The sequence below is a fragment of the Brassica napus genome, chromosome A4 (assembly GCF_020379485.1).
Source record: "Brassica napus cultivar Da-Ae chromosome A4, Da-Ae, whole genome shotgun sequence".
NCBI classification, from domain to species: Eukaryota; Viridiplantae; Streptophyta; class Magnoliopsida; order Brassicales; family Brassicaceae; genus Brassica; species Brassica napus.
The window spans coordinates 549,089-659,463 of NC_063437.1; the positions used below are offsets into that span (position 1 = coordinate 549,089).

General features: G+C 34.2%; 13 protein-coding genes and 1 pseudogene across 24 annotated transcripts; 7 read left to right on the forward strand and 7 right to left on the reverse strand.

Moving 5' to 3' along the window:
• Window positions 1-5,385: 5,385 nt before the first annotated feature.
• Window positions 5,386-7,738, reverse strand: LOC106444989 (dof zinc finger protein DOF3.7). Of its 4 annotated transcripts, none has more exons than XM_013886451.3 (2): window positions 7,296-7,738; window positions 5,386-6,687 (listed from the first exon to the last, which is right to left on the reverse strand). In XM_013886451.3, the coding sequence occupies exon 2, from the start codon at window positions 6,673-6,675 to the stop codon at window positions 5,743-5,745; it is 933 nt and encodes a 310-aa protein (XP_013741905.2). In that variant the 5' UTR covers window positions 6,676-6,687; window positions 7,296-7,738; the 3' UTR covers window positions 5,386-5,742. The 4 variants fall into 4 exon arrangements, with proteins under 4 accessions (XP_013741905.2, XP_013741910.2, XP_048634238.1 ...); XM_013886456.3 differs by having other exon boundaries at window positions 7,195-7,310; XM_048778281.1 differs by lacking the exon at window positions 7,296-7,738 and adding an exon at window positions 7,183-7,245.
• Window positions 7,739-15,358: 7,620 nt separating this feature from the next.
• On the reverse strand, window positions 15,359-18,716 carry LOC106444988 (auxin response factor 18-like). The gene is made up of 11 exons (XM_013886450.3): window positions 18,254-18,716; window positions 17,991-18,106; window positions 17,803-17,901; window positions 17,659-17,715; window positions 17,430-17,582; window positions 17,271-17,355; window positions 16,887-16,977; window positions 16,646-16,810; window positions 16,456-16,569; window positions 15,760-16,389; window positions 15,359-15,677 (listed from the first exon to the last, which is right to left on the reverse strand). Exons 1-11 carry the CDS (start codon window positions 18,294-18,296, stop codon window positions 15,563-15,565), a joined length of 1,668 nt encoding a protein of 555 aa, XP_013741904.2. The 5' UTR covers window positions 18,297-18,716; the 3' UTR covers window positions 15,359-15,562.
• A 7,499-nt stretch (window positions 18,717-26,215) lies between these two features.
• LOC106444991 (aspartyl protease family protein 2) lies at window positions 26,216-32,387 on the forward strand. Its single transcript, XM_048778282.1, has 2 exons — window positions 26,216-27,791; window positions 32,180-32,387. The coding sequence occupies exon 1, from the start codon at window positions 26,287-26,289 to the stop codon at window positions 27,736-27,738; it is 1,452 nt and encodes a 483-aa protein (XP_048634239.1). The 5' UTR covers window positions 26,216-26,286; the 3' UTR covers window positions 27,739-27,791; window positions 32,180-32,387.
• Window positions 32,388-40,211: 7,824 nt separating this feature from the next.
• Window positions 40,212-42,298, forward strand: LOC106447750 (E3 ubiquitin-protein ligase SINAT3-like). The gene is made up of 3 exons (XM_048778285.1): window positions 40,212-40,653; window positions 41,062-41,448; window positions 41,774-42,298. The coding sequence occupies exons 1-3, from the start codon at window positions 40,432-40,434 to the stop codon at window positions 42,143-42,145; spliced, it is 981 nt and encodes a 326-aa protein (XP_048634242.1). The 5' UTR covers window positions 40,212-40,431; the 3' UTR covers window positions 42,146-42,298.
• A 2,282-nt stretch (window positions 42,299-44,580) lies between these two features.
• Window positions 44,581-46,649, forward strand: LOC106449054 (probable F-box protein At3g61730). Its single transcript, XM_013890865.3, has 8 exons — window positions 44,581-44,943; window positions 45,198-45,400; window positions 45,471-45,518; window positions 45,588-45,752; window positions 45,831-45,878; window positions 45,947-46,114; window positions 46,187-46,294; window positions 46,390-46,649. The coding sequence occupies exons 1-8, from the start codon at window positions 44,711-44,713 to the stop codon at window positions 46,470-46,472; spliced, it is 1,056 nt and encodes a 351-aa protein (XP_013746319.2). The 5' UTR covers window positions 44,581-44,710; the 3' UTR covers window positions 46,473-46,649.
• A 211-nt stretch (window positions 46,650-46,860) lies between these two features.
• On the forward strand, window positions 46,861-48,842 carry LOC106393295 (RING-H2 finger protein ATL22-like). Its single transcript, XM_048778283.1, has 2 exons — window positions 46,861-47,537; window positions 47,845-48,842. Exons 1-2 carry the CDS (start codon window positions 46,868-46,870, stop codon window positions 48,243-48,245), a joined length of 1,071 nt encoding a protein of 356 aa, XP_048634240.1. The 5' UTR covers window positions 46,861-46,867; the 3' UTR covers window positions 48,246-48,842.
• A 2,405-nt stretch (window positions 48,843-51,247) lies between these two features.
• LOC106444992 (phospholipase A1 PLIP1, chloroplastic) lies at window positions 51,248-55,201 on the reverse strand. Of its 3 annotated transcripts, none has more exons than XM_013886460.3 (6): window positions 55,059-55,201; window positions 54,815-54,937; window positions 52,897-53,968; window positions 52,741-52,800; window positions 52,091-52,507; window positions 51,248-51,814 (listed from the first exon to the last, which is right to left on the reverse strand). In XM_013886460.3, the coding sequence occupies exons 3-6, from the start codon at window positions 53,944-53,946 to the stop codon at window positions 51,404-51,406; spliced, it is 1,938 nt and encodes a 645-aa protein (XP_013741914.2). In that variant the 5' UTR covers window positions 53,947-53,968; window positions 54,815-54,937; window positions 55,059-55,201; the 3' UTR covers window positions 51,248-51,403. The 3 variants fall into 3 exon arrangements, with proteins under 3 accessions (XP_013741914.2, XP_013741915.2, XP_048634243.1); XM_013886461.3 differs by having other exon boundaries at window positions 55,019-55,174; XM_048778286.1 differs by having other exon boundaries at window positions 54,815-55,172.
• Window positions 55,202-62,175: 6,974 nt separating this feature from the next.
• Window positions 62,176-63,432, forward strand: LOC106449056 (probable WRKY transcription factor 46). Of its 2 annotated transcripts, none has more exons than XM_013890867.3 (3): window positions 62,176-62,495; window positions 62,589-62,723; window positions 62,816-63,432. In XM_013890867.3, exons 1-3 carry the CDS (start codon window positions 62,266-62,268, stop codon window positions 63,282-63,284), a joined length of 834 nt encoding a protein of 277 aa, XP_013746321.2. In that variant the 5' UTR covers window positions 62,176-62,265; the 3' UTR covers window positions 63,285-63,432. The 2 variants fall into 2 exon arrangements, with proteins under 2 accessions (XP_013746321.2, XP_013746322.2); XM_013890868.2 differs by having other exon boundaries at window positions 62,592-62,723.
• An 8,037-nt stretch (window positions 63,433-71,469) lies between these two features.
• LOC125608250 (arabinogalactan protein 20-like) lies at window positions 71,470-71,977 on the forward strand. The gene is made up of 2 exons (XM_048778292.1): window positions 71,470-71,658; window positions 71,748-71,977. The coding sequence occupies exons 1-2, from the start codon at window positions 71,550-71,552 to the stop codon at window positions 71,843-71,845; spliced, it is 207 nt and encodes a 68-aa protein (XP_048634249.1). The 5' UTR covers window positions 71,470-71,549; the 3' UTR covers window positions 71,846-71,977.
• A 1,658-nt stretch (window positions 71,978-73,635) lies between these two features.
• LOC106447753 (GDT1-like protein 5) lies at window positions 73,636-77,101 on the forward strand. Of its 5 annotated transcripts, none has more exons than XR_007339227.1 (11): window positions 73,636-73,887; window positions 75,400-75,490; window positions 75,573-75,641; window positions 75,750-75,809; window positions 75,872-75,919; window positions 76,013-76,273; window positions 76,340-76,384; window positions 76,461-76,522; window positions 76,629-76,697; window positions 76,777-76,870; window positions 76,958-77,101. XR_007339227.1 is itself a non-coding variant. In XM_048778290.1 (11 exons), exons 2-11 carry the CDS (start codon window positions 75,455-75,457, stop codon window positions 76,963-76,965), a joined length of 759 nt encoding a protein of 252 aa, XP_048634247.1. In that variant the 5' UTR covers window positions 73,639-73,887; window positions 75,400-75,454; the 3' UTR covers window positions 76,966-77,101. The 5 variants fall into 5 exon arrangements, 4 of the variants coding, with proteins under 4 accessions (XP_048634248.1, XP_048634245.1, XP_048634247.1 ...); XM_048778290.1 differs by having other exon boundaries at window positions 73,639-73,887; window positions 76,622-76,697; XM_048778291.1 differs by having other exon boundaries at window positions 76,777-77,101.
• A 3,096-nt stretch (window positions 77,102-80,197) lies between these two features.
• Window positions 80,198-82,936, reverse strand: LOC106444993 (F-box/kelch-repeat protein At3g61590-like). Of its 2 annotated transcripts, XR_007339226.1 has the most exons (3): window positions 82,514-82,936; window positions 80,416-81,748; window positions 80,198-80,385 (listed from the first exon to the last, which is right to left on the reverse strand). XR_007339226.1 is itself a non-coding variant. In XM_048778287.1 (2 exons), the coding sequence occupies exon 2, from the start codon at window positions 81,735-81,737 to the stop codon at window positions 80,508-80,510; it is 1,230 nt and encodes a 409-aa protein (XP_048634244.1). In that variant the 5' UTR covers window positions 81,738-81,748; window positions 82,130-82,472; the 3' UTR covers window positions 80,361-80,507. The 2 variants fall into 2 exon arrangements, 1 of the variants encoding a protein (XP_048634244.1); XM_048778287.1 differs by lacking the exon at window positions 82,514-82,936 and adding an exon at window positions 82,130-82,472 and having other exon boundaries at window positions 80,361-81,748.
• Window positions 82,937-91,979: 9,043 nt separating this feature from the next.
• On the reverse strand, window positions 91,980-93,655 carry LOC106444994 (delta(8)-fatty-acid desaturase 1-like). Its single transcript, XM_013886464.3, has one exon. The coding sequence runs from the start codon at window positions 93,522-93,524 to the stop codon at window positions 92,175-92,177; it is 1,350 nt and encodes a 449-aa protein (XP_013741918.2). The 5' UTR covers window positions 93,525-93,655; the 3' UTR covers window positions 91,980-92,174.
• A 4,680-nt stretch (window positions 93,656-98,335) lies between these two features.
• Window positions 98,336-100,124, reverse strand: LOC106444995 (photosystem I chlorophyll a/b-binding protein 2, chloroplastic-like). The gene is made up of 4 exons (XM_013886465.3): window positions 99,712-100,124; window positions 99,261-99,448; window positions 98,654-99,168; window positions 98,336-98,557 (listed from the first exon to the last, which is right to left on the reverse strand). Exons 1-4 carry the CDS (start codon window positions 99,759-99,761, stop codon window positions 98,540-98,542), a joined length of 771 nt encoding a protein of 256 aa, XP_013741919.2. The 5' UTR covers window positions 99,762-100,124; the 3' UTR covers window positions 98,336-98,539.
• Window positions 100,125-104,817: 4,693 nt separating this feature from the next.
• LOC106447754 lies at window positions 104,818-107,041 on the reverse strand (annotated as a pseudogene).
• Window positions 107,042-110,375: the final 3,334 nt, after the last annotated feature.

The window sequence follows — 110,375 nt, forward strand, 5'->3', positions numbered from 1 at the left end:
TTCAGTTCGTGGAACCAGCGTGAAGGTATTGGTTTCTTTACAAGATTCAAACTCATCTCCCATAGCATTTCTCCATCCTTCATGTTTTAACGCGCCTGCTATAGTTCTTGGCTCTGGTATTGAAACTTTTTGTGTGAGCAGAACATAGCGAGGATTAGGCTTGACTGTCCCCACTTGCGACCTTGTGACCATTTGATGTCTTTGTGGTGCAGGAGAGGAAGACTGTTGTATAGTAGAAGGACTTGATTCATGATCAGAAGCTGGTGTAGAGACAGATGAAGATCCTTAAGACACTGTATTACTTGGAGCTGAGGTTGACTGAGGTACAGACTGCAGAGGAGGAAACTCAGCTTCAGAGAACAGAGGCACTGATCCTTGATGAACCACTGATTCTGACACTGAAGCTTCAGACTCTTTTGCTTGTTCTGGAGGAGATTGCGGAACAAAGCTCATCTGCCACGCCTTGAGAAGAGGAGTTAATACTGACGGATGGCTCTGCTTGTAAGCGTGCTCAAAAGGGAAATCAGATTCATCAAACAGAACGTGTCGAGTAATGTAGACACGACCGGTTGGAGGGTAAATGCATCTATACCCCTTATATATGTCGTTGTAGCCTAGAAATACGCACTTAAGAGATCTAGGATCAAACTTGTTGTTAGCATAGGCTCTGAGGGAAGGGTAGCAAGCGCAACCAAACGTTCGTAGAAAGCTGTAGTTGACTGCTTTCCCAAACAGCTTTTGATATGGAACTTGATTGTTTGGCAGGCTGCTTGTAGGAAGTAGGTTGCTTAGGAAGGTTGCTGTGAAAAACGCTTCCACCCAATACTTCAGAGGCATTTTGCTATCAAACATCATCGACAACCCAAGCTCAGTGATGTGACGATGCTTCTTTTCAGCCAGGCCGTTCTGCTGCGGCGTATGAGGACACGAGATTTGTTGTCTGATCCCATCCTTTTGCAAGTGAGAGACGAATGCAGTACTGATGAATTCACCGCCTCCGTCACATTGAAAGGTACCAATTCTGCATCTCAATTGATTATCTACCAAGGCTTGAAACTTGCAAAAGATTGAAAAGAAATCTGACTTGTATTTCATAAGATAGATCCAACAAAACCGTGACCAATGGTCAATAAAGATTACATAGAATCTGAAACCCTGAACAGAGGTTGTTGGTGCAGGCCCCCAGAGATCACAGTGAATCTTCTCCAAAGGCCGAGAAGCAACATAACTAGAAGACTGAAACGGTAAGCTACTGCTCTTGCCAAGTTGACAGGACGAACACATCTTCTTGGTACTTGAGCTTATTTTGATGAGATTATTCGCAGACAGATGTTGAAGAACTTGCTGATGAGGATGCCCAAGTCTCCTATGCCAAACAGCATCCGTAGCAGAGTGCTGCCTAGAGGAGTATAGAGCTTTTATTTGTGGCTTGTTCTCAACTCTGTAAAGACCATTATCCCTTCTTCCCCTGGTAAGAACCTTCTTTGTGACCTTGTCCTTTATAGAAACCCCAACATTATCAAACTCAACAGTGCAAGGATAATCATCTGTTACTTTCGATACAGATAAGAGAGATTTGGCAATCTGAGGACACACAATGACATCTTTGAGAGGAAGCATACCTGAGGAAGAGGCTATGACAGTAGAACCGGTATGAGTGATAGGTAGGTAACTCCCATCACCAATCATAACAGTATCTGAGCCATGATATGGTTGTGACTGATGCAGAATCCTCGTGGAACTTGTAACATGCGCAGATGCAGCGGAGTCAGGATACCACTCAGAACCAGAATCATCAGACACTTCTGTGATACGCATAGCAGCCAGAGCCTGAGGAACTTCATCAAGCTGATAGCTACTATCAAAACGGTGATAACATTTGAGAGCATGATGACCTGGCTTGCCGCAGATTTGACAAGTAGGACGCGTATCTCCATCATATGAAGACGAGATTTGCTGGTGAAAGCCTCGTCCTCGTGTGCTGTAAGAACCACGACCGCGACCTCTGCGACCACCACGACCCCGAGAGGAGTAGTAGTTTCCTTGCTGCTGCGTGCGAACTGATGTAAACGCCAGGTGCGGAGTCACTTCTTGACCAGTGTTGTAGCCTTTAAGCCTGTCGTCAAAAGCCACCAGTCGAGAAAAAATAGATTCGAACGTCGGAGGAGGAATCGTATCAATAGAGCCTTCTATAGATGTTTTGATAGGCTCATAGTCTCGCCCCAGACCACGAAGAGCCGAGAAAATCTTCATTGCCTCTGTCATAGGAGCACCAATGGAGGCAAGCTGGTCACTGAGGGCTTTAACCTCCTGAAGGAAGTCGAACATCTTTTTATCACCTTTGGCTAATGTCTGCATCTTGTGCTGAAGTTCGAACAAGCGGGAGTTGGACGGCCTGTTGAAGTGTGTCTCAAGCGTGGACCAGATCTCTTGAGCTGTAGAGCAGTTCACCACCAAGGACTGAAGAGAATCAGTGATTGATCCAAGGAGCCATGACTGAACAACTTGATCTGTTTGGAACCAAAGCTCATGGTCAGGGTTTGGAACAGGAGTGGAGGTACCATGAATGGTGGGAGCCATGATGGTAGGAACCGGCTGAGGAATGGTACCAGTAACAAAACCAAACAGACGCTGCCAACTGAGAAAAGACTGAAACTGACGTTTCCAGAAGAAAAAGTTTTGCTCATTGAGCTTTACGGTAACACAATGAATGATGTTTAAGCGAGGAGGGTCATAAGGCTCAAGATCCATGGTGGCACCGTGTGCTCTGATACCATGAACGCGTGAACGACAAAGATAAGTTTCTGAACTTTCTTATTATGATTTCACTCTCTTAAAGTTTTTGTTACAACATGAGTGTGTTTATATAGATAAGTAAACTAGGGTTTTAGCTTTGAGCTTCCTCGTCCTGTAGTAGCTTGTAACGGTTTTGGGTTGTGACAGTCTGTGCTTGACCAGCTGGCTTGTCCTCTCCCATTTGCTTTACTTTTTCGTTCATCGCTTTAGTCTTATCCTCACTTGCGTTTTGTCTTGTGCAGGAAGAAGACCGTTGGAACTGAGAAGCAAAGCTCTGCGTTTTGTTCAAATCCGTATTGGGCTTCGCAGACAGGCCCGTCCCTGCATTAAAGCAGGTGAAGCAATGGCTTTAAGCCACATATTAAAAAAATAAAATATAGGCCACATTGTTCCAAAATTAATAGCAGATCAAATGGTTATAGTGGAGAAGTTAGTGTTCTTCTTTCCTCTGATTCGAGCGACGCCATAACTCATTTTGCTATAACTGTTTTGGTAACTTACTATAAAGGCCACACAACTTTTGACATGCTTTAAGCCTCAAATTGTTTTGGGACGGCACTGTTCGCAGAAGTTGGACTTGACCCATTTGTGATAATAATAACCGTGTGAACACACGTCACTTGTCTTTTCCATGAGTATTAGTGAATGATATCGACTCACAGGTCTTTTATTCCTTTGGTTTCTTTGGCCTGAAGATAACAACTTTCTATATTTTAAAGAAATATATAGTTGACTCATGGATCCATCGCGTTGTGTTTTCTTAATAATATTGAATAAAGTGACCATGCGTAGATAAATCTAGATTTGTTATAGACTACCAGAATATCGCGTTTGATTTTATATTAGATATGTAAATGTAGCTAAGTATGTATTATTCAAATATAGTCAGTAATTAAATAATCAAAACAATACGAACCCAATGAAAAATCATGTTTGGTTGGCGGGCACTATAAAGGGGACATCTACTTCCGCATTTCAAGCCAGCTACTAATCATCATGTGTTCATACAAATAATTATCCTTATATATACAATATACTATCCTGATAAAAGTATACGTAGCAGTACACTATTTGATATTAATAAATTTCTAATACATATCAACATACACATAATTATCCTTATTTTTTTTTTGTAACACCATAATTATCCTTAGAGCATGTGCAATGCTGATTCTTAACCAAAAATCCTTAAAATTAAATTGTTATAATAATTTATAGGACTCAAATATTTTAAGAATTTGTGCTAATTTTATCTCTTTTAATCCTTAGCTAAGGATTCTTTTACTCACAGATATGTTACTGTGCGCAGGCCCCATTACCACCTGGGAACCCGCGATTGGTTACTGTTTTTTGTTTTTTTTTTTTTTTTTTTAAACTGAAAAAACTAATAAAATAACTAAAAAGATTTGCCTTGGTTATCCAACCATCAGTATCAGCGTTGCTGATGCTCTTATATATACAATATACTATCTTGATAAAAGTATACGTAGCAGTACACTATTTGATATTAATAAATTCCTAATACATATCAACTTTTAAAGGTTATGGTACGATTTATTTATATATAGACACTTATTTATTCCTTCTAGTGTAGCTTCAACAATTTTATCAGCTTTTCTATTTTGGATCCCCATGATGTTATTCCTTTTAACAAGTGAGAGAAAATTTCGTGGTGTGCGGGTCATGATAACTTTTACCTAAGTAACTTGTAATTTCTCTTAAAAGGTAGAGCTTAAATGAATTTATGCTACAATATTGTAAGTAATACGACATATAAAATTTATTATATGAAAATTTATACGTCAACTGTGATTACCACTTACCATGAATACATTTGGAGGAATGTTTTTCCAGCTAAACGAAGATTAATCAGCGGATTAGGTGGATGAAACGTGAAGGTACGGTTTGATTATTAGAAGTTTAGAATTAGTGTTATATTTATTAAAGATAGAAGAAAAAAATGTCGAGTGGAATGTGACATTGCGGTAAATCTGGTAATAACGAGAATTCAAGGAAACCGTGCCGTCGTCTCCGAATCTTAGTGGGTGTTTGCTTTAAGACGATGATTAGTTAATAATATGACCAAATTTACAGATCTACACACACTATACAATTATTTATTAGTAAATGCTACAAACGGCTTTTAGTGCGAGTAGGTTAACTTAGCCCTGAACACATTTAAATATGTAATTAACGTATTAATTCCCTTGATCATTAGTTCGTGTAGAAACTTTCATAATAATACTCACATTAAAGGGATGTGCATAGTAATGAACTTAAGTTAAAATGCTTTAACATAAAGAAATTACTTTAACAGAAAAAAACACCTAGAATTTACGTTGAAAAGGATAAAGGATTGCGAAGTTCACGCACGGGCACAAAAGTCAAAAAGCTGAAGAGCAAAGCTCTATAAGTATATTAATGTCCCCAAAATGCGATGCTATGGGATTTGATAATCATGACTCTTCGTGGATAAAGATCCCGATCATATTTGTATGTTTTATTTCTCATTATTTGGATAGTACAATTATACTTATAAACCAAAGCTGAAAATATACAACAAAAATCAAAGTTGTATCAATCTTTAGGTTCACACAATATAAATTATAAATTGGATTATGATTTATAGAAAACATGAATAGATTACACAAATACTTCTACAGATAGAAGAAATGATGAATACACACAAAGCCCTCGCCATTCTTATGATACAAAGACCCTTTTGCTACTAAAAAAATACCATCAAACCCAATTATGAAATATATATATTAAAAAAAAACAGAAAAGATGAAATAAAAAGACAATCTCTAAACTAAGTTCTGACAACTTTAACTAAAGTACCCCATGTGAGAAAAACAAAAGATCATCAAAGTAAAAATATGATAGAATAAGGAGGTAAATAAAGTGAAAAAGAGAAGAAAAGCTATGAAGTTCATGATACCTTCTTCACCACGAAGATCCTCCTGTATTACTGAACATCCCACTCCAGTATGTATTATGGCTCTTCTCTTGGTTAGTGCTTGAAAACTCTTTCGTGTCGGAAAAAGGGAACAACACCCTACTTGCTCCATTCATATCATCAGCATGATTGTTATCTTCAGCTCTGTGGTTATTGTTGATGGTGTTATGTCCAATCCCTTGATGATGATCAATGGAGAACGAAAGATTATTGTTACTCTGTTTGTAATCAGCCATTGTTGGAAACCCTAAAGATGAGTAAAGGACTGAGTTTGAATCCATCATTTGACCAGGCAATAACGTGTTCATGCCTCTTGAAGAGGCTCCATGAGATGATGAAGCATATATTGAGGATGAAGTATTGTTGTTCTCGATCTTGGGCATATGAAGAAACTGAGACATACCATGATGATGATCTTGCATGACTGGGAAAGACAACAAGTTGAGATCTTTTGACGACTTATTAGGGATTTGGGTTGCAAAAAAAAACGGTGGGTTTAGATCTGGAAGCTTGGGATTAGAAGGTGAAGCTAAAGGTGTTGAGGATCTCTTGTTCTTTCTTGAGCTTCCTCCCACAGGAACGTTACGAAGAGAGCCACCTTCGGTCCAATACCTTCGACAACCTTTGCAGAAGTATCTTGGTTGCGTGAGACTGTAGTTGTTGTAGTAACAAAACTTTGTGTTGGTTGAGTTACATCTTGGACAATTCACTTTCTCTTGCGGCCTCGCCTTTCTAGTACTTTCCATCGCAGTAGCAGTGTTGTTGTCATTTCCGGCGCCGGATCCGACGTTGGATGCGTTGGGGTTTGGTCTCGCTGTGGTGGCGATGAATGTTTGTTGTTGTTGTTGCTGCTGTTGCTGCTGCGAAGTGTTGTTGCTGGTGTTTGAAATTATCTGCTCCATTGGTTTTACATTTATCATTTCTTGAAAATCCTACAAGAATTAAGATAATGTTTTAGTCACTGATCATGTCAAACAGAACAATAACGAGTGTAAAACGAGTCTTGAATCACGTCAGGATTAGGGTTTGGTGAGATGAATTAAAATTTAAGAAATAATTAAGCACAACAGAAAGAAGAAAATAAAACTAGTTTTTTGTGGTTTATTAAATCGTCGGTGCTTTAAAAGAAAATTATAGGAAGCTAAGTAAACCACAATTTAGAAGAAAAAGAATTTGGTAAGACCTGAGCACCAAGACCAAAAGGTAAATAACAAATCAAACCTTTATATCCATTAGTTATCAAAATCTACAATTCATCACATAAAAAGGTGAATATAGAGAAAAAGGTTTCATTTACTCATTCGAGAACTTTGAAAGTTTCGAAAGGATAATTTATCATGCAAATAACATATACAAAAACGTTTTTGTATCTATAAGACTGCATATAATCACAAGAAGCATGATAAAAAAAATTGTTCCATACATACATACATACATACATGTACATGTTAATATCCATGTGAGTATAGAGAGAGGGAAATTGTTAAAGTTAGAAAATAAGAAACAAACAGATATAGCAAAGAGAGATATTTTGACGTACCTGCGTCCACTTCGTAGCATCCACGAACTTTGACAAAGAGAAAGGCAGAGAGAGAGAGAGAGAGAGAGAGAGAGAGAGAGAGAGAGAGAGAGAGAGAGAGAGAGAGAGAGAGAGAGAGAGAGAGAGAGAGAGAGAGAGAGAGAGAGAGAGAGAGAGAGAGAGAGAGAGAGAGGGTAAAGAGCAAAGGAGAATGTTTTGGAAATAAATTTCTTTTTAGGATGATATTGGCTCTATGGGTTAGCTTTCACTTTATGGATGATGAAAGACAGGAGGCAAGAGGAAGAAGAAGAGAAGAAACCTGCAAAAATAAAATATAAATTTTATATCAGAAAGCAAAAGTAGGGTTTGTTGTTTTTGACTAGCGATAATAATGTCTCCTGGCCTCCCCCTCTAGTTCTTTTCTGGTCCTTCTTTTAAATATTTTTGAAGAAAACAAATTATGGCTAAAAGTCGTTCCATTTAATATTAAAAATTAGTTAACTAAGATCTATACTAATAAAGTAGCTCAGAAAGGCTCCAGGTGAAGCCACGTCAGCAGACCCTGTTTATTTTGTTGACACGTGTCGAAGGGAGAGGGGATTTCGTTTTTTCCGCGTGAAACTTTGATTCAGGAAAGGGATTTCGTTTTTGATTTATTGGGCTTTAATGATATCCCAAGCCCGTTTGTGGTTAAGGTTTGGTGTTTCTTTGAGATTGCGATCTTCGCCGTCCTCTTTCCATCGTCTCCGATTTCGGCTCCTCACTGTAACGTATTGCTTCTCATTGAAATTGATCTTTAATTTGGTCATCAAGCTTTACCCCACCTCTCTTCCCACTCCATCTCATTTACTCTCATTGACGATCCGCATTTGTAACAGATCGAAGGTGTCGCTATAAATAAGTGTGTCTTGGAACGATGAGGATCTACAGCTTTGAGATTTATAGCTTTTGTATTAGTTTTTTTTTGTGAATTATAGCTTTTGCATTAGTTTTTTTTTTGTGAACCATAAATAATAAATCTTTGGCAGGTCGTCAATGGATTCCGACGTGGTGGAGATTGCTCCTCCTGCATTTGCTTTGGGTTCTACAACTCTGGAAATCCAAAAAGGTCGAATCTTTCTATCCTTTTGTGTAGTTAATGTATAAATCATGGGCCGTACTTGAGCAGCTTCTTATAAATCTTATCAACTCCATTGATTGTGCTCCAGAAACAGAGCTCCTCAAACTCGAGTGTAAGCTTCCCTGGAGGTAATGTGATTATAGATCGGAATGGCATAAGAACAGATGCGGTAGAGTTCCCAAGTTTAGCAACCAGTGGATTCCGAATGTAAGCTTCCATTACGTCTGGTTTGTTCAGCCGCTCTCTCTATGTGATCTAGCATATGTATGTCATCGTTGTACTGTATTGTGTGCTCTCTCAAATTGCGTATTAATGAACTTCATATAGTGAAAAGTATGTGTTTGAAAAAAAATATGTGTTTGTGTAACATCTATTCCATTCTCTATTGTTGCTTAAAATCTTAAGATCTTGTCTGAGGCTTCACATGGTTATTACGTTTCTCCTGATGCAATGTCTAGAGATTTGCCTTCTTATGAATTTAGTAATGCCAGCATTAAACTTATGATATTATTGTTATGTGCAAAATCTATTTTACACTTGTGTTTTCTTATCTCTAAATTTACTGAAAAAAACTGATTCCATCTGAAATAAGTTATGATGCTTAGATCTCTGGAGTGCGTCACTAAAAACGTGTGGAGAAAGGGTCAAGGATTTTCTGGCTTCAGCAAGTCCGGGCCGAGCACTGTCTCAAAGTGATGGTTGTCAACAGCTGTTTTATTATGTTGGAAAATCATTGTCTAATAAATCTCAAGGTATAATATTCTCCAAGTCATACTCGAAACATATTTCCTTATGTATTTGCTCTTTTTATTTCATACTTTAACATGCGGCAACGGGAGGGCCTGGTGGCGTTGCTGGGTTTAGAATCGCAGATCTCTGGCGGTTTTCTTAACAAGTATTAGTCATCGATTTCTTCTGCTTTCTGTGATAATGATTTTTGGTTCTGTAATAAGATATTTTCCTTTCATTTGGCTGCCTTAGACTCAATGTAACTTATGATTCTAATGATTTAAATTACAATCAGCTTCATGTTATTTAACGATGACCATGACAAAACAAACAGCCGCCAACTACACTCACCTTCACTGGCGGCCTATAGAGCACTACATCAACAAGATTCCAACTTCTACAAAACTCTTCTCGCCTTCAGCTACAAACTATTGCTCTGTTCCTTATCTGTTATAAATTTTGCATTACGATTTATCAAGGAAAAGAAAGCATGCGACTGGTCGTGGATCAAAAAATATTTTTAATAGAGATTTTTTTTTATTATTATAATAATATATATGTAAATAAATCATATTTATTATCAATAATTATTTATAATGCGTTACATAAATTAATAAAGTGAATACTTTGAAAGCACAGAATAATTTTATTTATGTGATTAATATATATCTGTAGTATTTTGTCACAAATATGTATTGTTTGTTAAAACGAACTAAAATAAGCTAAATAAATTATAAATGAGTTTTCAAAAAACATAAATACAATTGGATAACTAATTAAAGAGAATTCCACTATAACTATATTAGCAAAACTAAAAGGTATATTAAAATAATGAGCCAAGTTTTTCAATTAGTATATCGAAAAAAAAACAGTATGTAAGCTGAGCGAGCAAATATAAGAAAACATCTTTTTCAAAAAAAAAAAAAAAAATCAATAGTAGGTTTTAATTAGTTAAGAAAAAAAATGAATTGAAACCATGAGAAAAAAGAACTGAACAAACATTGGTTGGAGGCAGCCAAATCTATCAAAATACTTAATGATATCAACAAATCTATAAAACATTTAACTATTTAGTTAGAATTAGCTATTGAGATTTGTCTGCATTATAAACGTGGGTGTAATTAAGCTTATTTATTGAGAGAAATTTATGGGTCATTATATACTTTTTATTAAAAAATTGAATTAAAATGAATTCAGATTAAAAAAAAAAAACAATACTCAATTGACAACAAAAGACACAAAAATAAGGAAAATTTCCAATATACAACAAAAGCAATATCTCACACAAGAAAGAAAATCCCTTACATTAACAATTCACATCGTCTGCCAAGGCAATCCCCAAAACGACAAACCACAATCAAACAACCTACTATGCCAAGCAGTTCAGTCTACAAGAAAATACTTTTATTAGTGATCACCAGAATACTAGATATTGATTGGTATAGTAGTTGGGTCAAATGATTGTACCATTTCAATCAGGTTTTAAAATTTTTAATTTAATTTTAAATAAAATAAATAAATACAATATATATATAACTATATAATTAATTTGTATAAGATTTTATATTATTTTTAATTCAATTCAATATAAAACAATAATTTTTTAAAAATAATATAAAAGATAATGAAAATAATTATTTTAGATAAATATTAAAACTAATGTGAATTTTAATGAAATTATTTTAAAATTTGAGAAAACCATGATTATCAGTTTTAGAGAATTTAATCAGGTTTACCGGTTTAAATGAATCCGATTTATGGTACGATTCAAATCCTATTAGAAAACTAACTGATTCGGTCTTCGAAAGACTATGTAATATGTAAAAAAAATATTTTAAAGATAAAAGGACTGTCCAAAATAAATATCAAATTACCAACTATAAACAAACAAGCAAAAAATGAAAAAGATCACCTAAAAGCAAAAGTTCATAAAAAACACAAAGGAATGTTTTAACAACCATTTAAATCATATTCTAACTCTAAAATAAGAATGCCTTAACAATAATTTAGATCAGATTCTAGCTCTAAAACAAGAATCTCTTAATAACAGTTTCAAATTTCACAATTTAGATCATACCTGAAATGAGTAAACAGACAACAACTAACCTCTGAATAACCAATTTTTAGGTTCGGTTTAATGTTCTTTAGAAATACTACTCTTCTACCTGACAACATAATTATACAATGATAGTTTACAAATAAATATTACATAATTAGAAAACCGATATCCTGCACGAAGCGTAGACAAATCACTAGCGATCTTTTGTCACATATTTCTTACATAGCAACCAAATTACATGGTTAAATTATTACATCCTAAAATGTTGAAAACCGGCGCGTAGCGCCGGAACACCACTAGTTCATAATAAAACCGATCGTGGACTTGTTTCATCTCTTTAGTAAACTTAGAACATCTCCAACGATTCTCAATTTCTTTCTCTATATTTTCTTTTGTAATAAAGTTACTCTATTATAGAGTGAAATATAAATGAATATTATTTTATTCTTTTAAAATAGAATAAAATATGGTATTCTTCTACATTTCACTCTATAATAGAATCTTTTGGATCAAAAGTTACTTTATAATATTCAGAGCCGCTTGAAACTCGCAATCACCTGTTTTACCATTGCAAATATTCAAAAGAAGTTTGGAAAAATCTTTCTAATAAGCTACTGTCTGTGTACTATACGAATGATTGGGAGGAGATCATCCGGCTTCTAACGGACCAGACATGGAACTCGACCCGCCTATTTCTGCTCAGGTATGTGTTCCAGGCGACACTATCAACTATTTGAAAAGAGAAGAATGGGAGAAGGCATGGAAAACTCTCCAACAACCCTGCAACTTTGATCAAAAACGTGGACAAAGCTGTCTGAAACCGCATATCCAGTTTGCGTTCTATGGGAATTCGCAAGCACAACAAAACCATGGAAACATGGTTTTCATTTAGATAACATTTTATTTCTTTCTCCAATCTCCTTAAGAAACATTCGAAGCACTTAACTTATGTTGCAGTCATTGTAAAAAAGTTTTTTTTTTGAATTACTTTATAATAAAACTATTTTATTTTAGTTACTTTATAATAAAACTATTTTATTTTAGTGTAAATTATATAGAAAAAATAGAGAGTCCGGTGATCTTAATATGAGAAAGATACATGATTTTAGTAAAAAAAAAAGAGATAAAAACAATAATCGGGTTTAACCAAGATGAATCTTGAGATTTCACTCTTGAAAGAAAAGTGACTGATTTCCTGGCGCAGGATTTTATTTAGTTGGTAAGTTCAGTAACATTAGTGATTATATATTTAGCTTGTATAGAGTTGAAACAAGAATATACAATACTCAACACATCACGCGGTTAAATTTATTTGTTCGGCAAATTCGAATTGAATCACTTGCATTAGCCTTGATTAATAGAGCATTAACATTAGCATTATGCTCAACATGACCGATGCTTCGCATGAAGTTTTTAGAAAAATATTTGCATTTATAATTTATAAAATTAAGAAAAATATATAATTAATTTATTTATTTTATTTAATAATATCATAAAATTATTTTTATATCCAGAAAATGAAATTTTGATTTCTAAAATTAATTTACAATGAAAATATTTTTTTAAATAGTATTTCACATTTAAAATATAATTAATTTATATAATTTAATTTATTTTAAATGTGAAATATTATTTTTTAAAAATAGATAATTAATTATAAAATTTATTTTAAAATAATAATTTTTGATATCACAATTTTAAATTTATAAAATAAAATAAATTAATTATATATTTTAAATTATATATGTTAATATATTTATATATATATATATATATTAGAAATATATTCATTAAAAATAAATATATTATATATTATACACTAATTTTTATAATAATTTTAAATAACATATTCATACTCCTCTACCAATCATCATATGAAATAATTTAGCAAAAACATACAGCTCCTGCAGCATACTGCTTCTATAGCATACCGGTTACTGCTAATGTTAATACTCTACCAATCAAGGTCATAATTGTATGTATTGCGATTGCATTGTCAATGGAAAATACTAAATTAACATCATCACCAAAGTGTACAAGTTTATACAATCTGAGGACGCTCATTACCAAGATGGTTAGTCACTTTGTAACATAAATTGCAAAGTATAAGTCTCTAAATCTCTTTTATAAAATTTCCAAAGAATGACTTATTAAAATATTTTTTAATGAATTTCACATTAAAATAATAATAGAAAGCTTGAGTGGGATTATGAGTTGTATACTATTCCCGCCCACCCATTTTGTCAATTACCTTGTCAATTTTAAAATCATTATAATATTATGACTACATATATTTATTATCTTCATTATGTGTAGTTTAGGTTACGAAGTTTGGTGGCAAACTTGAAATTCTAATTACTTATTAGGTCATGTGAATTAATATGGCCGATAAAACATATGTTTTTTTCTTTCTATCTGTAAATTATGTAAAGTACTACATGTATGTATATGTTGACTGTATTTAGGGAATAAGAATTGTTCTTTGGATGTAGTAATACTTTATTTTATTAATTGTTGTGTTATTACGACGAAGAAAGGGGACAGCAAAATTTCATCCTTTATTTTGAGATCTGCTTTTCGTAAAAGGACTATTATAAATTACACCACACACACATCACACATGGCTATATAAAGCTAGTATGATTTTATTCTTAAATCGGTAAAGCTATAACAAATGTCGCGTAAATCAGAGAGTATTTTTTTAAAAAAGTTTGTAATCGAGGCCAATTATAAGAAACCAAAGAAACTTTCAAACAAACAGTACTGCATGAGTCATAATGTTATATCTAACTTTTGCATTTGTGAATAATCATGATAGGAATGTTAAATCACGTGTTATTAAAACGTAAATATCCAACGTGCGACTTTCTCTAAAATGCTTAAAATCTCAAATTTTTAGTCAGATGATCATTGCGTAACTAATTAAAATTAATTAGAGAAAATAATCTAAAATTAATTACAGAAATAGACCGCAAAATTTTGTTTATGTAGCATTATTAAAGGAAAAAAAACAAATTGTTTTAACATATATTCGAAGAAGAATTAGAGATGGACCGACAGGAAGCGACAAAAGGAATGTGGTAGGCCCCAAGATCTTGAGGCGTGATTGAAATGTTTTAACTTTTTTCAAATCTAAGGACTGTTTTCTTTGATCAAGTTCTTTCCCTTTCCTGACGTTGGCACAATCCTCTCTCTCCAACCGCTACCTTCACCTTGCCTGCCGTTTATCTCCAGCCTTAAACGACCCCTACCACGTCCAGTTGTTTAGCCCACTATCTGCGTAGCCTAGAAAGTACTCGGTCCACTTTATATTTGGGCTTCAGAACACATTTGTATAAAATATTTTACATGAGGTGCCAGCCCCTTTTCACTTCCTTTCACTTCGTAGAAACAGAAGTATATATATAAACTCTTGACAAACATATTATACGCTATTCTGTTTCATTTTCCTGCACGAGTTAGTAACAGTTATCATTCACATGATAAACGATGGGTAGCCTAGTACGGAACAAATAACTAATGAAAGCATCTAAGTAGTAAACCCACTTCAAGATAATATACTCTCATCTAATAAATGAAAACGGACATTTTTTAATCTAGATCCATAAGCCAGTTGTCTTGATCATGGGAGGATTCCTTTGAACTGAACTCTAGGAATCATTCTCATCTTACATCAATTCATATTCATTAAATTCTAATTTTACATATTTCAGATCTTCTCGTGAAATGCAAATAAAAAATGATAGAATCTTTTTATCAGGCTTATAAAAGCCCAGTTAATTTTTTGGTCCAGAAATGTCGAAGTCCGGAGTAAACGCATTTTCTTCAACCCATTTTTCAGGTTATTATTATTCCATAGAACTTTTTTTTGCTAAAACTATTCCATGGAACTTGCAAAAGAAGATACTAACTTTTTTAGAATCTGTGGCTCTTTGTGACAAAACAGGGCAACATTTGAACATATAGAAAATACTCAATTTCGCGGCTAAAACAAGTTAAAGTTTCCATGCAATGATCAGCTCCTCATCTTCTTCAGTAACCATATCTTTCTTGTTACTGCTTATGATCATGTTCTGGAAGAGTATAGAGTGAAGAAGCATCTTCTTTTGTGGACTTGATGGTTAAGGAACATAAGTTAGTAGTACATAAAGAAAGAAGAAAACCGACACAAACATAAGCATTTAAAAACGCCAACTTGAAAATTGACACGAAAAGAAACCAAACAAGGCCCAAGAATCCAAGACCATGCAAGCCTTTTATATACACAGAGTGAAAACCATAGTCTAGAGAACCCTTACACGACCATAAGTTACTAATATAATAAACCTTGAACTTATGTAGCTAAACCACTCATAGTCATACCTAATTACATCATTATTATTAATCCATACTTTCATCATTCTCTAACGACGAAGAGCTCTTCAACATCGTTGTCATCTTCTTAACCTCATCGCTCGAATATATAAATATCTTCTTAGCCATCTTGCAAAACTCACTGCACAAAGACAAACAAAAAGCATTCGATAATGCAACCGTTAAAAAGGTAAAAAATGGTTTTACTACTAGTAGTTGCTTACTTCCATGGATCATCTCCAGCAAGCATCATGTCACCTTCATCATCCGTGAAGACAACGACCCATTTCTCTCGAGTAAGAAGCTGTCCTTTGATCTCAAACATCTCCTCAAGCTCCTTAATCAGTTCATTATACGATTTCAACAGCGTTAAATCAACTGCACGACCAACAGCCACCCCTTGCATGATTACTTTGGTTCTTGTCCTTTGTTTTTGTTGCTTCTTAGGCTCATTAGCTGCGCTTGGAGTGATGGGTTCTTGACACTTGTCTGGAGGAATTGGAGCAGGAGGGTTGCTTGTGAGATCGAATCCAAACAACCTATAGCAACTACTCGCAGAGGGAGGAGGAGGAGAAGGAGTCTCTTGGCTCTGAGGGAAGCCATACAAGAAAGAAGGCGGAGCTGGAGTCAAAACAGATGATTCTACAGGTCTTGACCGCTTGCATTTGGGTTGTGATTGCTGAGCAGGTGTTGAAACTGGGGGAGATGACAAGAAAGGCTCAATCTCCCATGGTGAGACTCTGTCTGGTCTCTGAAATGTTGTTGGCTCATCCCATTGGACCTGCAATGATCTCCATGTAGAAGCTGGCCATTGTGAAGATAGATCTCCAATTCCCACAATAGTACCAGTAAACCTGAAGAAACTCAATGATTCAGAATCAAGAACACTTAAGTAATGATCAGAAAAAATGGAGTCTTACATTCTTTCAGGAGACTCTTCTCCTTCAAATCTCATTCTGAATCTGGTACCAAGAGAGAATCCATGCTTCATAGCTTCCATATACTTGTTCGCTCCCACTATGAACTGGCTTATCCTGAGAAGACAAAAAAATTATTATCTTAAGCCCAAGTCCTAAAACATAGAAGAGTATAATCATGTAATAATGGTACCTAGGCTTGTAAAACACAAGGAAGATAGTTTTGGTAACAACAGCATGAGAAGCTGTAGCAAGGACTCCCAAATGCATGCTCTGACTTGAGATAACCGAAGTAGGCATTGTGCTCTGATGCCTAGCTAAGCGCCTCACTCCAACTCTTAAATCCCCATTCTCACCCCTATAAACACACACAAAAGGCGTTTCATGAGTTTCATTAAAAACTAAAACAAAGACTAGTAAAGTTTCAGTAGTACCTCAAGAACACAAAGGCATCTCCAGCTACAAGTCTTTTGGAGGATACAAATGTACTCCAACCCGTTGTAAGCAAATGCCTCCTAGGTTGTCCTAAACCCAACAAAAAAAAACAATTAATCCCTTAGTTTCCAACAAAATCAAGTTTCAGAAAGAATTTTTTTTCCAAAAATACATTTTTATATTTTCAATTCATTATTACTTAATGAAAAATTGTAAACTTCAAAAGTTATTGAAATTTAATTAGTTAAAATTTGTGGGAAAATTTTAATTACAATAAATAATATATTGGTAGTCAAAATTTAATATGTTTTCGAAAATTCTAAAACATATATTTTTTTTAAAACGGAGAGAGTATTTATATTCCAAGATATAGTAACAATTACCTCGGAATATATGCTTAAACCTCCATTCAAACCCATGAAGATCTCTAGTCACAAGCTCTTGAGTAGGAGTAGCTTGTGCCATGTCCTAAAACGTATTCAATGGAGTGAGAGAAAAGGAGCTAAATTGAGATTAGTTTTTGTATGAAGGAAGTTATTTACCAAGGCAGGCAAGCATTCAGTGGCGTGTTTACGAAGAACAGAGAATCCACCATGAGTGCTTGTATCTGACGCCGTTAGAATCTTTACAAACGAGTGGAACATTTGTTTTGTTGGTTCAACAAGGGGTGGATCAAGACTTGTAAGTTCACTTTGCTACAAAATAAATAAATAAAATTTAATCCTTTTTATTAAATACAATTTTTTTTTTAAGTCTTCTTTTAGAACTTACATCTTCCTCTGGTTTTAATGTGATCTGAGCGTAAACTTCATCTGTGTCATGCTCAGCCTATACACATCCAAAACATGTTAAAAAAAAAACAGATTCATCATGGTGGGGAAAAAAACAAGAGATGTTATGATTCAAAGTTTTCACCTTTAACATGACACTGAGAACTCGACAAAGTATCTTTGGAGGAAGTTTGAAATCAGGTATCTCCTCTGATTCAATTCCCTGATTAGTTGAAGCCACAAGCTACCAAAAAAAAAAACAAAAAAACAGAACTCAGAAAAGAGAATGAGGTAAAGAAGTAAAAGGAGGTTAATTTGGTAAAAAAGACATACTTGTTCCATGTGACCCTGAGGGAAGTAGAAAACTTTCTCTCCAGCAAGAGGAACCTCCACCAATGGACCTGCACAAGCTTTCCATAGCTCTGTGTATAGCTCATCGTTATAAGACCCTGCAAACAAACCAACAAAAAAATGCAAACTTTAAAGTGGGTTTTACTTAAAAACTGAGATAATGATGGAAAAATTGAAACTTTACGAAGTAACCAAACAGAGACAGCAGAAAAATTGAAACTTTCAAGTCTCTGCGTCTTGCTTACTTGAGAGAGAGGTTCTGAGATCGTCTCCATCTACATTCGCCATTGAAGAACCCCAGAAGAAAATAAACACGAGAAGAAGAAGACCCTTCACGAGCTAAGCACTACTCTTAACACCCATGAAAGAAACACAGAGAGAGACGAAAGAAAAAGACCCATGAAAGGAGGATATAAAAAAAAAAAAAGCAAATAACTTTATAACAGGACACCAACGGACGGTTATGTCCGTATATTGATTTTGATTACTGAACGTAATTCAGGACACTGTTGGATATAACTCACTCTCTCTCTCCAAGTTTTTTTTTTTTTGTCTTCTCCTCTCAGAATCCGTGTTGTTTTGCCTCAACAATCACAAACTTCTCGCCGTTTTTCTCCACTTCTACTCCAGACCTAACCCCGATCTGCAGCAAACCAGAGCTGCTTCCTTTTTTGTTTTTGAAGATGTCTCACGGTACCATGCAAAAGATTCACACTCTTCTTCTCTCTCTCTCTATGTATTTATATATATTTAAGATTCTGCAGACCTGTTATTTCCACCCTCGGTAACTTCAGTTGTAACTAAATAACTTTATTCATTTTATTCAAATTTTCTTTAAAAAATTTAAAATTATTTGTCATGTCACCTCTTAAAAGGAAATCGAATATTGTTTCCAAAATATAAAAATCTTTTTGGGGTCAGAATATCCAACTATAAATTTAAGGAAAACGAAGGGTCTCTCTCTACGTTACATAAATATTACGGAGATATTTTGTAACAAGAGAAACGTAGTACGGTGCATTTAACAGCGGAGAGCCAATCTCAGCCGTCCGATAAAGACCACACTGTGTGTAATAAATGAGCTACCCATCTCCATAGAGCATGTGAAGCACTAACGCTAGAAACTGATCCCGTTTCCGTTTAAGACTTGACGGTGCCGTTACCCACGCATCGTTTTATTTTTCCTTCTGTCTGGATCGTGGCAGGCAAACGTGTCGGCTTCTGTATTATACCCCGGCCAGAGTTTTTACTTTTTTCATTACTAGCACTGTGGAATTGGTTAATTACACAATGTGCCTTTTTCTTTACTAGGACCCACTGCCATGGCTAAAACCCACACTCGCCACAAGCCACAGCCATGACTCGTTATGGGACGAGCGCCTTGGTAAGTGTGCGAGTTGTGTTAGCACGTGCCGAGTCAGGTCAAAGTCGCGCATGTGCGTCTTTTTATTTTTACCCATTTTCTTCACGCGCTTTATTATTTACGATTACAACAAAATGAAAGTGGAGATTATTGTATCTAAGGTGATAAATCATATGCATATAACGATCATCGTATCAAAAAAAAGGATTAATATAACGTTCAAATGAAAAACATATAAACCGTGAGAGAGGGGGATCACGCGCTTCGGAAAACGAGAGTGGATAAAAGTGAAAATGAAGAAGCCATGCCGAAGTGTCGGAAGAGAAAGTGGTCCCCATCTGGACACGTCAGAGAGAAATTGCCACGTTGTAAGGTCGTATTCGAGACTGACACATGTCAAATGCTGACTTGTCCTACCAGTTTGCTCAATTACAGAGGAAGAAAACCTGATCTCTCCTATACAACTCTTCCATCCCTATTTTATCTTATTTAATTTTCCCGATGATAGTGAAGGAGATCCAAAAATATAAATATTTTTTAGTTTATGTATATACATTTTAAAATCCAAATACTGTATTGGAAAAAGTTTCAACACGACTCCTGTAACTATTGGGTTTCAAATCTTTTTATGCTTAAGATATACCTATATAACTTAACTTATGTGTTTATAATAACCTAAATTATACCTTAGCTAGAACGATGGAAAACATCAACTATTTCATAATATTATGTTTTTTTGATAAACTTCACATTTTTTTTGTAAATTATTTATCGTCATAAACTGATTCGATCCGAGATCCGATCCGAAAATCCAGATATCCGGAAAGGCCGAATCCGGATCCGGATAGTAAAATGTTGAATCCGTCAAAGCCGAATCCGGATCCGGATATCTTGATTTTTTAGTCTGGATATCCGGATCCGTAAATTTTATTAATAACTATTTCAAAAATAATAATATCTATAGATAAAAACTAATTTTATTTAATAAATTTTCATTTTTATAATAGTATATATAATTTTTTGTAAATTTTGTAATATTATACATAGAAATGATTAAAAACATTATATATATTATTTTTAAAAATTATTGTTAATATTTTATATATATTAATATTATTTTTTATTTATTTTAAGGATCCAAATCCGGATATTCGCCGGATATTATAATTTTTAAAAGGATATCCGCGAACCCCAGATCCGAATAAGGATAGTAAAATTATGGATCCGGCGGATAAGGATCCGGATCCGGATATCTTCAAATTGTCCGGATATCCGATCCGTCATAGGCCTATGCCCCACCCACCCAAAACATTTACTTATTTGTTGCTTGGCACAGTTAAGCTTTTTATCCAGGTTCTAAAACGCGGCCGCGGACACTGTATACGCGCCGGAAAAGCGGTCGGCGGGACGACACCGCCGCGATTAGAACAGAATCGGTCCAAAAATCGGAATACGAAAAAAAAAAAAAATTTTGCTCAGTATTCGACTAAAATCTAATGTGATGTGTTGGAACTTAGAGACCTTGTTCTGTTTATCGTGTTCAAGTGTAAAAGATAAAAGAAAGTGTAAAAACGTGCTGTAGAAATGTTCTAAAAATGGCTAACGGCGAAGATTAGGGTTGCAGATTTTGAGTTGGAGAAGATGAAAGAGTGAAATGTCTATTTTACCCCTCATTTAAGTTTAAATCGAGAAAAATATAATAAAAACATCAGCTGTTAGTCGAACCCGTGACCTCCACGTTCCTATAAAAAGCTCCGAACCACCACACCACACGATATATATTGTCATATCACTACATTATAGATTAATATGCGTAAACCTAGGCGCCGATTAATCCCCGCCTTCTCCCCGTTTAATTGATTCGGCGCTAGGCCTGGGTCAGCCGCACGCGTTGCGCCTAGCGAAATTCCAAACATGGCTTTTTATGTTGTCCTCTGGATAGTTACTAGTTACCACTTACCACTCACAAATATATTCTAGGGTTCTCTTATTTTTTGTGCAACAATTCTAGGGCTCACTTGCTGATTAATAACATAAGCAATGTTAGTGTCTTTTGCATCATATTATTAACTATGATGGTTGTCTACATTCTCTAAAACTAGTTGATAAACATGGATCAGATGTCTTATCAAAACACATGGATCAGATGAGAAAAGACGATTTATTTCGTTGAAAACTTTTAAAAGCAGTTATTTGCCCAACTTCTTTATGTAAATTGTAAATAGTGCAAGAATGTTGTACGGACGAATCCTTGCAAAGCAGCGAGGAGATTTGAAAGAATCAAATTTCATCACCAAATATGAGATTAACGAGTAAAATATAACAATATTGGAAAAGGCAAGAGGTTAAAATTACCATATAAGTTATTCAAAGGAATTAAAATAATTTTCACAGTGATTCTTATTCTGCATGGGATTTCATGCCATATCAACAATGTCCTAATTGCAACGTCATTTGTAGTTGCGTTCTTTTTCGTTGAAAACTTGAATACTTTTTTAAGTGAGTGGCTAATTTGATCAGCTGCGACGGATATTCTCTCTAGTTGTAAATATTTAAACACAAAAAGCTGGAATAGCAAAGTAAATAAATATGATTAGGAATATATGATCGTTCAAAGTGAATATGAACCCATGGATGGGAATAAATAACTATACATTAGTTAATTACTAACTTTTAATTAAAAATTGATTAATGGTGTAGTGGAATCCATTACACAACATTAATTTATTTGGGTTTATTCTTCTTGGTTACTGTTGTACTCCATTTGATAATATAGTTAATCACTTGTTTAGTCATAGTCGCCACTCACCACGTAATTAAACAAGAACAAACGAATATTCTTTATTTTGTATAATCATATATTGAATTAATCAACGGTACTCATTTGTTTTTTTTTTTCTCATCTGATGAAATTCATTCCAAATAAAGTTCACATTTTAATACAACAACTGGCGGATGAAAGGTAGTTCCCAGACACTAGAGCCCACATGATGGCGGTGATTTAAACCCACTCCGGGGTACCTTACTGCAATACAACAAATGAGTAAAATCAGAAGAAAAACTAGATACTCAACTTTCAACTACCTAAAGGACTTAACAAGTTGACTTAGCAAAATTTAGAACTAAGAATAGGTCAGTGAACGAGAAATGTTTATCGCTGCTGCCTATAGCTCGCCACACGAGAAACTCCACTTCCTACACCCCAACACCACGACTTACCGCTGCTGCTCATGCCCGCCATACGATAACGCCCAAGAAACCAAGACTCTACGACTTCATAATCCGACAGAACGAACCTCTACCCGGTTCACACAATCTTCGGATACGGATGTGACGCTTTTAGCGCCCACTAACTCCTAGATATAAGCCCGAACAAACTCCATAAAGATGAAGCCTTGCCAATCGAAAATTCCAACCGAAACGGCAAGCGACCACTGCAACCTCCTCCATTTGAAATAAACCTGCTAAGTCAACTCTCACAAAACCTTACTTAAACACCACTTTTTTGGTTAACGGGACGCCAAAAGTCAATAAACGTCAACGGACTGAAACCGGAAGGCAAGGGATCCAAGGATACCACTGCTCCAAACACCATAGACGAACTAAAACGTCATCAGCTCTGCTTACCCGTCACAGAAACAACCGGACTGCTCATCAGACTCATCCCACTCATGAAGAACACTATACGAGAGATCCAGAAAATTGAAAAATGAAAGCTCTCAAGACCCATAAACTCCGACTCCCCTCAGCAGAGACTGCTACAATCTGTCGCGTCGCACCTCCAGCCATGGCTGACGCATCTCCGGTCCGAACAACCTTGAGGGCAGATCTATCCATAAACGAGACCCCACACCAGAGAAACGAACAAGACGACGAGAGAACAGATCTGTCGGGGAAGCAAACTAGAAAGCAAAAAGTGAGGTGGAGGGTGCCTCCGGCGTCGGCACGCGCCGTCACGCGCCACCGGACGCCGGGGTTAATTATGTTAAATAATGTAACTTGTTTAACGTTAAAATGATTGTTTGAGTTGAAATCCGGTAAAATAAAGAAAGATTTGATTCTATAGGGAAGTTACTTTTTATTGTTCATTCTGTTTCGATCTGGTTTTCCAAACCACCTCAAGTTTGATTAATATAATGGTTTTTTGACATAAAAAAAAAATTTCAACGTCGTATATAACTCAAACAAAAATAATTTAACTTTCAACTGTATACATATATAGTGATTGTAAATTATTTTGTACGTTTTCACTATTTGACCGTACACTACATATCTTCCCTGTCTTCCATAATGTTTATATCGATAAAATATACATAATATCCCTCTTCAAAAAAAAAAATATACATAATATCAGAAATGTGCACAGTTATATATATAATAAAAACTTATTTTATATACATATTGCTTTCTTTTGCCTTTGGGTGGAGCCTAATCAAGAGCATTTTAGGGGTAAAAGTTTCACGAACCCGTAGCGTAGGTCTTGTTAGACAATAAACAATGTAAAATATATAGCATATATTATTCGGCACTCATGTTGTATCTATATTAATATGTCTTCCAAGTATATGTATTGGTATTAGTATCTATTTTTTGTTTGTTTAAATCATCCATTTTAAGTTATACCAAAAATGACTCTTCCCTTCTCTCAAAGGGTAAGGAGTCTAAGAACTCTAACCCCGTTAACGATCAAGATTAACTCCGATATATAGTATAAATTACTCTCTAGTCAATAACATCATGCAGCAAGATTATCATATTTTGCAAGTAACACATAAAATACAGACAACTAAAGACCGTGTCATTGTATTTCAAATTATCAAACGGAGTTAATTAGCACGTACATAAGTGTGTGTGTGTGTGTGTAGACTCTATGGAAGAGTATGTGGATCTGTTTGAATCTGGCTCTCACATGTAAATGGACAAGTTCCATTTTATGTGGAGGATACGATCACTACATAATGTAGGACGGTACACATCTATGATTTTTTGTAGTCTATATTGTTTGTGGATCTAACAAGACTATGACCGAGATCTGTAATATATATGGATTGGTACCAGTATAAACGTCGTTTCACATGAGCAAACAAAGAAAATGATATGATAAGATTAATAGTTGAATCATACAAACTTTCCAAATATGAAAAAGTGGAACTTTCGCATTACACATCAAAAAGAATTCAAATGCTGTAATCATATCATTCGCACACTCTTTGGCTCTTTCTCTTCGTTCTCACAACCTGAGGTGGAGTCACGCAGATTGTCAATTATTCAGGGGTATATTAGTAACTGTTTATAAGAAATACCGTCCGTACATATAGAAAAGATGAACGGGGTCGCTTTCGACCTAATTCACACTCCCACTTAACCGTTAGGTCAAGCTCCCATCTGGGAGAATCTTTTTGAGATCCATTATCAAGAATTTTAAAAGAGTCTGTACTTTTATTTCAGCTAATCAGTGTTAAATGTACATCATTACTTGGAAGGTGATTGATCAATTTATTTTATAATTGCAAATGGGAAGTAAAGAACAGCCAAAAGACAAACCCATATACTGATTTGATTTATAACATTAGTTTATTATACTGTAAAAGAGATTGTGTAATTTTGGGTGATGAATGAAATGATAAAATGTAATGTCAGATTGATGTAAAAAAGGGTAAACTAATAATATAAGAGAAGAGGGGACCATGAAAAATAGATGTATCACATGATCTTTCTCTGGTTCTCTGAATATGGGCCTCAATATCTCTTCCTCCCCATTATTTGTGCCTGCAAAATCTTCTGATTCTGGATAAATCTTAACTCTTTTGTCAAAATGTTTCTGGAATTAATACAGCAGCTAACAATCAAAGAATGAATGTTTGGATGATCTAAAATATATTTCTTCTTAGCATATAACTAAATTGCTAGTTTGTAATATGGAATTCTAAGTAACAATCTGGTTAATTAATTTTCTGAACACATGTATTAATGTGAAAAAGGGTAACAATTATTGAGAGAGGTAGGGACCAAGGGAGGATGAGTTTTATAGGCTAAGGACTCAATAAATGGAAATTAAAGAGATGACTAAATTATGGGTGATTAATTCATAGAGTAGAGTAGATCAGTAGACAATGGGCTTCCCCCATTTCTGAAGGGCTTTTAAATTTTTTTTGCAACATTATAGATTTAATTTGAAATTGAAAACCAAAATGTAGCACCTACTCTTCCTTCCACGTTGTTATCAAAGAAGTCTCAAATATGTTCTTCAAAATCTAATAACCATAAAATCTGAAATATGGAACTATTTCTACTGTCCGCTTGTCTCCAAATTCTTACTAACAATGGGCTACAAGAGGCTTTCGAGACGAGCTAACATCTTTCATCTTTTCATTTTAAATTTATTGAAATGCTTTGATTCAGGGATTTTCTTAAATACCTCTATACATTTTGGTTGGGCTATGAAACCCATCTATGGCAATAAACATGGGCTTAGTTCTCAAAGAAAAAAGTACCAAAAATAGTAAGAAAAATGAAAAATTATTTTGGGCCATGAAACCCATCTAGGGTGATAAACATGGGCTCAATAAACAGATAAGGTTCCACTAACACTTGAATTCAGATTACTGGACTGAAAGTTCAATTTCAAGACTCACACAACTAAATTAATTTTATCTCAAATTGATTTTTTTTTTTTATTAATGGAGTTCGTTAGGTGGAAATGTGAATAAAAACTAAAAAGTCAATAATTTCGTAATGATGATTTTACTTTGTATATAAAAATAAAAAGAAAAAAACAAAGTCGATCCATAATAATTAAAGTAAAGTAAGCTTTCACACACGAGAGCTTCCTTTGCCTTTATATGCTTTGTAGTAGTAGCCAACCTAAACTCTATACAGATCCCTTGTGACAATAGTTATAATTTTAAAACCACTATGGGAACAAAAGTCCAAAACACCCTCATCTTCTCCGTGGCTGTTCTCTTCCTCTCACTCTCCTCCGCCGCTTCTTCCTCCCAATACAACACCCTCGTCGTCAACACTCTCCCTTCTTCTCCAATCCTCTCATCTCCCGAGTCCGAATCATTGACCACTGTATCCCAATCCACAACTTCACTCTCACTCCACCTATCACACGTCGATGCTATCTCCTCCTTTTCCGACGCATCTCCGGCGGAGCTCTTCAACCTCCGTCTCAAAAGAGACTCTCTCCGCGTCGAGTCCTTGACCACCCTCGCCGCCGTCTCTTCCCGCCGGAACGTTACCAGAAGAGCTCCACGCTCCGCCGGTGGGTTCAGCGGCGCTGTTATCTCCGGTCTCTCGCAGGGAAGCGGAGAGTATTTCATGAGGCTAGGCGTCGGAACTCCGGCGAAGAACATGTACATGGTCCTCGACACGGGAAGCGACGTCGTTTGGCTGCAATGCGCTCCTTGCAAAGTGTGTTACAACCAATCCGACGCGATCTTCGACCCGTCTAAATCCAAAACGTTCGCCGCCGTCCCGTGCGGTTCTCGTCTCTGTCGGAGATTGGACGACTCGTCGGAATGTTTCAGACAGCGAAGCAAGCGTTGTCTCTACCAAGTCTCGTACGGTGACGGGTCGTTCACGGTTGGAGACTTGTCGACCGAAACGCTGACGTTTAAGGGAGCACGTGTCGATCACGTGGCGGTGGGATGCGGTCACGATAACGAAGGCTTGTTCGTGGGCGCGGCTGGGCTGTTGGGCCTGGGCCGCGGAGGGTTATCTTTCCCGTCGCAGACGAAAAACCGTTATAACGGTAAATTCTCTTACTGTTTGGTGGACCGGACGAGTTCCGGTTCAGCTTCTAAACCGCCGTCGACCATCGTCTTCGGAAACGACGCCGTTCCGAAAACATCCGTTTTCACGCCGCTGCTGACGAACCCGAAGCTCGACACTTTCTACTACTTGCAGCTTCTTGGGATCAGCGTCGGCGGGTCCCGCGTCCGCGGCGTTTCGGAGTCGCAGTTTAAGCTCGACGCCACCGGGAACGGCGGAGTTATCATCGACTCCGGCACTTCCGTTACTCGGCTGACTCAGTCCGCTTACGTGGCGCTTAGAGACGCGTTTCGTCTCGGTGCGAAGAGGCTGAAGCGCGCTCCGTCGTACTCTCTGTTCGACACGTGTTTTGACCTCTCCGGGATGTCGACGGTGAAAGTTCCGACGGTGGTGTTTCATTTCGGCGGCGGAGAGGTTTCGCTTCCGGCGAGTAACTATCTGATTCCGGTGAACACTCAAGGACGGTTCTGTTTCGCGTTCGCCGGGACGATGGGGAGCTTGTCGATAATTGGGAACATACAGCAACAAGGTTTCCGGGTCGCTTATGACTTAACCGGGTCACGGGTCGGGTTTTTGCCTCGCGCGTGTTAGATTGACTGATTTATTACCAAACTCTTTATTGGTGTGAACGCACTTTATCTATACTAGAGCTTTTGTCCGCGCTTCGCGCGGATTATATCTAATAAATATTTTAGTTTTCTAAAAATTTTCTTGTATGTAGATAGTATTAATTAATGATCTCTTTGTTATTGGCCTAAAACAGTTTTAACTATATTTAATTTTGAAATATCAACACACATGAGGAACATCTCTAATAACGTGGAAGGTAATGAAACATTAAATTAAAAAGATAATTTGGTAAACAAAAAAGTTAGCTAAATGTGAGAAAAAATGTTTTATATAGAATTGAGACAATTTTTAATGTTAATACAAATGGTAAAAAAACCTTTTTATTATTGCTTTACAAACACACTATATGTTTTTATAACCCAACTCGGATTCACGATCGAACCGGTAAATCCGGTGATGATATGTAATTTGACTTGGGATTTTTTCCGGTTTGGTTTTCTGAACCTATAGAGCAAGTTTTATAGTTTAGTTTATTGTTGTAAAAAAAACGCTAAAACATCCAGAAATTCGTTAAAACCTAAGACTCTACTACGTGTTAAACCGATGAGTGACTTTTTTAGTTTTTTTTTTTAATTAACTGATTTTTATATTTTCTTTTAATCATGTATAATATTCCCTAACTTATTTGATTTGTGATTCTTTAACTTTTGATGAAAATTTCACTATGCATCTAAAAATGAAGTGAATAAAGATGAATATAACCAAAACTAAACAATGTGATTTGTTATTAACTTTTTGTTATATACAGTATTACAATTTTCATATTTGCTTCTAGATCACTTTTTATTAATTTTTTTTTGTATTCACATTATAAATTTAAATATTTTTAATATTGATTTTGTTATATTTTTATTATATGTTCTAATTCCCAACTTGTTACAAAGACATTTCCATAGTTTTTAATTTTTCTTTTGATATCTAGTATGTGAAGAAAGATAAATTTTAAATATTTTACTATATTTTTCATAGTTATGTATAATTATATGGTAAAAATAATTACACTATTGACGCATCCGGTCGAATCGTTGATCCCGTAATCCAAATAATAGTCCAGTTCAATGTTTGATTCGGAATTAAAATCATTGCATAGAACTTTTATTATCTCCATTATTATGATTTTTTCAAACCCAACGTGATTGAAAGCAACTAAACATAAGCATAGTAGTTAATCACATTTGTTTGATTGTGTTTATTTTGAGGATTTTACTGTTTTATTCATTAATTAGAGCACCTGCTGACTGTATAGTACTCATAATGTTTCACCATTTATATAGACAATAACAAACATCAAACATTTTCTTAAAAAATAGGAACATGAGTTGTTTTTTTGTTTTTTCTGATTTAGCTATTTTCCCCAGACAAATCATTTGTATTTTATTTCGGAGAGAAGTAAGGACATTTACATTGGAGCATCTCTAAGCACATTCTATTTTCTCATCTAAAATAGAGTTTAGAGTAAAAATGCTTCAATTATACTTTACTTTTTATTCTATAATAGAGTAAAAAAGGTGTACTCTATAAATAAAATAATTCATTTATTTTTTATTCATCAATTTATTTTTCACTCTAAAACTTAGTATTATTGGAGTAGTATTCAATTTTATTATAGAATAACTCTGTTTTGATGAAAAAATAGAGTGAACCATTGAAGATGGTCTTAGTAAACATCTCATAAAATATTTCAATGCTAATAAAAAATCAAAGTATCTCAATAATAAAAAAGAAACGAAATGAAAATGAGAAGAAGAATGAAAAACTCATTTGATAGTTGTCAAATGCTTATCAGTCAAGTTTCAAAATATTAAAATTATATATAACTGACTTCGTATTTGGCATGTAAAAGCTATTTTAGCCAGCACTTGAGCATATTCTATTTTAGTTAAACAATTTGATATTCCGGAGAACAAATATGATTCAGGACTGTAATCTAATAGCAGTACGCACATCAACGCTGTTTATCATATGTTATTCAGGTACGACAAAGATACAATTTCAGAAAATTATTTATTAATTTATAGTTCCAGAAATAGTTACATACGTTCATTAAATATATTTTTTAAGTTCTCGGTCAAAAAATGGAAACATATTTTAAATTATATTTGATTTGAAACAATTTGAATAAAACTGTTAACGTATGTCAAATATAATTGTGAAACTAACTTATACCACTATCTTGTAAGACTACAAGCAACATTCTTCAACTTGAAACTGCACATTCAGACGTCCTTTCAGATCATGTGGGGAGCGCATACGTAACTGGTTGTATGAATCTTCCAATACATAAGCTCAGCAAACACTTATATGCAGGGACCTTTACCTCTCTTGTTTTCAAAATCCTTCAACCTGGTGCCTTAGATTCAGAAAGGTTCTCTAGTAATCTTGGATTTTGCCTATGCTTCTCCGCAAACTTTGCAAATGTCAGGAGCCTTCGATTTTCCAGAGAAGCTACGCTGGATTTAGAAGATGAACTATGGCGGACTCTCCATCTATCACATTCGCATGATTCTGCTGTAACATTAACAGAGTTTGAATTTTCTGACATAGAACAAAGATAAGCACAATAAGAGGAAGGAACCTCTGAGTTCCTGGAGAAAGAGGGGACAAAGGAGAGACCCCAAGGGCATGATCACCATTGGATATGGGTTGTTGTAGCTGCAATATGATCCATCAACAACTCAGTCATGCGATACACTGGCTATGTCCTTGCCAAGGGGTCTAATACCGCATTTAGTCTTTTCACAGTGTTTTGTTCCTCGTGTTCTGCTTTCTCTTCGGTTTCAAATATTGCTATCATCACTAACAGAAGTTAGTGAGCTTAGAACTTGTAGAACATGGAGTGTTGAAGCACCTGCCATGGAACATGTGCTGTGATGCAGCCTCTGTATTGCTCAGTGCCGCCAGCTCATGGGCATATGAGGAAGTCAACCACTTGCCAACTGTGAGAGTTCTTTAGCAAAAACTTCTTATGAGCCACATTTACCACAGCTAGCTTTTAGAATACCTCTCCTGCTAAAAAGTAAATTTTATTTGTTAATCTATGAATGTACAAAATTAAAAGCGTGTAAGAAAGTCAGGGATATGAAAATACATATGCTGTCTTGACTACGGTGGGATGCATACATAAATATAAGAAGAAAGACGACACTCAGGAAAGCAAGCTCCCTTCTTTGACACCAATCGGATCAGGCTCTGTGTCCACGTCTGCTCCATCAGACATCCCAACAACCTCAGCAAGCTCTCCTCCTAACTGATCCCTAAAGCTAACTCGTAGCTTCTTCCTCCTCTTACCCACAACCCCACCTTCTGATCCCCCCCCCCCCCTTATCTTTCCTTTTGCCCAACACAGAACCAGATTCTCCATTGCTCAAACCGTACCGATTGAGCAAAGTATTGTAAGCAACAACAGCTTCCTCGTCAGAAGGATCAGGAGGCGGCGGAATTATATGGAAGAATGCAAAGACGGTGGTGTCTTTTACCCTTCATCCACTCGCTCAGATTCAGAATCTTCTCGTGTTTCACTTGAAGCTTCTTCACCAACCCTTCTTTTCTGATCTCTTAGTCTGGGATGTTGTGTAGACAACTAACTATTCCAGTAAACCCATGACCTGAAACATACAGAACAGAGATCTTGATGAGTTTTGTGGCGGAAAGCATTCTGAAATCAAAGGTAAGAGATGCCCTTGACCAGAGATCTTGAGGCAACAATTGAAAGCAAGAACTAATTTGAACAACAACAACTATCAATCTACAATGAAAAGACTTGGTGAATGTATGGATTATCAAATCTAAACCAAAGCTGTTGGGATTAAAATCACCAAACCAAGATTACCTATGGTGGCGTAGAAATCCTCCGTTGTAGAACAATCTGGGGCTGCAAAAAAATAATTTTATTTATATGAAGATCGAGACAGGAGGAAAGTGCGATGTGAAAGCATCCAGAAGAACTCACCATTTAATAAAATCCCCCTCTTTGCAATGACGACAATGAAACTCAATCAAAATAAATCGGTTATAATAACTTTTTTTTCTTGAAACACTGTTATAATAACTATAGAACCCAGAATTAAGTTTTTGAACTAACCTGCTTTTGACACAGAATCTGAGTGGATTGCTTTCACTCTGCATCCTTCTTTATATGAATGATAAAGGGAAGTGGAGAAAGGATGCGACTGTTTTGAAAAGGGCAATAATGTGTAAAATTAATTGGAGAAGATGTAAGCGAAACTCTGAACGGTGAAGTTGGCTGGAGTAATCGGAAAGGCCACGAAAGAGGAAGAAAGCCTTTAGGTTAGGTTGTGTCAAAGCTGATATGGCATCTTAAAACGATTTGATTGGCTGGAATTAATTTGCATACGTGGACACTCTTAGAGCTTTAGATATCCTCCTTTTAGTATAGGTTAGATTGTCATCATCAGTGATTTATCATACTCTACTCATTAGTAGTAGGCTATTAACTCATTGTTAATGGAGATCCCGAGATGGAGATTTTTATTTCTATGTGGTTTAGATACGGTTCTATAAAATTGTACTACTTCTTTACTCTCAAGTCAAAGAGAAGTAAATCTTAAATGTATTGTTTTTCTTTAATAAAAGTGAAATTATTGGTAACTCACTAGCGAGTTTTTTTCTTTAAAAAGCACTTGGTCATTCATCCAAAATGCAGGGCCGGTCTCGAGCATAAGCAAGGGAACCGACCGCTTAGGGCATCATATTTTAAACAAAAAATTTAATTATATATAGGGCATAAATTTTGTTTTACATGAATAACAAAGGCATAAAATTTTAAACAAGCTTAGGGCATCAAGAAAAAATTGAGAATGTTGGACCGGCACTGCCAAAATGTACACTCTTGTGAAAGTTATTTGCACTATCTTTACAAGTTTGGCTCAGTTATGTCAACCACTACACTAGCTCACTTACTGCATATCTAACTTACATAATTTCATATAGACCACTAAGTTTGTTACTACCAAATAGTTTCAAAATTAAATTCCATGAATTTCCTTCATAATCTTGCATTACCATTAGACAAAACATATTTGGATAACTAGCTATTTTATCGTTATTACTGTGCGTAATTCATCCATATATGCATTTTCGTGCGAAACGTATGGTTCGGTGCATCTGGATATGGTGTTGACATACACTTTTTGTTTTCTCTCTATGTGAGTGAGAGAGTTGTTACAGTTCTTGGTCTTTTGTGTATTAAAAAGGAATCAATAATTTGGAGACTGAAGCAAAATAATTTCCTCAGTAAGCAACAAATCAATAATAATGACTAGTGATCCAAGTTGAGATATCAATTATAAAAAAAAAACATCCTCGATGAGGATACAGAGACAAAGTGCGGCACATGGACCCATATGGTCAGAATAATGCAGCCACCGAACGAGTCACCAGTTTTATACTCATTTTCGTTCCCGCTGTTTCCTCCGCAAACATCTCCTCTCTCTCAATCACTTGCGCTTTGAGTGGAGATGTGATGAGTCATTTTTATTCTGGCGGTTCTACAAAGTCAATCTTTTTTTTGTTTGTCAACCTAAAAACGCACTAATTTATTAGATAACTAGTCGACTTGCAGAGATAAAAGTGATGCCGTAAAAAATAAAATCTATAGCCAGCATATCATCTCTCTTATAAAAAGTTATATTAACCATGATATTATAAAAAGTGTTGTAAATGTTAGTTTGTAATTTAATTTATACTAGATGTTTGCCCGCGCTACAGCGCGGATTGGCTAGTTTTTATGCATTTGCAAAGTAAAATCAATTACATTTTATTAGAAAACATATCAATTATATTTACATACATAGTCAAGACTTAAGAGTTACATGTGTACTAAATCAATTATAGCCAAGCCTTACTTTTGGAACTATATTGACAAAACAGTGTAACAAAAGCTTAACATATTTCCTTTTAGTTATAAGAATATATATCGGAAATTATATTAACATCTAAATATGAGAAACTATTTTTATGTTTTACATTTTAAATCAAAGTTCTGCAACTGATCAATTCTACCTACATGAACATCTATTTTCCAGGAACAAATACTTTGAAAACTTTATATATAAAATACATTTTATAAATAAACTACATTGCATGATAGTATTTACTGTTCCTAATTAGTGTCAAAGGATGTAGGAGAGTGATAATTTGTATTTACATAACTAAGTAAAATACCTCTATTATTAACAACTTACCTTCATCATGTTCATCCACCGAAATGCCTTTCTCTTGCCTTCTAACCACATAATAAACCAAAATTCTTGTTGAAAAAAAAATCAAAACATTGAAAACTATCAAGTTTAGCTGAAAGAAAAGTGTCAAAACTCACATTCTTATTTTAAATCGAGTTATGGTGTGATGTTTTGAATGCAGTCAAATCTGTTCTCCCTTGGTCGTAAGAATAATCTATTTGAAAAAAAAAACAGATTTGTAAATAGTCAATTTCTTTTTTGTAACTTAGTTAGTCTTTTTTGTTTGTTAAAAAAGAGAAAAGAGAATCTACCTCAGAAATCATTTATATAGTAGAACCATATATACTTATTATTATCTCACTTGGAATGCTTTGATTTTATCTTCGTTTTTGAAGAATTAAGCACCGCAACAGGAGGAAACCCAATTGAACCTGGATAAAGAGTTGCTATAAATTTGAATCGATTTTTGACTATACTCAAGACCCAAAAATAATTGATTGACGAAGAAGACGTAGTAAAAAAAAAGAGAGAGAAAATAAAAAGAAACAAATTAGTTGATTGAAATATATAGAAGGTGAACAGTTTAAAATCGTTGCATGATTTGGGAGTTACACAGATGATATGATTCACTTTGAACGTGGTAATAGTAGTTAGAGAAAATTTAGGATTAAGTCAGTGTAAGAAAATTAAGGATCGTAAAAGAAATTTGGCTATAGAACTTTTAAACAATTGTCTAGTGTTCGATTTTTACCATTATGTTTTTTTAATTGATTTATTTTTCTTAATTCAAGCCACATGTCATAATATAATTGGTCATACGACTTGCGCTTTAGTATATAAGGGATTTCAACATTATTCTTCTGGGTATTAAAAACAGCTTTAAAATGTTCATATAGATATTAAAATCGAAAATGTTTAAATATTAAAATAGACGACAACTTTCCCTAACAAGATGACAATTTGCATTTCCGAGTTATTCGAGGACAAATGTCTCGTTACATATAAGAAAAATGACTCAAAGTCCAGGAATCTATGTCATATTTGCACGTGACATATCGGACAAAGGAAGAAAATATGTCCCCAATCACTCGAATATCTCATCTATTTCTTAATTTTGTTTATTTTGTCAACGAAATGTTATAATACAGCCCATGAAAACAAAAGACACATAACAAACACAAAGGCCCGTAAAACATCAGTTAACCAGTGGCAACGCAAACTAAAAATGTTTCTAGTTAGTAGTCATTCTTTGATCATGTAAGGCCTTAAACTTTTTTTTTTTTTTTTTTTTTTGCTAAGTGTAAGGCCTTAAACTTGGTTCTCTAATACAAATAGGAGTTAAAAAGCTAATGACTTTTGGATATATAATCATATCATGTAGTGAATGATCTCTATTAACTCATATAGAAACAGTTGTTAAGTCTCAGATTCTTTGAAGCTTTTTATTTTCTCAGACCAAATCCCAACATGGAAGAAGATTGTACAAAGATATGTTCTATTTGAAAAAGTAATGGTGATACATGAAAGCTTGATCGTTGTTGTTCGCTTTTTCTTTTACGTGGTGGTGTCTTTAAAGATGATCACTATCATTAGATCAGTTATTTGTACATTTATCGTTAAGAAGTTGTGAGTTTGCGTGAGATGAAGAAGAGTAAAATGTTCCTTTACATTATCATTAAATGGCTTTGAACCCAAGCTACATTACGTTATTCATTTCTCGATTTCATATTCTTAACGTCTAAAAATTATGTAAACTAATCGATTTCTTTTAAGTTTTTATTAAAGTAAAAAAGTAATGTTTTCATAAGCCGTCAAAGCTTATTTAGTGGTCGATCTACGTAGTTTTGAGTTATGACAATTAAAATTTACTACTCCTACTTGTTATATTATTTTTAAAGAGATAATGGGCTTTAAAAAATTTCCCGATAAAAAATTGCTATATCTGTTGATAAAAAAGTTGATATATCTAACTGTCTCCACCAATCTAGTTTGACATACATGGGGAAAAAAATTTCTTTATGCTTAAACTTTTTTGCAAGGACACAAATATTGAATACACAAAGAATATAGCAAACAATAATTAACTCAAAACATACATGTAATGTAACAAATGAAATAATATAAATTGAAATTCTCATAATAGCAGTTGTGTGGCAAAAAATAAATAAATAGTAATTGGTTTGAATATATAAACATAAATTCTCTTTTAAATTTATTCATTTCATAATACACCGAAAAAAACTTTCAAAAATGCAATCATGTGCAGCATGTACATGTTTAGGCCCATCTTTACTGGACCAGGGCCCTCTCTTTTTGTTTTTTGAACAACATTTTATTAAAAATCAAATTGTGAAAGGACCATGGCCCTCTCTATTAGTAAACTTTAATAAACACTAGGATCGTGTCCGCGCTACGCGCGGATATTGGATGAAGTTAAAATTTGTATATGATTATAGTTGTGGCTGTTTCTGGTTGTTGTTAAAATAGATTTAAAGTAATTATAAGAATGAATATATGACACTAAGTTTTTTAAGATTGATTGTTCATTTTTTTTATGCGAATATAGTTGGAAGTCAATCGATAGAGATGTAAAAGTAGAGGGGAGTTGATATTTTTGGTTGTGTAAAGTGGTTTTCTGTAGTAATGGAAATTAAATTAACGTGTTGAAAATTAAAAATATGTAAAAGAACTTCGTAATTGAGATATTGTTTAGCATTATGGTGTTTTGAATTTGAACATAATCTTTTAAAAGTGTGTTTAGGTCTTTCATTAATAAACTAATTAGAAATTTTATGAATTACATGGAAAAAAAAGCCCGTTGAAAAAAACTTATGAACGAAAAACCAGATAAATTGATCGAGAATTTAATACTAAGGTTTTGTTGTGTTACTTTCAAAGTATAACCTACCAGATCAAACTATCTCTACCCTTAATTTTGCACTTAATAGTTAAGATGTTCTGTCCGAATTTTAGACAAATGATTTCTTGGATTCGAGAGAGGGGTGATTGGGTTCGTATGTGTTCGAGAATTCTATAAACGCACAGTAAAGTTGTAATTTTGATTTACCTCCAGCAGGTGGAGGATCATTGTGGTTTGATTTGACCACCATGTTGAGGAAAACGACCCTTTGACGAAAGAAATAATTAGAAAATCAGTCAGCGAAAGAGAGAGATCTTGAAATGTGGAAATCCACTGATTGAGTAACTTACACGTAATAGTTGTATCCGACTTTCTTCTCGTTGCAAATTTCTGAGTGGAAGATGATGTGAATGTTATGTGGAGCTGAGGTTGTTAACCGGTTTGTATCAAATATGCAATGTTACTGAATTTATTCGTATATTTTGTTGATTTGTATTGATGAGACAAAAGATTTTTTTGAACTTTCAGTGATTGCCGCCGGTGATTGTGGCAGGAGATGTGCTACTTGCCTTTCTGATATTATTGTCTATCGAGAAGAACATTTAGGTATTATAATCTATTGAAGATTTTTATATTTAATGTGATACGTTTAAAATATGAAAATTTTGTGTGAATTAAAATAATTAGTTACAGTCATCAAATTGAAGCGAGAGAAAAAAAAACAAACAATCTGACAATAAGAGTTCATAATTGTCTTTGTTCATTACTCTTTGTCTCTGTTTTAAGAAGAAAAGTTACAAAACAACATAATAGATTTTGAATTGCATAACCAAGATTCTGGTGCAAGAACAAACCACTATATTTTTTAAACAGACTTGATAGCTGTCTTTAATCTTTTTTTTTTAGAAATTTAATTTTTAAATAAAAATTAGGAGCTATATTAGTCTACATTTTGATCCGTGCTTCAAAAGCATGAATTTTTCGGTTAATACAAATGTGATACGAATAGTATTTTGATTATGATTTATATTATTAAGTTATTATATAAATTTTTTTTTAAAATAATATATATAATTTGTCAATTCTTTTATTTTAAATTTTGTGTGTACATTCTTATCTCACAACATCATCTTTATATTTTTATGCATTATATAAAAGTTAAATTTGCTGGCATATGTTAGACTAATTTAAAAATATATATTTGCAGGGGTTACAAAATATATAGAATATAAATGTAGTTTCTAAATGTAATTAGATTTCTTTATGTTGGACATGTTCCTAACTTGATAGTATTGACTTGAATTAGTAAAACAAATAGAGATTTTTATATAGAAGCTTAACATGGTTCATTTGCACGTTATAAATGAGTCCAAGACATATTTATGTACACTTATGTGCATGCAGTATCATAATATTCCAAGACTTATTGCCATAAGTCAGGCCTCGATAGTTTTTTTCTTCTAGCTTTACGTGTGAACACGACATATCAGCCCCTGAGTCACCTGGATGGGCTGAAGAAATGCATTGTATTGGATGATGTGAAAGTACATGTTAATTTACTGCAACACACTCAATTTCATTCACACAACATAAATTCTAACTACGATTTAAAAATGCTACTATTTTCGCACCACCTTGTTTCCGATTGTTTTGTTATGATCCATTTCTGCAAATGGATAAACTTTATTGGATTAATTAAGAATTACCGCTGCAACTGAAAATTTTGTCTTGATCTCCATCGCTGATTTGGATGTCTTCACTTGGGAGCGTTGCTGCTTTGAGCTCCTCCAACTGATCTAAGATCAAACGTCTTTATTTTATTGAAGCTATCAATCATCTTTGGAGGCGTTAAGCAACCAAAGGTAGAACAGTTGAGTCTATGTTTTCGTACGTTTATTTTTTTTTTGGAAGAAGAGCCACCACCATCACCACCACCTGCTTCACACTCCGCTACATCTTCGTTATCAGCTTTTGATCCTTCATCAGTCGCGTTCGAAACATAGGATGCCTTTGTCTTCTTCTTCATCTAGTGCATATCAACACGTGCCTCCTCCTTTATTTTGCTGCTTCCTGCTTCTTTCATCGCCTTGTCTTCCACCCACAGAGGCTTCGTGGAAGCTTCAGCATCAGCGGTTGGTGCTTTGGAGAGGTCATTGAAGAAATTCTGTGGAGGAGGTTCAGAACTCTGCTCTGCTGCTGGTCTCTGAGAAGTTGTTGGATGAAGAAAGTTCTTAAAGTCATCAATCACTTTAGCGCTTCTATCACCTCCTCCTTCTAGATTGTGATTCTCAGAGGAGGTTCCAGCATTGTTACCTTTACCTTTCCCTCCACCACATGAGAGACCCAAGCTGAGCTCAAGCCCATTATCATCATCCATTTTTTTTGTTTCACACTATCCTAAACAGCTCAACAGATCGTTATAACATCCCCTGTCATCTGAGAAAAATCATTAGTCACAAAAAAGGAACCCAATCATCACTTTCCCTTTTTAAAAATTTATAACCAAAAAAAGGAAACATACAAAAAGGTGTAGACTTTTCGATCTGTTTACGGACAAAAAAACTCTGAAGACTCTGGTAATGATTAATAGCACTACAATAAGCAGAAGATCTGTCAGGTAATGATGTTCGGTAATATTATCATAAACCTCTTGAATCACTCCAAAGTACCAGACTTTGGAGTTTGGAATCATCATAGATTAGTACCCAGAACCCTTACTACAGAGCTGGAGAGCCAATTCAGCTTAACTTAGAGCCATTTCAATCACAAAGAAACTCAGAAATCTTAAATCGAGTCAGAGAGTGAACAAAAGTAAAACCTGAAACAATGACGATCAGAAGAAAAGAAAAAACCCTAGCAGCTTCGCGGCGTCGCTTTGTGTCTACGTTTCCATACGTCTATGTGCCATTGCTTTTTTCTCCATCTTCTAACGATTATGATGTGGAGGGTCTGTAGGGATCTTGAATGGATGATTTATGGGAGCACATTGAAGTACCAGCACTCACATCCGAGGCGTTATGCGGGAGGAGCTGGGGGAGAGGAAGAGAATCAATGAAGGGATGAGACGGCGATTAGGGTTGGGTGGAGAATGAGCCATATGTTTAGAACACGGGATTGTGCGACATCACTGTCAAGAGAAACTCGGGATTGGGCTTCAAGATGGGTCAAATGGGCTGTGAAGGTCACTAATTTTTTTTAATTTTAAGCCCAGTCCAAAATGACCTGGCACTTTGATTGGTCATGATTATTTTGACCATGTGGATAGCCTTAAGAAGCTCAAATTTAGCTTCTTTTATATAGTGGGATTACATTTAATTAAAAACGAAGAAATCATTTGAGTAAGAAGATATTAATTATTAAATGATTATTATTATAATTTCCATTTCCTGTAAAATTCTTCTGAATCTCTCTTCTTCCCCATTAACATTCTCTCTAATAAACTACAGTCGCCTTCCTGACCGTCCGATTGCGTTGCCGGGTTCATCTGACGGCAACTCATGAAGAAAAGCATCTCTCTTTATTTGAAATCAACACTTCACGAGACTTGACCTGTTTCGATTAATCGGATTCGATCTTCGTCACGATCACCTTTCGATGGATTTGGATAGCATGGACTGCACTTCAACCATCGATGTCACCGACGACGACGAAGAGATCCATCAAGATCGCCATTCCTACGCATCGGTTTCAAAGCTTCATAGTAATAACAGCACCAACGCGAATGCTGCTTCTGGTCTTCTTCCGACAACCACAAGTGTTCATGAGCTTCTCGAATGTCCTGTCTGCACCAATTCTATGTACCCTCCTATTCATCAGGTCTTTTTCAATCTCTTGTTGATCAGATCTTTGCTTTGTTGATTGGTTTTAGTGTTTTTGTGTGCTAAACTTTGCCAAAGCTATAAGCCTTTTTGATTGTCTCTTTAGAGAATTTTCGGACAAAGCTATGGTTTGATACTCTGTTTCAATCTCTTGTTGTCTGAATTTGCCCTGCTTTTCAGTTCCCGGATCTTTGCTCTGGTGACTGGTTTTAGGGTTTTTATTTTCTCTTTAGATAATTTTCGGACAAAACACTTACACTATGGTTTGATACTCTGTTTCAATCTCTTCTTGTCTGAATTTGCCTTGTTTTTTTTCAGTTCCCGGATCTTTACTCTGTTGATCGGTTTTATGGCTAAGCTTTTTGATTGTCTCTTTGCTTACACAATGATTTTGATTCTCCTGCAGTGTCAAAACGGACATACTCTATGTTCAACGTGTAAGAACAGAGTTCACAATCGCTGCCCTACATGTAGACAAGAGCTCGGTGATATCCGTTGTTTAGCACTCGAAAAAGTAGCCGAGTCTCTTGAGCTTCCGTGCAAGTACATGTCACTTGGTTGTCCTGAGATATTCCCTTATTACGGTAAGCCCAAACACGAGACTGTATGTGACTTCAGGCCTTATAGCTGTCCGTACGCTGGTTCAGAGTGTTCTGTTATGGGTGATATCCCTTTCTTAGTTGCTCATCTGAGGGATGACCACAAGGTGGATATGCATTCTGGGTGTACTTTCAACCATCGTTATGTCAAGTCTAATCCTCGTGAAGTCGAAAATGCTACATGGATGTTAACTGTAAGACTATACTCCCTCAAAAAATCAAAAAAGATTAATGTTTTAGAGTTTTCACATTAATAAAACATAGTATTAAGATAATAAATGCATTATTTTCTGTGACTAACTATTTTTTTTATAATTTTTAACAAATATAAATTCAATTATTTTTTTTTAGAAATGTACAATTTATAATTATTACTTAATAAAAAATACACAAAAATGTAAAAAACAAAATATATTTTTTTTAAAACTAATTTTTACAAACATTATTTTGAAAGGGAGGGATGCTTTGGTTTCATAAGCTGTTATTCTTATCAGTTTCTGTCTTTTGGTTTTGTTTCAGGTCTTTTACTGCTTTGGTGAATACTTTTGTCTTCACTTTGAGGCATTCCAGCTCGGAATGGCTCCAGTCTACATGGCGTTTCTACCTTTCATGGGGGATGAGACTGAAGCTCGGAACTATAATTACAGTTTGGAAGTTGGAGGGTATGGTCGGAAGCTGATATGGGAAGGAACACCGAGAAGCGTGAGAGACAGTCACAGGAAAGTTCGAGATAGTCATGATGGACTAATCATACAGAGGAACATGGCTCTCTTCTTTTCGGGTGGAGATAGGAAAGAGCTGAAACTGCGGGTTACTGGAAGAATATGGAAAGAACAGCAGCATAGTGGTGAAGCTGGAGGAGGAGGAGCTTGTATCCCAAACTTGTCTTAAAAAATTAAAATTTTGAAACTCTTACTGACTTGGCGCTGTGTCTCTGTAACTACTGTTCTTGGAAGTGTCTGTTATTAGAGAGCCTTCTCTGTGATCTACTATAAACTTCTTGTCATCTCTCTTAAATAGTTCATTACAAGTTTCATATATCAATTTTTTTTTCTAAAAAGTGCAGACAGAAAGTTAGTAATGAGAATCAGTATCCTCTCTGCTCTTGCCTCTTGCTGATAAATTGTAAACTAAGAACAAACGGAAAGTAAAAGGATAAAGAGAAAATTGAATATGCATAAATATTTTAAACTAGAGAAAGTTTTTCACAGATGATGCAGTTACAAATCAAAAGCATAAAAAGAAAACTAAAACGATAACTACATAGAGTCAGTCCCTTGCTGCTGCCAGATGAGTTTCAAATCTTCACTTAGCTCTCTTGAGTCGAAGGCCCTTCTCCTTGGATCAATTTCTCCAACAACCAAAACTCTTGTGAATGCTGTCGGAGGGAAGTGTTGCCATCTGGAGATGAGAGCAAAACCTTATATCCACGGCTGGCCATGAAACTCAAAGAAGGGTCAAAAAGATCGATCTAACGAGAAAAAACAGAGAGATTACAAAAACTGAAAACAAAAATAAACAGAAAGAATAAGCACGAGAGGTGGTCTCTATCAATCATCACTTAGTATTTGAAAGGCTGAGAATATGTTTGATGTCTCTATCTTGTCCTTTATACTATCTGCGGCTTTTGCTTTTCTTTTAATGTTATTGTCTCTATCTTGTCATTTATACTATCTGCAGCTTTTGCTTTTCTTTTAATGTTACTGTCTCCCTCTTCACGTAAATCTGACCGTTGTAACATTGCTGAGTTAAACTCAGGTTTGGTGATTGTCTTGGTCCAGCCTTTTGCCTTTCTACTGAACTGAAACAGAGTTTTCAGGTTCTCTGTTAATAAACTGTTCCTCATACTCAGAGTCAGTAGATGAAAGCTAAGCTCTGTGTCACTAATAACGTCAGCTTTGCCACTAATAAGAGCTTCTTCGTCACTAAGCTCTCCATCTTCGTCTTCATCATCATCATTATCGCCTATAGTGCATCCATAGATAGGCTTTCCCAAAGCCATACTGCTTCGACAGAACTAAGAAGCGTCTATGTACCTTTTCAAAAAGTGGCTGTGATAAAAAAAATTAAAAAAAAATTTCTCCATTTGAAAAACTCAAAAGCATGGAGGAACTCCCGGTGTCCTGAGATGTCCTCCATGATTAGCACCAGATTTAACGATTCAAGATGGCCAACAGCCATGCACATAAAGTCCACAAAAATCTTCTGCAGATGTTTTTTTTTTCAAAAAAGATAAAACACATAAGAAATCTAAAAAGAAAATGAGGGCTTGTCCTCCGACTGATAAGGTGTCCCAAAGCCATGCTGTAGTAACGGAAATATCTTTCAACATGGGTAAGTCCTTAGGCTGTGCTATTAGAGGAATTGAAGTTTGATGTTGAGCAGAAACCAAAGCTCTCATGAAGAAGATGAATACAAGAGAATCTGGAAATTATAATTGTTTCTGTTAATCGTAAATGAAGAAGATACAAGTGTTTATATACATCATAAGCTATCCGTTTTTTTCTAACTAACCAAACCACAAACCAACTATACATACTCTAATATGTGCTAAGATACAATTGTAGTATCGTTTTCTTTGGAGTAGATCAAAAGCTTTGCTGAACTGGATATGCCCTGAGGTGTCTCCCATAATTCGCATAAGACTGACTTGTGTACAATACTCAACTGCTTTGCAAAGGAAGTGCGATAAAATCATCTGACGTCTCTCGCTTCTTCCCTTCTTAAGGGCAAGCCTTGTGTTCTCCGATGCAGTAACAGCATCCATACCGGGACATTCGACCAGGTCCCAGAGCACCACCACTTTTGCCGTTCTGAGATATTCGAAAACAGCAAAACGCATAATAACAATAAAGAATTGCCATGCGAGTTCCTCATTGGTGAAGAAACTCATGGTTTCCACGAGACTATTGCTTTCGTCACAAACAAAACGAAGACGAACTAAGTAATTTTAGGGTTCATTTATATATGAGTCTGCGTATGACAGAGAGAGAGAGACGAAAATTATGTTTATATAGCTGCCCTCATGAGAGACTTGTTCTTCAGGTCTTCATCTTAAATCTGATTAGACAATATCATTTAAATTTGATTTGGTTTGGTTTTTATAAATTTATAAAATTGCATGGGTCATGCATGCAATGCTGCGTATAGTTGCTGTATGTTCCCAATTACCACGTGATAAATTAGCTTACAATTTCGGTTAAGGATCGGGTGATGCTAAACCGGGGTCCGAAACTCAAAACCGATTTAAAAATGTGAGAGAGGCGGGTCCCAGAAAGTTTGTTACAGGGGCAAAAACGTCATTTGCGATTCAAATATTTCGAAAACTCGCTCTCTCCTCCGCGGTGTGCATGTATAATATACTCACTACGAAGCGATTCAGAGCTAAAACAAACATTTGAATCTCTTCCGCTTAACAAACTATCGACTAGTGAGATAGTGAGCGAGCAAGAGACGATGAAGACGAGATCCAGTGATGTACAAGTAGCTGCTAACAGAGGCGGCAAGAGGAAAGCTCCCGAGGGAGACGAACACGGCAGAGGGAAGAGACGATCGGTGAAGAGCGACGAACCGAAGAGCTCTCCTCAGATAGATAGAAGATTAGCTCCGAAGAGGACGATCCTCAGAGGAATCCATGGATGCGTATCTCCTCGGTGCTCTGCTTCCACTCACCGCTCCAGCTTCTCATGGTATCGTTCTTCTTCTTCTTCTTCCCCGATCGCACGTCGTTTCGATTAGATCTAGGATATAGAACTCGATCGATCATCTTCGGTAGCTTCTGGAATCGATTGGATTGTATGAGAACATTGATTTTGTTCGTGATTGCTGAATTTGAAAAACGATTGCTATAAGTTTAATCAGGATTTTGAATCAGAATAGTTAGATCTGAGTCTCTACGTTAGATTCACGAGTCTGTTCTTACGAGTTTCTCTGTGGAATCAAGGTACGAGCAAGATGCGTGGACATACATCTCGAGGTTTTTGGATGGGAAGTCACTGGTGATGCTTGGAGCAACGAGCAAATGGTTTAACAAGATGGTGATGGAGGATGATGCTATTTGGAGGTTTGCTTGCTTGCGTGATCTTCGTGTGCCAAAGCTGTATCCAGCTTCTTCAAGCTGGATCAAGATCTATGCTTCAGCTTTTGGTGAGTACTATTACAAGATAACAATCACAGTCTCTCAGTAAACTAAGAAATGAAATGATGGATGATGCAGATGGGAGGAGTCACTCTTACTTGTTCCATCAGCAGGAAAAGCATATTGGTCAGTCCCTCAATTTGATTCATGTACCTTTAAAGTTACTTCATTTAGCTGATGACACTGTGAGTACAGACTGGATGCGAATTGGTGCCTTTACTCTTGACTCTGGAGTGTCACTCTTGACTGAGAAGTTGAGTTCTCCACTGAGAGTTCCAAGGGAAGGAACCATTGAACGGATGCTTGAATCCAGTGGTGGATGTATTGTAAAAGACATCAAAAGCGGTATTTGGATTGCAGGTAATTAAGAAAAGCATTATCTTCTGGAACTTGTTCACAAACGAGAAAGATGTAATCATGGTTTATCTTTATTGACAGATTTACAGCTTGTTCGGTGCCCTGTCTGTGACCTCAGTACCTGTGATGGTAAAAAAGTAGTCTCTTCTACAGTAACTAAAATTGCAACTAAGAGTTTTATGTTTTAACTTGTGTAGGAACAATGCAAACACTGGACGCTAGGCATGTTGAGCTGTTCTTGAATGAAGGATACAAAAATGGAACTTGGGAATACAATCTTATTGCGTCTCATAAGTTGCAGAAAGACGCAGTTGCAGCTTGTGGAGCCATTTTCGATCTCAAACACCTTAAATCTTCATCCTCAGGTAAGTACTCCTCCTCTTTAAATCTTTGACTCTACTTCACAACTTGTGAATGAATGAATGAGACCTGTTCAGGTATTCTTAACCTTAAGTCTTGGACCGGAGCTCCAGATGATTCCCAACCCAAAGCAATGATCGCACCCCACGCAGTAGCTCTTCACACAAGATTACAAGAAAACGAAGGTATATACTTGTCCATACACTCTGCGTTATCAACCATCTTGAAACAAAGATAAGAAAAGATACCCAGTAGTTCTTATACATATCTACATTTGTAGGAATCATTGTGAAGTATCAGACGATGAAGGCAGGAACTGACGGTGACATAGTTTCCATCAGAATCTCCCAGCAGCTACTCTGAGTTCCTGATCACAATGTGTTTATCCCACTCACACAGACCATCTTAAGTATCTCTACATTAGCCTTTTATTATAAAAAGTGTTACATCGTTACATATTTTGCAAGAATAGTTTGAGAGATTATTGAACTTATTATATACAATCACACGCACCAATGATCAATGTTTCTGTTATGCCTAGTCTCTCCCCCACTTTACTATAAACAATGTTTACACTCATTTTTATAATACTTAGCAATATTAGTCTGAAATACTTAAAAAAAAATTCTATATCAACTCATACCAATGAGTATGTGAACATCTAGAAGACCCTTACATATCATTTTATATCTACTATTCTTTTGACTTTTCCATTATCTATATAAGTGCTTACAAGTCCCTTAGTGCCAAACCACAACATGACATTCTCAAAACAAGTTAGCATCTTTATGTTCCTCTTCTGCTTCCCTCTCCTAAACGCCTCAGAAGCAAAACGTTGCTACAGTTCCTCATGTGGAAACGTCGACGTTCGTTTCCCTTTCTGGCTCTTCCCCAAGCAATCTTCGACCCGTGGCCACACAGGACTCAACATCCTATGCACCGATCGCCACGATACAGCATTAAAGCTTCCCAACACGGGACTATTCCTCGTCCGAGATATCGACTCTGAAAAACAGCTTATCCGCCTCAACGACCCTAACAACCGCATGGCCAGACGACTCCTCAGCTTCGACGCTTCAGGAACTCCTTTCTCTCCTCTCCACCTTCTCAACCACACCATCTTGACCTGTCCTAGCGAGGATATCAAATCCTCCTCCCCTTACACACCCATCATTTGCTTTGGTAATTCAACGTCCTCCTTCTTCGCCACTCGTTTTGATCTCGCGAGTTCGATGCCGTCCTCTTGTCAAGTCTTCAAGACATTACTCCTTCCTGTTTCTTCACTAGTCGCTGTTCACCTCAACGATCAAGACCTCTGGCTGAAATGGGACTCACCGAGTGGCAGAGATTGTGAGGGTAGCAGCTCGTTACGTGGGTTCAAAAACAATATCACTCGAGAAATCAAATGGTTCAGTTCCTTCAAATCTGGTTTGTTACCCAATTTCTTCTCTCATTCTTTTAACCTTCATGACATCCAAGGTGACGAATTTCAATCCAATGGATCAAATAGTTGACTTAATGGTTATTATCTACTCATTAGATAACAAAACATATCAAATCTGATACGGACAGATCATGTCATTGTCTTTTGATTAAATCAAACACATATATCAAAATTCAAATACTAGAACATGCGGAAACGTCGGAACCGTAAATTAAAATAATATATATGTAACTTCAACAGCGTATAATAAACTAAAACTATTTTCTTTACCCTTCCCTTTTTTAAACACAGGACTTTACAACTTCATTTTACTAATACTGAAGTTGATCTGTCTCTCCCTAATGACACTACTCTTCGGAATAACTACTTGTGTGGTATATGTCACGTTCAGTTTCGAGTGGCTCCCTACTCAGATACGACGATCATTGGCACGGCATGCCACTCGCAAACCGCCTAGAGGTCGTGTTAGGTCTGCGATTGTTGGAGCGTACAAGAAAGTGAAAGTAGAGAAAAATATGAAGCTGCCAGGGAAAAATAACAACATATGTTCCATTTGTTTATCAGAATACGCGAGCAGTGAAACCGTTGGATGCTTATTAATATGTGAACACTGCTTTCACGTCGAATGCATCGATACGTGGCTCCAGTTGCGTAGCTCTTGCCCGATTTGTCGAAACAGTTCTCTCCATTAGGTGAAGTTTGTGACTAGTTGATGTTGTTCAATTGACTCTATCGAAAAGAGTGGAAAAATTACGTTTGATATTCCATCTCTATGCATGGTAACGTATTGTGCTCCTTTTTAATATTATGTAATAACCCTTTTAGAGCATCATTAACCATAGAGACTCCTCCATCTAGATTCTAGACCATGAACAGCTGTGGTTTCTCAACTGGTTTCTTTACAATAATATAATAGAAAAAATTACAAAATGAAAGAGAGAGTCCAAAATGTTGAGAGACTTTTCATGGGAGACCCACAAAAAAGTTACGAGCCTCCATGCCACATGTAAACGTTTTAGTGGTCTAGAGGTTAAAACAAAATAGCTATGAACATTTTATTGTTTTAAAGAGATTGACTCACTTTTTGTCGATGCGACGCTCTTCTTTATTTAATAACAAGACATGAGCCCATTGCGTTTCAACATGTTTTGTTTGATGTTTTAATTTAATAAAAATTATAAAATAATAAAACATTTAGTTATAGTTTTATGCTTATTTTTTGCATATGTTGTTTGAGATTTATTTTATAATTAAACTTGTTTTTACATATAAATTCAAGTTAATATTTGTATTTTCTAAATATGGTGCATAGATGAATTGTTATAAACTTTGTACATAGGATTAGAGAAAATAATATACCTAAAAGTTTAAACTGAACACAACCTGAAATGAAAAATTGAATGAAAAGTAAAAAGAATGAAAGTCAAATACATCAATCGAGTCAATGACAACATATACATGCTTTAATGTATTAATTTAATGTTTTATTAAATAAGTCTTTAAAGTTTTATTTGGCTAGGATTTTTTTTAAAAAAGAAAACATTCTATTTTATAAATCTATTTTTTATTTACAATAAAAAAGTATTAAAATATATTAAATACAATTTTACAATTTTGTTTAAGATTTTAGAAAAGGAAAATTACTGTCATATAACCTATTACTATTATCTTCTCTTTTAATTTCAGAAAAAAATAAATTGCTATCAAATAATTATTTTTAGTTATTAATATATAATTTTAAAATTACTATTTTTATAATTGGTATTAATACTAATTTTACACATTTTGTTAATTAAATAATTTTTAGTATCATGTTCATCATCAAATACTCTCTTAAAAATATTATCAAATAATTTTTTACAATTCTCTTTGGTTAAGATTTAAAAATATGATACAAATTTCTTTTGTTTAGAATTTTTTTATAAGAAACAAAAAAAACTATCAAATATTCTTTTACAGTTTTTTAGAATATTAGAAAAGGTAGTGGTTTTCAGAGATAGTTTAGTTTGTTTAAGTTGATGACAAAAAAAATATTAGAAAAGGAAATTAATATTATATAATCTTTTACAATTATATTTTTGTCTAGGATTTAGAAAAATAAAATTTCTATCAAATAATTATTTCCATTTAATATTAATTTTTTTAAAAGTTACCATTTTCAAAATTCTTTTTTTTCAATATCATTAATATTTTTACGATTTTTCTTGTTAACTAGATAATTGTTACTACCATGTTTATCATTAGTTTTTAAGTAAAAATTATTATTAAATAAAATTTTACAATTCTCTCTCGTTATGATTAAAAAAAAAGAAAAAATATTAATTGGTTAAGATTAGAAAATATTTAGGATTTTAAGAAAAGAAGAAGTTATTTTCACATAATGACAGTTTTTATTGACACATTCACAATCTAATTTTTTTAGTTGACACCTGTCACAATCATATCAAGTGAAATATTTGAAGTTAATTTTGGTTTATATTTTTTTAACACAAAATTCTTAAGAAGTAAAGTTAGTTAATTATAAGAAAAATATGATTAATTTTCATTTTTTATTTTATTTAGACTTTTAAAAGGGAAATTAATTATTTGATAATTATTTTTCTTTTATATTTTTATACAGCTATTTTATTTTTAATAGAAAAAAAACTGTTAAATTATTTATATATTTTGTCTTATACATACAAACACATGTCACAATATTATCAAATAATCTTTTGCAATTATTTTTTGATTAGGATTTAAAAAAGGAAAATTACTATTAAATAATATTTAAAATTATTTTTTGATAAAATTTGTTTTTGTTAATATCTTAGTATATATATTTTTATTATGATATAGATTAACATATGTCACAATCTTAAATATATAATTATCATGTATCGCGATCATGTTAATTAGCAACTTTGATGAAACAAACTTTATATAATAAGATAATATATCTGCTTTTATTATTAAAGTTTCATCATTTGTCCTACAATTTATCCACAATGAAACAATATTGAAAGCTAGCCACGTGAATCCCTGGTTAACATGGCAAGCCTGGACATTCGGATCTTCGGATCGGATTCAGATCCAGATCTTTTAGATCATCAAAAATTTAGATCCATATAAATACCTATAACTTTTCGGTTTGTATAATTCTAATACCCCTAATTATCGGATATATTTTGGATTCGGGTCTGTTCGGATATTTAGGACCCAAACAAGGATCCGAAATATCCGAACTGGATTCGAAAACTAAAAATACAAGAAAAATCACAAAAAATATCCGAAAATACTTCAAAAATTTATTCAAAATCATACCCGAAAACTCAAAAGATACAGAATACCAAATTATATATTCTAAAAATCTAAAATTTTACTTGAAACCTGAAATTATATCCGAAAACCTGAACCCGAATCTTAAAAGAATATCTGAAAAACCAAAAATATATCCAATCGCCCAATTAGACCTAATATACGCAATAAATTTTGGGTACTTCGAGGACCCGATTGGGTTTTGGTAGGATCCGGACCTGAACCGAGACCTACGGATCCAAATAAAAAGATCCAACATGTACTTTAGCATGGACCCGGACTCTAACCCAAACCTGTATTTTCGGATCAGTTTCGGTTAGGGTATTCTGGTCTGGGTAAAATGCCCATGTCTATAACATTCTATTCAAAGAAGTTGTTTTCGATTACAGATAACATGTAGCTCTCAATTTTATATATTGCTAACGAAAGAGGTATTTACGGTTTTACAACATTTTTATTAACTCTACTCGTGCCTCCCAAGAAATGTAAACAAACACATAAACATAATTTATTCTATGCACAACTTAACGAGGCATCTACCGTCGTCCCTTTTCTAGGCACGTGTCATGATCTCTTCAGTTGCCGTCAGACTCCAGTCATTGACTGAAGAGTTCGGTTCTGCTGGCTTTAGCATAGGCCAAACAGTACTCCTCCTCTGTCTCCTCACTTTTCTAACGATGAGCTTCGTTTGCTGCCGGATAACTCCGTTCACGGCTTTGACGTAGTTTTTAGAGTCGTGGTCTCTCAACACCGAACCTTCTGAGCCATAAGCGGCGCGTTGGCTCAGCGTTTCGAGTGGGTGTGGGCGGTTTAGAAACCCACGCAACGCCGTGGGAGAATAACCTTCGTTGTTCTTGTCTAAAACGTAGAGAGCATTTCCCGGCGGTAGCCAAGGGTGCGTTGGTGAGACGCTCTCACTTGGTTGTAAGATAAACACTTTCCCCATTGGTGAATACAACAGTTTCTGCAAAGAGCAAAAAACACAACCAAACACTTCTAGTTAAGGTAATACGTACTTTATTTTATATAAGACAACAAAAGTTTTACACGATGTTCTAAAATCGATATAGCCGATTTTTACACATTGACCGTAGTTTAAAAATCGATTTACACATGCGATGTGATTATTTTGTATGTCATTCATTTTTTTGCGTTTGCGTTTAGATTTTTAGAAAAAGCTTCCTAAGTTATAACTCCAACATGTAAACGCAAAACAGATAAGCTTATATAAATGACTTACGTTTTTGTTAAGACAAGGATGTGTACGGAACGTCCCGTTCAAACGTTTGAGGACGAGAGCAACATGGTCAGGGTAATTGCACGAGAAGGCTCGTGGGACGATATCTCTATGCATCATCACACAGTGAACATGACTCTCCTCAAGACCAAGTTCCTCGAGAATCTTCTCACCACCACAAAACACAAACGGTGAACCAAACGTGACAACAGGTTTCATTGCTTCAGAACTAACGAGTCCTCTACTGAGAAGCATCAGATTCACTATTAACGAGAGACTGCCTCCAAGAGAATGACCTGTAAACTGAAACTTGGCTCTATCTCCGTGTAGAGACAAATGTTCGGTTATTTCAGGTAAGAACTGTTCGTATATTCCTTTTGCTGCCTCATAGATTCCTCTATGGACTAAAACATCAGTGTCCTGCAAAATTAATATTAATGTCATAAGATCTCGTAACGGATATTAATAACTGAACCAGTAAGGCAATAACCAAATGGACATCCCTAAGTCATAGATCGTGATGATGGACGGTGCAGTCAGATGTGAATCATATCTTAAGCCATCATATAAAATTGTCGGTTGTATGATATTTTTCCATTATTTGTAGTAACATAATAAACAAGCCTTAAAAAAATATAGATCATGATTGTCACCTCAAATCTAGTTGGCTCAAAGAAGAGGTTTGCTTTCCAAGAAGCTAAAGAATCAGAACCCTACAAGACAATGACATTAGTTAACACATCAAAGCATATATAATTTGAGAAACAGAGTATTTTGATTGTAGTAGTCAAATTTTGAGAACATTTTACCTGAATCACAAAGCACCTAGTGTATGAGTTTGGCTCATCACACACAAACCACTCACAAGGAGAAGATTGTAGCGACTGCAACTCCCTTGCCGCTTCTAGCTTCTCATCCTCACCCGCAGCAACCACCGCGGTCATTGTAGACGCTGCCGCCTGAGCCGCAGCCGCAGATTTATAAGGGTTGTTCAAGTCTGAAGATTCATACTCTTTGCACGAGTGAATGTATGAAGCGGCTGAAGCAGCAATCTTGTAAGCAGAAGATGAAGAAGATGATCGTTGTTGAAACTTGTCGGATTCTGATTCAGGCGATGTAACAACAGGAACCCGTGTTGAGTCTTGCTCGAGTTTCTCTCTAAGTAACGCTGCTTTGGCTTTCTTCTCTAGTGAAGATGTAACAAACTTTAACCCGTAGTTTCTTCTCAAATCCTCACCCTTGATCTCAGGTATCGTGTAAGCCACGTTACACAAGTAAGCTAGCTGAGAAAGCTGTTTAGCGTCAGACCAAGAAACCCTAACAAGCAACTTTGAAAACGTTTCGCGTTCCCAATCGCCGTTTTCGTAATCCGCGACGCAACCTTCCCCATCCTCGCAACCACACGTAACGTTTTCATGTTCCGACACAACATCTCCGTTACTATTCTCTGTTCTTGTCTCTTTCTTCCACTGTCTCCTTATCTCAAGCAACCTCTGGACCCAGTTCGCTTTCTTGGCCCCATCAAGATTGGGCTCGACCTCAGGCTCATCATCACTATCTGTATCGTCCTCCGTTTCAAATAGCAATGTTTTTATTGGACTAGGGATTATGGAGCTCGATATTTGAAACGAGAACACTCCGACAGATCGGCTGCTTTTCATTCCCTGACCAGGACGTACGGACACAGCACGTATCCTGTTCTTACAACACAAGTGGTTGTCGGAACTCGATCTCCGTATTCCACCAGCTTTCACGACGAGATCTTGACCGGACAACGATCTACGAAGGCCAAAATGTTCTTTGAAAACGTCGTTGGCCGCAGGTGGAGATGGAGACGCCATAGCCGCATTAAACGACATTCTTTTATGAACAAAACTCCAACTATAGCAATCAAGACAAGACCAAAACAACATTAAACTGTGTAACCGTTCTTAGTAGTTGTTTTCTTTTGTCTTTTCATAAACCAAATGTAGTATGAAATCTTTTGACTATTTCATAACATAATGTAACGTTTTAGTTGGCGAACAAAAATGAAACGGTTTGATTAGTTTGACCAGAGTCAACTAGGGCATTTACAAATGGAATGGTGTGTTATTATGGTATGGACCTATTTTAGGTAACCAGACAGCTATTAGAGAAGAAGTACGAAGTTATTCAAATCAATATACACCTACGAAACAACTACCAACCGTTGCTTATGTCTCTCATATGTGACTAATGTGTTGTGTGGGGTTCGAATCTTATAGTTGGACTGGGTCCAAAGTACAGATGTACTTCCACATGCGCCACGTACGATGTGCTCATCGTATTATCATTTTCCATTACAATAAAGATCGATAAAAAAAAGGTTTTGTCTAACTTTTCAGGATTTAAATATTGTTTATATACTTTTTGGCTTGTTAATAATATATTTGTAAATTAAGGCGAAAATTACCTGGAAAGTTTTAGTTTATTCGAGTACCGTTTTTGAAAAACAAAGAAAATATAACAAATAGTTTTTTTTTTGTTTTTTGAGAAAATATGCGTGTTTTTTAAGAAAAAAAAGAGTTTGAAATTTGTTTTTGCTAAAATTTGGTGCAAATTGTTTGAAATTTTGAAGAAGAAAATAGACAAAAGCATATTATGTGTGTTGTTCATATTATATGGAATTTTTACGGATCTTAACGAGAATAATTCGGAAGAAACAAAAGAGATATTGATAAACACATGAGTCTCGAGATGCGTTACCTTATTTATTAGGTTTTGATCGATGGCAAAGAACAATGGATGATCAATGCAGCGTTTCTTAACCGTCGAATCAGCTGGAGTGGATCATAATCAAACCACCGAGATCAAGAAAGTCGCCATTCTCTGGACGAGACCAAAATTGATGAACAAATCTTTGATGATTAAACACACATAACAAAAAAAAAAAAAACTAGGCGGAGATACCAATAAGTAATGCCAGAGAAATGGTGGTTTGAATACGTACGATGAATCTTAAACGAGAAGGATACAAAAGAGTCAGACCAGACTATTCTGAAACTTGTTCTTGTTCTGTAAAAGATTCATGAATCTCTCTCTCTCTCCCTTTCACAGATGTAGATGCAAACAATGTTTATATATATGTGAAAATGAAAAGAAGAGAGAGAATCATGTCACGTGGAAGGAGGGAGAAAGAAAACCAAGTATGGACGTAAATGCCATCGTTGTTGTAGTTTATTTACTAATCGGAAAACCAGTGGTGGTTGGAGAGTAGTTAGCCACTCTTTTTGCTTAATTTGCGAGAGTATTTTTGGTAAATGTCGTTATGAAAAAAATTAGCCATTCTTATACGTTAGACGTTCCCTCGATTTTCTTCTAATTATTAGTCAAACCTCAAAAATCTAAACAAAATCTATGGAACGTAAGAACTTTTCATACATGAATGTGACTAAATGCAAATATCGTATACGAAGAAGAAAAATAACAAAATTAAATACATGTTAACAGATAAATCGTTATAAAACCATTAAATCCACATTTACGTTATATTCCACCCGTTTCATAAAAATATCATTTAAACACTTTTCACACATATTTAAAAAATGATTCAAATGAATTAAACTTTTTATTTAGTACATCTATCTAACCGATAGTACTTTATTTATAAGATCAATGTATTTTACAATTATATTAAACTAAAAATAAATATAATTTGCGTTGAAATTCTAAAAAAATACTTTTTACTGAACAAAAAATGTTAAAGTGATACTTTAAGAAAATAGAGGGAGTATAGTTTTTTTTTTTGGTGTAAAGAGAGAGTATAGTTTTCAATATAGGATGTATATTTATGCAGTAATTTGTTTTTCGAAAAACTATGTCTATTGATTTTGTTCATATTGAGTTAATCTAGACATTGAATTCTAACTATAAATTCAGAAAAATAAAATTTCTAATTTTGTCGAAAACACAAAAGAGTAGAGTATTTTTTTTGTCATAGCAATAACGAAAGCGTGCATGAGATGAAAATATCTAATTGACCACAGATGAAGAAAGGGTAATATAGGAAAATAAAACGACCATGACGAGCCAAATGTTCGATTGCATGGAGCAAAGAGCGTCAGTGATCTCCACATTTCGTCTCCCAGGTGGTGGCAACCACACAGCCGCCAAACGTTTCCCGCCGGTTTTCAATTTTCCACTTGTTTTTTCTTTACACTTGTTTTTTCGTCGAAGTCAGTGTGTTTTTCTGGCAAAGAGTAACTACATTGTCACCTTTCACCGCTAGCCTAGCCTCCACGTGTTCTCGTAATAACCCTCCGTTTCACTATATTCACGGGCTTCTTTGACAGTGGGCTTGTTGACTGTCCAAAACATTACTAAAAACCATTAGTTTATTGGTCTCAGATTGAGAAAAGGCCATACATGGGAGTCTGATCAGGTCCAAACCAAATAGATTAAGTTAATCCTCTCTGCAAATGTGTTCTTTGATGGTCCTCGGTCCCCATCTGCATCATCACGAGATCTACAAATTTAAGCCCTTTAATATATTTGAGCAAATATTATGCATAAATTACTTTTTACTATTTATAAATGAAAAAGCACAAGGCAGAAGATCCACAGTGACCTAAAGTAAGAAATGTCTACGTTTTAAACCCTTGTGGTTCGGATTTTAGTTCGTAAGAATTAACTGGTTATGATTTTTACATTTAGTTATGTATAATCTGGTCATATAGTCATGAACTTGGTGCCGGTTAATCCACATTAAAAATGATGATTTTACTATTTGCAGTCTCTCTAGAGGCTCAACACTAGCTTGGACTCTTGTATGGACAGTTTCTGTCTTTTCCAAAAAATGAAATAATCGTCCATAACAATTTAACAATTAACAACCTGATTATCTTTAATCGTTTGTAAAAATTATTTCTTTTGAAATTATCCGACCATGATCACGCATCTCTTATCTCAATAAAATGCCCTAAATAATAAGATGTGGATTATTATAAATGAATAAATAAAAATGTAATAAGATATGGTAATAGCACGACGTGGAACTAGGGTAACAAAATCAATGGAGAGGACCCACGCGGTTCTTTTGATTTTCGTGGTTCATGTCATTTTCATTCTCGACAAACTCTTCAAAAGGAATTTCTCTCGTCTTCGCCGAAGCTTCCTTATTATTTTATTTTTTTTGCTAACTCTTCCTTATTTTTTTCACAAATTACAGAAATTATAATGGCGTTGATGTACATATACCAAATAGGTGTTATATCATATCCAAAAGGCTTTGTTCTATAACTTTTTTAGTTTCAACTTCTTTTTAACGAAAGACATATGCATACTAGTCACTAGAACATTAAATGCAAACGCGTTTTGATTTCTGATATAATTTGTGAAATTTGAATGGTTACGTAAAATAAACAAGGATATGCGTGGTCCATGGATGCTGTTTTTCACAAAAAAAAAAATCAATGACTATCGTTCGGTGTTCTAAAATACGGCCTAGGCGGCGTTTAGGCTATACGGTAGCCAACCGTACTATTTTTATGTATACAATATTTTATGTGGATTTATGTAACTCGGATGAATAATAACGTTTAGGCAGACATTATGCGGTCTACGTGGACGTCTAGCCGAATTTTAAGCATTAATATTAAAAAAAGAAACTATCAATATTATTATTATATTTTATTAATGTTATTATTTATATTATTTTTACTTATTTTATGTATTTTTATATGATTGTAGATATTAGTATAATTGTTGCAAAATCATTTTAGATTTATCATCTTTATATATTTAAAATAGTTTCAATTTTTATAATTTAAAAATATTTGCATATGTTAAACTATATTATTATACATAAAATTAGATTTAAAATATATTTATGTTTAGTTTTTTTTTAAAAAATAATGTATATATATTAATCTTATACTTATATTTCGTATAAAAACATATATATATATATATTTGCTTCACTTGAAATGTATTATGTATACCAGATTATAATTAAAATGACTTAACAAACATTAATAACAGACAAACCGTATATTAATTATGTTTTATACTGATATGGTTTTGAAATATTTTTTATATACAATATAAAAGGATTTTTTGATTAGTTAAATACATACTCGTTCTTACTATATGGTATACTGTAGGAGATTGAATGTCTACTCGAGTATATTTTATAAAGTTCCAATTATATTGTTGTCTTCAATATAGAATAACAAAAATTCAACTAATGTAGAGATTCCAGTTTACTCAACTTATATGTGATATATGAACCTAATAATAATGAACAGTTTGTACGATTCTTTTTTTTGTTTACTACTCGGTTTTTAATGGATTTAGACTGATTGTACATAATGTATATTTTTATCCAAAAAGAGTAGCATTCGCAACAGTCTTCTTTGATTTGTTTAATAATCATGTGATTTGTTCTTCTTTTATCTTTGATGAAGGTTCAGCTTTTGTAAGAAACGTTTAACAGCCAAGAACCTTACTCATAATACGCAAAGAACTGATGTATAAGGCACTCGTTGGTCTTAATGCGGGTCCTAGATTTTGACATGCGCTTCGAAAACGCGGAGTTTATGGGTTATATACGAAGTTGGATATGAGATAATATTTTAGTATATTGTGTATTATTATGTTATAAAGTCGTATCGAATACAAAAATTCGTTTAAGATTATATAACTTATTATAAGTTTATTCGAGATTTTTTATATACACTCTTATGTAACTATTTCTTAAGTATGAACATTTTACCCAAATTTGATAAACGAACCAAACCAATACGAAATATATACACGTTGAGGTTCGGGATTGGGAAAAAAATACCTATTAGATTTTTTTGGACCTGCGGGTCTATGTTAGACTCCGGGTACCCAAAGTACCCAGAATGTTTTGTTCATATTATGCATATTTGAGTAATTCATATATGTTCTCAGTATAAAAATATTATTATAAAATTTGGATTCGCATTTTCTGTTATAGTTTCAGGTTTTGGGTAAAATTTCAAATTTTAAAAATATATTTAAAATATTAGATATTTTTGGTTCTCGGGTAAGATTTTGGTCTTTTAGATATTTAGTAATTTCTGGTATTTTTTATTTTGGGTATTTTCGTGTTTTGATTTTTTGGCTTTTCGGATTCTTTAGATCTTTTTGTCCTAAATACTCGAACCGAGCTAGACTCATTACGTAGCCAAATTACATAGTAAATTTTACAGATACTTAAATTATTGACTCAAACTGACCTGAAACTAAAAGGAACCGATCTGAACAAAAAAAAAAATTCAAATACCTAGTTGGATATAAATGCCCAAGACCCAAAAAACTTGGACCTGAAAGAAACCGATTTATATTTGACCCGAAGACCCGAATGCCCAAATCTAACATTTCATTATATTTTTGTGCATTTTATAAAAGTTACATTCGTTCAGTTGGTGAAACTTAAGATTTATTTGAGAGGTTTTTGGTTAATTTAATAGTATAGATTTGTAGGGTTTTTTTTAGCAGTAAAAAAAAGATTTGTTGGGTTTTTTATAATTTTAAACTTATCTTAAATACTAAATTGTTATTTATCAATAAAATAAAATTAACATAATATAAAATTTTAAACTTATCTTAATTATGAAGTTACTGAGATATATTTAGAGAATAATAAAGTATATGTGATTTATATTTTCGTGAACCAAATTTATGTGGTAGTATATATATGGTATAATTTTTCGTTTACAAAAAGATATGGGTTCAATAAATAAATGCTTTGACTAAATGATTAGTAGAAAAATTTAAGGTAACATATTGTTTGTCCAAATCAAAGTAATACCAAAATATTATTAGTTAATAAAAGAGTCCATACAACTTTTTAAGTAGATTTATTAAAACTCATTCCCTTTTAATAGTATTGATGACAAAAAAATTAAAAGCGACATTTAATATGATATATAGTTATGGAAATATGTGACAACGTTATATTAAACTATGATTTATACTAGGTCTTCTATAATTCTTAGAAATAGGATTTAGAAGGCATTTAAAAATTTAAATACCACATAGGATATGTTTGTTTTAGTTAATACAAAATTAAAGTTCTAATATTTTTAAAAATCCTCAATTAATATATAGGGGATTAATTAGAACAATTAATCTCTACCATAGTTAATTAAGCTTCACCAGTCGGGACTAGCCGCAACTAAGCACTCTGTTTAACAACAGTCAAAAGTAAAAGTAAAAAAGGGTTATTGGGCAAAGAATTCTAGAAGAATTACTAAATTTTAAGATTCCATTATTATTGGTTTGTGAATTTTTAAAATCTAAATATAATCCATTGTTATTGGGGGTGATGATTTTTAAATTCCACTCAAAATCTTTTGTTATTGAAAAAGTTTTTTTTTTGATGAAATGTTAAATTTATTGATCATCGCAAAAGAATAGTATATGTACAACTATAATGAGTTTTTAGAGATTATAAAATGAAATTTGAAATAGCCAAAAGCCTAAACTACACTAGCATGAGCGTCAAACCAACGTATCATCAGTCCATGTAGCTTGGGATTGAGCACATAGTTTGTGGAGGAGATGTGATTCCTCGCAGCCTTGTCAATTAACCTTGCTAGCTGATCCACCGACTTGTTACTGGAGTTGTGCTTCCTTTCATTTCGCTCGCGCCAGATAAAATATATGGTGGCTTGCAGGGCCGGTAATTGAAAAAGTTTAGTTTTCATTGATTTCAAGATTTTATTAAAATTTATTTTTATTGGGATGTAAATTTTCTTTGTTTTTACTCATAGTACTCAACTTTGAGAATATCATCTATACCCATAAGATTTTTGAAATCAATATAATAAAATACACTCACATACAAAAACTCAAATTGAATAATGAAATAATATACAAATCACAACTTTAACATAATACAATTCACAACTTAAAAGAATAGAAAAAAATATTAAAATTTTAAAATAAAACTTGTAAAAATAGTTTTAAAAAGCACTTTCGAGTTTAAAAAAAAACATTTCAAAATAATAATTCATTTTTTTAACAAAAAATTCAAATTTAAAACATATATTTCGAAATTATATAAAAAAATATTTTTTATTTTTTATTATTTATATATCTGTAAAGTAAGAAGTAAAAATTAAAAAAATTGGTCATTTTATTTCTTGAGATCTTTTTTGTGACAAAAACTTTTTTAAAAATTGTTTAAGAATTGCCTTAATTGAAATGATTTTCTTTCTTTTTTTTCTACCACCATTAATTTCTTACTTTAAAAGTTAATAACAATCAATAGAATTATATACACAAGTAATGAAAATCTATATAAAAGTATTTGATAAAATTTGTTAAATCTAGTTAACTTCTAAAATCTTCTCAACTATTAAAATCATCAAATTCCACAGAAATTCGTGTTCCAATAACCCCCCTAAATATATTTTATAAACGACAACCTCTATATAATTACACGATTATACTCTATATAATTACACGATTATATCAGTATTACATTAAAATGTGAGTTTTAAAAAGGTTAAATTGTGATGTACTATTGCGTTTTGCAATATAAAAACGAATAGCATAGATGAAGACATATACATTCAATAGTAAATCGATTTTAGATCGGAGACACCATTGGTCAAAACATTATCATGATTTCTACGTTAATCATATCACTTTACCACCAATAATATGTGAACATGTCACTTTCCATTGTGTGAACCAACACAAGACTCTTAACTCTTCGTAAACTAGCATGATACAATAATATCCATGTAACCCCACAAATGTACGTCAAGTATTTCATTTTTTTTTAAATGACGAACTTCTTGAAAACGTAAGAAATAGTGAAATTAAAATGAGTTGATCAACACTTAGAAACTAAGTGATAGAATACAAATACGATCTATTATCTATAACAGGTTTGAAAGAGTCATCAAATTAGTAAGAAGAAAAAACTATGTTAAAATAGAATCCATGTCATTTTCGTAAGTTTCTCTCCAGCATCCTTCTCTTTTCCCCACAACTTCTTGCCTAAGAATTATATGACATAAAATAAAATAAAATAAAATAAAAAACAAAACAAAATCACAGACGCACCATCATATATATATATGTAACTTCATTTCATAAACACACACACTTTATTCAAAGACAAAGCTCATATCTCATCAAACCCACCAACCAAAGCTTCTCATATAACGAAGGAAGAGATGTTGATGGAAGAAAAGCTTGTGGTTAAGGAGCTGGAGCAAGGGAAAGAGTTAGCGAATCAGCTTATGAACAGTTTGAACAACCCTTCCTCGTCTTCGAAGGAATCAAACGAGGTCTTGATCTCGGAGATCCTCCATTGTTTCGAAAACACAATTGCTATGATGATGAATCTTGACAAGAAAGCACTTAAGAGAAGCCATGAGAGAAGTGATCAGAGTAACAAGAAGAGGTATAAAAGAGATTATGCAATTTTTGTGTGTTTAATTATGAGTTTTGAATTTCAAGACATTTTGTCTAATTCTCTTGATTTCTTGATCTACAGAAGAATGTTGGAGAAGAAAAAGACAGAGAAAGTAAATATTTGTATCGGATCAGGACAAGAAGGAACTCTACTTGATGATGGTCATTGTTGGAGAAAATATGGTCAGAAAGATATTCATGGTTCCAAGAACCCTAGGTAAGTTAAATAATTATAATAATCTTATGAGCATTATACTAATCATTACAATTATTTCAGTTTTAAAGTTTTCCTCTGTTTTGTTAATACAGAGGATACTATAGATGTACACATAAATTCACAAGAGGTTGCTTGGCAGTGAAGCAAGTTCAAAAGTCAGACACAAACCCTTTGTGCTATGAAGTCAAGTACGTAGAGAGTCACACATGTGATATCACTCAATCAGCCACCAAACACTCTCTTCCTGTGTCCGAAGAAGCAGAACAAAAGCTACATGATGCAAAGCACTCTGATGACACGGTCCAACACATGAAGCCTGAAGAGTTGATGTTAAGTATTGAAGATCTTGATTACAAGAAGGATATTTTCAGGACGTTTTCATTCTCAAATCATGAGATGGATGATGATTTCCTAGAATGGAAAGATCTGATGGCGAATCTATCACCTACAACATCAGAATCTGGAATCACCAACGAGTTTCATGTTTCGCCAACGGATGATTCGTGTTTCTCTTCTTTGGAAACCCTTCTCGGTTCAACTCCCGATTTGTCGTGGATGTAATTCTTATCGTGTAGAACGTTTAGTTTTAGTCCTAGACTCCTAGTTTTCAAGTGGACGAACATGATTCTTCCTATGTTTTTAAGACCAATGTGGTACTTGGACAAAATATTACACAATAATCTATGTGATATCCATGGGACGTTTACTATTCCAACATATACATAATACGTGGGATGTCCTTCGAACAAGTCCCTTATGATCAAGTTAGAACCTTAGGACATCAACAAAGACACAAGACTAAGAACATTTGTCATCTTATCTCACAAAACAATCAAAACTGACAATTGGTGTAATGTTCTTTCAAAACTCTTCATTCTCTAGGAATGTTATCAAGAAGACCGCGGCACATCACTCTAGAACCAACAACAGCTATCATTAACAGGTGCCTAATGTCCACAATTTCGAGAAACTTCTATTGTGCCTTCTGTTATGGAATCTTACTTCAGAACACAAAAGGTCATTCGAGAACCAAGAACATACATCAACTTTAACTTTAGCCTACTATCCATATTGCATATCTATTAATGAACTTTTAGTTTGCATAATAATGTCAAACTCATCAAGTAAACCAGTTTTTACATGAGGCATTTCAAGAACCTAATACAGTATCAGAAGGTCAACATTTAACCTGAGATAAAGAGCTTATTAGTTCATTTCATTCTGTTATGTTACGGATTATTATGAGCCAAACTTATTTATTTTATTAATCAGCTAGTGAAATATATAGAAAAATGAATAAATATTTTAATTGTATATTTCTACCATTTGTATTAGAATCTATTAAAAGGCCATACAAAGGTGGAATGAGTACCTGTTAATGATAGATGTTGGAATAGAAGTTTCTCAAAAAGGCCATACAAAGGTGGAGCGTCTGCATCTCACGAATCCCACCTTTGCTCAAACGAATTCGCTAGTGTCGTCGACTGTGATGTCTGCTAGCACAACGACATTGCGTTATCCAGGGTACATGAACAATGACTTGGTTGGCTTGCTAGCTTATTTGATCCCAACGCCAAGGTGTCACTTCCTCATGACATGATACACTCCATATGTTCAAACAGCCCATAGGGTAACCTTACTTTGTTCTGTATATATCTTATACTTTGTTAAGTGTATCTGATATTTCAGGTCAGTGGACTAATGTTAGCAAGCGACACAAGTATCAGACACCTTTTCAGCAAATGTTTAAGACAATATGATAAATTGAGGAAGAAGCAAGCTTTTCTTGACAATTACCGCAAGTTTTCCATGTTTGCTGTAAGTTGTCCGCTTTAGATGTCCTGCTGTTTGTGGTTAGTACTATTCTGTGTTTTAAAAAGGGGTGTTTTTCAAAACCAACCCATATTTTTAAGTCAAATCCAAAACCAACCCCTTTTTTTTTGTTCATACTATTCATCAATAAAATTTCCATACTATCCTTATGTTTTTGAATTATTCACAAAATTGCCATTTTTATTTGTTTTTTTATTAATTTCGAAATTAACAAAAAACCAAATACACCCTAACCATTTCTTCTTATTTACAAAAATGCCATCATCATCAATTTTTCCAACCACCATGAACCACCATTTTTGAGCTCTAAAGCTCTAGAATTCAATTTTCAACCACTTTTTTTCTCATTCTAACCCAAAAAACTTCATTTCCTCTCATTTCCTCTACATTTCCATCTAAAAAACTCTCATAACTATCATTTTCATAATCACAAACTTCATATTTTCGAGTTTCTTCATTAGTGAATCGTTAAAGATGCTTCTTTTTGCTCATATTTGGAGTTTGGACGGTTGAAAAGGTTGGAAACGAGCTTTACACATGAAAAAGGTAACTATTTACATGGTTTTCGTTCTTTTTTCAGATCTGTGTCGCGACGGTAGACTGTTTTGTATGTCTACGCCTCCGTGGAGACTTACGATGCAGTCTATTTGTCAACGCACGGGTTAGTTTTGCAATTGACCAGACAAATTTTTTTTCTAACGCAGACTTCCCCAGTAGTCTCCGTCTTTACCTTTAACAACAAAAATAAAACTTTCGGTAGACTTACTAAGACGTCTACCTAAAAGAGGTTAGTTTTTCATTTGACCGAACTTTTGACTTTTCAAAATAGACTTCAACGGAACTCTACAGAATGTAGACTGCCACCGAAGTCTATAAAAGGTCAGTTTTGCATTTGACCAAAACTTTGACTTCGTGGAATAGGTTAGTTTTGTGTTTGACCAAAAAGTTTAAAAAGCAATCAAAAATTTATTAAATTGTAGACTTCATATGCAGTCTTCTTATCTTAAAAAAAAAATGTAGACTGCGTATAAAGTCTACTTTTTTATTTTGGTCAAATGCAAAACCAACCCGTCGGATTTGAGAGTAGACTTCACAAGAAGTCTACACACCCGTAGACGTTCATTTCAATCTACTGATTTGAAGTCAAACTTGGTCAATTGCAAAACTAACCTCTTTCAAAAAAATTCAAACATGTAGACTGCATATGAAGTCTAGTTCTGAAAGTCAAATCTTGGATGAATTCTGGTCAATTACAAAAAGTAACCTTTTTAAATTGTAGACCGAAAAGAAAGTCTACATGTACAAAATCACAACTTTTATTCAACTATAGAAAGCAACCCGTAAAATGGTCAATTGCAAAAACCAACCCAAAGAGTAGACCTATTTGACAGTCTACGTCTGTAAACTGAAAAGAACGTCTACATCTTCAGAGACTGAATATTAAGTTTGCATAGAAAAATTTATAAAAATGTGAATTTGTGTATTATTCATTAAATTTTTTCTAGATTTTTTGTTTGACAGTGTGTGTTAGTTAATCCTAATGGGTTTGAGTGATTTTGAAAAGAATTTTTTTTTATAATTATGAAGGTATAATTCATTTGATTTGACAATGTTGTTAGCTAATAATTGTAGACGTATTTGTAAGTCTTCGTTTATAGTTTTGCTAGTAAGGCTGAGCTTGTTTCAAAGCTGAAGTCGGTGACTGTGGAATATAAATTTACATTCTCAGCATATAAGACAACGAAAACTCTGTATGTGGCTAAGTGTCGTGTTCAAGGATGTGGTTGAAAACTTAGAGCGAGTGTGAAGCATGGGCCAAAGACATTTTAGATGACAAAATATTCGAAAAGGATGAAGAATCGGAAAGGTTGAAGAATGTTCATTATGCATGATGGCTGTACACATGGTAAACTTCTTGAAATGACACAAGAAAATTATGATCTGGACAACAAAATTGAGAAGATGGTGCTAACCTATTTCTTACCAAACATCATTTAAAACAAATGACTCCGAATAGGAAAATACTCCTCTTATGCCTGTCACGAATAATCGACAAGTACGGAACTTGATCGAGTTATCTAAGACACACTTTGTACGCCTTTGTGTATCAAGCCTGCGCCAAATACACTAAAAATTTTGGATTGACTATATGTTAGATAATAAGTGTAGACGTTTTTGTAAATCTACAAATGTAGACTGCAGTTGAAGTCTACGTCGTAAATTCTATTAAAAGTGTATTTGTGTATTATTCATCATATTTTTTCATGATTTAATTATTTTACAGTGTATGTTAGTAAAATTTTAATGGTCTTGGATGAATTTCACAATTTAATGTGTTATAATTATACACTTGATACTTATTGCAAATTGTTTTGATTAGTGTTATTTTTGAAAATTTTTGGGAAAATTTTGTATAGATTTTCTTCTTCTCACATGTGTGTTAGTTATTATTTTAGCTTATGGTGGTTTTACTTGTTTGGTTGGTTAGATCTTGTGAAAAAATTGATATCTAACAAAAAATTAATAATATCATACAAGTGAAAACAACTAAAAATGAATACAATGTTTATAGATTATGCATTAAAAAATTATTTAAAAATTAATATTTTATTATGAAAGTTATTACAGAGCAATATATTAAAAAGTATTCTTGAGTATGTTTGATTTTTCATAATCTTGATGCTTCAAATAAAGTCTTGGAAAAAGTACCTGCAAAATAAAATAGAGTTATGAGAAAAACATAAGATAAAAAATAAAATCATATTTTAGTAGACTTTTTATTAAGTCTACGTAAAGTTATTGTTTAGTAGACTTTAGTTGAAGTCTACACTAATGGAAAATTTTCATATCTAAAAGTGTGTATTTAGAAAATTTGAAAATACTTTGTTCTGGAAAATATTTCAAAAATGGTTTTTTGTCATCCTTGTAACAAAGCAAAAAGATAATGTATGAATCTATAAATTTAGTTCATTATTAACACAAAATATCTTATAATGAATATATGGAAATCTTACATTTTTGGGAAGATGATTTGAAAACATTGGAAGAGAATACCTGCAAAATAAAATAAAATTATGAAAAATAAGATAAAAACTAAAATCATATTTGAGTAAACTTCTAATGAAATATGCTTAAAAGTCAAGGATAGTAGACTTCATTTGAAGTCTACCAGCCGTAAGTTTTAAGTAGATTTCAAATGAAGTCTACTCTATAAAAAAAAATAGATCTGGAAAATAAATACATTAAAAATATGAAATAAGTTTAAATCTAAAAACCTTTTAAAAATATGATTTAATAGACAAAATAGTTATAAATTAAAGACATATTAATATGAATTTTAATATGTAACTTTATTTGAATATAAATACTAGAACACATATTTTAAATCTATAGATGTAAACCTTACATTTCTAGGAGGAGAAGAAAACAACTATGGAAGAAAATACCTGCAAAATAAGATAAAATTATTAAAAAACATAGAAAAAAAAATTAAAGTCATATTTTTGTAGACTTCCAATGAAGTCTGCTTAAACTTTGTGGTTTAGTAAACTTCATATGAAGTCTGCAAGCTTTAATAAACTTCTTTAGAAGTCTACACTGTCTAATAATTTTCAGATCTGAAAAAATTTATATATTTTGAAATGTGAAAATAATTTTAAATCTGAAAATACTTTACATAATAGAATTTATAAGGTAAACTAGTAGCAAATTAATGTAGAGAGCTTGATCTATAAATTTATTTGAATATAAACATGTAAATACATATTTTAAATCTATTAATCTAAAACTTACATTTTTAGAGGAGATGATGAAATCCATGAGTGATAATACCTACCAAAAAAAAGATAATATTGTGAGAAATAAACATAAAAATACACATTTAAAATCTATAGATCTAAAACTTACATTTTTTAAAGGAGAAGATGAAAACCATGAATCATAATATCTAAAATGACAAGATAATATTGTGAGAAAGACTTGAGAAAATTTTAGAGAGAAAGAAGATAATGAGAGAGATTTAGAAACAATTGAGAGAATTTTAGAGAGAAGAGAGAAAGTTTTAGAGAGAAGGGAGAGAGTTTTAAAAACTTGTGCAGCCACTTTAGAGAGAGATTGTATAAATTTTGTTTATATAGGGAGACAAAAATGTAACTAGGTTAAAATTTACGATACTGTAGACTTCGTTTGAAGTCTACTAAAATTAAAATTTTGGAGTAGATCTTACCTTAACATAGTAGACCTTTTTGGAAGTCTACTATAATAATTTAATTATTGTTGTTTATTCTTTATTATTTTAATAATTTTAATATATGATTTATTAAATTTATTTTTTTATTTTTTAATAGTTATAGTATATGATTTCACTTTTTTATTCGTAAGGAACTTAACTTAGTTTAAATATAATGATTTTTTGTAAAACAAATTGAAAAATATAGACTGAAAAAGACGTCTTCAGATAAATAGACTTTATTGTAGGTCTACGAAACCCTAAACCACAAATCTCAAACCCTAAATGTTTTGCTTGATAATCAAAAAGTCTCATTTATACAAAATATAAACTACTAAACATTAATATGCAGATTTAAGTTAATAAAACAAAAAAAAAACAAAATCTAAAATCTAACCCTTTGAAATCAACTACTAAAAGACATAACATGTTAGAACCTTTTGTTTGTAAACTATGAACATAGTCTAACACATGATAACCAAATTAGTATATATTCTTCAAAATTGTTCGATTATATGAAATTTTAATTTATTTACTTCATATTATCCATTATATTGATGATTAGTTAAAAATATCACAATAATTATTTTTATACATTTTTAAAATTAAATTATTAGATCAAATTAGAGTGTAGACTACAAAACAAGTATATAAAGTAGACTTCGTAGGAAGTCTATATATATGTAGACTTCTTTTATTACGTGTAGACTTCCAAAGGATAGAAACGTAAAATACATTTCTGTTTTTTGTTTGGTCATAAGGGTTAAATAGTACTTTCACTACTCCTTTAGGTTGGTTTTGCATTTGACTGAAAGTGGGGTATACTTTTACATTTGACTTGAATATTTGGGTTGGTTTTAGCAAATGTCCCTTTAAAAAGCGCAAGGCGCTCAAAGGCAAGGAAGCTGGAGCCTTGTGCCTTGCGCCATGGCATGGCGCTCCAAGGCGCTCGCCTTTAAGAACCACACGTATAAAAAAAAACAGGGTAGTAGTACATAGACTCTAGAGGAACTTAGAAATGGGTTGAGGTAGAAATTGTAATGAACACATACAAACTTACCTAAAAGCTCTAAAGATTAGATTAGATTCCTGATATTGTAGTTAGCTTGTGGTATTTTTTGTTTGTTTTACTATCAACAATGCTCGTTTCAAGAACCAATTCGCATTTAGGTTTGATTCCTTCAATTTCAAAACTATGATTCATAGCAACAACAACACATCCCAGACACTTAAAGCCTCATTGACAGACACCTAAAGCCTCATTGACGAGACTTGACACAACTAAAATCATCAAGGAGTGACTACAGTCACATGGTTTGGGTTTGGATGACCGACTAGTCACGAATTTTGTGAAAAACGGTAAGACGCGCCTTTGTGTCGCTAAAGCATTTTAGAATAAGGCAAAGGCGCACCAAGGCAAGCGCCTTAAGAACATAGCCTCGCCTTATTAAGGCGTTTGGGTCTGCTCCTTGGTGCGCCTTCGCAAAAGGCGTTCGCCTTTCATGAGAATATATATATATGAATATGACAGGAAAATGATATATCAGAGTTTGATGAAGCAAGAGACGTCATTGAGAGTTTTGGTAGATGAATATAAGGCTTGTTAATCTCTAGATTACATCAAATGGGGGATTGAGGTATGTAAATAGTCTCACACTACTAAGTTTTTCTCATCTATGTAGGGAGCACTTAACGTTAATTGTATACTATGTGTGTGTGTCTCTCAGGATCCTGAACAACTTTTAATTGGTGAAGGCAATGCTTCAGGAGTTGTGGATCCTAAGTTGGCGTTCTAAATCCAGAGTAAAGTCAGAGATGTTTCACTTTGTAATCATATGTTCTTAACTAAGAATGGTTTATGGTAAGATAAGTAGCAAACCATAAAGAGTGTTGGCATGTAAACCTTGAATGGTACTTAATGTATTATGATATGGTTGAGTTTCGGTTTATGAAGAGAGACGGCTTGGTTTTTCTTACAGGCTTCACCAAACAAAAACATTACTTTGATAAAAGAGGGAAAAAGCAAGAATCTCATCACATGCTCATGGCCCTCCTCACTGCTTACGTAGCTAAAACTATTTCCTCTTGAATATTTTTTATGGTCATTAACTAAAAACACATTTTGTTAATTTAGTTGCCGAGGTTGTTGTGTATATACATTAACTTCATCAATTAAGCTCGGATACATATTCATGCACAGACGCGTCCACAATATATACGCGTGTTAACTTTTGAAAGATTGAAATTCAAGTCTCGATGAGAGGATTAGACACATACGGAACGCGTAATTGTCTAATTTATAACAGCCTTCATCTTAATGTAAAAAAAGAACAGCCTTCATCTTACTATTTAATTTATAAAAAAAATAATATAGAGTAGTGTGTCAAAATTTCAGAAGGACGTGTTAATTTTGGATAGTGAAAACTCTGTTTAATATATTTAGCTTATTCTGTGAAAAATGTTTTCCACATACTTATTTTATCTAGAAAAAAGGCACAATTCCAAAGTTGACGGACAAAACAATCAAAGAACCATCGAGGAAGGGGTTGTCAGTCAAGGGAGAATAATCAACAAGTAAAAAGAAAGACAGGTGTCAGTAGATTTACTTGAAAGAAGCCTCCAGTGTTACTGGCTACAGCCGGTAACCGTCAACCAGTATTTTCCTATAAAAGCGCGTTAGCCTTTACGTCATTTTTCACAAGGTTTCTCGATCGTCATCTCATCTCTCTCCCCGGAAAATTTTATATATCGATGAATATCTAGAAATGTCGTTGAGGAATTACGCTGCCGTTATCGCTTTGATCGTCTTCGCCGTCGTGTCTCCTTTCGCCGGCGCTCAACCCCTAGCTCCTGCTCCTTCTCCCACAAGCGACGGTAATTTCACGCCTACATTTATAATCGATTTGATTGTGTACGAACATGATCTGGTGAAATTAAAATTGAATTCTCTTATTAATGAACAGGAACATCGATCGATCAAGGAATAGCGTATTTGTTAATGGTGGTGGCGTTGGTGCTGACGTATATCATTCATCCCCTTGATGCATCTTCTTTCTTCTGATGATCTCTGTATAATCAAATCTTAGAGTTCTAATTGACAGTTCTGAGTTTATAGTTTCTTATATAATTTGATTATTGTACATGTACACTCCTTTAGCTATGAGCCTATGACTAATATATTCATTTATTATTATTTCGTTTGTTATTACAAAGTATTCTACCATTTTTCCACTGTATTTATTTATGGACAATTTTCTCAAATAATCATTTTTAAATTTTTGTCGTAAAATAGCAATGATCAAAATAATTCATTTTTATTTGAAATTTTTTTATTTTTTATTTTTTATTTTGAAACATATCTCCAAAACTATACATCTTAACTCTAAATTCTAGATCTAGATCAGTTAATCTTTTAATAAAATTTATTTTTGTCATTTTCTTCATTGAATATTATTTTTGTGACAAAAACTTAAAAAAAACATCTTATGAAATTTCTTTTTATTTTTTACAATTACTCTCTCTATATGTGCTTTAGTTTTTAACAAATTTTCCCATACTTTCATTTTGTTTTGCTATATATTCCCATATTTCAGTTATGATCCTTGTAAATTTGCTACCAGCAGAGTTCTAGTTATGAATTTCTTTTATTCTAGCTACAGTATTTTCTATATTTCCCATATATTTAGCATGACCCCTGTAAATTTGTATATTATCAAAACTCCTATATATTTGTTACTGTATAATTTCCACTCAAAAGTAACTCGGTAACCTAAGTTTATAATAATGTTTGTTTGACCAAAAAAAAAGCCTCCTCTGTACTGCAGTTTTATAGAAAGATCATTCTTAGTTCCGTAAGAATAAAAGATTGTTTTAGGCAATCACATTACGCCATTATAGATGAGGTAGAAGCAAAGGGCAGCGGCACAACATCTATGAGGGAAAAATTATGTTTTGGTGTGCGAATACGTTGTTGATGAAACAAATATTGGATTATGGTCTAAACGTATTCTATCAGCAATGGAACTAAAGCCCAACTCACAACCTCTTAATAGATAAATAAAAAGCTCTCTCATCACATTGTAACAGAGGTTCTCTTACAAAAACATGACAATGAAAACGTCTCCAGTGCTTAGCATATCCAAATGAGCTTGAATAATGTAATAGAGGTTTTTACAGTCCATTGTTTTCAATTCCTGATTAAGTTCTTCCTACACTTTTCATCTCTCTGTTTTGAGAAAATTTCATCACTGTCTCGGGATATCTTCCAAGACGATTGCTGAGTAGATTTTAAAGATTTCATCAACGTTTGTATGATTTAAACACTAAAATATACGAGTATAAGATTTTATGTTATCCCTCATCTCTACCCGATCACTCTCCAACTGATCCGTACTATCATTAAGCATCCTGAAATATTTCTGAATTTTTTTCAAGTTGAACTCTAGCATGTCTTCCTTCTTCTTCTTCTTTCGCTGGCACATATTTCAGTGCTTCACCAATTTGAGCCTTTAGCTTGACTTTCTCCTTAGACAAAACAAAGTTCTCTTCAACCATTTTGAGCCAATGTGTATACAATGTCACGTAGTTCTTAGCATGATCTACATCATCATCACTTCCAGCGTAATCATTATTTCCTACAACATCATCATCTCCACGTGTAGATCTAACTGTGCATCTTTTTAATTGACAACCCAATCTCTACGTCTACACCTACTAACAGTAGCTGTCACAAAGATTTGGGAAAATTCGTTGACATAATCCACTCGCGAGCCCCTTTGTTTTCATATTTACAATATGAGGTATTTGACACAAATAATGTTTTTTTTCTGAACATTCCTCTTCCTTTCTGCATTCCATATGCATAAAAAATCATTAATGTGCATTTATGTTTCTCTTTTCACTCTCAGTATCAGCTTCTTCTCTCTGAATCCTCTCCATGAAATCTCTTTTTCATCCCTAGTTCTTCTGTTACGTTATTATTGTACATATTCTTTATCAAATCTCATCATTATATTCTCATTTTAATCTTTTGTAGATCTGGAAAAAGAAGAATCAGAGGGAATAAAAGAAGAAACAAAGAAAACAGAGAAAGAAACAGAAGAGGTGAGATTATATAAATGATTTGTGAATAAAAAAGCGGATAAAAGAACTAGAGACAGGAAAAAAGTTTCATGAAAATGAAAATGAGAAGAGAAGAACATGATGATTGAAAAAGAATCTGCAGTAGATTCATGAATAAGAAAAAACTAAAAGAAGATGAATAGTGCTCTTAGGACATCTCCGATCTCAATCTATTTTTTGAACTAAAATAGGTTTTATCGTAAAAATATTTCAATAGTATTTTATTTTTACTTTATAATAGGGGCAATTATCAATAATAGCACCTTTTAAAGTTTATGTCTCAAAAATAGCACTAAAAGGAGAAAGTCACAAAAATGACATTCATTAAAGGATAAAATATCCCTAATACCCTTGGTTTAAAATTAAATAAACAAACAAAAATAAATAAAAATAAATAAAAATAAATAAGATAAAAATAAAAAAAATGAAAAAAATAAATTTTTTTATAGTTTCAGATTATATGTTTTCAGATTCGAAATTTTTATAATTTTTTTTGAATTTTTTTTACGAAATTTTTTTTATTTTTTTCAAATTTCTTTTTATAATTTAAAAATACTTTTTGAAACTGTTTTTAAAATTTTTATTTTTTATTTTAGTATTTATTTTTTATAAAATTTTAAGCCCTAATTCCAAAACCCCACCCCTTAACTCTAAACTCTAAGGTTTGGATTAATTAACCCAAGGGGTATAAGTGTATATTTACCTCTTTAATGAAACCTATTTTTGTGACTTTGAGCTTTGAGTGCTACTTTGGGAACAAAAACTTGGTTTGATGCTATCCTAGTCTTTTTCTCTTATAATAGAGTAAAAAAAAAATTTACTCTCTATATAGAATATAGAGTATTTGTACTCTCTACACACAATTTCCCCCATATTTGCACTGTATACTCTATTTCCCTTCAATTTTTTTTCCCATCACTACCATTTTCCTCCAATTCAATGGTATCCCACTCTTTTCAGTATATTGAGCTAATTTGCTCTAGAATATATTACTTATATTTTTGTTCATGACTCTATTTTGCATTAGAGTATAATTCAGTTATATTATAAAGTTATTTAATTTAGAATAAAAAATAAAATAAACTATCGAAAATGGTCTTGCAGATGCATAGATTAATAACCTGTTTCACAATTGGAGACTGAAACATTAATTATTAACTGGTCTCTTAATTAGCGACTAGTTACATTGTTTGCATACTAACCGATTTCATAATCATTGAACCACACAAGTGTTCTAACTTCTAATGTATGCCACACTTTTTTTGGATAAATCATATATTTGCTGATATATACTCTATTATCCGTATTTTCATTTTGAAAATGTTATTGAACTCCACATGTTGAGATTATTGTTGTGTTTTAGTTTTAGGAATCGTAGTCTACAATTTGGGTTTAGAAGTTAGGGGTTTTGGGTTTAGTGCTAAGTCTTCAGGGTTTAGATTTTAATATCCAGGATTTAACATAGCCTTTATGGACGCAAACGTCTTTTCTCAGTAACTCTGTAGCGCACTCTCTTCCCTCTCAGTAGATCACTCCCCGCCTGGAAAAGATGGAAACTTTCGGAGCCATGAGCTCAGTTTCGCAGGTACTGTGAAAAGATTCCTTTTTTTTTCTTTAGTCTCTGGCGATCGTTGTGGGAGCTAATCTGGGTTTTGTATTTTTTGTAGGGTTTTACGAAGTCATTCTTCAAGATTGAATTCTCGGAGGTTGGTGACAAAACGTTTTGCGTTGCAGCTGTAAGTGTTGTTCATCTTTGCTTTTGTTTAAAGACACGTTTTATGTCGGAAACTAGTCTGTCTACTGTCTGAATCTCTCTCTCTTTTTTTTTTTTTAACTTAAATCAGATTCTGGCAATGCGTAATCCGAGGAGACTTGTGTTGGCTGGTTGCGTATCTGCTTCAATTGTAAGCTTTCTTGACTCATTTTGACTATTTGGAGACTCTCTCATGTCTTTGTTAATTCTTAGGTCACGACTATCCTCTCTGCTACACTTGGATGGGCTGCTCCTGATCTGGTACGTCTGTGTAATGCTTTTTGCTTTGAGCTCAGATTTTAGTTTTGATGGAAAGTTTCAATCTTTTTTTTTTTAAACCCTCGTTGCTTGCAGATCTCTCGCCAATGGACGCATCACATTACAACTTTGTTGTTTTTTGGTTTTGGGCTGTGGTTTCTTTGGTACGGTTTTAAACAAGGAGGAGGACTTCTTCTTCATCAGATTTTGATGTCATCAGAGGGTGAAATTTTGAGGGTTTATACTTTGTTGGCAGGAGGGGCGCAGAAACACCATTTCTTGTTCATTCTAAAACAAAAAAAAAAGAAGCAGAAAAGGCCTTTCTTCACACGATTCTTCTCTCCAATTTTTCTCAAGGTAAACTACAAATCCTCCCTCTCAATAGCTACTACCTTTTGAAACTAACTCTCATGTTTCTTGCAGGCGTTTTTGTTTACTTTCTTTGCTGAATTTGGTGACAAGAGTCTGGTTAGCGCACTCACTTACTTGATTGGATGCAGTCTAAATGATTCACATGCTCAACCACTTCTCCTTCTTTTTTTAGCGTACTACAATACGTTTAGCTGCAGATGAAAATCCATTTGGAGTGGTTCTTGGTGGAGTTGTGTAAGTTTCACTGTAATCCTACTGCTTCAATCATTTTTGTGTCTGCATTATTATCTGTTTAAAATCATAGTTTCTGACTACTGTGTGTCATCTACACAGCGCACAGCTATTCTGCACCACTGTTGCTTTGTTAAGAGTAAAGTTCTTGCCGCCTCAGATGTTGTCCGAGGAAAAAGTAAACATCTCGTTATCCCAGTAGAATTTTAGATAAAGAAAGAGACGTCTTGTAAATGTTGTTGTTGTTGTTGTTGCAGGTTGAACTTGCTGGTAGAATGCTTTTCCTTGGCTTTGGTATCCAATCGTTTCTTACTTCTGTTGACATCTTATTCTTTCTCCCCTCTCTTTATGGTATAAATCTTAATCCTAATATATCATCAGTCATTTTTTTTTTTAAATGATCTTCTATCTTCGTCTACTGGGTCTGTGAAAATGCAGGTTTCTAAGCAGAGCTGAAGATGACGATGAAGAACGTCATTAGTTTCTTAGATTTTTTAGTCAATTAAAACTAGATGCTTACTAGCGTCAACTACAAAACATATGTGTAATATTTTCTTAGTATATCTATCTTGTTTAAAATCTCATCAGTTTTTCATTTTCCTACCTTTTTAGTGTTTTTGACCATTAGCTTAGCTTTTTTTTGCTAGTGACTTTCAACTAATAACAGCTCATCCATCTTAATTTCTATGACCCAAGTAGTACATGATAAAACTATGTCTTAATCTATTAAAATTCAAGTATATTTGAAAATTTATCTTTACTTCATGTTTAAATATTACAGAAACTGCCACTAGCTTTATACGTCATTTAATAACATTCAAAAACCAGCTTAATTCAATTGAAACACAACCGAAAATCAAGTGTTTCCTAATCAACTATACTTCGGTTATAGTTGGTTTGCCGTATCAAACTCAATCTACGCTTGGCTACTATTATAAACTAAGTCCGTAAAACCAATAACATAAAATTAACAGAAATGAATTCATACAAGAATTCATCACAAATCAAGCATGTAATTATCTAGAATATCCTATGAAAGTGAAATGTTCACTTTATAGCAGATGATAAAGCAGTAGCAATATGTTATAGTAACAATATATAGTAGAAGCTGTATGTTTTTATAAAACTGTTTAAAAGAATGATTGGTTGAGTAGTATGAATATGTTATTTAAAAATATTTAAAAAACTAATATATAATATATAATATATTTATTTTTAATATATTATAGTAGGTATACAGATCGGATAGTTTGGGTAATTGGTTTTTTGGTAGTTTGGTTTGATTAAAATCTTGCCAAATTGAAATGTAAAAGAGTTCAATTCGATTCAGTATCCACATAGTTCGTTTTTATTTTATTTTTTACCAATTTTTTTTGTTTCGATTATATTTTGGTTAAAAATTTGGATAAAGTCGGCTAGTTCGGTTTATTTGGTTCAAAATTTTGGTTAACTCGGTTACTTCAGTTTAAACGGTTAATTCATTTCAAAATTTTGGTTAGTTCAATTTGAAATTTGGTTAAAAACTTTTTTTTTTGAAAAACCCAACTTACCGATTACCGAACCTAATCGAACTGAAAGTCAAATGTCTTTATAAACCTTCTAAATCGAACCAAACTTCTTACCAAACTAACTAAATTTTGGTTTCGGTCGGTTTGGTTTGGGGGGGTTTGGTTAAAAATCTTCGCTCTATATTATAGCTCAAATTAATTATATATCCGTAAAGAAAATATATTATATAGATGTCAATATATATATATATTTATATATATGTTATCCACATATTATATAACAAAAATATAAACTAAAAATCCGAAAATTGTATGATATAATCCAAATAATTATAATGTAATTGTTATCGTTTTAGTTTTCTTTTTATGCTTTTGATTTGTAACTGCATCATCTGTGAAAAACTTTCTCTAGTTTAAAATATTTTATGCATATTCAATTTTCTCTTTATCCTTTTACTTTCCGTTTGTTCTTAGTTTACAATTTCAATTCCAAAAAATTAGTACCATGTTTAGGCGAAAGCAGAGGATCTGTCTTGGTGTTAATGATACAAAAAAAAAAATTGTTATGGCAAAGTTGGTGAGTTTGAAGGCCTAGTATTGTTGTGAATCTTGGAGACTCAAAACATGTTTTAGTATTTTAAATATATGAATCTTACTGTCTGGCCATATACATATGTACAAGCTTAACAAATATGAAGTTTTTTGGCATGAACCAAAATATCAGAGCCAAAAGTTTGCACCCAAGACTGCACACTATTCAACTAATCTCACAGCACTTAAGAAGAGCAGACTAATACGCTTTGCTGATCCAGGAGCTGAAATAGGATCCCATGATCTCTCTCCAACAGAGACAGGTAAGTAATCACGAACAATCTCAATGTCTTTAGAGAATCTCTTCCATCAGGAGGATAACCGGCTTCATACACATCATCTGCTGTGCAGGCTTTGCCAATTGGTTGGCTTGAGGCGATGTAACTGCACAGAAACCACCAAAAACTCAACAGAAAAGAAACAAAGAAGGACACGAAATCAAATGACAAGAGATGAATGAGAGTGAGCTACTTAAAATTGTCCAAGGATCAGTATTAGGAACTCTAATAAACTCAGCTTCCTTAAGTATATAAATTATCATCCTTATAAGGTTGTTTGAGCAGATCATCCATTTGAGCTATCTAGTATGACTAAAGAGCACCACCAAAAAAAGCGAGCTATCTAGTATGAATATGATGATCAAATACGTCATATTTATCTTGTGGATGCAAGTCTTAGTCACCATGCAGCATGCTAAGGTTAAATCCTGAACCCATTGACCAATATCATCATGCTTTTTGTGATTCATTTTCTTAACCCTTTCATTTCAGGTTACTCCAAGCAGTACACTCAAGTAGAAGAAATGAGCCAAAGCTCTTTCATATATTCAGATCAATTAGTATATACTTTTATACAATATGTTCAACAGTTCAAGTTATATTACTTTCAGTAAACTTTATTAATCATCAATGTGGTTATCCTAAATCATCTCCAACAAAGCCTAATTGTTTTTCTTTTTTTTTATTCTTTTGATTTGGTGTTTTAGATCTCTACTGATTTGATGGGTCAAGAGTAATTGTCTGCGTGCCATTTACTTGTCTTACTGCAATGACACACAAAATAAAATTATTTTTGAAACATACTATAAACATTATTTAAGGAAAAAAAAACTGCAGAATCCATACTTATTTATATATCACATCAAAATTTAAGTTAAAAATTATTAAAGCTAATACAAACTGAAATAAGTGAGACCATAGAGCATGATTAATAGAGGATTTTTATGGTGGGGTTCTAAGCGGAATATTAAAACCATCTTTTAATTTTTAACTAAAAAAAACTAAAAATCGGTTCTTAAATACGAGATGAAATTTTTAGCGGAATATAAGAAACCGTCTCTTAACTTTTAACAAAAAAAAACTAAGAACCGGCTCCTAAAATCTTATTTAAGAGTCGGTTCTTAGATTTTTTAGTTAAAAGTTAAGAAACGGTTTCTTATATTCCGCTAAAACTTCATCCTGAGAACTTTCTATTAATCATGTTCTTCGAGAATTATAAAATACAACAAAATAGCTGTTGTCCAGTACTTGTAAACCTAACACTGCCAAACCTGACAAATCCCATCAAGAAAACAGGCTGAGTACAAAACAAACAGCTATCTATAATAGATAACACATTACAAACATACGGCTATCTATAGTAGATACATATATTATGGAAACAATTATTTACCCTCCAGGTCCAGGAACAGCAACCAGACAACCCCCAGTTTCAAAAACTATCAGATATTGTGGGCCACACTGTTAAAAAGGTTTATTCTATTTTTACCAGATCAAATGGGGATTCAATTGATTAAACTCAAAATATATGGTAATAATAACAACAATATTCCTGAATATATTTTCTCAATCATTTAAAAAACATAATCATCATCTTCTTCTCCTTCAGAGCTATGGAGTGATCTCAAGTCTTGGTTCAAAGCAAAACCCAGTAAAGAGCTGGAGAGGGAACTTCTTAGAGACAGGACACTTCTGAGACCATTTCCAACACTTTAACTTCATATCAAACATCAAAAGCGCAGGAGATCCATAGCTCTGTATATAAACCAAATCATCACTGCCACTACTCGCGAAAACATCATCCAACTCCCCAAACCCTTGGAAGAATCTCTGAGGCATTCTCGCCATCTCTTGCCACTCTCTCCCTCCTTTCAAACACCATATCCCAATCCCTTTGATAATCTCTGGCCTATCATGCTTCCCTATCCCTCCAACGACCACAAGCCTCTCCTTGAGATTCATCAGCCTCCCACAGGTTAAAGCACACGGCATTGGAATGAAACTCCTCATCAAGGATGATGTGGACGACGATAAGTTAGAAGCAATCAAGCCGTGGCGATGATCAGAGTTGCCTCCTGTGGTGTAAATCAAGAAGTAAAGAACATTGTTGCAGATCACACTCTCGTCTCCTCCTCTCCACCCGGTTAAGACATCGGTTACACTTGTTGTCCACGTCATTGTTTCGGAGCTGTAGAGATGAATAGAGAGATCCCATTGGAAGAAATCTCCAGCAACTTGCTTTGACTTCACTATAGAAACAGAGTAACTCTGTTTTGCTCTGTTCATGGAGGTAGACAATGCTGTATAATCAGTAGCCTTATGACCCGGTGGTTCGATAAGTCTTCTCCATTGCTTGGTGATAGGGTTTGAGACATAGATCTTGCTTCTACAGTCATTATCCATGAAACAAACCAATCCACAAGAGGAAGCAATAAACCAATTCGAAGTTTCAATGCAAGGGAGATCAAAGCTGTACCATTTCTTGATAACCGGGTCATAAGCATAACCGGATGGATCATCAGTGGTGGTGAACATGAAGTACCAAGGCCCCTGAGAAACCGAGTTGTTGTTGTTGTTGTTGGAGAAGTTCCATAAGAATCTTTGAGAAGAGACAATCTCGTTCCATCTTTTGCAGACCGTGCCAGCTCTGAAGATGCTAGCAATGGGGAGAAAGGAGAGGATTCTTTCTAGTAGATCGTTGGGGAGAAGAGAATCCATTGCAAAGGTTTGGAGTTTGGTCTCTTCATCATCATCGCTCTGCTCAGAGTATGATTCAGCTTCAGGGATGTATGTAGTCATGTAGTTGTAAGGGTAAGTGGTCCAAGACGTTTCTGCTTCCATCCTCAAAGCCACTGAAAACAACAATACAAATAATCAATAACCTTTTACACATCAAATACTGAAAACCATAACAATCAAATAAATAGCAAAATAATATTATGATGATATTAGTAAAAATTCAAAGCTTCCAAAATCATATTCTAAAATAGAAGACTTGATTAGAGCCTCAACAAAAACCACTAAAAATAACACAAATAATCAAGAAATTTATAAGAATCCATTAGCAGAAGAACATCAAATAAATAACAAAACAAATATTATAAGAATTCAAAGTTTCCAAATCATATTTTAAAATAGCAAACTTGATTAGAGCTTTAAGTAAAAAAAAAAACTTGATTAGAATCTCCTCAACAAAAGATACAACATAGATCATCCATTTCACAACAGAGAACCTCTTCAAGTCAAATTTCGTACGGTTTAACAATAAAAACAAAATCAAGACATAACACTTTGGATCAGATTTGCTTTAGGCGACATGCATAGTTTACTATTACAATACAATTTTTTTCAGACAGTAACCAAAAGTTAAAAATTAACAGGAAAGGAGAAATGTTGTGTCATCCCTTTCAACGTCAAGATTAATACAGAGATTAGATACCAATAAAAGACGTTTTGCCTTTTTTAAAATGGTTAGGCTATACGCTTACATCTGGTAACAGCAAACATCATTAGATACCAACGATTACGAACGCCAAACAGATCAATGAAGAAATTAAAAAAAAGCAGACAGCGATAGTAAAATCAAACAGAAACCCATCTCGATTCATTACACACACCTTTGGTTCAGGAAACTCGTGGTGGGTCTCAGAATTCTCGAGATTTGAACCGAGAAAAGTATCGGTTTTTACAGCTTTGAGAGAGGAAATGCCGATTCTTTGGATGTTGGTTCTGTTGAGAAGACACGAAAGATGAGATTTTTATTAAAAATAGAAGATGGAAATGAAATGGGTCTGTCGTGATTTCGGATTTTTGTCAATGAGGAAAAGTGCTCATCAAGGAGACGAGAGGGAGAGATTGAGACATAATCTGAATTAACAGACAGAAGAGACGTTTCGGGTTTGATTGTTGATACGGACAGTGACGAAGGAAGACACAAGAGAGGAGCAAGCAAGCTCAAGGAAGAGAGAAGAAGAAGAAGAAGAAGAAGAAGAAGACGTTTGCTCTTTGCTGTTTTCTTCTTTTTTATTTTATTTTTTGATGGGAAACGGGTTTATATAAAAAAAACAATGGAATACTGTATACCTGCGTATTGTTTACTACTATGTATACAATGAAAATAAGTCTATTGTTTACTACTATGTTTTTATGTGAAAAGAATAATATGGTATGTAACTGTTATTTAAAGAAAAGTATTTCATGGGAAATTACAAAACACGAAATAATTAAAAATATCTTAACATCAATAATAATGCTGTCTTACTCATCAGCCTGTATATTTCTTTTTAAATAGTTGTCTGATTTATTAATCAGCTATGTAAAGTAGGCAGAAACTTTGGGAACTATAGACAACATAATAAAATGATTTTAGCAAAATTATTAGAGAAATTTTCCAGATAGCTATTTTTTTAGTTTTTGTCATAAAAATAGTTCCTAATAAAAAAAATAATCAATTTTTTTTATTAAAGAATAAAAATACATTTTTATTCTAGGCTTAACTAATCTAGACTTAGGGTATATAATTAAAGGGTGGGTTTTTGAGGTAGAATTTTAAATTTAAAAAAAAAAAATATTAAAAATTTCAAAATAAAAAGAGATTATTTTAGTCATTTTCTTTTTAAAGTTATTTTTGTGACAAAAACTTAAAAATGACTATTTGAGAAATTTGTCAAAATTATTATTAAGCTAAATAGCTCATTGCATAGTCCTTATATTAATGCTTTTTACTATTGTGATATTGATAGTCTTTTTGTTAGTATAAAAATAAATTACCGATGCCTCCTATAGACTCTTGTGGTAGTCTAGTTATCTATTGGAAGCAGCATGTACAGTTGTCTATTTTAAGTCAATCTCCTAATGTAATTGATTGTCAAGTTCAATGCAATGAAGGAAGTTTCTATTACTCGTTTGTGTATGGGAATCCGTATCCTGCTTTTCGACACCAAGTTTGGGAGAGAATTGAAAGGATAGGGCTTACCAGAAGAAATCAGCCATGGCTTCTAGCAGGAGATTTTAATAAAATACTTAGGAATCATGAAAAGATAGGAGGACGCACTCGAGCTGAAGCTTCTTTCCAAGATTTCAGGACACTCATTAGGAACCACGATCTCACAGATCTCAATTCAATAGGAAACAGATTTTCTTGGGTTGGTCAAAGAGGTACTCATCAAGTTCAGTGTTGTTTAGACAGAACAATAGCAAATACTGCATGGCTTGAAGCTTTCCCTGCATCAGAAACTGAGTTTTTAGAGATTGGTGAATCTGATCATAGACCCTTGATAACTACTATTGCTGCAGAGAGGGAAGAACCACGTAGAATGTTTAAATTTGACATTCGTATGAAGGACAAAGATGGTTTTGCAGATACGGTTCATCGTGGCTGGAACGGTATGGGACAGACTCAGTTAATACAAATCCCATTGGCTCAGAGAATTGGACGATGCAGACAACAAATCTCCCGCTGGAAACGGAGTCATAGATGCAATGCGAGGGAAAATATCAATCTACTAAGAGGACGTCTTGATAACGCTATCACTTCAAACTCTGCTACCCTACAAGAGAGGAAAAATTTAAAAGCAGAACTCGATCAAGCCTATATGGAGGAAGAAGTTTATTGGCAACAAAAAAGCAGAGTTCAGTGGCTGCGTTCTGGGGATCGTAATACCACATATTTCCATGCTATTACCAAAGGCAAAAGATACAGAAATAATATTTCCTCACTTCAAGATATGGCGGGAGTAACTCATCGAGGACAGAGAGGAATTGGAAGAGTGGCGCAAGAATATTTCTGTAATCTTTTTACCTCCTCACCACCTGATTTGGGTCTGTATGATGCTGTTTTTGAGGGTTTCCCAATAAGGGTTACTGAGGATATAAATACTGACCTCACAAGAGAAGTCACAGAGGAAGAAATAAAGCAAGCTATGTTTGATATTGGCTCCCATCGGGCTCCTGGACCAGATGGATTCAGTGCTGTCTTCTACCATCAATACTGGGATGATCTGAAAACTGACATAGTACGTGAGGTTCATCAGTTTTTTGAGACAGGTGTTCTGGATAAACAGTTAAATCACACCAACATATGTCTGATTCCGAAGATTTATCCACCATCAGGCATGACAGACTTCCGTCCTATTGCGCTATGCAACGTTGCTTATAAGGTGATCTCCAAAGTGTTAATCAACAGACTCAAGATACATCTCCATAACCTCATCACTGAAAATCAACAAGCATTTATCCCGGGCCGAGTTATCACAGACAACATCATTATTGCGCATGAGGTTTTCCAATGTCTTAAAGCAAGAAAGAGACAGGCAACCTCATATATGGCGGTAAAGACTGATATTACCAAAGCATATGACAGGCTTGAGTGGGGATTCTTGGAAGAAACCATGAAGAGAATGGGTTTTCATGTCAAATGGATTCAATGGATAATGGCATGCGTAAACACGATGTCTTTTTCTGTATTGATTAACGGATCACCAGAAGGATATTTTGAGCCAGGTAGAGGAATCAGACAGGGGGATCCCCTCTCCCCGTATCTGTTTATTCTTTGTGCAGAGGTATTATCTCACATGATGAACAGAGCTATGGTAGATAGATCCTTACTTGGTGTCAAAATCTCTCTTCAAGCCCCGCCAGTTAATCATCTGCTGTTTGCGGATGACTCTCTCTTCTTCTCGTTGGCGAATGCACGAGCCTGTAAGAAGTTAAAGAAAATCTTGGGTGATTATGAAAGAGCATCAGGTCAAGCAGTTAATCTAATGAAGTCGTCAATTACCTTTGGACATAAGATCTCTGATGTTGTTCGTACTCAGATGAGGAATATTCTTGGCATCCATAATGAGGGTGGCATAGGCAAATATCTAGGCATGCCGGAACAATTCACAAGAAGGAAGAGTGATATGTTTACTTATATAGTAGATAAGGTAAAAGCTGTTACTCAAGGATGGAGCCAGAAATATTTATCTCCAGGGGTAAAGAGGTTCTATTGAAGTCAATTGCGCTAGCTATGCCAATCTTTTCTATGAATATTTTCCGCTTACCGAAAGAAGTATGTGATGAGATAAACAGAGTACTTGCGAGATTTTGGTGGGGTTCAGACGAAAATAAAGGAATGCATTGGTATGACTGGAAGAGAGTGAGTTTACCAAAGTCAGAAGGGGGTTTGGGATGCAGGGATCTTGAGAAATTCAATCAGGCATTACTTGGAAAACAAGTATGGAGGATATTACAAAACCCGGGCTGCTTGACGGCAAGAATCTTGAAGGCAAGGTATTTTCAAGATGGTGACATCCTTTCGGCTGTGTTGAAAAAAAAGGCTTCTTACGCATGGAAATCAATATTGTATGGAAGAGATTTAGTTAAACAAGGTATGCGGTACATCATTGGTGATGGCAGTCTTATCAACACTTGGACAGACCCTTGGATACCTGATCATACACCAAGAGCTCCACGTCCAAGGATTCCGGGATCAAGGATTGGGAAAGTAAATCAGTTATTTAGTCAGTATGGTAATGGATGGGATGAGCAAAAGGTGCGGACAGTAATAGTGGATGAAGATATACCAAAGGTACTAGCTTTAAAACTGTCTACAACGGCAAAACATGACCTATTGGGGTGGCATTATAAAGATTATGGAATATACACTGTCAAATCGGGGTATTGGCTAAGCACTCATCTACCAACAAGAGAAAGAGTGGAACCGACCTTTGGAAATCCTAGCTTGAAAAAGAAAATTTGGAACACGAAGATGCCTTCAAAGATACACCATTTTATATGGAAAGTTCTATCAAGAAGTATAGCCTCTGGAGCAAACCTAAAACGGAGACATATCATGCCAGATGCCCAATGTAGACGCTGCTGCAATGGGGATGAAACAGATAAGCACCTTCTATTTGATTGTATTTATGCTCAACAGATATGTAGAGCTTCTGGAATCCCTAATACAATATTGACTGACCCACTGGCGACTTTGGAAGAAAAGATAGAAGTATGTCTTCAATGTTGCACATCTACACAGCTCAGACATCTGACAAACTTTCCCTTCTGGTTATTATGGAGGATATAGAAGAGCCGAAATTTGCTGATATTTCAGAATAAACAGATTGATGGGAGACATGTACTATAACAAGCTAGGCGAGATGCTCAGGAATGGTCTACTCACTCAACATTAACTGTGTCTTCTGGACGACCTAACATTTCAGACCAACAAATACTGATGCGGAATCAACACTGGAAACGACCACCAGTAGGATGGCTAAAATGCAATGTAGATGCTTCTTTTGTGAATGCAGAGACTCCAAGTAAAGCTGGATGGATTATAAGAGATGAAAATGGAACTTATAAAGGTGCAGGTCAAGGTATTGGTGTATGTGTAAGATCACCAATGGAAGGCGAAATTCAAGGAATAATCATGGCGATGCAACAGTGTTGGGCAAGAGGATATACAAGAGTAATCTTCGAAAGTGATTGTAAACAAGCGATTGATCTTCTGAATGGATCGGGACTCTACTTTGTGGGTTATAATTGGATCAGAGAAGCTTGGTGGTGGAGAGACAAGTTTATGGGTGCAACCTACTCTTGGGTTCGACGTGATGCAAATAGAATTGCAGACAAATTAGCAAAGCAAAATATCCCTTACAATGCTTTATTTTGGTTTTATAACTATGTACCAAGGTCAATTGTTGTAGACCTTCACATAGATTATATTGGATCAACTTAATCAATAAAGTAGTCGTTATAAAAAATAAAAATAAATTACCGATAAAAAATTCACAATCGTTCTTTTATTAAAAACAGTATAACAGGGTTGAAGAAAATTATGTGTTTAATTTGGAATTTAACAGACGGATTAGTGGAAAGTGGCAACCACATGAGGTAACATTTGCTTCTTTAGACTTGTTTCATACATTGTCTTTACAATTTTCTTTTTTGCCAACTTCAAATATATATATAAACATAAGAATAAACTAAACAAAATTTTTATTTATGTATTATGTCCTTTAGTAATTATACTTTGCTTTTCAAACACTGAAAGGTCTTTTTCTACTTTACTTAGCTCAGACTTCTCGCAGTTTCTTATTAGTGGCCTGCCCTTTACCTAAAACACTTACTAGATCACTATACAATAACAAATTAAAAATCAAACACAAACTAATAACTATTTATAATGTACTACGTATTATTAATCAATAAATTTTGTCATGAAGCAGAAAATTAAATACATTTGAGTACAGCTTTAAAATGTTGATAGGTATAAAGCTATATTGATCTCAGCTTCATACGCTTTACCTTCTTTCTTCGGTAGAGCTAGCATATGCCCTTACCCTTTATAGCTATGTAACTACTCCAGTATTTATATTTCCATATAATAACATATATACAAATAGTTGGCTCAGATACTAAACTCTTGTTGGTGTTATGCCTTGCGTCTTTTACGATGTTTTCTTTGATTTGAATTCAACTGTTAATTGTTTACGCGATAGAATAGCAATCACTTTTCAGCACATAGTCTAGCGAATCATAATAATTCTTCTAGCCAACTGAAATTATTATATTTTTTTTTTTGTAACTTAAAATTATTATATTTGCATGTCGCTTATTATATACTCTAGAAGATATAAAACTGAAGTGTTATTTTTATAATATCGTAGTTTTAAATCACGATTCAAGGGTGGAATGCAACTGATATTGATTCAAATATGTTTATTGTGAAATTGTGAATCACGTACTTAGAAAAGAAACTATAAAAGTCGAAGGGAAATATCCAGTAGTATATACCATCTGCCTTTTTAATTTATAAATCCACTAATTAAGGCATATACATTATAGGCACTAATTTATAAATCACGTATTTAGAAAAGAAACTATAAAACTCGTGATCCATTCCATTGTCTTAATTATTTCTTTAGTTTCCTAGCGAATGTTTTAAGAATCCAAAATACTTTATGCACATGTGCCGGTGCACCTAATTTTTTCAAAGAGACGAAATTCAATGAATTTCCAAATAGCAAATTAGTAATAGGGGTTATGATTCATAAAATATCAAGGATGTGTGTATGTGTGAAATTCATAATGGCAAAAGAAAGATGTGTCTAGAGACAATTAATTAGTACTACAAATCTGATGTCTGAATGGTCTGAAGTTAACTAAAGATGATATTTCTTTTACCGTATATAGTAAAATTATTGTTTTTATTTGTGAGAAATTACAAATCTCAATACCATATAGAGAGGAACGGATCTAAAAACTTTGACCAGAGCCTAGTTTTGTGCGTGTGTATTATTACCTATGTATTATAACGTAGATCCATCCATTCCTATCAGGAGTGGGAGTTCGCTGTTCAGTTCAGATCGGGTATTTCAAGAGATATAGAACCCGTTCGGATATTTTAACACTTCGGATCGGTTTAGATATTGTAGACCAGGTTCGAATATTTAAATTTTGAAGAAAAAAATAAATAAATTATTCATTGTTTAAGTTTTTTTTATTTAAAATATACATTTAATTTAACCGATTTTCTAATTTTTAATAGATTAAACTATTAATAGGTTTGGGAAAAAACTTTATAAATAGAAAGACATTTATTTAGTTGTTGTTTTGAAATTTTGGATGCAATTTTTGTTAATGCAAGAAACAAGAGCTTGATATGTATTTTAAGCGAGAAGCAAATGATTATGCCTATAGTTATATGTATATTATCTAATTTTGAGCAATGTGCAGTATTATTATAAATATTTTGCATAAAATGAGAAAAGTAAACTAAAAATATAAGGCTAAGTATACATATGTTGGGTTATCTTCGGATATCCATTCGGGTTCAGATATTATCTGTTTGAGTTCGGATATCCAATCTCTCGTAATACGATACCAGTTTAGGTATTTTACTATTTCGGTTCGGATTTCGGTTCGTGTTTGGATACAAGTTCAAATATCGAATAAAATATCCAACGTTAATTCCTATAGCTGTAGTGGTTTTATAAATATAAGTACCCACTGTCTAAAGTCTAAAACAACAATCAATATAGCTATGTATGTGAAAGGAAGGTTGTTAAAGACTTTGAGTTTTTGCTAAATCAAGATAAAACTTTAAAACATGAGTGGTTTAGAAAAGTTGTAGAAAGTTTTTTTTTTTGTAAATTAGTCTTAGTGCCAGTGGCCACCTTTAATAATTTGGTTGTATATAACATTTGTAAAGATAGCCAAGACTAATGTAAAGGCAGTAGTTAAATTGCGTTTAACATTTAATAAATAATATAATATAACAGCATTATTATTTTCTGTTAAAAGAACAAGAAAGCGATGTGAAGATCGTGGAAATATCTAAATAAGATCAATATGCACTAATCAATTTGGTGGTTTCATATGAAGATATATTAGACTACAAAAATAAAAAATAAAGAATGTGCAAAAATATTTTTTTTTTTAAATGATCGGTAAAAATATAGATAAAATGACATGGTGGCAAATACTAATTTGTCACTTATGGTCATGGACCGGCTTCATTTTGCCAAAGTAACTTTGTGCACATTAAGTCACTTATTCTTTACACTATGGAGCAAATCCACTCACACATGCACACACATCATTTTTATTTCCCATGAATTATAAACTAGTGTTAAGATACTGTTTGCACACTTCATATGATATCTACAGCTCAAAAGTGATACTAGTGGTATGCTATTAGACCATTTGCAATTGACTCTCCTTTCGAGCCTTGAAAGTCTGAGGAGTGGATTTGGATACATGCATATGTACATGTGTGTGTACATAGTTTCTCTAACATTCACCACACGGTTAAACACGAGAGCCAACTCATTTACGCTGTCAATAAGCTAGTTAGATTTGTGAATTACCAACATATAAATAAGGTATAGTAACATTTATCAAAGCTGGGAAGTAAAAATAATGTAAAAAGAGAAATCATTGTTTAAGTGGACTAACTTATTGTTGTTTAATTTGTTTATGTTTTTATCGGCAGCAAACGGTAGTGGACCAAACTTAGAAGTCACACTTATCATGATGATGTTCTCTTCTTCTGTTCCACATTTTGTTGTTCCCTTTTTACTGTTTCCCTACCATGTTTTCAGTTTATATACATACCTATCCTCTTATCTCTCTCTTTTTTTAGAAAATGACTTGTGCCTCTTGTGAAAAATCCTCAGCAACATGAGCTAAGTAACTCATTTTTGTCAACAATCGCGTATAACCCTTCCTCGTCTGGGAGCATGAAGACAAAGAGACGTTAGATTAAATAGCTAGTTAATCTAGCATTCTACAAACAGTGAACTGGAGTAAAGGCGAAAATAAAGCTCAACTTAGTTTCAACTGACCACCAATTGGTCCTTTTGCTCCTCTAGCTTAGGCACAGTTCCTTCCTCACAAGCTCCCGAGGATCTTTAGATTTAAGGTTTTTAACCAAATTACTGATCAGATTACTAGAAAACCTTAAGCAATGCATACTGTCTTGAAAACATGAACTAATTCAGAAAACTAAAGCTTTAATCTCCTTTTTTTTTCTCATTCCAAACCTATGAAGACCAGCATTGCTGTGTTCTTGGGCTTTCTGGTCATTAGAGAGTATCCCATACAGCTCGCCCCATCATTTGAATATCAAAGATAATACATATGTACACACATGTCACATGTGAATGAATCACCATTAGAATAAACTCAAACGCGATCTGAAATCTCATTAACGCCCATTTGTAAAAGAAAAATGAATTATATTTCTACTAACCACCGATTGTTCCTTTTGCGCCGCCAGCTTGGACACAGCTCCTTTCTCACTTGTTCAGTGACACAGCTCCCACGACCAACATTCGCTGTGTCAAAGTTGTGAACCATCATTTGAATATCAAAGATAATATACACTTGTTTGCTTATCTAAAAAGTATGACAAAAGCAAAATACCCCACATCCTTGCAACTTTTGGATGACACAATAATTACATAACAGTTGAACTTTAAACCTTATAATAATAACACCAGTGACATCAAATAACACCTACACGTAATGATGTAACACAACAACATTGAAAAAACAACAGAACCACAAAATCACAGGTATCAAAAAAGAGCCATGTGAACAAACAAATAATAATAATATATCATAAGAAAAGTTATGTAAATAAATTAAATCTCGATTCAACTCAATCTAGCAACTCTTCCATAGTAAACAACACGAATTGTTAAAAGATACAAAAGAAAATATAAATAAAAACACATGATGATAATGACCAAACGAAAAGAAGAGCTTTTTGTTTGATTTAAAGTCAACTTAGCCATGAGTATTCAAAGCTTCCCAAACCAAGTTCTTAACCACAGGATTAGCAGCATCTCTAGCTTGATAAGCAGCTTTCTTCAAAGTCCTAATGGTCCACACATTAGCCTCCCACCAGGAAAGACTCCTATACTGAAGATTATGCTTCTTGCAAAGCTCTTGAACCACAGGAGACACTTTCCTGAGATGGCAACGTGGCAGCCTAGGGAACAAATGATGCTCGAGCTGAAACTGTAACCCACCAAAGAACCAATCCATGTAGGAAGTACACGAGATATCCAGCGTCCCGGCCGTTTGCTTCTCGAACCAGTCGTTGCCCGTAGGTGGACCCATGTAGACATCAGCCGCAAAATGGTTAAGCGTGAATTGAATATGCTGAAGCGCCGTGACCGTGAAGCTCGTCAAGACAAAGAAGAATCTCTCAGGCCAAGATGGGAGACAAGAGACCAAGAGCGGGAACCACGTCCAGAACACCAAGATCCCAGCTAAGTTGAGAGCACGGTCGGGGAACTCACGCTTCGAGAAGAGGAGAAGGAACGTTTGGATAAAAAGGTTGATCCTCCCGAAACACATCACCGGGTAATAAGTAAAATGCTGGTAGCTTACTAAAAACCTCGCGAGCGGATCAAACGTGAGCTTCCGATCATAGAAACGTGACGTCATGGAGTTAAAGAACTTGGAGGACACGGCGAAGACAGGGATGTGCTGCACGTCGGGATCGTAGTCGAGGCTGTTGCAAGAGAGGTGATGAGCGTTGTGGGTCCACTTCCACCACGCGATGGAGATCCCGGTGATGCAGTTGCCGGAGAGAAGCTGAGCGAACTTGTTGTACGACTTGTTCTTCATGATGACGTAATGCCCCGAGTCATGGCCAATGTACGCGCTCTGCATCCAGAGGAGGCCGAGTATCGCGGCGGCGATCTGGTGCGCGACGACGGAGGTGCACGCCAAGACGCCGTAGAGGACGGCGGCGAACAGGGCGGCGACGAAGGCTAGGGTGTAGAGCGTGACGTGTCCTTTCTTCTCGAAGAGGCCGAGTTTTCGAAACTCGGCGGCTAGGCGGCGGTAATCGCGGGAGATCTCGGAGACTTGGGAGTCTCCGATGTGGTAGCCGGTGAAGAGGCTGTTGAGGTGGTGCCACGCGGTTCCGGGGTGGAACGCGATGAAGGCGTCGGTGACGTCTTGGCCGGCGAGGTTGACGATCAACGCTTCGCCGCCGGGATGGGATTTGATCCAATCGGAGACGTCGTAGACTTTGCCTTGGATCGCGATCCAGAGGTCTCCGGGTGTGTTGTGTTTGCTCAGATCTTCTTTCGTAATGTACTTTTTCTCTGTCTGGTCCGCCATTGATGAGATCGGAGATCAGACAGATAGAGAGGGAGAGATTGAGATGAATCCCTCCGGTGAATCGGAATTTGAATCGAATCCTTCTCTCTCTCTATCTCTCTGCTTGTCTTTTTATCCTCTGTTATATATTTATGGTTATTATTGTTTTCTATAGCTATTGAAAGCGAATATCTCGGGACCGGAAGTACGTGGCTAAGCGTGAAAGACAGAACACGTGTTCTAGATATTTTGTCTGAATGTCATTGTCTGTTATTACCATTGGTTGCTGTCCGTTCAATTTTTTTTTATCATTTGTCTTTTTTTTTTGTCAAACATTTTTTTTTTCATTTGTCTATATGTTGTTCCTATAACAGATTGTCAACCTAAAAAAAGGTGTACTAGTATCACCAAAGGACAAATCTATGTGCTTTTAGCATATTTGTTGACATGATACGCTAAATTTGCGAGAGAAAATAAAATTTAATATCATTTTTGGCAACAAATCAAGTATTTAATTTTGGCAACAATATATTCATGACCAGCATTTTTTTTCATTTATGTTTTTTTTGGTAAAATTTTTTTTTTTTTCATTTATGTTGCACCGTCCGTGTTCTCTAAATGCTATCCAAAACTCGGTCTGGAAAGACACAGCTTTTGTTCTCTTCGAGATTTCTTTTTCCTGTTTTATTGTTAAATCGTAAAGTTGCCTTTTCCTCATTAAGATAATGAGATCTCAAATACATTGTATTTTTTTTTTGGGATCAAATCTCAAATACATTGTATATTTGTCTCTTTTTCTCAGAAAACATTTATTTGTCTTTGTTTTCAAGTGTGATTCTCTACCAGATGAAGGTAAAAAAAGTCAAATAATAGTAAAATATGTCGACAAAAACAGTCTTTTAAAAACAGGACCAGACCGGCTTTTCTAACCAGTCTGGATTGTAATAGAAATCGAATTTGAGTTAAACCGGCAAACTCGGTAAAATCGGTGATCCGGTTCAATAATTAAAATTCTGTTTTTCAAATTCAAATTAAAAAAAAAATAAAAAATTACAAATTTAAAAACATTTCGTTAAAATCATATTTCTAAATAAATTAGTTTTCATTATATTTTTATACTATCTTTAAGTTTTCATTTTATGTATCAGTTTTAGTTAGATTCTAGTAATGATATAAAATTTTATAAAAATAATTTTATAATTATACATATATATATTTAATTAATCTATCCTATTTAAGCAAAATCATTCCCATGGATCTAACTTTTTGTAAGTTTTTAAATTAAATGCACTCTTCAACTATATAGTTAAATTCACCCGAAATCATTAATATATCTTTTCCTTATAAAACATTAAAAATTTATTATGGATAATTATGAAAAACAACACTATGTTTTCAAACAACACAATAATTAATCTTGTGTTCAAACAATACAAAACATCAATTTTTATCTTTTTAATAACTTTTTATTAATCTTCTTTTGAGTTATTTAGTAAATCAAACAATTTATCAAAACTCTCAAATAATTTATGAAAATTTGAAAATACTATAACTATGTTTTACAAAATAATATATTTAATATGATATCAATTAAATTAATGAATTATTTTATTTATATTTTAATAAATAAAAATTGCATTCATCAAAACCTTTCATACTGATACTGAATTAAATATTGTATATATATATATATATATAAATATTAGAGAAAATTAATTACATAAAACATCTATAGTTAAAAATTTATCAAAAATCCGTCCGTACCATACAATTAATCAAATAAATTGCAGAGATTTTTTTTTTTTTTTACCAGTGAAATTGCAGAGATTTTATTAAAAGATCATAACGAAACGAGTTTAAATAATTGAAAAACAAAATTAAGTAATATGTTATATAATTTATATTTAATGTAAATACATAATAGTATAATTATATAGTTTTCAAATACACTAAAATAAAAATGTTAAAATATTATTGATTTTAAACTACGTTATGTTTAAATGTTATTTCTACGCTTTTAAAGCGCGAGTCATTGTCTAGTTTAAAATTAAATTAAAATTTTAAATCCGGTTGAACTGGTTGGACCGGTCTGACTATTGATCCAATTACAATACCGATGCCTGGTTCGATTTTCAAAACATTGGTGGTAAGTGTTAAACCAAAAATAACAAACAGTGGTAAGGTGATTATTCTCTTTAACATATAGAATGTTCTAATGTCACTTTTTAAAAAATAAAATTCATAAATATATGTTGTTCAAGAAAAAAATTCATAAATATATATTATTCGAGGCTATTACGTTTTTAAAATGGTACAAACTACTTTAAATACGCCATGTATCATACAGAAATGGTATTTTGGATATCAACTTTTTAAAAGGAAAATAGTTTTTATTGGGTTTGTGTTTCAACTTCCAAGTCAAATGATTAGACTACGATTCATAGCCCTTTAGTAACAACTGCTATTGAGAGATCTGTTTTAAAACCCAGCGACGAGACAGAAATGCCCCAAGACACAGAGCAAAACGTCAAGGGGAAAGACAGAAAGAGAGGTTACTTCATTATGAATTCTCTAACCCAACTTTGCTTTCAGGGAAGCAAGAGGGACCTTAGAAAGAACCTTATCATCAAAAACCACGTAATGTTTCTTCAGCTCCTTCATCCTCTTCTCTGCCACGGGATCTACCTTATCCTCATGTTTCTCATACATCATCGGTACCGTGTGCAACAACACAAAACCTGTTTTGTTTTGCCACACGCACACACTTACTTTAGATTCAACAAGACCATTATGCAACTTCAAAACTTTTTATTAGGTACTAATACTTACAGATGTATACAACGGTCAAGAAGTTGAACCAGTTTTCCCACAACCGAGATTATCCACAGCCCAACAACCACCTGAGAATAAAAATCCAATGAATATTGACCAAATAAATACAAATTGTTCACAAGAAACCGATTAATGACAAGGATATGTATTACTATCAGGAAGGACTCATGTGTAAGATTGCAACTGGTTCTCAACTTAGGCACACAAACTTAACGTACCATCAGAATTTTTTTCAAGACCCTTCCTTACGCAATGCTCCTTAAGATAACAAAGGCCTTGTTCAGCTCGTTTCTCAGTGCAGAAGCAATCAAAAGGAAATTTCGTCTTTAATATGGATTTCAGGAATTTTAGGTGGAGTCCTGAAAACATAGAAAACAAGAAAATTTTCTTTTTAAGAAGGTTTTCACACATTTTAAGCAAAACAAAGAAAACAAACACAAAACTTGTAATAAGATTTAAGTCAGCAAAATAAGAAGCTTACTTGTTCATAAAGTCATGAGCATTAGATCATAAAAACATAGATGCGAGGGAGAATATCAAAAACGTGACACACAAGACTCAACAAATGATAACCAATTCAAACATAACCCATATGGCAGTAGCTACACAAAGAACCGCGGCTGAGTTGAGAGTTTCTTGTCACTCCACAAGAACACATCAGCGGCTGCACAGAGACAAGATCAGAGACTAGATCCTTGTAATGCAGATCAAAGCGTCAGTGAAGTAGGAGATGAGCGATTAAAACAGAGGAGGGAGTAGAAGGAAAACGTACGCAAGCCACCACAGAGAACCTTGTGAACAGGCTTCTCTCTACCAAACAAACGATATATCTTCGCTTCTTCAACGGCCCTGCAACGTTAACGGCGTTAATCTTCGATTGAGAAATATCAAGGAAAACGGACGTTAACGTTTGGTGCATCGAGCGTGGAGGCAACCCAAGGCCATCTTCTTTGGTGTATGGGAATTTAGGGTAAGAGTTAATGATCGCTTGATCAAGTCCACCTACAACGACGTTACTAGAAACAGGTGACTCTAGATCATCGTCTGCGGCTACGAATATGATTCTTGGGACGATTATGCTACGGTTACCGAAAGAAGAATCCCCGTTTACGGCGGAGGCAGAAAAGCGGAGGCGGGAGGCGCGGCAACAAATGAGGATGATGGTGGAGATAAGAAGGAGGAAACCAAGAGCTATGGCTATGGGGTAGCCAAGACCGAGGGTAGTTATATAAGTAGGGATAGGAACCGGAGGTGGAGGAGGAAAGATGGCGGTGATGGCGGCTGTTGACATCTGATGGTGAAGAAATGGTTAGGGCCATGTGGGATTGGCGAGAGAGATTATTATTTTGTTTGGTGGGTTCGATCCAGGGTTCGCCTTATTGAGTTTATATCCCTCAAGCGTCACTGGGACTACCACCAATGAATATATATTATTACATAAACAAATTTTGAAAATTGATTTCTCAAAAATAATGATTAGGAGATAGTTTTCTAGTTGTTTTTTTAAGAATCAAATAAAAAGAAGAATCTAATAAAAATAAAATTGGATGTGTTTAGAGAAGACAATGCTCTTGACAGAAGTCACGAGGATTTTGCTCCTTGAACGAGAAGCTGCTCCAAAGAGACACGTTATTCAACTGTATTGATAAGAAGGCAACTGTATGACACTAGAAAATTACAAAACCAGGAACAGAGTTATCGTTTCAACCTCTTATGCAGTTATGAATTCTTGTGGAGGGAACCAAACATAAGAAATCCAAGAAGCTTAGGCGATGATAATGTATCTGATTCTGTTGGCGCTTTCTCATACGGACAGCAAGACCATCTAATTTGGCTAATGGAACTTTTTCTTCAAGAGGTACTTTATTCTTTAGTATATGGAACAGCTTCTCTATATTTTTCCAAATCTATATATTTTGAAGATAAGTTTGGTGTGTTCTAATTAGCATGCAGTTCTTAGAAGTGTGTATGATTCTCATGAGATGTATGAACCAACAAAAGATTAGAAAAGATTAACTCTCATAGACCAAGAACCACAATGTATGAGCATTTAGTCAGGAAAAGCGCAATGTTAACGCGAAACCCTAATTTGCATTCGACCACAATATGTATAAATACATGATATTTTAAGTTCAAAAACCATATTTGTACAAACATGATCACACAAATGCATTCTCCCTCCCAAATCCTCCTTTCTTGACGTCTCACTTGGGTGTGAAAGCCTGTTAAACACACACACAAAAAAATAGCTAGTCAAAAACTAAAGACAGACCATACAAAAAAAAAGTAAAAAAAAAACTGATTCGGATCACACATACAGCGAAGATAGTGGCATGGCCAGGATCAGCAAGATGTGCAAAAAGGTTATCAATAGGACCAGTCCCAGTGTAGATATGTTGGAACCAAGCACCCATCACTGCCAACATAGCCAACCTTCCGTTCTTGATCTCTTTAGTCCTCAGCTCCTTGATCTTAGCCGGGCTACCGGATCCCCAACCCAACGGGTCGAACCATAACCCACCCGGGTATCCAACGTCTGTGCCCGTCAGTTTGTTGTTTGGGAAGATTGGGTCAGTGTTGACGCTACCGGGCTTAATGATATCGGCCCATCTACGTCCCTCGGCCCATCCTATTAAGATGAGCTCAACGACAAAGAGTGTGGTTTTGTCCGTGAAATACTCTTGCTCTCCGGCAGTGTACCACGAAGGCGTGTTGAGGATCCCGATCTTGGTTAGAAACTCCGGGATAAAAATTCCGGCGGCACCTAGCATTGCCCACCGGCAGTGAACTATCTCTGCTTGTACGTTCCATTTTAGACTATCGGGGTCAGATGCTGGTACGTGTACGTTTTATCAAACTGTTAGAAGAATGATGAAAATAACCTAACTCTTCACTTAAAAGCATGTAAGAAAAATTAAGACTCACAAAGACCAAGAGGATCAAATCCGAAGTCACCAGGGAGGCTACCGTCGAGCCACTCTGGAGGAGTGCTTCCAGGGAACCAGATTGGTCTCTCGGGATCCGCTGCAACGGCCCGCACAGACGCAGCTGATTTGGAAACAGCTGCAACACTCAGCTTCTTGTTCAGCCTTAGCTTCTTGCCACACAAGAAACTGCATATGTATATTAAAAATTAATAATTTTAATATCAATAAATTTGAACTTTATGACACAAACTCAGCCACAATAATCACGAATACAATCATACTGTAATTCTAGATTGGTGTTAAAGATATCACATACAAAACATATAAACCGTTGTTCTAAATGGATCAATATTCTTTTAAAAGGTCACGCGTGTGCACACTCCAATTATTTATACAAATCAGTAGATCACAAGTTCTGGTGAATGGTACCTAGGAGAAGATGAGCTTACCTAGGAGAAGAAATGGCGGCGATGGCAGAGGAAGCACAAAGAGAAGCCATTATTCTCGACGTTGATGATGATGACCTTTCTTCAAGACTCAAAGTGTTGGGAGAAGAAGAAGAGACGAAGAATGATGTATAAAACTATAAAGTTGTTTGATGACAAAATTAGATTCTGCTTATCTGATTATCTCTATGGATAACGCAGTGAGCTTCCCCATTGGTCAACTCTTCAACACGTGGCACCTTTGTCCCACCATATCTTAGATTCTCTATCTGAACATAGCTACTATCAACCACGAGTTTCACAAAACAAAAAAAACATATTTTGTATTTCAAGTGAATGGGCTGCAAAATAATACAACGCCATGCTAATTTGGGTCTTCCATGTTTCAGAAAACGTTATGGGCCGTCAAGAAAAATGCTTTGTTTTTTTGGTTCTTCGTTTTTGGACTATATATCTTCTAAAAGTTAAATGAATTTTTACAATGTTAAAAAAATAGTTATACGGTAACTATGCATTTTCTATAGGCCTAAAGACCAGACATACTATTTGGGTTTAGGCAGGGATTAGCTATTAACGGTATTTATTATATATATATTAGATATTTTAATTTTTTAGGTTTAATTATAAAATTTATTTTGATGAATTATAAAAATTAGATATACAAAAATCGAAATCAGAAAAATTTATAGACTTATGCTAATATTGTTACTTGATTTAACTAATTATACAAATTACACCAGTTTAGACCGGTTTTAACCGATATAATATAAGACAGCTTAAATCAATCTGAGCGGTGCTCGGTTAAACCGATTTTTAGAACATTGATGTTTTCTAAGCAAATTAAAATTGAAAACATGGAATGGTACGGTCCAAGGACAATTATGTGTAATGATAGATGAATGCTCAGAGCTCGAGTTACCAAGCAGAGGCTATTCTTTCTTTACACCGATTTCCTCTACCCACGTCGTGAAAGTAGAGCAAAAATGGTGAAGAAAGAGGTATTGTTTATTTTATAATAATTATTACAATAGACTAATACAGTTATATAGATGGGGTTTTTGCCAAAACTAACCCACAACTTGATTTTAATCCCAAACCTATACCCAAACTTGAATCAAATGCAAAACTAACCTAAAAGCCTAGTGAAATTACAGCTCAGCCCCTTGTGACCAAACAAAAAAACAGAAGCCATTTTTACGAATATAGCCCCAGTAAATCGTCTGAGTCGTCTGAATTGTTGGAAGTCGTCTAGACGACTGAAGTTTCAGTCGTCTGGTACCAGCTTATTTTAAAAATAATTTATAAATCTTGTAAAAAATATTTTGATGCGTGAAAAATAAAAATCAAGTAATTATAAACAGTTTTAAGTGATATAAATTAAGATATGATAAAATTGATTTGTTTTGAAGATAGATGAGTGGAAGTAGTGAATCATGAAATACTTTGGTTTAGGAGTTTGGCAAACATATGTTGTAGTATTGTATGGATTGTTAGGGTTAGATTTTGGAAAACTAAAATGTTTTTTTCAGAAATTAGTTTTCACTTATATGTGTTTATTTCTGTGTATAGTAAACACTTTTCAAGTTTGATTTGGTTTTATGAAGTGTTTAATTAGATAATTAAGTTTAGGGGTTATGTTTAGGGTGTGGACGACTTATATTTCAGTCGTCTGTTGAATAATTTACCCGGACGACGTATATTTCAGTCGTCCAGACGACTTACTTGTAAGTCGTCCAGACGATTTACTTGTAAGTCGTCTGGAAAGTCTTCTATTTTAGTTTCCCACTAAAAATATTTAATTTCCCGCTAAAAATATTAAACTCTTCTGGACGACTTACATGTAAGTCGTCTGTTTTAATTTCTTCACCAGACGACTGAAATGTAAGTCGTCCAGGAAGTCGTCTGAGTCAAAAATATTTAACCTAATTAGATTTTTTGCCTCCCTATATAAAGAAAAATTTACACATTCTCTCTCCTCCTCTCAAATGGCTGCAACAAAAATGTAATGTTCATCATTCTAAAACTCTCCAACCTCTCTCTAATCTCTTTGACTTGAAAACACCAAACTTTATATGAATTTTTCAGTTTTGTCTCATGTATTTCTTACTAATCTATCTCTTTTACAGGTTTTTAATCAAGTGGTACTCATCTTCCACTAATTTAGAGGTAGATCTATTAATTTTAGATATGTATTTTTGTGTGTTCTATAAATGTAGATTTATCTAATCTTCCACTCATTTTTTCTATTTTTAAGTCATTTGAACGTTTTTGGATATGCAGGTTTTTCAGATCTGGATTTGATGTGCAGGTTTTTCAGATCTGGAAGACTTCTGGGACGACTTACGTGTTAGTCGTCTGGAAGTCGTCTGGAAGTCGTCTGGAAGTCGTCTGGACTTCTTGGAAGTCGTCTGGACTTCCAGGAAGTCGTCTGGACTTCCAGGAAGTCGTCTGGACTTCCAGGAAGTCGTCTAGACTTCCAGGAAGTCGTCTGGACTTCTAGGAAGTCGTCTGGATTTTTCTGAGCGTTTTGGTAAGTTCTTATGTCTGATTTTTCTTCATTTGGTAACTTCTTGTTGTATAAAGTTCTTACTTTTTTCCCAAACTAAAACTCTCCAAACCCACTTTAATCTCTTTGACTTGAAAACACCAAACTTTATATGAATTTTTCAATTTTGTCTCATGTCTTTGTTACTAATCTATTTTTTTTTGCAGGTTTTTAATTAGATGGTACTCATCTTCCACTAATTTAAAGGTAGATCTATTATTTTTAGATATGTATTTTTGTGTGTTCTATAAAGGTAGATTTATCTAATCTTCCATTCATTTTTTCTGTTTTTAAGCCATTTGAACGTTTTTGAATATGCAGGTTTTTCAGATCTGGATTTAATATGCAGGTTTTTCAGATCTGGAAGACTTTTGGGACGACTTACTTGTTAGTCGTCTGGAAGTCGTCTGGAAGTCGTCTGGACTTCCTAAAAGTCGTCTGGACTTCCTGTAAAGTCATCTGGAAGTCGTCTGGAAGTCGTCTGGACTTCCTGTAAAGTCGTCTGGACTTCCTGTAAAGTCGTCTGGACTTCCTGTAAAGTCGTCTGGAAGTCGTCTGGACTTCCTGTAAAGTCGTCTGGACTTCCTGTAAAGTCGTCTGGACTTCCTGTAAAGTCGTCTGGAAGTCGTCTGGACTTCCTAAAAGTCGTCTGAACTTCCTGGAAGTCGTCTGGACTTCTTAGAAGTCATCTGGACTTCTTAAAAGTTGTCTGGTCTTGTCTACTCATCTACTCAAGTTGTCTGGTCTTGTCTACTCATCTACTCAAGTTGTGAATTGCATGTATACTCTTTTAGTTGTGAATTTTTTGTAAAATCAGTAATAATATTTTCCAAGATGTATTAAATGTGCTAACAATGTGTTTACACATTTACAAATCAATGAAATAATAGACTTCAGTAGCCTTTTTCTTATCTTTGGATCTCTCATATGCAATAATAAACTCCAATGGCCTTTTTCTCATCATAATAAACAAGAATGTTGGTAAGAGATGGAAACAAACAATAGTAACTAGTCAAAGCATATCATATTTTTTATAAGTTTGCATTGAAAAACTTAGTCAAATTTAGTAAAACTAAGGGAGAGAACATATTTTGTAAATATGAGTTTTACATATCTTGAAGTTACTTATCATTCTTAAAAATACAAGTTATTCAAAAACTAACGTAGAAGACTTAAAAACTAGTGGAGAAGACGCGGACGACTTCAATCTAAGTTGTCTAGACGACTAAACTATATGTCGTCTGGTCAACGCAGAGGTTATTTTTGCAATTGACTTTGAAATCTGTTATTTCGGACGACTGAAAGTTAAGTCGTCTACTATTGTTTGGTTAAAAAAAAACTCCAAAAAAGCTAGACGACTTACATTTCAGTCGTCAGAGGTTAGTTTTGCATTTGACTGGATTATTTCAGAAGTTTGACTTTTTGGACGACTTACATTTCAGTCGTCTAGTGAAAATTAAAATAATAATATTTTTTTAAAAGTAGACGACTTAAAGTTAAGTCGTCGTAGGTTAGTTTTGCAATTGAAAAAAAAAACTTCAAGATTTAATTATATACAGACGACTTATAATTCAGTCGTCCACGAGACGACTGAAATGTAAGTCGTCTAGGATTTACGAGGTTTGACCAGAATCTCGGAAAAAAGTCCTGGACGACTTACAATTAAGTCGTCTGGTGGACGACTGAATTATAAGTCGTCTGTGTATAATTAAATCTTGAAGTTTTTTTTTTCAATTGCAAAACTAACCTATGACGACTTAACTTTAAGTCGTCTACTTTTAAAAAAATATTATTATTTTAATTTTCGCCAGACAACTGAAATGTAAGTCGTCTGGGGAAGTCAAACTTCTGAAATTATCCAGTCAAATGCAAAACTAACCTATGACGACTGAAATGTAAGTCGTCTAGGTTCTTTGGAATTTTTTTTGAATCCAAACAATAGTAGACGACTTAACTTTCAGTCGTCTCAGGTTACAGATTTCAAAGTCAATTGTAAAAATAACCTCTGCGTTGACCAGACGACTTCCAGGTAAGTCGTCTACAGCCAGACGACTGAAAGGTAAGTCGTCTACAGCCAGACGACTTCCCAAGTAAGTCGTCTGACGAACAGATCTGGAAAAAAACTCGATGTCATACCTTAAATTGGTGAGATAAGTTCCTTAGCATACATAAGGCTTCTCCAAGCACACAGAATCACAAACGAAAGTCACCCACCCATAATTGTTAGCTTCTATGACTCTATGAACCATAAAAAATTTAGAATCAAAATCTTGGGTTTTTTTAGCTCATTGTGGAGAGAAATTGAGAGATATGTTGTGTTTAGTTCACAAGAATGGAAAAAGAAGAAGGGTAAATCGATTTTGGGAGCATTAAGAGCTTCAAATTGGTTGTTCATGGTGGTTGTGGTATTGATGACAATGGCAATCTTGTAATTACTTGAAGATGATGAGGGTGAGAGAGTAAAAATGTCATTTTCGAAAAAAAAAAAAAAAAAAAATTGATGGCATTTTCGTAAATTATATGAACTTGTGGGGTGAATAGGGCAAAACCAATTTTCAAAAAAAAGGGAGGTTAGTTTTGTGTTTGACTTTAAGTTGTAGGTCAATTTTGCAAAAATCCCTATATAGATATCTCTCTAAGTTTTTGCTTTAGTTGTCATCATCATCAAGCGCAGCAAACGGTTTTGGATAAGCACATGCGGAGCTGTTCCAGATGTTGACAGCTTCACTTTTGCTTTGATACTTTTTCTTTTAAGAAAAGTGCCTCGGTAACTTCCTCTGTACTTGTGTCGTGAGTGAAAGTTGAAGATGACTGTTGACGCTCTGTGTTTGTAGGCTGAGTTTGCTGCGTTATGGTGTTGGGCCCGTGCTGTGAAGTTTCTTGTGGGCTTGTGCTGTTACGTGAGAGTTCGGCAGCATCCATATAGTCCATAAGGTGTTGCATGCTTGAGGTTAGTGGCAAAGGGCCTCTTCCCGCTAATAGACTTGACCAAAGCCATTTCTTTTTTGCTGAAGAACGTAGCTGTGCTACGTTCTTTTAACTCATCAGGCTGTGCTACGAGAAAGTTGTATTCTCCACCTTTACGACTCAAAGCGAAAGCAGCGACAACGAACTCATCGTGTCCCGACAAGTCTCCCATGATATTACCATCAAATTTGTAGTGTCAGGATTGTCAACTGCACAGCAAAGAGCGTCCACCAAAATCATCTCAAGTTTTTCTTTTCGATCTCCTGCAACAATAAATATATATAAGCTCAGGGACATAAATATTTAACAAAAAATTTAATATAAAAATTTCTAAACAAACTTTATTGTTTCTTAAAAATTTTAAAAGTTAATGTTTCATTGAACTGTGTCCAAAACCATAAATATTTAGTAAAAAATTTATACAAAAATTTCTAAACAAATTAGTGTATATTATTTTTTTAAATTTTTAAAAAGTTAATGTCAATGTTTCACTAAACTGTGCCAGAACTGTATAAGTAGATAGAGTTAGTGAAAGGAGTTCACCTACTGCCGGAAAGTATCTAGGCCACGGATCTGACTCATATAGCCATAAGCATAGATGGTTACTGTATCACCAAAACCATCGTTCACAATTGCTGATTTAATATTTCTCGAAATCAAATCAGCGTTACCACCTTGAGGAATTTCACAACCGTCCATGTCCCAGAAGACAGCAGTCTTTGCAGCTACGTAACGGTCCTTACAATCAGAATAATCCTCCTCTTCCTTGTTTCTTACCGTAGTATGGAAGATGACAGGGTCTTCTTCTCCTAGTGACATGCTTGATCAAAGCCATACTAAATTTACAGAACCGACTAGTTTACTATCTGGTACTACATGCTGTGCTAAGAGAACCTTACGTTAAAACGCACTGACGAAACCGCAGCGTTTTGAGATGTCCCCAGTGATTAGCAAAAAGTTTGATCCGTAATCATTGCCAGTCGCCTGGGACAGTGAAAGATCTTGATTCGGGCGCGGGAAAGGTCTTTTGAGGTCTCAGTCTCGCAAAAATCACCAAAAACGGTGATATCGACTCCACCCTCAAACCCCTATTTCCTAAGGGCAGTGTTAATGTTCTTCCTGACAGCAAGAGCATCCAGACCATCAGGGATCGGACAATCGTCCATGTCCCATAAGGCCATTGTCTTGCTCGCTACAAAAGGAAAAAAACATAAAAAAATTTGAATTAATATGGATTACGAAAGCAAGGTAAATGATTCCAGGGAATAAATATTGAGAGATCTTACTGCTAGGTGTAGAAAGACATTGTTCTGATGGATTGATAGATTAAAAAAAATCCTTGTGGTGGGGTCTATCCTGTAGTGGCTGCGGATGAGAGTCAAACGTTGCCTTTTTTTTATGAGAGACTGGGCTAACTAAAGGGTTACAAGTTTCCTATGTTGTAAATTCATAACGAACCTGAATTTGGCTTTCCCACGGCCCAAGGATTTGCACCGTCATCCTAATTAGGGCTGGGAATTTGAGTTATTATCCGACAGATCCGCCTTGTTTGACTGCCGGGACAGGTGCGGATCACTCATTTGAAAATTTTGAATTGCGGGTTGGATGTAGAATGTGGGTCGATCGATTCGAAAAATTTAGATTGCAAGTGCAGATTGTGTTAATTTTAAGTAGGACGGATGCAAATCGCATGAACTAGCCAATCCCCAAAATTTGTTTTTTCTAAATAATAAAATATTACATATATTCATAAAATGTATTTATAAATATATATATATATATTATAATTAATATTACTCGTATATCCAACAGTAGGGGTGGGCGTTCGGGTACCCGTTCGGGTTCGGGTCGGGTATTTCGGATTTTCGGGTATTTCGGTATAGAGGTGTAGAACCCGTTCGGGTATTTCTATACTTCGGGTCGGGTTCGGGTATTTTTAGTTCGGATTCGGTTATTTCGGATCGGGTTCGGATATTTAGATTTTGAAAAAAAAATTAAATTTTTCATTTCTTAAATTTCTTGTATTTAAAAATATAAATTTTACTTAACTTCTTTTTATTTTTAATAGATTAAATGGTTAATAGATTTAGACATAACATTTTAAAACTAAAAATGCATTAATTTAATAATTGTTTTAAAATTTTGGATGTAACTTTTTGTTAATTTTTGAAATAAAAAAACTTGACATGCTTTTTAAGTGAGTAGCAAATCATTTTTTCCGGAATTGTATGTATATCATATGAACTTAAAGTATGTGTATTATTAATATAATTATTTTATATAAAATGAGATATGTAAACTAGAAATATAAGGTTAATTATACATATGTTCGGTTATCTTCGGATATCCATTCGGGTTCGGATATTATCCATTCGGGTTCGGGTATCCAATCTCTCCTAATTCAATACCCGTTCGGGTATTTTGTTACTTCAGTTCGGATTTCGGTTCGGGTTTTTCGGATCGGGTTCGGGTGCCACTTCGGATATCGGGTAAAGTGCCCACCCCTATCCAACAGATTACCTGTAGTAGTAGAGTCCAGCGGAACGAATTTAATCCGCTTTCCTTCTCTAATCCTAACTAATCTTCTCTTTTTTTACACTGCCTTTCTTTCACCGTCATGAAGTTTAGATACCATATAAATTAGTTTATGAAAGAATTAAGAAAGAGTCAATCAAGTTATAAGTTCGTATCATTCATGATGGGACCAGAGAAAGAGATGGTGCGAGTAACCAAAATTAAACAATGACAGGACCAAGAGAAGTGTGGGATATCAATGAGATGAAAGGCATAGAAGCAATAGGGCCATGTGACTGTCTCGGCCTCATTAGAACACTTCCCAATCAACACTCCCATCTCCATACCCCTTTCGTTTCCCTTATCGTTTTAGAGCTTTTTTCTTCTTTTAGACCGATGATAATTGCCAAAGTCCATGTTTTTGGTCGTATAATATACGTTAGAACATGTATATGTTCCGTGACTAGTTACGATCAAAAAAGTTTGGTTTGAATCTCGTGGCATTGTATTCATATACTGTAGTGTAAGTAAGTCATACTTATAATTTGTAAAGCTAATTTAATAATTTTAAAGTATACATATATATATATATATTATTATTGAGTCAATATAGTACTAAATTCTAGTCAGTTGACAGAACGATTTTGAAATGATTTTAATTAATTTATATAACAACACCAATGAGCTCAAACATTAATAATACTTTATGAGTGAGTTCTTTGATAGTATATTTTTATATGTTTTGAGTTTTCGTGGAAGTTTTTTGATAAGCTATACTAATATCCAAAATCAAAAGGGGAAAAAATAATAGTAGGCTATACCATAAAAAATAGTTATTTACGTTTTCTGGAATATATCAAGACATCATATGTTGTTGGTTTCAGCAAGAAATTTTTTAATTTAACTAGTGCGCATAGATAACATCGAGAAGATATTATAACCACTAACCAGGCCACAAGCTTTATTATTTTATCCGATTTTTTTTTCGTGTGTCATTGAGTCTCCTATAACATTACTATAATTGCATGTAAATTTGCCCTATCAGCTTCGTTCTTTTTTTTTTGAAAATTTGTTCAAAACAATCACATGATGTATAAAATACGATTTTAGATATCATAAAACAAACATATGTCAAAAAAAAACAAAAAACAAACAAACATATGGCTAGTTTCATATCATTTCCCGCTAAAAATGACATATCTCCGATCATGCTAGAGCCATAAACCATTGCCGGTTGGTGGAAGGATCATTGCCACCTACGACTTGTCTCCTATATCTCTCTCCGGCCCACCACTCAGTTAATCAATTGATTAGCCTTCTTTATATAATTTACTAGCTATATATCGTTTCTAAACTGAGGGGTATGTAGATAGATAAGATTGGTTCTTCTTCTTTATCAATCATCTCTATTCCCTCTCTTTAAAGTCTCTATGACCCACACACTTGGCCTGCTCTCGTCTCTCTTTACTTTCTTCATTTTTAACTTTTGCTTTTGTCATGTATTACTCGACCTAATGCCTTTTATTCTTTTATAACCAATGAATTTAATTTCAATAAAGTTTTTGACTTGATCTCATATCATATTATCATAATTTTTCAAAATGATTTATATAAACAGCTACATATATATAACCACATTTTGATGGTTATATATTCAACACAACTAATAAAAATGGAACATGCCTATAACAATTTACGAACAAAACAAAAACTATTTATAGAAATAAAGGACTCTCTAATATGTTTATCTAAATCACAAAAGGTTTTACAACATATATTCTTTGTAAAATGACTTTTCTTACAAGTCTGCGAACTTAATGAAACAAATAAAAGAATATGACAGTCGATGTAATTACAAATAATTTGAATTATTTTTTTATTCCATTCTTTGTTATCAAGTAAATTAAGACTGAAAGGAACACGAAAAAGAAAAGGAAAGTTTTATGTAAATGCTAACAGAGACTATATATGCATCAGACAGAACTCTTTCGACGTGTAAATCACGTTACGAAGCCAGCCTTTCGATTTTATTCCACTAGATTAGTAACCAATCAAATTACCATCATTTGTTTTCAAAGATAACGATTACTTATTACTTTATTTTAATGTAGAAATGTACCCCAATCGTTCTATTGCGTAGACCAAATTTTCACATGTACAACGAATAATACAAGAATAAATACAATGCAATGCGTTATAAATAAATTATAGGAGCAGTTCCCTATCCACATCAATATCTCCTAATCCTAACAATCGCACGCACCACGTGAGCCGATCGTCGTGCAACTTGCAGATGTTTATATTTCAAGACAGGGTGATGGCGTAAAGACGCACGCAGCGAATAACAATATTCATTAATGTTGATGATGATAGCCGGTATTGAAATTTTGAAAAATCAAAAACAATTTTTTTATAATTTATTTTAATATTTAAGTATTTAGGTATATATATTGGACTTATAAAAAATTATGTATATAAAATTAATGTTTTATTTCGCTATGTCCATGATTACTTTTTTGGTGATAGAAATACATGTCACTAAAACTGATTTTGAACTTAACGAAATAAAATATTTGCATATTTCTAAAACGTTTATCATTAATGTGTACATATCAGCTTCCAGACTAATTATAATATATAT

What these genes read in the sequence shown, in the direction of transcription:
- LOC106444991 (XM_048778282.1), top strand. Translation starts at nt 26,287, where the DNA reads ATGGGAACAAAAGTCCAAAACACCCTCATCTTCTCCGTGGCTGTTCTC.
- LOC106444992 (XM_013886460.3), bottom strand. Translation starts at nt 53,946, where the DNA reads ATGTCGTTTAATGCGGCTATGGCGTCTCCATCTCCACCTGCGGCCAAC. An exon ending in CTAGGTGCTTTGTGATTCAG is followed by an intron (nt 52,801 to 52,896) that starts GTAAAATGTTCT and finishes ATTGTCTTGTAG; the next exon opens with GGTTCTGATTCTTTAGCTTC. An exon ending in ATCCTTGTCTTAACAAAAAC is followed by an intron (nt 51,815 to 52,090) that starts GTAAGTCATTTA and finishes TGCTCTTTGCAG; the next exon opens with AAACTGTTGTATTCACCAAT.
- LOC106444995 (XM_013886465.3), bottom strand. Translation starts at nt 99,761, where the DNA reads ATGGCTTCTCTTTGTGCTTCCTCTGCCATCGCCGCCATTTCTTCTCCT. An exon ending in GCCGCCATTTCTTCTCCTAG is followed by an intron (nt 99,449 to 99,711) that starts GTAAGCTCATCT and finishes ATACATATGCAG; the next exon opens with TTTCTTGTGTGGCAAGAAGC. An exon ending in ATTTGATCCTCTTGGTCTTT is followed by an intron (nt 99,169 to 99,260) that starts GTGAGTCTTAAT and finishes TACACGTACCAG; the next exon opens with CATCTGACCCCGATAGTCTA.
- LOC106444993 (XM_048778287.1), bottom strand. Translation starts at nt 81,737, where the DNA reads ATGGAAGCAGAAACGTCTTGGACCACTTACCCTTACAACTACATGACT.
- LOC106449056 (XM_013890867.3), top strand. Translation starts at nt 62,266, where the DNA reads ATGTTGATGGAAGAAAAGCTTGTGGTTAAGGAGCTGGAGCAAGGGAAA. An exon ending in GATCAGAGTAACAAGAAGAG is followed by an intron (nt 62,496 to 62,588) that starts GTATAAAAGAGA and finishes CTTGATCTACAG; the next exon opens with AAGAATGTTGGAGAAGAAAA. An exon ending in CATGGTTCCAAGAACCCTAG is followed by an intron (nt 62,724 to 62,815) that starts GTAAGTTAAATA and finishes TTGTTAATACAG; the next exon opens with AGGATACTATAGATGTACAC.
- LOC106444988 (XM_013886450.3), bottom strand. Translation starts at nt 18,296, where the DNA reads ATGGCGAATGTAGATGGAGACGATCTCAGAACCTCTCTCTCAA. An exon ending in CTCAGGGTCACATGGAACAA is followed by an intron (nt 17,902 to 17,990) that starts GTATGTCTTTTT and finishes TTTTTTTGGTAG; the next exon opens with CTTGTGGCTTCAACTAATCA. An exon ending in GTTTAAGCATATATTCCGAG is followed by an intron (nt 16,978 to 17,270) that starts GTAATTGTTACT and finishes TGTTGGGTTTAG; the next exon opens with GACAACCTAGGAGGCATTTG.
- LOC106444994 (XM_013886464.3), bottom strand. Translation starts at nt 93,524, where the DNA reads ATGGCGGACCAGACAGAGAAAAAGTACATTACGAAAGAAGATCTGAGC.
- LOC106447753 (XM_048778288.1), top strand. Translation starts at nt 75,455, where the DNA reads ATGGAAACTTTCGGAGCCATGAGCTCAGTTTCGCAG. An exon ending in CCATGAGCTCAGTTTCGCAG is followed by an intron (nt 75,491 to 75,572) that starts GTACTGTGAAAA and finishes TATTTTTTGTAG; the next exon opens with GGTTTTACGAAGTCATTCTT. An exon ending in TCTCTCCAATTTTTCTCAAG is followed by an intron (nt 76,274 to 76,339) that starts GTAAACTACAAA and finishes TGTTTCTTGCAG; the next exon opens with GCGTTTTTGTTTACTTTCTT.
- LOC106447750 (XM_048778285.1), top strand. Translation starts at nt 40,432, where the DNA reads ATGGATTTGGATAGCATGGACTGCACTTCAACCATCGATGTCACCGAC. An exon ending in TGTACCCTCCTATTCATCAG is followed by an intron (nt 40,654 to 41,061) that starts GTCTTTTTCAAT and finishes ATTCTCCTGCAG; the next exon opens with TGTCAAAACGGACATACTCT. An exon ending in ATGCTACATGGATGTTAACT is followed by an intron (nt 41,449 to 41,773) that starts GTAAGACTATAC and finishes GTTTTGTTTCAG; the next exon opens with GTCTTTTACTGCTTTGGTGA.
- LOC125608250 (XM_048778292.1), top strand. Translation starts at nt 71,550, where the DNA reads ATGTCGTTGAGGAATTACGCTGCCGTTATCGCTTTGATCGTCTTCGCC. An exon ending in TCCTTCTCCCACAAGCGACG is followed by an intron (nt 71,659 to 71,747) that starts GTAATTTCACGC and finishes ATTAATGAACAG; the next exon opens with GAACATCGATCGATCAAGGA.
- LOC106393295 (XM_048778283.1), top strand. Translation starts at nt 46,868, where the DNA reads ATGACATTCTCAAAACAAGTTAGCATCTTTATGTTCCTCTTCTGCTTC. An exon ending in GTTCAGTTCCTTCAAATCTG is followed by an intron (nt 47,538 to 47,844) that starts GTTTGTTACCCA and finishes TTTTAAACACAG; the next exon opens with GACTTTACAACTTCATTTTA.
- LOC106449054 (XM_013890865.3), top strand. Translation starts at nt 44,711, where the DNA reads ATGAAGACGAGATCCAGTGATGTACAAGTAGCTGCTAACAGAGGCGGC. An exon ending in TCAGCAGGAAAAGCATATTG is followed by an intron (nt 45,519 to 45,587) that starts GTCAGTCCCTCA and finishes CTGTGAGTACAG; the next exon opens with ACTGGATGCGAATTGGTGCC. An exon ending in TGACCTCAGTACCTGTGATG is followed by an intron (nt 45,879 to 45,946) that starts GTAAAAAAGTAG and finishes TAACTTGTGTAG; the next exon opens with GAACAATGCAAACACTGGAC.